Source organism: Alnus glutinosa, chromosome 5 (assembly GCF_958979055.1).
Source record: "Alnus glutinosa chromosome 5, dhAlnGlut1.1, whole genome shotgun sequence".
Classification (NCBI taxonomy): domain Eukaryota; kingdom Viridiplantae; phylum Streptophyta; class Magnoliopsida; order Fagales; family Betulaceae; genus Alnus; species Alnus glutinosa.
This window is the reverse complement of record NC_084890.1, coordinates 30,763,020-30,879,025: the sequence shown is the minus strand read 5'-3', so window position 1 is coordinate 30,879,025 and position 116,006 is coordinate 30,763,020. Positions and strand designations below refer to the sequence as shown.

The 116,006-nt window shown below is 36.0% G+C and overlaps 2 protein-coding genes and 1 long non-coding RNA gene across 4 annotated transcripts; all 3 read left to right on the top strand.

Annotated features, from left to right (window-relative positions):
* The first annotated feature begins 18,441 nt into the window (after positions 1–18,441).
* On the top strand, positions 18,442–20,746 carry LOC133868511 (uncharacterized). The gene is made up of 3 exons (XR_009900347.1): positions 18,442–19,103; positions 19,903–19,931; positions 20,536–20,746. It is a non-coding gene; the product is annotated as an uncharacterized LOC133868511 (long non-coding RNA).
* Positions 20,747–45,437: 24,691 nt separating this feature from the next.
* On the top strand, positions 45,438–50,858 carry LOC133869584 (ankyrin repeat-containing protein ITN1-like). Its single transcript, XM_062306619.1, has 6 exons — positions 45,438–45,517; positions 46,128–46,386; positions 47,988–48,494; positions 48,647–48,802; positions 49,332–49,771; positions 49,860–50,858. The coding sequence occupies exons 2-6, from the start codon at positions 46,137–46,139 to the stop codon at positions 50,472–50,474; spliced, it is 1,968 nt and encodes a 655-aa protein (XP_062162603.1). The 5' UTR covers positions 45,438–45,517; positions 46,128–46,136; the 3' UTR covers positions 50,475–50,858.
* Positions 50,859–66,081: 15,223 nt separating this feature from the next.
* Positions 66,082–73,502, top strand: LOC133868774 (uncharacterized). Of its 2 annotated transcripts, none has more exons than XM_062305777.1 (6): positions 66,082–66,207; positions 66,833–67,141; positions 69,102–69,590; positions 69,742–69,894; positions 71,307–71,746; positions 71,837–73,502. In XM_062305777.1, the coding sequence occupies exons 2-6, from the start codon at positions 66,862–66,864 to the stop codon at positions 72,446–72,448; spliced, it is 1,974 nt and encodes a 657-aa protein (XP_062161761.1). In that variant the 5' UTR covers positions 66,082–66,207; positions 66,833–66,861; the 3' UTR covers positions 72,449–73,502. The 2 variants fall into 2 exon arrangements, with proteins under 2 accessions (XP_062161761.1, XP_062161760.1); XM_062305776.1 differs by having other exon boundaries at positions 71,834–73,502.
* The last annotated feature ends 42,504 nt before the right edge of the window (positions 73,503–116,006 follow it).

Genomic DNA, 116,006 nt, shown 5'->3' with positions numbered 1-116,006 from the left:
GAAATAAGACAAAGTAACAACTTACAAAAGAAAAGACAAGAGCTAAGACAAGTGCTCTGAAGAGAAAAGTTGATGCTCTAAGTGGTGCATAGCATGGGGTATTTATAGTAGAAGATTAGGTTAAACCTAACTTTTACAAAATGACACCTCTACCCCTCTAAACTATAATAGGCGAAAAGAACGCTAGGGTTTAGGGCCATATTTTCAAAATGGCACCTCTACCCTTCAAAAACCCTAATAAGAGGAAAGAATGCTAGGGTTTGGAGTGTCTGCAGCTGCCAGGAGCAAGGAAATTCGCGTTCTTATATTGCGGGGGCACTTATGACGTAGCAGACATTCGAATTAGGAAAATTTTATTTCATAATGATTTGTAGAATTTTGAATTAGCTTTCCAACGTTGCTGATTTCACTTTAATCCAATCCTTGAGCTGAAAGTTATGGTCAAAATACTATGACTTGTGCAGAACTAGAAATTTAATCCAATTAGATTTTGATTTCCAAACTTTGCATTTTTCACTTTAAAACTACCGTTTTCTCTCCATGATCTGTAAAATACTAAAATAAAAAAACTAACCAAAAACATTAAAAAATATCAAAGCTAAAGGTTTAACAAATGTGAATTAAGGGGTCAAATATACAATATTTGGAACTCATCAGTTGTCTTTCTATCTCCTAGGATAGGACTACCCGGGAGTCTTACTCTATGAAAACCTGTAAAATTTGGAGATTAACCCCCATTCCTTCTTGTTTTTTCTTAGGGTTTTCTCCCTATCTCCAGGGATAAGACTATCCGGGAGTTGCTGACCGAAAACCTTTAACCTGCAAAACCCGAGGGTTAACTTTGACCCTTATTCCTCTTTGTTTTTTTTGCAGGGTTATCTCCCTATCTCCCAGTTTAGGATTAACTGGGAGTCTTTTTGTCATCTCTTTCTCTTCCTGGGATAGGACTATCTGGGAGTCTTACCTGTTGAAAACCTCTAAAACATAGGGGTTAATTCGACCCTACATTCTTTTTTTTTTTCCTTTTCTTTGCAGGGTTGTCTCCCTAGCTCTCGATATAGGACTAACCGAGAGATCTTCCTTGTTTTCTTTGCAGCGTTTTCTCCCTGGCTCTTTATGTAGGACTAATCGAGAGACTTTCTTCTCCACAGGGTTTTCTCCCTGGCTCTTGGTGTAGGACTAACCGAGAGACTTTCCTTTTTCTTTTCCACAAGGTTTTCTCCCTGGCTCTTGGTGAAAATCGGGAGACTTTCCTTTTCTTTTCTACAGGATTTTCTCCCTAGCTCTCGGTGTAGGACTAATCGAGAGACTTTCCTTGTTTTCTCCATGGATCTCGGTTTAGGACTAACCGATAGACTTTCCTTGTTTTCTCTAGCTCTCAGTGTAGGACTAATCGGGAGAATTGACTTCTGCCAGGGTTTTAATCCGATCCCTCTGCTTGCTTTCTCTTGAAAACCTATTTCTTTCCTGTACCAGAAGTGACATCAACGGGTTCTCGGTCTCTAGACCGAGAATGCTCTAATGCTTAAGTCAGCTTTATTCTTTTATTCTGAAAAATGATTATTCCCAAAATCTGGGGAATTTTTCTTGTCTTTATTATAACTAAAATAATAACCTTGTTCTTTAAAACATAATTGCAAATAAAGAAAGAGTCTTGCTCTGGACTTTTGAAGGTCATCTCTACTTGATTTCAACCAGAATCTCTTGTTGCATTGACTCTCTGCGCCACGGGCTTCTGCTTCTCTAGTCATCCCTTCTTTCTTCATCTTCTCGGGGATCGTTCTCTCGATCCCTCTCTTCTCACTGACAGTCTTGGGGATAATAATCAAGTGGTTGCTGGCCTTAGGCCTGATAATCCCAGTGATTTCGGGCCCTGTTATTTCTGAGCTGATTCCTTTTATTAATTTGTGATTGGGCTTATTCTGATTGGACAAAATCACTTGTATGTAAAGATACTTTTCAACAGGCATTCCGCTATTCAGAAGTGTTCCAGAGATTCTGCACTATTTGCAAATCAAGAAAAATCGGTTCCCTGCCAGTCGTCCGGACGACGTGTCATCCCATTCGGACGCTCACCTGTCCATAGTTCCAGCTGTCCGGATGATGTGTCATACCGTCCGGACACCCGACAGACCAAAGCATCATCCGTCCGGACCCTCCTTTGTATCGAGAAGCTTCTATTCCAGCTTGCATCCGTCCGGACGATTCAACAGCCCGTCCGGACGACTCTCAGTGATCAATCAAGCTTCAGATTTTCTTTCCAAAATCAAATATGGGAAGATTGCTGCAATCGTCCAGACGACGTGGATTCCCGTCCGGACGCGCTGCTCCTTAAGGCAAGTTCGCAATTCAAACTCAACCGTCCGGACGTCAGTCTGCCTTGGTCTGAACGCGCGTTCAACAGATATGGAAATTGCGTGTAGAAGATCAACCGTCCGGATGACCATCCCCCATGGTCCGGACGCGCAAAGCCTTATATGGAAATTACTTGCAGCGGACGTGTGACTGTCCGGACGCGGCTCTCAAATAGGAAAGATTTTCAGCGAAAATCTCAAAATTTTGGTCGCACAGTTGTCCGTCCGGACGGCCCATATCCACCGTCCTAACGGCGCCCGTATTTATCAAAGCAGTCGCCCATTTGAACCCTTAGCCTATAAATAGAGGCCCTTGGGCATTAAGATTTGCAAGAATTCGGTATTGAATTCCACTAGAGCTTAGAGAGTTATTTTGTGAGGTTATTGAGCTGATTTGTTCTCTCTAGAGACATTTGTTGTGTGTGCTGTTACTGTGCTTAAACTGAAGTCTATCTTAGGGGTCTACCCTAAGGTAAAGGATTCCATTGAAGACCCCTTTCAGGTAGGAGACCTGGTTGGGAGGCGTTCGTGTTGGGTTACACGTTAGACAACAAGGTACAACCACTGCATCATGGGTATGTGAGTGTTACTATCTTGTATCTAGTCTTGTCTTCTGAATAGTGGATATCCTGGGTTTGGCTACCCCGGAGTGGTTTTTCTCATCTTGAGTTTCCACTTCGTTAACAAAAATCCTTGTGTTATTTATTTTCCGCATTGTTAATTTTTGTTAACACTTTGTGCACACACACACTTGTATTTATTTTATAAGTCAATTTTCATTTTTCACCTTTGCTCTCCTAAGAATCGAACTAGCTTGCCGTTCTTTATGAGCTCTTCAATTAAAAACCTTAGGGTTATGCACCCCTTATGGAAATCGCAATACTTGCCCTCATTCTTTTGTGGAGGGTTGCCTCGTATCTTTGGTGGCTGGCGAAACTCGGGATCTCTCTTGATTTCCATAAGGACTTCTAATATCTTGGCATTCAGAGGCGTAAAGTTGTAATCTACGAACTTTTTTACCAGCCTTTAATCTTCCTTTCCAGCTTTCCTGAATTCTCTTCTTTTTCTTTCTGGTAACCTATCTCGGGATGGCCTTAATCTGGCCATCGCCTTTAGTGTCTCTTCTTGATGGATGTATTCTTCTACTTTATCCATCAGGCCTTGCAGGGTCCTCGGTTGCTTCCGAGCCAACTTCTTCGTCAAAGGTTCTTCGAGTGAAATGCCTTGATGAAGGGCGGTGTAAACCATGTCCTCGGTTGGATCTTCAACCGCCATCTTCTCTCAGTTGAACCGAGCCACAAACTCCTTAAGTGTTTTATTGCTACGTTGGTGCAGTGTTAACAAATATCCGTACGGGCTTCTTTCTTGTCTAGAAAGCTAGGAATTCCGTAAGTCAAACTTGGGTATGCTATAAGCACCAAGTGACAAAATGCTTTCTAATGAGTTACCCCATCAAGTCCACCTAAAAAAACATGGTTAAATATTTCAAATTCTTTTGAGTTTTATTATAAGAGTAATATTATGTACTACATTTTTATTCCATAATGTTTAGGTGGCAGTCTTAATCAGCCTTTATGATGTAGCACATGAAGGTCCCTAGAAGTTTCTAGAAGGTCCCTAATAAATAGTTTTTATTTATTTGATTTCCTTTTAGAATAAGGTTTACTTTTACTACTAGGATAAAGTTTACTATTGTTATTAGAATAAGGTTTACTATTACGATTAGGATTAGGAATACTTTCTCTACAAGTATTTCTCTTCTATAAATAGGCTTGCTTATTATGTAAAACTCAATCAATTGAATTGTTATAAAATCAGAGAATTCTCTCTCAAATACTTTGCAGAGTTTTATCTTTCTTTTAGCCTGTGGGATTGTTTTTATGTTTTTGGGTAGAAGACGAAGACACTTCTCCTTGCAGAATCAAAGACGCTGCTCTTTGATTAATTACCTTGGTCATCCACTACGTCAGTTGGTATCAGAGCAGGCTTTATCCTGATCATGGCCAATCAATGCAATGGTGACAATCCCATTAACGACGCTGATCGTGACAGGGAGGCTCCTTGGAAAGCCGATTTCCAAGAGTTCAAGCAAACGATGCGACAAGAGATGCGCCAAATGCAAGAGATGATGGAGCGCATGCACATGGGTCCTAATCGTAATCATAGAGACAATGATGCCCATGATGACTATGGGATTCGAGTGAGGCCTAATCTTCGCCGACAACTTGCACCCATAAACCAACCACCGGTCTATGGGGATTTTAGTGACGATGAAGACTTCGCTGAATGAGTGTTCAGACAGAACGTTGGAGTAGATCGATGGGGTGAAAGACATTTTGGTGCCGTTCATGGCGGCGCAAGCTTCAGGGGTCATGAGCGCGGTAGAGGTGACCATATGGGGAATGTCTATGAAGGCGTTGGCTATCGGGATGCTTATGGAGAGCATCCCAGACGTCAAGATTACGGTAAGGAGGAATCCCATGAATACCGAATGAAGATTGATCTCCCATCATTCAACAGGCATCTTTAAATTGAAGATTTCTTAGATTGGGTGATGGAAGTAGAGAGGTTCTTTAATTATATGAGTATTTACGAAGATCGCAAAGTGAAATTAGTGGCGTACAAGTTCAAGGGAGGAGCTTCTGCTTGGTGGGAGAGATTATAGATTTCCCGTGCCTGACAAGGGAAGGGACCGGTAACTTCATGGTTGAAGATGAAGCGGCTACTCAAAGCACAGTTTTTACCACCGGATTTTGAGCAACGACTATTCCACCAATACCAAGAATGTCGACAAGGAGGTCGAACCATCCAGGCGTACGTTGATGATTTCTATCGCCTATCCGCCCGGAATGATCTCATGGAGACAAAAGATCAACAAGTTGCAAGGTTTATTGGTGGACTGCCTGTAGCAATACAAGATAAAGTCTCTATGCATCCTGTCTTTACTTTGAACGAGGCAGTTAGCTTGGCAACCCGGGCCGAGAAGCAATTGGGGTGGCCTAAAGCACTAACTTGGGAGTGAAACCCGAGCGATTCAACGAGAGCAACACAAGGTCGGGGAAAGCAATCTCTAGTCCCAACAGTCACACCAAGTCAACCAGTGACTTCCACGGGAAAAGGAGTGAGTAGCAGTTCAAACACCCTGAGACAACCAGCCAACAATTCGTACGCACGGCCCGGTCCAGACAAGTGTTTCAAATGCAACCAACCAGGACATAGATCTCATCAATGTCCTCGGAGACAGATGGTAAACTTGATCGAACCTGAGGCAAAAGAAGGATCCGAGCATGGAGATGATGATACACCCGAATATGAGGAAGAGGAGTTGGCTGACGCTGATGAGGGAATCCCACTTTCCCGATCCTTAGTAATTCAACGTTTACTCTTGACCCTGAGGCAAGAAGATCAATCTCAAAGGCACAAGATTTTTCGTACTCGCTGCACAGTCAACCAAAGGGTATGTGATGTGATTATTGATGGTGGTAGCGGGGAGAATGTAGTGTCAAAGGAGATGGTAATCGAAGTTGGGTTTGAAAACTGAGAAGCACCCTGCTCCATACAAGATTGGATGGATCAAGCGAGGAATCGAGACACTAGTAACCGAGAGAAGTCGTTTCACATTCTCAATCGGTAAACATTACTCAGATTCGATTTTATGTGATGTAGTGGAGATGGACGCATGCCACTTAATTCTGGGAAGACCTTGGCAATTTGATGTGGATGCCCAACACCAAGGAAGGGCTAATGTTTACATTATCTTTCAGGATGGTCGGAAGATAATATTTTGACCCTTACAAGAAGTTGAAAATTCAACTCATCCCAAGGGTAAGCCGGTCCTCCTATCCACTAGTACAGAATTTCTAGAAGAAGTTAAGGAGGCCCGAGACATCGTAGCATTGGTGACCGAGGGAACTCCGAGTTCCGTCTCACAAGAAGTTCCCGAGATAATGCGACCGATGTTAGAAGAATTCCAAGACATCATGCTTGAAGAGATGCCCGAAGGACTGCCACCAATGAGAGATATCCAGCACTGTATTGACTTAGTGCCAGGAGCAAGTCTCCCAAACTTGCCACACTATCGAATGAGCCCAAATGAGAATGCTATTTTGCAAGAGCAGGTAGAGGGGTTAATTCAGAAGGAACATCTACGCGAGAGTATGAGTCCTACTAGTACCGAAGAAAGATGGAAGTTGGCGAATGTGCGTGGATAGCTGGGCAATAAACAAGATCATGGTCAAGTATCGATTTCCTATTCCCCGAATAAGTGGCATGTTTGATATGCTATCTGGGGCTAAGATTTTTTCGAAGATTGACTTGAGGAGTGGATATCACCAAATTCGTATACGACTAGGAGATAAATGAAAAACTGCATTCAAGACTAAAGAGGGGCTTTACGAGTGGATGGTGATGCCTTTCGGTTTTTCAAATGCACCAAGCACTTTCATGCGACTCATGAATCAAGTACTGAAACCTTTCATCGAAAATTTTTCGTTGTCTATTTTGATGATATTCTTATCTATAGTCGTAACCCAAGGAATCACATGGATCACGTGAGAAAAGTGTTGGAGGTCCTCCGTGAAAATAAGTTGTTTATCAACTTAAAGAAGTGTAGTTTCATGATGGATCAATTACTCTTCCTCGGATTTGTAGTCAGTGCCAATGGAATCCGAGTGGATGAAGAGAAGGTGAAAGTCATCCGAGAATGGCCTACGCCTAAGACAGTGGGAGAAGTAAAAAGTTTCCATGGGTTAGCAACTTTCTATAGAAGGTTCGTTCGGAATTTCAGCAGTATTGTAGCACCAATCACCGAGTGTATGAAGAAAGGAAAATTCAACTGGGGTGACGAAGCTGAGCGAAGTTTCTCAATCATCAAAGAAAAACTATGCACGGCACCTGTACTTGCCTTACCCGACTTTGACAAGCTGTTTGAAGTTAAGTGTGATGCATCAATCGTCGGAATAGGAGCTGTGTTATCTCAAGAAGGGAAGCCTGTGGAATTTTTTAGTTAAAAGCTCGAAGAAGCAAGACAAAAGTGGTCAACATATGAGTTGGAGCTTTATGCTGTCTTAAGAGCTCTCAAGGTGTGGGAGCACTACCTAATCCAACGAGAGTTTGTCCTCTATACCGATCATCAAGCATTAAAGTTCATCAATAGTCAAAAGAATCTAAATCGGATGCATGCTCGGTGGGTTTCTTATATCCAACGGTTCACTTTTTCTCTCAAGCATAAGTCTGGCAAATTGAATCGTGTAGCTGATGCTTTGAGCCGTCGAGCTACCCTGTTGATAACCATGAAAGCTGAAGTGACTGGATTCGAGTGCCTAAAGGAGTTATATGAGGAAGATGAAGATTTTGGTGAGACTTGGAAGCGTTGCAAGGCGGGGCAACCAGTGTCTGAGATACACATTCAGGAGGAGTATTTATTTCGTGGGAATCGGCTATGCATTCCGAGGAGTTCCTTACGGGAACAAATAATCTGAAAATTACATGCTGGAGGATTGGGTGGTCATCTGGGAAGAGACAAGACTATTGCTCTGGTAGAGGATCGATATTACTGTCCGCAACTAAAAAAAGAAGTAGGTAATTTTGTCCGACGATGCCAAACTTGTCAGGTCGCCAAGGGGAAAACTCAAAATACAGGATTATATATGCCTTTACCAATACCGGAAGATCCGTGGGAAGATGTATCTATGGATTTTGTATTGGGTCTCCCGAGAACCCAACGAGGAGTAGATTCTATAAAGGTAATTGTGGATAGATTTTCCAAAATGGCTCACTTTGTTGCTTGTAAGAAAATATCTGATGTTGTTTAAGTGGCCAATCTATTTTTTCGAGAGGTGGTTCGATTGCATGGGATCCAAAGTCTAGCACTTCTGACCGAGACACCAAGTTCTTGTCTCACTTTTGGCGAACATTATGGAGGCGGTTCGACACAGCATTGAACTTTAGTAGCATGAGCCATCCGCAGACAGACATGCAGACAGAAGTTGTTAATCGAACTCTAGGTAATTTACTTCGTTGTATTGCAGGCAACAAACCGAAGCAGTGAGACCTGGCTTTAGCTCAGGCTGAGTTTGCCTACAACAACATGGTAAATTGATCTACTGGGAAGGCACCATTCTAAGTCGTCTATGGGAGAACTCCGAGACTTGCAGTAGATCTAGTAGCTTTAACTTAAGTTACCGGGAGCAAGTGTGGCAGCGAAGCATTTAGCAGAACGAGTGAAAGCTACCCAAGAGGGAGTTCGTCAGCATCTAGAAAAAATCCTATGCTAAGTACAAGGCAGCAGCAGACAAGGGTCGATGATCAAAGATTTTTCAAGAAGGAGATCTTGTGATGGTATATCTACGCAAGGGGCGATTACCGACTGGTGTTTCTGGAAAGCTGAGGAATAAGAAGTACGGTCCATGCAAAATACTTAAAAAGATTAACGATAATGCATATGTCGTTGATCTTCCCGAGGACTTTGTAATATCTTCAACATTCAACGTGGTAAACATTTTTGAATATTTTCCCCAAACAGAGTCGGAACTTAACTCGAGGACGAGTTCTTTTCAAGAAGGGGAGACTGATGTAGCACATGAAGGTCCCTAGAAGTTTCTAGAAGGTCCCTAATAAATAGTTTTTATTTATTTGATTTCCTTTTAGAATAAGGTTTACTTTTACTACTAGGATAAGGTTTACTATTGTTGTTAGAATAAGGTTTACTTATTACTATTAGGATTATGATTACTTTCTCTACAAGTATTTCTCTTCTATAAATAGGCTTGCTTATTATGTAAAACACAATCAATTGAACTGTTATAAAATCAGAGCATTCTCTCTCAAATACTCTGCGGAGTTTTATCTTTCTTTTAGCCTGTGGGCTTGTTTTTATCTTTTTGGGTAGAAGACGAAAACGCTTCTCCTTGCAGAATCAAAGACGCTGCTCTTTGATTAGTTACCTTAGTCTTCCGCTACGTCACCTTAAATGTTTTTTTTTTTTTTTTTAATGAAGACTAATCAAATGACTGGTTGGAATAGTTTCGTTAACATTGTGAGATAAAAATGCAGTTTTAAGCATTACTCTTATTAAAAATATGTGAATTGTGGTCATATTTAAAAAACTACTCCCATATCTCCCTTGTACGTAGTCATACACTTTAGTCCAATTCTCATTAGCGCTTCACATAGAGGATAATGATGAGATTGCTAAAATAATCTAAAATGATTGGATCATAAAATTTTTATAACCTTTTTTCTGCTCCAAATTGTTTGTATCTATACTTTGAGGCAGAACTAGAATTTCTCATGAAAACAAAGTATGAATGAGGAGTCAAGCATAATTTTAATAGGGATGAAGCTTAATTTTTAGGCAATTTTTTTTTTTAATTATATATTGTTGGGTTTTTAATATTGGCAAATTCGGTGTCAAAACATAATTGTTCTATTCAGGAAAAAGAAAGAGCTAAGTGAGAAAGAATATTGCAGACTATTATTCAAGAAAAGGAAAGAGCCAAATGAGAAGAAATCTTGCAAGAATATTGATCCAGAAAGGCAAGAGCTAAACAAGGAGAGTAGAATATTAATCAAGAAATGAAAGATTTGTGATTTGGAAAATATTATGCATAATTATTTTTACTTCCATAACAGGGGCTTCTAGATTAGGGACTTCCATAACAAGGACACCTTATTTCTAGAGTATTCTAGAAGAATATTGTAGAATATTAATTCAAAATATGGAAATGACTTATCGAGGCATGAATCTGCACAAAATATCTCTAAGAAGGCAAATTCCTGTTGAAGGAAAGATTCTGCAAACTTTACACTTCAGAAAGCCGGTTTTTCTATACAGCCCGTCTGGACACCCATATGCCAGAGTTCGGACGCCTAGCTCAAAATCTTAGAGTTCTATGAAGGTCTGAACGACATAGCAGACGCGAGCCACAGAGAGCATCCGTCTACAAGAAGTCCGAACAGCCCAGCAGACGCGAGTCAAAGAGAGCACCTATCTGCAAGAAGGTCCAGACGCTGATGTGATGACAGGGGATGGAGGAAGTACTTTATGCAACCGTCTAGACGCTAGCTGCAAGTTCGAACGCGCTTCAGTGTTTACTCGAAGTTTTAGTTGTAGGTCCGAGCGCTAGAAGCTTGGTCCGAACGCCACCTATGCAAATCTAAATTTTAGTAGAATTAGGATTTCTTAAGCCTATTTAAAGAGGCTCATAGGCTGTGTAGATTTAAGGAATTCGGTATTGAATTCTCTTTGTGCTAAGGGAAGGTGTTTAGGCAGAAATTGTTAGATGTGCTAACTCTCTTAGAGTTTTTATTTGGTGTTGTATTGTTCAACCGTTTAAAGCCTAACTTAGAGAGGAGCTTTAAGTTAAAAGGATCCATTGAAGAACTCTTCAGACAGGAAGTCTGGTTAAGAGGTGTTCACGTATAAGTACGTGTCAGAGTTTAAAGTACGACTACTGCAAAAGGGTTTGTGAGTATTACTATCTTGTAATTAGCTATTTCTTCTGAATAGTGAATTTCCTAGTTTTGGCTGCCTCGGAGTGGTTTTTCTCTTTAGTACAAATAGTTTCCACTTCGTAACGAAAATATTTGTGCCTATTGTTTTTCCGCTTTTATATTTTGGTTGTATGTTTTATGGTTGATTACACCTGTTAGGAATTATCATTATTTTTCATATATAAATATTTTAAAAAAATTCAATAGGAGGCCATAGGTCCATAGCCCCCTGGTCCCATTGGTTTTGCCCTTCCCTGTACCTTCTATTCTCTATACAAAAGTTACACTTTAGTTTTCTATTATAAAAAGAAAAAAGAAAAAGAAAAAAAGAAAAGAAAAGAAGAAGCATCCATCCATTACAAAAAAAAAGATCATTAGCGGCGACAAAAAGTCGCCACTAAAAGTCTTTTTGTCGCCGCTATTGATCAATAGCGGCGACATGTGGCCGCTAATGCAGTCGCCTCATATACTCCGCCTCTAAAGATCAATAGCGGCGACATATAGAGTCGCCGCTAATGCTCGCTCAATAACGGCGACAAATGTCGCCGCTAATAATATTTTTTGACGCCGCAAAAAAATTATAGAACAGAGACCACTGTCGCCGCTAATGATCTATCATTAGCGGCGACACCAATGTGGCCGCTAATGTGCTATCATTAGCGGCGACATACGAGTCGCCGCTAATGATATTGAAAAAATTAAAAAAAAAATTATTAGCGGCGACATACAAGTCGCCGCTAATGATATTAAAAAAAATTTTAAAAAAAAATTATTAGCGGCGACATACGGGTCGCCGCTAATGATATTAAAAAAAATAAATTAAAAAAAAAAACATTATTAGCGGCGACATACGGGTCGCCGCTAATGATATTAAAAAAAATTAAAAAAAAAAAAAAAACCCAGAACTGCGAATGACTTCATAATGAGCAAAGAAGCATGAAAAATTACCAAACAAAGTTCTAATTTTTACTCGTTACTCATTCTTGTATCAAGATTCACATTCAAATTAACACAAATTCCAACAAAAAAGAGCAAAAAAAAAAATGCATTAAGCATGTAAATACAAAAGAAAGAAATGAAAACAAAGTCTTACCCAATTTGTAAACTTGTTAGAGGGAAAACGCATCGCTTATCGTCACCATTCCCCATCGAAACCGCTCTCTTCGCCCAATCCAGCACAAATCAAAAAGACCCAGGAGAGACCCAGGATGTGGGTCTCTTGAGAGACCCACGGTGGTGGTCGTCGGGAGAGAGAGAGAGAGAGTGGAAGAAGAGAGAAGAAGAACAAGAAAGAAAGAGAGAAAGGAAAACCATGAAGCTATGGAGAGATGAGAGACGGATCAGATAGAGAGAGTAAAGAAAGAGAGATTCTGTTTGAAGAGATTAAGAGAGATGAGAGCGAGGGAGATACTTATGAGTATTTGAAAAGGAGAAAAAAAAAAATTTAAAACTCTGAAACTTGTTTTGGCTATGCGAGCGGGACGCGAAAATTTTGTGTCCCGTGCGCTGTACCTCAAAATTTAGAGCCATTTTTTAAGAAATGATTTTAAATGGAGACATTTTTTTCCAAAATAGAGCCGTTTTTGAAAAAAAAAATTAAAGAAAAACAAATTTGAAAATAATCTAAAAATAAAATAAAATATATATATATTTTAAAAAACAAATTAAAGAAAAAAAAAATTAAAATAAAAAAACACATTTTTGTTTAAAAAAAAATTAAAATTCAAAAAATTTGAAATTTTTTTGCTGCAAGACCCCAAAATTTATAGTCGTTTTCTTCCAAAATGGCTCCAATCACTTATAAATTCAAAAATAATCTATATATATATATATATATATATATATATATATATATATATATATATATATATATATATATTAAAAAATAAATAAACAAATTTTTGTTTAAAAAAAATAAAAAATTAAATAAACAAACGAAAAAAAAATTAAAACCAGTTTTTATTTATTTATTTATTTTTCTATAATTTTTTGTTATTTTCTATTTTTCTTAATTTTAATGATTTCATGAATGGTGTCCTTTTTCATTATGAGAGAACATTGACATTTTTTTATAGTTTTAGGACGAACATTGACATAATTGGTAGTTTGTGATCGATCGTGGTACAATCTCTATGATCGATCGTGGTACTGTACATGTGATCGATCGTTGTACGATTTATATTTTTTTATTGTGTAGGATCAATAGCAGCGACTCCAATTGTCGCCGCTATTGGGCAATTATTTGCGGCGACATCTAAATGTCGCCGCTATTGATCTAGCATTAGCGGCGACTTTAGAAGTCGCCGCTAATGAATATGATTTATTATTATTTTTTCTATTTTTTTATTGTGTAGGATCAATAGCGGCGACTCCAATTGTCGCCGCTATTGGGCAATTATTAGCGGCGACTTTAGAAGTCGCCGCTAATGAATATGATTTATTATTAATTTTTTTTTTTATTCTGTAGGGTCAATAGCGGCGACTCTAATTGTCGCCACTATTGACCAATTAATATGTCGCCGCTATTGATCTAGCATTAGCGGCAACTTTAGAAGTCGCCGCTAATGAATATGATTTATTATTTTTTTTTCTATTTTTTTTTTATCATGTAGGATCAATAGCGGCGACTCCAATTGTCGCCGCTATTGACCAATTATTAGCGGCGACATCTGAATGTCGCCGCTATTGATCCAGCATTAGCGGCGACTTCTAAAGTCGCCGCTAATGAATATGATTTATTATTAATTTTTTTTTTATTCTGTAGGGTCAATAGCGGTGACTCCAATTGTCGCCGCTATTGACCCATTATTAGCGGCGACCAACAAGGGTTGCCGCTAATGAAAGATCATTAGCAGCGACAAGTGGTCGCCACTAAAGATCTAATGTATATTTGCGGCAACTTTTTAGCGGCGACAGGTAGGTCGCCGCTAAAGATCATTCATTAGTGGCGACCTCTAAATGTCGCCGCTAATGAGGTGTCTTTAGCGGCGACTTTTGTGTCGCCGCTAAAAAGTTGGCCGCTAATGTGCAAATTTCTTGTAGTGTCCGTTATCAAACGGCATAAGTTAAGTCGTCTAATTTTAACTCGGATTAAGTTTAATATATATATATATAAATAAATAACTACAAATAAATAATTTAAGAAAAAAGTTTCATAACCAAAAGTCCATCTCCGACCCCAGCCCCTTAATTTTGTCCATGACGACCAAAGCTCGTAGAGCTAGCCGTACGTACGTACTACGTCGTATGGTACAAATTAAATTATTTAAATTGATTTTTTTTGCTTAGAAAAAAATGAAATGATTATATATATATTCCTATTCTCTACAACATATAAATTGATGCGTGTTAGATTTCTATGATAAATTTTATGACGATCAGACCAGCGACAATGGACATTAATATGCTTTTTGACACGTCACTAATTAGTGACTGTCAAAAAGTGACACGTCAATAAAATATTTATCGATGTGTGGAATCCACATGTCAATAAATAGCAACGTGTCAAAGATTGTCACGTTATTAAATTTAAAGTCAATATAATTTATTTATTTTTTTAAAAAAAAATATTAAATTTCAAATGATTAGTGACGTGGCAAAATTTAACACGTCAACAATTATTGACGTGTTAAAATGCCACGTCAATAATTGTTGACAAACATTGGCGTATCACTAAATCCCCAATTTTGACGCAGTGATTGTTAACGTTGGACACATGTAAAAAATGACACGACACTAATGTTTAGTGATGTGTCAAACCTCCTAACAAGTAAAAAAAAAAAACTCGGTGAGGAAAAACATGTTTTTTTGCAGTGATAGCGATTTTTTTTTTATTAAAAAAAAAAAATTTCCTTTATAAGAGAGAGAGATGTACGTACTACCTCACCTCTTTAGAGAGAGTGTTCATTTTTAAAATAAGGGTCTTACTGAAAATGCTCTCTGTGGTGGGCTGAGAGCTATCATATATATTATTGTCATGTAGTAGGCTGTTTGAACAAATCTTTTATATTAAATGAGCTTTAAGCTTGAGCCATATATATACTGATTTATTGTACCAACAAAGTTGGTGTTACAGATAGCTAATCATTTGGAACTTATATTTTTTATAAAACTTGAGTGTAAGGAATTTTGCTAAATATATAATCAGCGATTTGGAAATAAAGTAACAAGATTTTAGGCCATTAAAAAACTCACCTTTGTATTTATGAATAAAGTCTTTCTTTTCTTATGAAATAATTAGCTTAACCAAGTTGAGTTCTGTGATGCACATGCATATCCTTTGTATTGGAGCTATCAGTAGAGTACATTTGTTCACTACAAGTGGCTTGACCAAGGAGAGCCATGTGACTAGTGGCAGGTTAATTGAGATCTTCATGAAGATAATGTACGTTGTTTAAGGTCCCCTCAACTGAAAAGGAATATATTCCATTTATGGGCAGCAAGATGATGCATTTGATCTCGAGAAGTAAAACTATACAAGAAAGCTTGCGACCCGAATCTAATCTCAATTCTTTCACTGCCTATAAATAGAAACTCCAAGACTTAATTCCCATTGGAGCAGGAATACTTAGAAGAAGTGAGGTCTAACATGGAGATTCAAGTTTTGTTTGATAGCCAAGAATGACTTGCCTCCTTTTTTTTTTGTTTTTTTCTAAATAAAATAGGGAAAAAGGTTACAGGGGAGGGTCCTTACTACTCTGGATTGACTTGCCTCCTTTACTTGCAAGAGGATAAAACGTTTGGCATTGTCTAGAAACTAGCCTTCTTGGATTTCCAAGCACGTCGTTCTGGCTTAATTGACAAGCGTTTTTCACTCATGTTAGACTGGCATTTTCTTCTTCACCAACAAGCTTTTCATATATTATATACCATAGATTAGGAGTATTATTTTATGGGGATTGTTCATTCACAACCAAATCTTATTAAGAGGAAGAGAGATCTAGCATGAAGAAAAGAGTTTTGTTTGGTAACTAAGAATGACTTGTCTGCTACTTACAAGAGGGTAAAATGATTGGTATTGCTTGAAAACCTTATTTGGTTTCCACGCAAGTCACTTTGGCTAAACTGACAAGTTCTTCTCTTTCATGCTAGGTCTTCTCTTCTTTACCAACAAGCTTTTAAAATACATACATATATCCCAAAGTCAAAAATATACTATTTGCACCATATATATATTGGGAGATTCTTCAATTTATGGTACAAGCTTAAGCGGCAGTGATGTCTAACATGAAGATAAAAATCTCGTTTGGTAGCCAAGAATGACTTGTCTATTTCTTTCAAAAGGTCAAAGTGATTGCTATTGTTTAGAAACCTTATTTGGTTTTCACGCAAGTCATCTTGGCTAAACTGACAAACTCTTCGCTTTCATGTTGGATCTTCTCTTCTTCACCAAAAAGCTTTTGATACATTATATATCCTATACCCATAGTTGTATTGGCACCCTACAGTGCAGACTGTTCATCTTACGTACAATACAAGCTTGCGAGGAAGTATGGTCTAACATGAAGATAAGAGTCTTGTTTGGTAGTCAAGGATCATGACTTGCTTGGTACTTGCAAGAGGTTAAAGATGAAGTGACTGATATTGTCTAAAAACCTTATTTGGTTCCCATGCAAGTCATGACCTAGGCTAAACTAAAATGCTCTTCTTTTTCATGCTAGACTTTATCTTCTTTACCAACAAGCTTTAGTTTGACACATATATATGTCCTGGAGCTTGAGAATTATTTGCAACCCACATTAGATATTATTCAATTTGCAACAAACTTCGAAAGAAATAAGGTCACCAATCACCATGAAGATGAGAATCTTGTTTGGTATATGGTTTGTTACTATAGATGCTAGACTTAGAGGGGGAATGAATAGGTCGTATTGAATTAGCCTACCAATCATATCATATATATATATATATATATATAGGGAAAAGTACACATAACCCCCTCAAACTATCATACCATTATCAATGTACCCCCCAAACTACCAATTGTGTCAATTTTTCCCCTTAAACTATCAAAAAATGTCAATGTCCCCCTAATGACAAAAATGTCCTTCATAAAATTATTAAAATAAAATAAAAATAAAAAAAAATTATTAAAAAAATATAAAATAATTTATTTTTCAAGAGGTAGTCAAGAAATTTTAGATTTAACTATAATGTAATTTACCCTTTCTATATATGTTATATGCTGGATTTTCAAAATTAATATTATTATTTTTTTAATAATAGATCTAATTTCATTCAAAAAAAACTAACAGAACAAAAAATGCTCTACAAAAATAGAGTCCTAGACTCTGAAGTATAGAGAACTGTCGTCTAAAATGTTCATGGCAGATATCAGGACCAATCAATTAGGTTTTATCATCACAAAATATAATGTGGTGAACTAATTAGATAAGAGCCAGATCTTGCATATTACTTCTATTATACTCTTGCATAACTCGATCAAAATAAAACCTTACCCAACAATTTTCAAATATAATATATCTAGCTAAAGAATTACATATGTAAGAGAGTCAAAAACTCAATATAACGTGCTCGAGAAAATTTAAGGAAATTATAGAAACGTATCTCTTCGCTTTCATTTAGTGCAAGAATATTGGAATAATAAGATAAAGGGGAAAATATATTTTAACCCCCTAAATTAATATCACATTTTTATTTATGCCTCCAAACTTTAAAAAGTGACACTGATACCCTCTAAAAAAGCTCTTTAATTTGCACTTTAATATTTGCCAAAAGAGAGCAACAGCTGATGTAAATTTTAATTGTACTCACAAGTGCACGAATTGTTTGCAATTAATGGATTGCAAGTGCGAGGTCGATCCCACAGGGAATTGTGTTTTTGAAGAACAATTTTGTTTCTAAACTAATTAAATCTTAACCTAGTTCCAAAAAAAAAATTGATTTTGATAAATAAAAGAAAAAAAAACATAAATAAAATAAAACCAAAAGAAAACTGTAATACCCCAGATTTTAAGACAGAGCGTTTTAAATAGAATTTAAGATCTATAATGATTAATTCACACTTTTAATTGCTTGATCAACATTATTTTGATAATTATGCCACCTGTTTTTAATTGACAAGCCTTAATATCTAGTAAAATTAGTTGGCATAATAATATTCTTAATATTATCTGAGAATATTTTGCAGAACAATATTATTGATATATAATATTACTATGAAATATTTATTGTACATAATATTATTTTGGCCTAATATTATTCAGTGTAATAATATTATCGGTGTAATAATGTTATTCGAAAATTAACATTATTTATGAAACGAACTAGATTCAAAACAAGTTTAAAATTATAGTTAATAAAAAATCCTTTATAAAAATACCTACGATTAATAATAATTAGTTTTTAATAAAAAATAACTCTAGTTAATTTAACTAGATAAAAGTTAACCATAGGTTAACTATATATATATTTTTAAAGATTAACTTAGGTTAATCCAACTAGGATAAAACTTAACCTTAGTTAAATGTAAAAATTAACTAAGATTAAAAGATTTAACTTCAGTTAACTAAACTTGAAGCTTAAGTTGCTCAAGTCTATAAATTGACCTGTAACTTTCCAGTAATTCTCACACCTCTTCAGTAATAGTAAATTTCTTGCTCTTTCTCTTATCTCCTGCTCTTTGTTCTTTCTTTACCCGTGTATAATTGAGAGAGAGAATCATCTTCTTCCTCTTCTTAATTTTCTTCTTTTCCTCTTGCTCTTTCTCTTTCCTTTTCCATCCGAGTCTCTAAGAGACGATCGTGGGGAGAAGGGAGAGCCAGAAAGTGAGGGAGAGGGGAACACTGAGAGGAGAGAATCGGAGAGGTGATCTGAAAGAGAGACCCGGTTTCCCCTTCCTTCTCCCTATCTCCTTCTTCTTCTCTTCTTTTTTGAAACAGAGAGGGAAACCGAGAGACCCGTGAGAGAGTGAAAAAGAGAGAGAGGCAGAATCGAGAGAGAGAAAGAGAGACGGAGAGAAAGACCGATTGGTGAGGGAGGTCCCCAGAAGGAGCGAATCCGGCGGACCCGTGCGTAGAGCCAACGAACGGAAACCCGACCGGAAGCCCGATTTCCGGTGGGACGACGGCAGGCTGACGGCGTCGTCCAGTAGTCCAGTGACGATTTCCGGCCAATTTCGGTGGGTCAACAGCGAGTCAACAGTGGGTTGTCGGAGGATGCGTTTCCCGATGAGATTGGAGGCGATTTCCGGCGGTTCTGGCTGGAAATCCGGCGACTTCCAGTGGTGATTTCCCGGTAAAGCCTAGAGATGTTTTCCGGTGAATTTCTATAGCTTTAAACATAAATTTCTGATGATTTTTGTGATCTATTGTTGATATTTTGGATGGATTTGTATTTGATTCACTGTGGATGATTATTGATAGACTTTTGATTAAATTTTGATGCTCTGTTTTACTGATCTTTAGCCGATTTATTGGTTTTTGGTCAATGACGATCTTCCCTGTTTTGAGGATCCGGTTGGGGTGTATTTGTGTGTGTGTTTGCCATGATATTGGGTATTTTCTTGTTGGGCTGATTTTGGGGATGCTTTGGGATTGTTTGAGTATTTTGACCGATTAGATGTGTTTAGTTGTGTGTGTGTTGCGGTTGAGCTAGGTATTTCCCTTGTTTGAGTATTCCTTGTTTTGGATTAATTATGGGTAGATGTATATGACAGCCATATTCAAAGAGGCGATGATTCCCTATATTTTCAGCTATGTCTATGGTTTCGGTTATTATTGCTAAGTTTCTGAAATTATAAATTAAAATTGAGTGTTAGTAATAAGTTTTGGTTGAATTCTTTGTATTTGGCCGAATGGCTTTGGTAGTTATTTTGTTAAGAGTATGTTATTACAAGGAATTATTATTATTATTATAGTTAAAGAAAAGGATTTTGAGTATCAAAATAATATGAGTTTTAAATGATTTATGGAAGGTAAATATATATGAATTATTGTATCTATGAGTATACAATAGGATTTATAAAAATAAATAGATCAATGAAAATGAGTGATGATGTTAACACTTTATGTGTACATATATGTATTTATTGCAGATGACGAGCTAAGAGACTGCGGAACTGTTGTAAGTATCTCTATACTTACTGAGGACGAAGCTGGTGGATTTTTCCATAATATTGTGTTTACTGCTTTATTTAATTTGTTTGTGCATGTGAATTTGCATGTTTTATATTTTAATTAATCTGTTTAATAACAAAGCTGGTATGTAACCGTAGGTTTACAGGCCAGTGGGACCTTAGGTTCCCCTAAAAATAATAATGGAATGCTGTAACCGTAGGTTTACAGGCCAGCTGGGACCTTAGGTTCCTAGCCCAAGATTAATTAAGCTTTAAGTGAGGAGACCATAAGTTCTCGGGACCGTAGGTTCCCACAACTCGCTAATATGGACCGTAGGTTCCATCATGAGAGGAGTGCAAAAGATGATAATTAAACTTTGCATATAAAACTGTCATATTAATTACTGTTTTATGGTTATGTATATATTCAATTTATGACTGTGACTAGCTACCACAAATCATATATTGCATATACGCGTGACTATAAAATCATATCTGCATTATGTGGGATTTATTAAATAAATCAGCATTCATTATATTATTGGAAACAGCGGACTCACTTTGGTATTTTGTGCTTTTGTTTCTATATATATGTATATTATGTTGGTGCAGGTTTAATAGACAAAGATTAGAGCTCAAGAGGTCTTAAAGCTAAGGATACATAGTTTGTATTTTGTTTGTAGTCTTCTGTGTTTATAACATTTTATGTTGACAAGATTGCTAATGATTTCCATGTATTCCTTTGTGTTACTATTGACACTTGTTTCCATGTAATTGTTCTAAGTGTTTACTTTATAAATGTCTAGAAGTATTCCAGTTAGAAGCTCTGTTATGTTATTCCAAGCCAATTGGATATATTACATTCCGCTGCCAAATCTTAACTCTAATGATGTTTTAGTAATGTCACGTGAAAATCGAGAAATTTTCACTTACGTCTTTTTGTAAAAGGCGGGGCGTTACAAAAACAAAGGAAAAATATTAAGGTTTTGAAATCCACACTCTCCGAATCATAACAACATACTCCATGTTCATCAATATTAATCCGAAGTTCTCACAATTAAAATCTGAAGCATGTTTTATTATGCTTCAAATAGTTAATCAAAAAATTCCATGTATCCATTCTTTTACACAAATCATAAAGGATTTCCGGTTTAAACCAAATCATCAAATGTATCCGTAGAATAAATTATAAGGGATATCCAATTGTTTTGTAAATAAAAACCAAGCAATCAATTATGTGAAATTATTTCAAATCATCAAATGTATCCTTGAATCACAAAAGATATCCAAGAATCATTCCACAAATTGAAAAGAAGTAAAACAATTGAAATATAAAACCTAATAAAATCAGACAATAAAAACTTACATGAAAGTGCTATTGTTCTTCATTAATGAGGCTTCATCCTCAACCTTAGTTAAAAAATTAGCTACACATGACTCTTAAAAATAAAACCTAAACCTAAAGAAAAATTAAACTAAAAAGAAGAAAATATATTTGGTCTCTGGCTCCCCCTCTTTCTTGAGGCTTAGAGGTCTATTTATAGGGAGAAAACAAATCTTAGAAGACCTAGAATTTCTAGAAAAATCGGAGGTTAGTCTTCTAGTTTGAGTAGGAGACTGAAAACTCAATCTAAGAAGAAAAATGATTCCAAATTCGTCCAGATTTGCGGTCTTTTATTGCGGGGCAATTTTGGCATATTGGACGTCCGAATTATGAAAATCCTATTTCACAATGATTTGTGTTATTTTGAGTTAGCTTTCGAACGCTGCTAGTTTCATCTTAATCCAATACTTGAACGGAAAGTTATGGCCAAAATATTATAACATGTGCAGAATATAAAATTTAATCCAATCCGATTTTGACTCCAATTAGAGAAATTCCAATTTAATCCTTTCATTGATTTGGTTAAACATAACCACATCATCTAGTATTCTCAAAGTGTGCTTTCTTCCAAACTTTATATTTTTCACCTTAAAGTTGCTGTTTTCTCTCAATGTCCTGCAAAACACTAGAATACCAAAATTAACCAAAAACATTAGAAAATAACAAGACTAAAGGTTTAACATATGCAAATTAGGGGGTCCAAATATATAATATTTTGCACTCATCAACAACGATTGACCAAATCTCAGCAAAGCCTCAATTCAAAATGGTTTGTCTTTTTCTTTAAAAAAAAATTTATGAGGATTATTTTTTTTAATTATATGAGGGTTTATTTTTTAAGACATTTTTTTTTTTTTTTTGTATGCAAATATGAGATGAAAAAATGGGAGAGTGCAAATCAACTCATAGAGGTAGAAACAGATTTTCCTTGGTTTAAATATAATTTTTTTTTTTATAATTTGTACATATAATTGTTTTTGAAAAGGTTATGTTTTTTCCAATGTGTAATATGTTTTAAGATGTAGTGTTGTGTGTTATTTATTTTATTTGTGAAAACACGACTTTGGCAACTTAAGATTTATCTTAGGAAGAATTTAAGACAAATCCGCACATAGCACGAGTTCTAGGCTAGTTGACTTAAAAGTAAGGTACCTCCCTCAAGGAGGATCCTAGTCTTAGAATTCCTTTCCAAATTCAAAACAAGTTTCTATGCTTTTTTTATTTATTTATTTAGGTCTGAGGAGAGTGAGTTGTTATGAAGATATGTACGTCCAAGGACTTGCATGTGCGTATAGATATGATTAGAATTTAGTTGAATTTATCATCCCATTGATATCATACATTTTTAGGGTAATTACATTTTCTCCCCATGAACTACCGGCCTGTATCATGTTGCCCCCACGAACTACTACTTCGATCAAAATAGAGCATCCAATTACCAATTTTATATCTTTTGCCCACTTTCGTCAGTCAGACCCGTTATGTACGACGGTCAACGGATCACGTGCCTGTCAGGTGCCGTCTAGCCCATTTTTATTTCAAGATTGCCCTCCGGTACAGTTGGTTAAAGACAAAAAATACCCTTTTTAAAAAACCAGTTGAATTTAAAAATAACAAGTTACTGATTTTACGCATATACCCTTATTTTTTAGTGTGGAATACCTCAAATGCCCCTGAATTTTGTTTCATTCTACCCTAATCTACACCGCACACTTCACTCTTTTTGGATTCAGACCACTCTTCACTTTGAACACTCAAAACCCTAAAACAACATTCAATCCTCATGCGATCTTCGAACATCAAAATCGGCCTATAACAACTACCGATCTGCTACAAGTAACTCTGTTTGTTGGAGATTTTCGGAATTGTAAGTATTTTTTTTTTAATTTTATTGTTTCATTGTCTTTGACTAGTGACATGTTGCTTTCTTATTGTTGATTTCTTTTTGTTGTTATTTGTTGGTGGTACCCGATAGATTTGCTACTCGGGATTTTTTTTTATTTGTTTAGGGTTTCCTCTTTGCCCTAAGTGGTCCCACAGTGGTCGGCCCTTTGTCGGTGCAGTGGTTCCTTTTTTTTTTTTGTCCGGAAGTGGTCCCCTTTGTTACTTTGTTCCCCTTTGTGTGTTCGGGTTTAACAATTTTCCCCTGAAGTGGTCCCCTTTGTTCCCCATTTGTTTTTTGTGTGTGTTTTGAAATTTTTTAGAGTTTAGTGATCGTTGGGTGTGTTTTTAAATTGTTTTCCATGAAGTGGTCCCAAATGTTGGATGTAAGGTTTATTCAGTACATACATTATGAAATTCGCCTCTTATCAAACACGATATTTGGTCAATTAGTTCACTGTGCTGCTTAGATGATGTAATTTTTCTCATAGTATGACAACATATAACGAATAAATGATAAGTTCTAATAAGGAAAAAAAGATGGAAAAGTAATTATTCAACTTCTGAAAAAATTACTCTTGTCCCAAATTGTTTGTCCACCTTAGGAGATCCAACTTTTTAAGAAGATATCCTTTACTGCATTGTCTTTGAAATAAAACTCACCCATTCCTAGAACTACTCTACTTAATTAAAAGTCAAATAAAGCAAATGGAAACTAGGCATTGAGTTTTCAAAAAAAAAAAATAGTAAGTTCAAAAGATTATTAGAATTGTTTTCATTGACTTTTCAAAATGGGGAATATTTTGGAACATCCCAACTTAAAATAAAGGAAAAGCAATTTTTTTTGGTATGTTTTGATACCTCTGATTATCATGTATATGTATTAAATTCTATATTAGGTAGGTGGATGGTGAAAGCATGCATATATTAAGTCTCACATTATTACAATGTGAAGTAGCTCATTTGTTAGTGTTTATTTAAAATTTAAAACTCAATTCAATGTTTGTATGTTTTATGTACAATGTCAATCAATCCTATCACTTGAACAATGGCAAACAACAATGTCATTTTTAGGGTTCATTACGGGGGCCGGTTTGATCGGTGATACAAATGCACCTATGTTGGAGGACAAATAGGGTTATATGAAGAGTCGTATGACCTAGATTGTGTGACGACCCAATTTTTTTTTCTTCTTTTATATACAAAACATTTGCATATACATTAATCTCTTAAAATATAAACGGATCTTCACAGTGGCACGACGATATGTCACAAAGCCAATCTATGGTACATACCCCATAATATGTACCTGGTAAATCAGAGTATAACATCTTTCTACTATGCAGCGAAAAACATAAACCTAACAGCAGAAACCACATCTTAAACATCTATCATAAATTAATCATAATCAAGAGCCAATATTACATTTATCTGTTTAAGTCTTTCCTCAAGTTAAATACATAACATAAACGATTATACAATAACAAGTGACGTAGGCATCACAAGCCATAAACAATACCCATAAAACAGAGGATGCCCATGGTCCCACAATTACGACCGTCGCTGTGAGCTTCGGTCATAATATCCCAAGTACGCTTATACTGCATCATCAACTACGATCGGAGTACTTGCAGCCAAATAAATGTCATCTATACGGTTGTGGGGGTTTGCCACATCCGTATAGGTGGAATTATGAGCCCACCGTCTTAGCATAAATAATTACACTAAGACCTCAGAGGTATACTATTCACTGAGTTTTCGCAAAGAACCAACTTTTCCTTTTTAGCCATGCGTACACTATAACAGCTACCAATTTTATAACTTTTGTTTGAAAATCTCCATAGCTGATATAGCAAACACTGACAGATAGAAAGCATTTAAACATACTAGGCAGCTAAAATTATACGTAGAAGATTCATTATAGAAAACAATGGCATTTAAATCATGAAACCATCTAATAGAAATATACATAAGTTTTTTCTATTGAGACTCTTAGGCATACTAATACGTCTAGCAAAACTACAATATACTTATCATGAAAACATCACACAATTTAAACAATGCTATGCATGCTCATGATAGTATTTTTATTCATTGTGAGGCTTACTCTCTCTTCCATTATTATGAGGCTTACCCTCTCTTCGTTATTATGAGGCTTACCATCTCTTCATTATTATGAGGCTTACCCTCTCTTTGTTATTATGAGGCTTACCCTCTCTTTATTATTATGAGGCTTACCCTCTCTTCCGTTATTATGAGGCTTACCCTCTCTTCGTTAATGTGTTCATGCTTTATGCTTTACAATTCAAACTCTATACTCCTATTCTTTGCAAATCATGCTTTCTTCAAATACGATAAACCAATCAACATGAAATTTCATCACTCTTCTTTGCATAATTTAAATCTCAACTGCAGTACATATTCAAACACTTTAAATCAATTTAACACATTTCATTCATGCGTCATTTCATAACATCATTGATATTTCAACATAATTGAAACTACTTAAAACATCCAAAGCGTATATATTCAACATACAGGTGGTTCAAATTTATAAAACAATATTCTATTTGCATTTCTATAACATATTTAAAAGTAGTTTTCTCAGTGAGTAGAATACTCACCTGGCTGCATTGGACTCACGACTCGAACTCTACATTGGAGAACCCATTGAAGTCTCCAATCCGGACACTATCCTGCAAGCATTGGTATCGTTAGACTATGCTATTGAACTCTTCACTCTATGACACATAGACTACCCGCGTGCTCACACATCGCATTACCCGTGTCTAAGTCTAGTTAAGTATCTTAAGCTATTACTAGGTTATCATTGGTTTTAGGTTCACATTTTATCATGTTTATTAACGACACAATGCCTTTACTATTTTATTTGCCTACTTATCATCATTATGTCACATTACCATTGTTAATCCTTTAACGGCTTGCTTATTAATAATAAGACGCATTTATCATTTCATACAATTAGCTAAACACTGTTACCCTAATATGCGAACGCAATTGATGACTTTCTCTAATTAATTACATTACTCTTAAGATATCCAAGGTCATTATTTATACTCCTAAGGTATTCAATCTTTGAATCCACAACTTATAGTTTCACCTATTTAAGTTAGCAAAGTATACTTGGTTCAATATATAATTAGAGTGCTTATTAAACTAAGCCCAATTTACTAAGACCCTTTATCCCTTAACCAATTAATATACATAAACTAATGCATTAGTTGTTTAATCATTTAATAACCTCCCCAAGTAAATTCAAAGCTTATTTATTTAATAGCGCTACTAATTTATTTACTAACTCATATTATAATTTTGTGAATCTATTTATTATAATAAAATTTAATCAATTCATCTACATAAACACCTAGAATATCCAACTTATATCATGGAACACGCTTTAGCCCCATTCAACAAACCACTAAGATGGCATCACTAAAAATCTAATTTCACATTAACACATATATACTCGGCCTTATACCAACCAAACATCCAAATGGACCATAATAAAGAATCTAACTTTAATCGATTCGACAAATCCGACATATCCTAAAAATTCTCATCAAGACCAACTTCTCTCTCAAGTGAAAATAATCCCATATCTTCAACTAAAATATCATTACACCAACCATCAACAATCATAACTTAATGCAACTTCATAATTAGTATGCCCTCTCAACCATAATAAGGAACTCAACCAAACAACCATGGTACCAATTCATCATCATTAAACTTGATCCTTAACAATCAAACACTGGCCAACATCATCAAATTACCAACCCAAAACCAGGTTTGGGTTCCACTTAAAACACCCATCAAAAAATCGCTCCTTAACCTGATCAAAGCCCGTAGCCATAAACTCCATCAAAGTCCCTCCAAATCAGCCCATCCAAAATCCATCAACAAACCTCAAGAAAGAATCATCAAAGAATCATAACATAAACCATCTAAAATTCCAACAATTCTAACAAATCAACCTAGCCATTAACAATTCATCTTTAGACATTAAAATCAACTCCTACACTAAATCTAAACTCATAAAATATAATCTAAGCCAACAACAATTTTATCATCAACATACCCATACAAGCATGACAAGAAATCCAACCATTAATCATAATTCACTTTTGGCTATAACAATCTCAAGCAATAGGGAATCCAACCAATGAATTACACCAATTGAAATAACCCAACAAAAATAAATTCAATCTCTTCCATAGGCAACACAACTAACAATTTCTAACAAGCAAACATAACCAAAACTATATTCTCTATCGCCCATCAACTATTGCAAATCAAATACCCAAGCTTCATGCACGTGCACCCATTCGGATAGTAGCCCATGGAAACCCCCAAAATCACCAAACATAAATCCTAATTTTCGGACCCAAATACAACTCCCACAAATCAACATGATTTCAAGCTTCAAATCCAATGGGTATGATAAAATTATAAGGAAAAGCTTCAAACCTTAACTTATAGCTTCCATGGACGAAATTCCTTAACAAATAACTCAAAAATCAACTACAAACTCTCCAAAACCAAAACCTCATTTTCATTTTGACCTAGAATTCAAATCTAAGAGAATCTCTAATGACCCATATGATTTTTGTGATGTAGAGACAATGAGTAACATGAAAGGGTAAATAAAACTAGAGATTTTACCTTATAAAGACCCATGGCCGAAAATCCGTTTCTCCTTCTCTTCTTATCGGGCTCTCCCTCTCATGTTTATGCTTGATCATCATATGCATGTGGTATGGATTTGTTATTTATGTCAATTTGGATGACCGAGTCCTGGGCATAATAAAGTAACAAAAGAACCCCATCACAGGTTCTTGGATTAATCAACATAAAGACAACTGGAATAGACACCATGTTCCAATCTGAGTGTGTTTACCGATTTCCATAAATTTATGCTTTCTTGAAGAACAACTTAGTAGATACCATGCTAAATCCTTCAATGAAGAAAATAGTTAGAGTAGATACCATGCCTAACTCGTTGCTCAGGGAAATCAATAGCTTTAGGAGAAGATACCATTCCCTTGTGGCTGGTAAGCATTAAGTATCAAGTTATGATGGTAGTATTGGCATTGTGAATCTTAATTGAGTATGATTAGCGGTGGATATCGAAGCCCTACCTTATTTTATATTATATTTCTTCAATTTTTTTATCTCTTCTCTTATTTGATCTGATTAATATTTTTATTGTTTTTCACTCGTCTCAATTATTAAGGAATTCTTTTTAAGCATAATTTACCAATCCTCGTGGGAATGATATCGTATTTGCCTACTATACTATCGTTTTGATCTTGTGCACTTGCGAGTAAAACGTACAAATATTTATCTATTTATTTAAGTAGATATTTGCACAATAACAGCAACCAAGAAACAGGCACTCCTATTTTTTTGAGAAGGAACTGGTTTATGGTATTCTTCATATCAGATGCAATAGCACTGTGTTCCTCTTCGACTTCGATAGTAATTTTTTTGTCAATTCTCACGTCACGTTACACAGAAGAGGATTTCTTCAAGTCATTGCCTTCAAAGTTGGTGTTTGGACTTGTAACACTCTTCATCTCCATGACGGGTATGATGGTAGCCTTCAGCGCAACTTGCTTTTTGGTGTATAGTAGCGTAGGGGCATGGGTTCCTTTTGTCGTCATCACTTTGGTTGGTATCCCAGTTGCTTTGTTTGTTCGGCTACATCATAAACTTTGGGTTGATACATTACTCTCAACATACAAGTCTAGATTTCTTTTTCGACCTTTTAAACGTAGACTTTTCTAGTGGAGGATGCCGATTGGGGAATTGATAAGTAGAATATGAAATGCAAGTCAAACGAAAAGCAAGGAAAGCTGTTTGGAAGTACGAAGGGATCGATGTTGAACAAGGAAGCTAGGCCAAGGAAAGAATTGAGCAAATAAAGACTTTGTATATTGATATTCTTCTAATTAGTTATACCAAGACTTATTGTGGTTTATACATATTTGCATTGTCTTTGCACTGTGAATCATGATCGATCATTTTTGTAATATTCCAAGTAATTCCTTCTACAATTCTTTTCATCTTAATTCATTAGCACACCTGGCCACTTGGTCGGGGAATATAACCGCTCCTTCTGGCCAGAGGATGCGATCGTCTCCAAAAGAATATCCTCTGCATTGCACGTGCATTAGTTTGGATCTACCCTAAAGAGAATGAGCACCACGCTAGAATAATCACACGCTAGAATAATCACACGCTAGACAAGAAAATATAATATGAGAAATGATCCCTACACTCATTTCTCACAATAGCCCCACAATAAGCTGATGTGGCTGGTAATATTTTATTATTTTTTTACAAAAAGAAAACAAAACAAAACAAAAAAAATAATAAAATATTACCAGCCACGTCAGCTTGTTGTGGGACTGTTGTGAGAAATGAGTGTAGGGATCATTTCTCATATAATATTCAAATCATTAATTAATACGGTAAGCTGTTTATTTACGATAAATGCATTTTAGGGTTGGATGATCGACAATTTCAAAGGAAAGTCATTTTTTAATGTTTATGATTAATTAATACGGTGTATGTAATTTGGAAAGAAAGAAACTCTAACAAACTTAAAAATTGTTTAAGAAAACCGCACTCCAAAAGCAAGAAGGGTTCGTTTGGGTTTGCGATTTCAAAAAGTGCAATTTAAAATAACGTTTTTAAAATGTGCGATTTGAAAAAAGTGATTTTTAAAAACGCAGTTAAGCGTTTGGCAAAATCACAGTTTAGCCTTTAAAATTCTGCATTTTCAAAAAAGCATCATCTTACCTGCGATTTGAAAAAGTAGATTTTCTACGTTTTCAAATCGCAATTTTTAAAAACGCAGTTCCCAAACGATTTATATTCTGCGATTTGGTTTAAAATCGCACTTATTATCTATGAAATTGCAATCTCAAATGCAACCGAAACACCATTATGTTCCAGCCAAGAAACATACCAAAAGAAAAAAACCTCAATAGTGATTCACTAAAGAAAAACACAACAATCATTCATAGGTGCTATAGAAAAAACTACAGCATAGGGTCAAGATCTAGTTTTTTCTATTTTTTATAAAACACTTTATTTAAACTAGAGATTAACCATTGAAAAAACTATAGCACCTATGCTATAAATGTTTTACAGTACCTAAGCTAAATCCATAAAATTATTAGTCATTACATTACATCACCTCAGCCAAATCCTACTTTTATATGACCATTTTCTTTTTGGGTTCTACTTCATCTGTTGTTTCCTATCGTCCATTTTCTTCTGTCTTTCCCTAGACACAAGGTGTACACTACAATATTTAACTGTGTAGGATCGAGGAAATGCATAATATATAATTGTTATGTATGTTCAATTTTAACTAACAGCTTCCATATGATTTAAGTGTAATTTTAATAGTGTTTATATGAACTTTTGGACATTCTTTTCTTGTAAGAGCACTATCAGCAGCTTTCTTAAATCTCATTCATTTATTTAAATGTAAGAAAAACTCTAAAAAAAATCCATGTAACACATTCCTTTGGTGTTTCCTAAGCCAATGGAACCAAAAGCGCTACATTTGCTTCCCTTCACATAATGGATGCAGAGAAATAGGATTTTCTTTAGATAGATTGTATTGCCACCGACCTGTTTGGTGGAAAACGCCAAAGAAACACTTGAAGATTTCCAAAAGGTGAAAGCACAAACCAGCTCACCCCGAAGGGCTCCCTTGGATAGGCAAACCAAATGGTCAAAGCCACCCCTTGGCCGGATCAAATTGAACTGGAATGCATCTGTAGACCGAAAGAACAAGCTGATGGGTGTGGGACTTATAGCCCGAGATCATACTGGCCAGGTGCGGGCCCCCTTGTGCACTCACAAGCCTTATGTTATCGACCCAACAACAGCAGAGGCTCTCGCAGCTCGGCAGGGAGTGGAGCTCTGTCACAACCTGGGTTTCCAATCGATCGTGCTGGAGGGCGACGCACAGGAAATAGTTTGATTCTTAAAATTTAATTAAGAAAAAGTGCTGCAACTAGTCTAAACCAATTTTTTAAGGCTGAATTTTACTAACAATAATTTACTTAATATATATGTAACTCCTGTTGGAACTTTGATAATCTTGTCCCATATTTTGAAAAGTCAGGTTTGGATAAGCATCATGTTCGTCAAAGCTCTTCAACATGGACATTTTTCTGATACTTAAATTATCTTTTTGATTTTCTTATTAACACCATTCTCACCGTCGAATAATGCTTCACATGGCCACACGTCTTTACACAGGCAGATATCATCATATATATCAGGACCAATCAATGAGGTTTTGTCATCACAAAACATAATGTAGTGAACTAATTAGATAAGAGCCAGATCTTGCATCTAATATAATATATCTAGGCAAAGAATTAGATATAAGAGAGTCCAAAACTCAATATAAAGTGGTCGAGAAAATTTAATGAATTAGAAACACTATCTCTTAGGTTTCATTTAATGCAAAAATGGAATAATAAGATAAAGGGGAAAATATATTTTAGCCTCCTGAACTAATTAATACCAGATTTTTATTTATGCCTCCAAACTACTTTACAAAATGACATTAAGTACCATTGGAAAAAAAGCTCTATACACCTTAAGATTTGCCAAAAGAGAGCAACAGAGAGATTGACCATATCTCAACAAAGCCTCAATTCAAAATGGTTTGCTTTTTTCTTTAAAATAAATTATATGAGGATTTTCTTTTTATTATTATACGAGGTTTTTCTGTTTTTAAGATATTATTTGTATCCAAATATGAGATGAAAAAAATGAAAGAGCTAGAGCAATTCAATTCATAGGGGTAGAAACAGAGTTTCCTTGGTTTAAATATAATTTTAGTTTTTATTATTTGATAGTATAATTTTTTTTGAAAAGGTTATGCTTTTTCCTATTTGTGATATGTTTTATGATGTCGGCCTCGTTTTGTTTGTGGAATGGACTCCTGCCTCTGGCACATAATGTAATGACTATTTATAAGGAGTACTTTTTTTTTTTTTTTTTTTGTAGGGACCTATTATTAGGATTAATAGTCCCTTATGAAGAGAAATACTAATTCCTCTAAAAAATGAAAGGAATAGCTACAACATTTCCTAAAAAAGAAAACCATTTTTTTTTGGAACCCTTCAACACTTGAGAGAAAAGAAAAAATAAAGATATATATCAAGAATACGTGGCCGCACCACTTATCACTCACAGTAGAACCCGAGGGTGGTGCGACTACCCCTGATGCTCACCTGAGGTAGCCTGACTACCTCTGATTGGCGTCAAAGTTGGTCGATACCACCCTCGGAGCCTCTCGAGGGTCGACTTGACCACCCCCGGAGTCTCTTGGGGGTGGCTGCACCTCCCCCGGATCACCTCTTGGGTCCATCAAGTGCGGCCACCCCCAGGTTCTTTTGTGGGTGGCTAGCCACCCTACTAAAAAAAAAAAAAAAAAATGTGGTGTTTTTTAGTAATTTTTATTCACTTCAATTAAGGCATATCTTCTATCACCAAACTAAGGAATAAATATAATCATTTCTTTCTACACTTTTTCATTTTTAGTAATAATTATTCATTTTTTCAGTAAAATATTTATTGTGCAAGCTTTGGCGGCTTAAGATTTCTCTTAAGAAAAATTGAAGACAAATCCACACATAACACGAGATAAAGGCTAGTTGACTTAAAAGTAGGGTACCTCCCTCAAGATCTAGTCATAGAATTCCTTTCCAAATTCAAAACAAGTTTCATCGTTTTTTTTTTTTTTGTTGGTATGTGTTGAGTGAGTTGTTCTGAAGATATATATCTACCTCTAAGGACTTGCACGTGCTCATAGAAATGATTAGAATTCCGTTGAATTTATCATCCCATTTGTGTTATAAAAGTCTCCTATTGATATCATACATTTTTCTTAATTAATCAGTCCCCCTCAGGGTTTAAAGGTTAAATTGAATTCAAAGATTTTAGAGTCAATTGAACTTCTTTTTGTTTTCTTTGAAACCCTACCAAAACATTTTAAGCAACACATCTGAGCGTAGTTCTCCCTGATTGAGACAACAAAACTTCACCTTCCACCTAGAGATTTTTGTTTTTGTTTTTTGTTTTTTATTTTTTTTTCTGGAACTTTTCTCTGATTTGTTCAAAATAAAACTTATCATTTTGAACGTTCAAGAAAGAAAATCCATTAGCAACTTAAATTGCTTGTGGGGAAGACACATAGTATGGAAAACTTTACCTCCAAATTCAATGAAAATCAACTTAATTCGATGCAATGGTCCAAAATTCCTTCTTAATTATTGCAGATTAATTTTTATTTGGTTAAGTGAGTTTCATAAATGGTTTTTCAAAATTACATTTTTAAATTATCTCAAATTTAGATAAATAATTTGAGAGGATCTAATCACTTTCCACTTCAGTGTACGTTGGAAACCAGAAAATTGTGTCACGACCCAAATGTTTTATTGTTTGTGCATATATAAAGCATGACAAGGCTTGTCTTCTCAAAAGAACAAAGGACAGTATCATTTAGTCCTTAGTTTTTCAAGTTTTTTAGTCCCACTTCAAAAATAAAAATAAAGGGAGAAACTCAAAGAAATAAAAAAGCCAAGTGGGCTCTATTTTTTAGTCCTTGTTGGCCTAATCATTTGGTCTTACATAATTACCTATTCGAATTTTTATTTAACTATGTGAGTTTTATAAGTAGTCTCTCATAATTATCCGTTTAAATTTTTTCAAATTTAGACAAATATTCAAAGCTGATCCAACAATGCAAGATCCAAAAATGCGACAGTCTGATAAGCGGGCCATCCACGTGATTGGCCATTTTTGTATTCCAACTGATTCCTTTGACAATTCTTTTGATCACCTTGATTAGTTACCCTTATTAATCAAGTTAGAATGCATGCGATCCATCGATCTCCCAAAAGAGAATGAGCACCACCCTAGCTATATATATATAATAATCACGTACACTAGACAAGAAAATTTAATATACAAATCAAATTAGAATATATATTCAAAACAGAGTACAGGTTGTTTTTTATTTGGGATTCTCAGTCAAGGTCGAGGAATATTGTCTTTCACTCTTTTCTTCTCATGCTTTCGAGGTGAGACCAACAGCTTTTGTGCGCGCGCGTCCCACCGGGCCTCCTCCTTTTGATCACTCTTTTCACAAAGCACTTGGACAAAATGTTGAACATCTTGATCATTTATCTTTCACGTTTCTCTTTTTTAACTATCGAAGCTGTTTTCTTTGCGGTAAATACATTTTAGTGTTGGATGATTGAGAATTTCAAAGGAATCATGTCATATATTTATCCTTAAATCTATAAATTTAAAACACTGATATGGTCTTTTAAGTAAAAAAATCAGTAAATTTTAAAGGATAAATCGGTTTTGTCATGATTTGAATAAATTTATTGTGCTCTAATGAAAATTTCATAAGTGTAAATCTTTATGAGACCAAAATAAAGACTTTTTTTGCATTATATATATAGCATTAAGTGGTGAGATTTTTTTTTTCAAAATTTTTTTAAGCCACAGCCATGTACCGTTCTCCAAGATTTTATTTCCAAAATTATTCCTTGTATGGGATTTCATTAAGTAAATTTAATGTACGCTATTCTGGTCTTAGAATTTTTACTCTCCAAACTATAGAGACAAAATCTAAAAGGGAGAACTTCACTTATAAGTTATAATCCATAATATTTCATTACTTTTGAAAAAAATATCCGAACTTTAAAATGTGTCAATTTAAAATATCAATCTTTCAGTTTTTTCCAATTTCAATCATCCGTTAGAATTTTCCATTAAATCCTATTAAAATTTCCAAAATATCTCTGTATTTATTTATTTTTTTTAAAAAAAAAAAAATTATTAAAATTTTTCAAAGATTCAGGCATGAGTATTTTTATAAATTCCGTTAAATTCTGAACAACACAAAAATCCTAGTGTTTTTGCATATTGAAAGAGGTGCGATATATATATATATTTTTTACACGCATTTTTTAACCTACAATATTGAAAAGTATGATGAAGATGCATTTAAATTTTGAAATTAAATTATAATGAAAAATTTCACGCATGGCGCGAGTTAATTATTAGCTAGTGTAATTAATTTGGAGACAAATAACTCTAAACAATTTGATCCTCACTTAGCAAGAAAATAAGAATATCTCAAATGTTCATTCATGTTAACTCGTCATTTATAGAAAGAGGTGAATTTAGCTTTAAAACTTTTAATATTCATTTTCACGTATTCGCTCTAACTCTATTTTTAATGGGTGAAATCTAACACATTGAATATTTAATTGAAATGAGAGGTAAATAAAATAGATAATGTTTACACTTAAGACATATGCTATGATATCATATTAAATTACGACTTATTATAAAAGCTTAAACTTATAAAAAAAATTAATCATTTAATCAATACTTTAACAACACATAGTTCGGTCATTCTATAAATAGGGTGATGGAGCTAGAGATCCAACGTCTCTCTATGATTTGGAATCTTCCTTTCATTTTGATTACTTTGTGCTTTACGTATATATGTTGAACACATATTACTTTGTGCTGTACGAGTCTCACAACACATGAATTCCTTTCGTTTGTTGTTTATTTTTTATTACTTTGTGCTTTACTCTTATTCAATTGTTTCATTTTTTTCATTTATTTACTGGCGCATTTTGAGACTGGGGCTTCACTTGGATGGAGTTGGCCGGGGAGCCGTCGAAGAAAAACACAGAAATCGACACAGTTGCTTGCATGTGATCTTTCGTTAAAAAATCAGAAAGTGTCGTAGACTCCTCCTAGTCGTCCTAGCTAGTCTTAGTCTCCTAGAGCAAGAGTTAAGCACCTTCGCAAAAGCAAAAAGCACAAAAGCAAAACGCGTCTTATGATGTTTCATTTAAAAAAAACGAAGCCAAAAGTAACAATGATTCGTTTATATTAAAATAAATAAAATTTTTAAAAAATGATTCACTAAAAGAAATACCACAAGCAACAGTGATCCACTTATAAAAAACAGAACTATAGCAATCATTCATCCAAATAACACCTAGAAGTTTTTGCAATAATCCCAACCAAATCAAATTTAACAACGGCATGCACACAATTTAATCAACTCAAGCAAAGTATAAAATAAAATAAACACAAAGAATTTTGGTAACAAAGTCAAACGATTTTTATTCTACCACAGTAATTTTAAACCTTGTCATTCTTATACAAAGCTTTCACTATCACCCAGAACTTCGGTGGCTAAATATTTGATTTTGATTGGGTTAATGAAGTCTAGAAGAGGTAAAAAGATGCAGTATGACAAAGTGGGATTCTAAAGACAAACAAAACACAAACCACAACTCTTCTAACACGACTCTTGCAAGACCAAATAATTATGATTACATCCTTGAACTGTAACTTGGGATGCCATTTTCTGGCTCCTTCTAGCTACGACTCATTCTTGAAGAAATTTGAACGGGTGCTAGACCTAGTTTGGACGACCACACTCTAATTTGGTCCAAATGTCTTCAGGAACTCAAACATCGATCGTCCGATCTGCATCATTAAAGATTGAAGGCATAGGAATACAAAATTAAACACTCTTCAAGAACGTACACAAATGACAAAACAATGGCTCCAGGGTCTTTTGAAAATTTAGCCTTATGATGTTTTATATAGGTCTTGGGAAAACGGAGGTTTAAGATGTAAGAGTCTATTTGGAAATGCGATGGATCTTAAGGAAAATCTTAAAATAGCTTAACTTTTAGGAAAAACCTAATTTTCAAACTTCCCCCCACAATATAATTTTGGGCTTTTTTAGAATGAGAAAAAACCTTTTAATTTTTTACCAAACCAACATTTTTTTTTTTTGGTATGAAATGACTTTTTAAGTACTAATAGAATTTTTTTAAGTAAATGTATGATAAATATCTAAGTAAATAGGCGATTTGAAATATCACTCACTTTCTATGTGGGGTTTTCTCTTCAGTTATTTTTCTTTTTGCACCATAACACAAAATCAACCCGATCAGAAACTTGTTGGATCAAGGTCACATATCAAACAGTGAAAAAGCCATGATCACTCACTATAGAAATGAATAATAAAATAAAAAGAGATAAAGGCTAGAGAAAAAACACAGAGATTAAGGAGGTTTCGTATATAATCTACATCCATACGTTAAAGTTTTATAAACTACATCTTTCCTTTATAATATGATTTGAGTACAATATATACTCTATTTATAGAGCTTTACATATGTTTAAATAATTTCATATACAAATTAAATTACTTAATTTCAGATAATCAAATCATCTAAATCGCTCAAGAATACAAATCAACAATTATCTGAAAGCATCCTTTAACTCTCATTTTATCCCTTATATCTATCGTAAAATCTGAACCAGACCCAGATAAGCAAAAAACGCTTCATTTTCGATTGTGCTCGATCTCTGGCTCTGATTCGCTCTAGTGGTCTCTCTGATCTCTCTGTTTTGATCCTCATATTTTTGCGAGTAATGATTGAACACCACCCAAAGATACAACTTTTCACCACCTTTCCTATATGTCAAGGTGGTCCCCCACTGTTTTTGGAGTTTTTTTATTTTTTAAAAATAAATTAAGGTGGGGACCACCTTAACACATAAGCAAGGTGGTGAAAAGTTGTATCTTTAAGTGGTATTCAATCATTACTCTATTTTTGCGCTCCTCACACAGTTGCTTGCACGTGATATGAAATCACGAGGTCCATATATCATGTATATATGTAACTAGCGTTCAAAAATAAATAAGTGTCGTAGATTCCTAAAGCAAGAAGCACTATCCCGAAAGCAAAAATAAAAAAATAAAAAAACAAAAGAATAAAGTCGATCAAATGTAACAACCATTCACTTAAAAAAAAGAAAAGTGAAAATTATTTATCTATTAAAAAAAAGTAACAATGATTCACTTAGAGCATCTCGAGCATATACTTTGAAGGACTCATATTAGTTTTTTTTTTTTGTTTTTTGTTTTTTTTTTTTAAGGAAATCATATTAGTTATATTGGCTCTTCAGTATATGCTTCAAAGTAAAATTAATTAAATAATTAAATTTATTAATTCATATAAGGTTAAGATTTTGGGAGAAGTGGGTAATTTAATATGTTAAATTATTGATTTAATTATTAAATTTACTTATTTCTATCAAATTAAATTTTTGGGATAGTTGGTGATTTAACATAATATTAAAGTAGATATCTTTAGTTTGAATCTTGTTTCGGTCATTTACCTTCTAATTTAATTAATATTTCACTCAAATTAAATTTAAATGATTGAATTTATCCATTCCTACTAGCTTAATCTTTTGGGATAAGTGGTGATTTAATAACCATAACAAATTGGGTGAATATAATATTGAGGGCAATGATTTACTTTTCTAGTTTTTATTGATTTCTCTCTCCCATTTCAGTTAAACTTTTGGATAATTCGAGCCATGTCTCCGTTAATTCACCCCTTATTTTAATTAAATATTCCACATGTTGGGTCTCACTCTCCTCCTAACAGCTTAGGGTTTTGGGATAAGTGATGATTTAACAACTCTAGTACATTTAGTGAATATAATATTGAGGGCAATGGTTTACGTATTATTTTTTTTAGGGTTAAATACCCCATAGGTACCTGTGGTTAGAGCTAAAATGAAAAAGGCTGCATCGGTTTCAAAAAGTATTAATTACATGTGGTACCTATTGTTAATAATAACAAAAAAGGGTGGGGTGGGGTGGGGTGGGGTGGGGGGGAATGGAACCTAGACGGAAGTACTAAGAGGATTTTTTCATTAACGACAAGTATCACATGCAATTCTAGAAGTCTTTCATGTGTTATTCTTATGTCCCTCCAAAAATGAAGTGGCTTTTTAAAATCACAATTTTATCAAAATTCAATAGTACTGATTAATCACAAAACCAATGATAATTTAAAAATCCACCTCATTTTTGGAGGGACACAAGAGTGACACAAAAAGGAATTTCAACTTTTAGCAATACTCTAGACATTGACACAATTGGTAGTTTGGGAGAACATTGATAATGAAGTGCTAGTTTGAAGGGATTATGTGTAATTTTTCCTAACTACAAAAATATGTTTAATTAGCGACCAACTTTTTAGTGGTGACCTCAAAGTGGCTACTAATAAAGCCTTCTTAGCGGTGTTGCCGCTAATGATCAACTATTAGCAGTGACAAAATTGTCGCTACTACTAGTCGATGCTAATTTACAAAAGCATTAATATCAGTGTCAACTTTTTGGTCGACGTTAATACGTCGCCACTAATAATTTGGTAGGATTTTTTTTTTTTCAATTTACGGGCTGTTGTGGAAAGATATTAGCAGCGACTGTTAAAAGGCGACGCTAATAGTAGATTATTAGCAACCACTTTTGACGTTCAAAAATTTACAAGTTACTATTTTACACAATAGGAACCTGTAACCCTTTACACGTTACAAACTTAGTAACCTGCAATATAATAGCACGTTACTACTTTATGAATCTATCACTCTCACGTGTTATTTTTCAATTTTAAAAAATAAAATTAAAAATTAAAAATTAAATTAAAAATTAAAAATAAAATAAATAAATAAATTACCATGATCAATCCTATTGATCTATCAAGATCGATCGGATGATTTACCATGATCGATCGGAAGATCTATTTTTACAACTTTTTTTAATAATAATTTCAATTTGTAGTAACGTGGAGTTACTTTGCACGTAACTATATTAGTAACGTGATCCTACTGATCTATCGATCTTATTGATCGATCCTATTGACCTATCGATCAAAAGATCTATTGATCCTATTGATCAATCATGATCGATCAGAAGAACGATCATGATCGATCGATCCTATTGACCAATTGATCCTATTGATCGATCATGATCAATCGATCCTATTGATCTATCGATCTATTGATCCTATTGATCAATCGATCGTATGACCTATCGATCCTATTGATCGATCATAATCGATCAGAAGAACTATCATGATCAATCGATCCTATTGACCTTTCGATCCTATTCATCGATCATGATCGATCGGAAGAACGATCATGATCAATCGATCCTATTGATCAATCGGAAGAACTATCATGATCGATTGATCTTATTGACCTATCAATCTTATTGGTCGATCATGATTGATCGGAAGATCTATTTATCCTATTGATCTATCGATCCTATTGATTAATCATGATAGATTGGATGATTTATAGATTTTTTTAATTTTTTTTTAGCCACGTTTTTTAAATAATAGGGAGAACTTCACAAAAGGATATCGAACTTTACAAAGACATACCATATTGGTCATTTACAAGTTCTTTGGAACCAACATAGCAATTGATATCACTCATGAACAACAATATTTCAAAGATAACAACTACAATACACTTATCAAGGGAAATTCATAATCCGGTTAACAATTACAAACCAGTTACCACCCTTGAACACAATCCGACCAACACTCAAAACATTACAAGGCATTACATCATTACAAAAAAGTTTCATGCCAACATCATCATCGATGCATTGCACTGGCTGTGAGATTGAGGATAAACAAGCAACAACACAAATATCACCCATGAACAAACAAAGGCAAATTTGTACTTCCTCTCTACTGACCGAAGCTTCATCTTCTGTCTCTCTAGTTTCGACTTGTATTTCTCAGCTTCTTCCCTGCATTTATCAGCTTCATTCTTATTTCTCTCACCTTCAGACTTATATTTATCTGCTTTATCCAAGACCTGGGTTCCACTCAATTCCCGTTCAAGCTTCAAACTCTCGTGCCACTTTCTCAACCTCGACACAACTCTTAGACCGTATACACACATTTCAGGATCACGCCATAAAAAATAATCACATTTCACAGCTTCTTGCTGCATAATCGGAAAATCCCATCAATCAACACTTGTGGAACCCTTAGGAAAAAAAATTGGGAAAACAGAGATGGAACCCTAAAGGGGAAAAAAAAAAAAAATTTGAAAATAAAGATGGAACCCTAAGGGGAAAAAAAAATTGGGGGAAGAAATTATTTACCTTGTAATTTACACAAGAATAAAACCTTCTACCAAAATTTTACATGGTGAAGGATGTCCACGAACATGCTTTCAATCCACATTTACACAGTGGACCGGTAGAGGTTGCCGAGCTCGATTCACTGTCGGACATAGGTTATGATCGCTTCCACGTGAAGAAGGGAAGAAATTAACTCATGCAAAAAAACCTACCTTTCACGCGTTGATGGAGGTAGGCCGAAGCTGAGAGTGTATGTATGAGCTGAGAGTGTATCAATGTATATGAGATAAGTGCTTTGTGAAGGAGGTTTCAGACTTGATGTATCCGTTGAAGTCAGGGGCAAAGAAGACCAAATCCATTAAAAAAGTCACGTGGAAGTCACGTGAATCAACTTCCGTTGCGTTTTAACGCTGAGAATAGACGGAATGCCCTTCTAGGATTCATTTTGATAGTTAAAACCCCGGGTTCGAGAGGAATGATAATTCAGTATCCTTCTGTAAAAATGCGGTATAGTTCGATACCCTTTTGTGAAGTTCTCCCTAAATAATAATTGCAATTTATAATAACGTGGGGTTGGGTTACACTCCACATAACTATATTAGTAACATGATATTAGGATCAGGTTACTATTTAATTACAAGTAATGTGGGCCATTTGTCACGTTACTACTATAGTAACGTGATAATTTGACAGGTTAGTATAAATGCCTCGGGAAATTGCGGGAAAAATCGTGCGTGCTCAAATTTTTAGAAACGTGAGAAATCGTCACGTTAGTGGAATACTAACGTTTGATTCTGTTCACATTACATAAAAATACTAACGTGATATGTTTCACATTAATAACGTATTTCATCAGTAATGTGCAAATACTAATAGTGTTACAATTTAGTAATAACAGTAACGTGCAATTAACATCACGTTAGTATTTTTATATTAATAGTAACGTTCAATTATTTGCACGTTACTAAAACTCATCTTCTTCCCCGCAACCGTCTGGTTTCCCCTGCATATCTCGATCATCTCTCTCTCTCCACTCTATCTCCGGTGTTCTCTCTCCTCTCTATCTCCGGCATCACACTTTCGACCACCGGTTAATCAAGGTATATATCCCCGATCATCTAAAACAATAGTTTTGTTTTTTTTTTTTCCCCTAAATTATGCTTGTTGATTGTTGAATATTGTTGATTGTTTATGATATGGATGTATGCTTGTTTGATGATTGTGTTGTGTTGTAGTTCTATGGGCAGTGTAATCAAATGCATGTTGTTGTGTTGGGAGGGAAGTTTGAATAGGATTAATGTTGATTTGGGGTTTTAGGTAATTTCATGTGTTTGAAATTACACAGGGGCATTTTCGTAATTTCACATGTTTGAAATTACGAAAATGCCCCTGAATATAAACTTATGACGTTTGTTCCTTGTATAAATTTTAGGTACACGTAATGCGGGGAATTGAGTAATTTTAGGTGATTGAAATTATCAAGGGGCATTTCCGTAATTTTGCATGTTAAAAATTACGAAAATGCCCCTAAATATAAAATTAAGGCGTCTATTCCTTGAATAAAGTTTAGGTATACATAATGTGTCAATTAACTAAATTTCACGTGATTGAAATTACACAGGGACATTTTCGTTATTTCACATGTTTGAAATTACGAAAATGCCCCTGAATATAAAATTATGACGTTTGTTTCTTGAATAAATTTTAGGTATACGTAATGCGGGGAATTGAGTAATTTTAGGTGATTGAAATTATCAAGGGGCATTTTCGTAATTTTACACGTTCGAAATTACAAAAATGCCCCTAAATATAAAATTAAGGCGTCTATTCCTTGAATAAAATTTAGGTATACATAATGTGTCAATTAACTAAATTTCATGTGTTCGAAATTATACAGGAGCATTTTCGTAATTTTACACTTTTGAAATTACGAAAATGCCCCTAAATATAAAATTAAGACGTTTGTTGCTTGTAATACCAAGTGGACTTGAATTGTTGTTTGTCTTATTGATTTTTCTCTAATTCACAGGTTAAGATGAGTTCTCCTAGGAAGAGTTTTAGGGGTTTTAAACTCCTAGCACGGAGGCCACCGGTCGAGCAGACACCCTCTAGGGATGATGGTGCTAGCACTAGTGCACAGTCAGCATAGGGGTCAAGATTTGGCGACATTGTGCACACACCGGCAGCGTACTGACTGACACTCTCCGATGAGCCTGGGTACCAGTCCCCGCATTCCCTGGTCGACACCCAGCATGTTCACAACACCTATCGGACATTCCTGATTTTGATACTCTTTCCCCTAGCCGGATGTCAGAGTTTTTCGATGAGGCGGTTCTGCTTGACGTTAGTGGTGCTGAGACACTTAAATCCTAATGTTTTTGCATATTGAAAGAGGTATTGTGATATTTTTTTTTTACACGCCTTTTTTAACCTATAATACTGAAAAGTACGATGGAGATGCATTTAAATTTTGAAATTAAATTATAATGAAAAATTCCACGCATGGCGCGAGTTATGAGCTAGTGTAATTAATTTGGAGACAAATAACTCTAAACAATGTGATCCTTACTTAGCAAGGAAATAAGAATATCTCAAATGTTCATCCATGTTAACTCACCATTTATAGAAAGAGGTAAGTTTAGCCCTAAAACTTTAACATTTATTTTCACGTATTGGCTCTAACTCTATTTTTAATGGGTGAAACTCAACATATTGAATATTTAATTAAAATAAAAGGTAAATATAAAAGACATGGTTCAAACTTAAGACTTCTTCCATGAATTCCTTTCGTTTGTTGTTTATTTTTTATTACTTTGTGCTTTACTCTTATTCAATTGTTTCATTTATTTACTGGCGCATTTTGAGACTGGGGCTTCACTTGGATGGAGTTGGCCGGGGAGCCGTCGAAGAAAAAACACAGAAATCGACACAGTTGCTTGCATGTGATCTGGCGTTAAAAAATCAGAAAGTGTCGTAGACTCCTCCTAGTCGTCCTAGCTAGTCTTAGTCTCCTAGAGCAAGAGTTAAGCACCTTCGCAAAAGCAAAAAGCACAAAAGCAAAACGCGTCTTATGATGTTTCATTTAAAAAAAAACGAGGCCAAAAGTAACAATGATTCGTTTATATTAAAATAAATAAAATTTTAAAAAAATGATTCACTAAAAGAAATACAAAAACTAACAGTGATTCACTTATGAAAAACAGAAGCAGCATCATTCATTCTTGAAATACTCTCATGATTGATCTTTAAAAGTCACCTCATTTTTTGAAGGACATAAGAAGGGCTTCCGACTTTTAGTATTACTCTAGACATTGATACAATTGGTAATTTGAGGGAACATTGACAATGAAGTAATAGTTTGAGAGGATTATATGTAATTTTAATTTCCTCACTACAAAAATATGCTTCATTAGCGTTCAACTTTTTAGTGGCGACGTCAAAGTGGCTACTGATAATGCCTTATATTAGCGGCGTTGTAGCTAATAATCAACAATTAGCGGTGACAAAATTGTCTGTATTACTAGTCGACGCTAATTTACAAAAGCATTAATATTAGTGTCGATTTTTTAGTCGCCGCTAATAACTTGGCGGGATTTTTTTTCAATGTACAAGCTAGCTGTTGTGGAAATATATTAGCGGCTACTGTTAAAAGGCGCCGCTAATAGTCGATTATTAGCAGCCGATTTTGACGGTTGCCGCTAATAACTTGGCGGGATTTTTTTTTAATAAGCGGGCTGTTTTGGAAAGATTTTAGCAGCGACCCTCGCCGTTATTTATCGAACATTTGCTTTCGATTATTTGCGATGACCCCATTAGCGATGATAAAGTACTAGCTCATTAGGGGCAACATTGATATGGAGGCTAATGAGCTTAATTATTTTTTGTAGTGCCTTTATTTAATTATTATAGAAAGGGTAATGATTCACTACCACCTAAATATACAATTTTTTACCACCTTGCTTATGTGGCAATGTGGTCTCCCACTTTAATTTATTTTTAAAAAATAAAAAAAACTACCTTTATTTTGGGAAGAAAACAACTTTCAAAAAGTATATGTTGTCGACTACCGAACAATAGTGTTTTAATTTGTCCATCTGTTTTTGTCTCAATATAATGATGAATATCATCTTATCAATCTACCCGACTTTCTGGCCAAAACTCCTGCAAGCTAGGTTGAGTATCAAAAGACTACCATTTGTTCGGACTGCCCAAGAGGCTCTGAAGCCCAATCTGTAACGGCTAGAATTCGAATAGTAAGTAATAATATTGTCAATACCTGTATATTTTTTTAACACTAACAAGCATCGTACCTTTTTCTTCTTCTTTCCAAATCCGTAAATCAAAATCTAGCTTGGTACTTTTGTCATGTGGTTCTTATAATATTTACTATTTTGCAAATCTGATAGAAGAAAAGTTTATGAAAAAACAGACGAGAAAAGGAGAAAAGGATCAATAAGTTTGTTGTGAGGGATCGCTTCATGCAATGTTATTGTCCTGCTAAAATTGAATCGCAAATCATGATAAAAATAGACTACAACCAGTGACGGACTAGGGGGGAATTGTTAAAAAAATTTAGTCTTTAAATTTGTTAAGAAAACATATTTAAGTCTTAATCAAATCAGTCTCGCCCTCTAAATTTGTAGTTATGGTCCAAACTGCAACTAGGCTATCTATCAGTTTGGGTTGTGTAAGTTTAAGGAAGAAAACTTGAAATGAGCAAGAAAAATGAAAAAATTAACAAAAAGCATTTACTCTCGAATCTTTCCTCTCTCTAAATCTTTAACATGTAGGTATCTCAATACATTACTTATCTAAAAATGTTCATATGCCAATTTTCTATTAGTTATATTTTTATCAAACCAGAAAAGAAAAATGGAAGAAGGTGCTATCAACACGCCTGATACTGGAAGACAAAAGGCAAAGGTGGATTCCCCCGGCAGCTCTAGTCTTAGCTCTATAATATCGTATTATGATGTTAATGCAATCCAACAAGAAGGAAGATCTACCGTTCCATCGTTGGAATCTCAGGCAGCGGCTCTTGCTGAAGATACCTCGACTACCTTAAATGCTGGCTCGTCCCAAGGAGAATCCGTGCGGATACATATACCGGAGCCAAGCCCAAGTAAGTACCTCTCTTTTTGGAATAATGATACAAACCAACTTTTTATTCTTTTCATTTAATTAATTTGATAAGACTTTTAAAATCGCCATTGAATTTAAAAAAAACTTCACTTATTTTCTCTGAACATTTCTCATATTTATAATTATCTTCTTAAACTTAAAAACTCTTAATTTAGTGTATCAGTATTTCATTTTATTTTATTTTTTTTAATTTCTCTCATCTGTTAGGATTTTCTGTTAAATCACAATGGAGGAGTGTTAAAATTTTAAAAATACCGTACCCCTATTTTTTTAAGGAAAACAAAAAAAAAAAAAAAAAAAAAACTTGCAAGAATGAGGTGTTGGCAAGAATTTAATAGAATTTGCAAAATTCCTAAATATTTGATTTTTTTTTTTAAAAAAAAAATAGGGTTATTTTGGGAACTTTGATAGGATTTAACAAAAAAATCCTAATAGACTGGTAAATGATTTTTTTTTTTTTTTATTATTTTAAAAAAAAAGAAAAAAAAATGAAAGATTGATACACTAATTTGACAATTTTTCAAGTTTAGAGAGGTAGTTGCAAAAGCAACAACAATTCAAAGAGGTTAAATGAAGTTTTCCTTTAAATTTAATTAGGATGAATCACTATTAAATTTTGATCAAATAGTAATTTTAAAAACACATCAACTTTGGGAGGGTAAAAGAATGGTACCTAGCATTACTCATGTCTTTTTCTCACATGCAATCAATTAAATAGACATGTGACCTAGCTAGTTTATTTTCGAATTATCTTCAAGAAAAATGTTATGAATGTGTTTGATTTATTTCTCCAACATAGTCTATAAAAATGTTATGCGTTCATTTCCATGTGAGAAACACATGCTTTTTAAATAACATATGAGAATCACATAATTTTTTAATAAAATTTTTTCTAACTTTGTCGTTGTTATTAAAAAAATATGTTTCTCACATGTTCAAGGAACACTTGACATTTTTATTGACTCTAAACTAAGTTTAAAGGAAACTTTGTCCTTTGTTTCATTTTCATTCTACCTAGCAAAAACTGGATTGTGAAATGAGCCAAAATGTTGTGTTAAGCACTTTCTTGAGGCCAAAACAAGAATACAAATCATGAAACAAAAGAACAATTACAAACACGCAAGCTCATGTTAAGAGTCCCACAATGCCAAGGTATAGTTGGGTTGTGGGCATTATAAGTCTTGAGTAAACCTCTTCCTTTAACGTGCATTTTGTGGTAGAGTAAGTTTCAATGAATTTTGTCATAGTATCAGAGCTTCAAGACCTTTGACAATATTGGGCTTTTCCTCATGTTGTACACGTGTTCGGATAATAGTGTAACACGTGAGGGGGCGTGTTCAGAATCACACATTGCCAAGGTATACTTGGGTTGTGGGCTTTATAAGTCTTGAGCAAACTTCTTTCTTTTATGGAAGAGTAAAGGTCAATGAACTTTTTCAGCCCACACACAGAAGAAAGAAGAAGAAGACAAGATTTCACTTGCTACCTGCAGATACGTTTGGTCCTAGAATGCATCCTAGTGGTGATTTTTCACCACAAGCTGTAATTAATACGTTTGGTCTTTTTTTTTTTTTTTTTTAGAAAAAATTTCAGGGAAAAGGACATTAGATGTTGAATGTAGTAGTGGCCCGTGTCGTCCCCTCCTTTACGCTGCCATAAAAGGTGATTGGCCGGCTGCTAAGGCCTTTCTTGAGAAATACCCACACTATGTTCGAGCTCCCATATCGAAAGAGCAAGCGACAGCAGTTCACATTGCGGCGGCTGCACAACACACCACTTTTATTACAAAATTGTTGAAATTGATCGTGAGTACTCCGGAGGACTTGGAATTGAAAACAACATATGGATTTACGGTCCTTCACTCTGCTGCTCAATCAGGAAACCTCAGAATTGCAGAGCAGGTGGTGGAAATGAACAATAAACTGCTATCGATCCAGGATGTCAATGAAGACACACCACTCATTGTTGCAGCTTATCTAGGACATACGAACATGGTCTCGTATCTATTCGCTCTGACTGGTCTTGAACATTTGACTAATGCAAAACGCATTGAGCTCCTTGAGTATACTATTTACAACGATATGTTTGGTAAGCCCTACATCTGAATATAACTTTGTTTGATGAAGTTGAGGAAGTTACACAACTTCATTGCAATATTAGCGACCATATTATATAACAATTTCTTAACCAACCTTTAGATAATGATCAAATTAATGTGCCTTTTTTATCCGGACATACAGATGTAGCATTGAAAATTTTGGATATGGATCCAAACATAGCAACTGCCGGCACTGAATGCTGGTTGGGATCGTTGAAAATGCTGGCGAGGAAACCTTTTGCAATTGGCAGCGAAAGTCAGCTATCAATATTCCGGAAAAGTCTCTTAAAGTACTCTTGTTAGTCTGCCTCCACCCCAAACTTCTTTAATGGAAAACATATATAGGACATTTCCCAAGTAGTTCTTTTATTACATTAATCACAACTTGATGGCAATTTTACACAAATTACCTTGGCATGGGAAAATGCTCTTATTTGATTTCATTAAATCTTTAGATGATATCTACTTCTAAACTACGAAAAATTCTTTGAAATAAGTTATTTTCATCTCCATATGTCTCAATCTATTGTACTTTTAACCCTTTATTTTATACACACACAAGAACATGGGTAGTAAGGTTTTCCTATTTTGGCAAAAGCTAGCATTCCTTTTTACGTAAATTCAAAAGACAAAACTTATCTTAAGAAGTCAATAATTAGGATGCAAGTAGCCGCATGTAATACTTTAGTTATCTTAGCGTTTTTCTTTTATAAAGCTTTCAATATAGTTTTTTACTTTGGATATTGGAAAAATAATTATATAGATTTAATATTTCTTCATTACCAAACCATCTCTGATTTCTGAATAAATTCTTTTCTCAACCATAGGGTTCAAAGGGATCTATAACAAAGCTTTGATGAAGACATTATCCCATCAATTAGTTGAAGAACTTTGGAAAAGGGTTGGAATTCCAGACAAACAGTTCTCATCAAACTTGGTTAACAATAATATCGATTTAATATTTGAAGCTGCAAAAGTTGGAAATGTGGAATTCTTAATTATACTTGCACGCTCTTATCCTGACCTTATATGGCAACAAGATAAAAATAAAATGAGTATCTTTCACATTGCTATTTTATATCGGCACGAGAGTGTATTCAATCTAATATTTGAGATAGGTGCTGACAAGGATAGTCTTGCATCCTATACTACTTTAAAAACCAAAGAGAACATGTTGCATTTAGCTGGAAAATTGGCTCCTTCAGATCGACTAAATATCGTATCAGGGGCAGCCCTTCAAATGCAACGGGAGTTGTTGTGGTTTAAGGTGAGTGATAATATGTTTTTTTTTCTTCTTCTGGTTGCATATGTAATGGTTAACTGTTACTTGTCAATTTATACCTAGTCAATTGTAGGAGATACAAAAGATTGTGCCGCAATCATATGTGAGCAGAAGGAATTCCAAAGGGCAAACACCTAAGGAGATATTTATAAAGACACATGCACATTTGCAGAAAGATGGCGAAAAGTGGATGAAGGACACAGCAAACAATTGCATGATCGTGGCAACATTGATTGCCACTGTGATTTTTGCTGCAGCATTCAGTGTACCAGGTGGCAGCAATCAAGAAACAGGCACTCCTATCTTTTATAGAAGAAACTGGTTTATGGTATTCTTCATATCAGATTCAATAGCATTGTGTTCCTCTTCGACTTCAATAGTTATTTTTTTGTCAATTCTCACATCACGTTACATAGAAGAAGATTTCTTCAAGTCATTACCTTCGAAGTTGGTGTTTGGACTTATAACACTCTTTATCTCCATGGTGGGCATGATGGTAGCCTTCACCGCAACTTCCTTTTTGGTGTTTAGTAGTGCAGGGGCATGGGTTCCTTTTTTTGTCATCACTTTGGTTAGTATCCCAGTTGCTTTGTTTGTTTGGCTACATCTTACACTTTGGGTTGATACATTCCTCTCAACATACAAGTCTAGATTTATTTTTCGGCCACATAAACATAGACTTTTCTAGCTGAAGATGCCGATTGGGGAATTGATAAGTAGAAAATATGAAATGCAAGTCAAAAGAAAAGCAAGGAAAGCTGTTGGAGGTTAAGGGATCGATGTTGGAAGAAGAAGGCCGAGGAAAGAATTTAGCAAATAAAGACTTTGCATATTGATGCTCTTCTAACTATTTCCACCAAGATTTACTGTGGTTTATACATATTCGCATTGTTTTTTGCTTTGTGAATCCACAACTGCGTTGATTGTAGTCAAATTGTCAATTAGTATAGGCTTCGATTTAGCAGGTGATTCACTCGTACAGTCGTACCCAAAGTGTTGTTGTAAGATCCTTGGAGAGGATTCTTGTGTTTCATTAAATGCATGTTATGAATTGATTGGTTGACATCAAAGTTGTTAAGAATTGAGATTTGATTATTATACTTGTATTTATGTTAAACCATATAAAAATAGACATTTGTACTGTAGATAAATAAGTCAATGAGCACAATGTAGTCATTAACACTAATTCGTAGTGGTGGACATACGTAGGTGTCTAATACCAAGCCACCCGTAATTCTTTGTGTTCATTTCTCTTTCTTGCTTCCGCTATTTAATTTTCTCCATATTTTATAATTCTTCAAATATTTTACATGGTTTCAGAGCTGAGGTCCTACTCTCCTTTTTATGCAATCACCTATACCAGATCATATCATTCAGCTAAGCTCACAAGATTTATGGTGTACCTGCATGCACTAGATCCGAACTCATCTAGTGGGCTCCAAACAACAACAACACCAACAACAAAAACAAAGAAAAAAAAAATACCATTGTTTGGATTTTAGTCCCATAGTCGGCCCGTTTGGATTTTGGTTTGGCCCTTTTGCGGCTCAATTCATTGGTAAATCTTGGCACAATGTGGTTTGACCCTTAACATGATTTTTAACGACTAGTTTACGTTCTTCTATCATCATTATAAGTTACGGCTTAGCCTCTTATGAGACTCTTTTAACTGATAGTCTCCATTCTCCGACCATCACTTTTAGCGTTTCTTGCCAATGATGGAGCCAAGATTTTGAGTAAGGGGGTCAAAACTTTTTTTTTTTCGATATTTTTTTTCAAACTATAGCAAATCGCAAGTTACTCACACGTACGACACACCTCACAGTATTTATATATAGGTTAAATGCGAATGGTTCTTCCATGTTACAAGCTAAAAAGCCCAAAATCTGATTTTGTTGCCCCTCAGCGTAGTAATGCTTCACTTTTTTTTATCTTTTTCTTTCTTTAATGCTTAACTTTTGTCTTTTTAGTTGGTGTGTACAGGTAAGAGTCTAGGACCTAGGTAATGCTTAACTTTTAAGTCTCTCAGAATATCAAACTTACTATCATGGTGTTAGACTTTGAGCTTGTCACGTGTACGGATAAGTATGTCACAGTGTCATATAATGTTTAAATTATACGCAATTTGGGAATGTAAAAGGCAGGGTTTGTCTCAAATAAGATGCAACATTTTGGTAATACTCGTATGTACTCGTCTTCTTCATTGAGTAGTCACTACAAAAAACCTTACACTTGGACGCGTGTCTACAGTACCGGTTACTGTAGACACGTGTCCAATTAGCCACGTGTCTTTTTGACATCGTGGCTAAGTGTATAATCTCCACAATTGGACACGTGTATTAAATACACACGTTCAAGTAGACACGTGTATTATTACACGTGTCCAATTGGACGCGTGTAATAATACACGTGTCCAATTGGACACGTGCAAAAATACACGCGTCAAACTGTTATTTTTTGCCAAATATATATTACAAAAAAATAATACAAAATTTGTGTTGTGTTCATTTTTTTTTTAAGAAAAAAAAAAAAAAAAAAAACTCCTTATCTTATTAACCATATAAATCCGTGAAATTACGGTGTACATAGCATATACACATAAAATTAGGTTTAAAGCTATATGCTATATGTAAATTATATACTTGGAGTTTATGCTTCTTAGGTTCCTTATATATATATATATAGTATACTAATAAGTAAGTAAACCCTAACCTAATTTACATATTGTACTATATGCATAATTAAACCAAATTTGGTGCTATGCATATAATTATATATATATAATTAAACCAAATAATTCAAATTATGGTTTAATTTTGTACACCATCTACGTTTAGAAACAAAAAGAAAATTTAAAACATAACAAAGTTAAAAAAACCAATAATTAATACTATATATATAGATATGCATGCATGTAAACGGTTTAGAAACTATATACAGTAACCTTGCTATTTATGGCTATATATAGTAAATGCAATTATTTTGAGGGTTCTGCGCTACATAATAAATTAAATACTTATGGTTTAGTCCCTTATATAGTACACTTAGGGTTTATGGCTATATATAGTACATACACTTAGGGTTAGGGTTAGGGTTAGGGTTAGGGTTTATAGTTATATATAGTATATACAATTAGGGCTAGAGTTTATAGTTATATATAGTATATATACTTAGGATTATGGTTTATCGATATATATAGTATATACACTTAGGATTAAGGTTTATAGCTATATATAATATTTACACTTAGGGTTTATAGCTATATATAGTATATACACTTAATTAGGTCAATGGCTATATATAGTACATACACTTAGGGTTAGGGTTTATGGCTATATATAGTATATACACTTAGGGTTATGATTTATAACTATATAGATATATAATATATATACTTAGGGTTAGGGTTTATCGATATATATAATATATATACTTAGGATTAGGGTTTATAGCTATATATAATATACATACTTATGGTTAGGGTTTATCGCTATATATAGTATATACACTTATGGTTAGGGGTTTTAGGGTTTATAGGTATATATAATATATAAACTTAGGGTTATGATTTATAGCTATATAGACAAACGCAAGGCACAACAAGAAGGGTGGAATGATATAGGTTGGAAGCACCGCTCGTGGAAGTCGAGGTTCAAAACCAAGCTAAATATTCAAGACGGTGACACGCTCGAGATTATCCGTGCAAGAGTGCCGGATATTTTTTTGAGAAGTATGACGCAGCAGATGTAGAGTTCCTACTGAGCGATTGATGCACTGAGCATAAAAGGGTATGTAGGCTTTTAATTGTATGACAAAAAAATATTGTGGTTTTTTAATAACAGTTTATTTAATTTTATTACTACTTTAAGTGTGTCAATGCTTACATTTTTATTTTCATGTTCAATACGTAGGCGACCTCTGAACGGATGAAGAGGCTGCGGGAGCAGAATGACCTCCCCATTGTACGGGATCCAAAAGTTAGCCAGATTTAATCACGAGAAGGTGTGAAAAAATATATGTTTATGTTTTTAATATTTGTTGGTAATTGTATTTCTTTTTCTTTACACTATTTTTTCGCTCTCTGTTTGTTATATATTTCAATTGGATGACGACAGACATGTACATCTGGCACGCCCCCCACTCGCGCCGCGTCGTTCGTGAAGACCCACACAAGGAAGGACGGCACTTACTTGAATGAACGTACACGGGTTCTATGCGTATGCTACTGATCTAATTTACCAATATTTCTAAATTTATGTGTGATATGTCATTATTCAGTATATGAGTTTTTCATGTTGATGACGTACATGAGAGGATGACGTAGAGTTTATCCAGTGATCCAACCGCCATGCAGAGCGTCTCAGCAGACACGGTGCATTGGGCACCGAACGACGCGTACGAACAGGCAGTTGGGAGGCTTGAGTACGAGGGGAGGGTTTGGCAGGTTGGGCCGAACGTTACACCTGTTTAGGGGACATGTTTCTCATACAGGCCTCGCTCACAGGGGGGACCATCTGAGAGCACGTCTCGGGATTGGGCCGAGCACGCCCGGAAGATGGTAGAAATCCAAGCGGAGCTACGGGCTGAGCGAGAGAGGAATGATGCGTTGGAGCAGCGCATGCAACAGTTCGACGCCATGGAGCAGCGCATGCGACAGTTCGAGGTCTTCATGTCCTCCATGGGAGTATCACAACCATGTCTTGGTGCTCAGTCTTCACCTGCACACGTAGGTAGTACGTCGTCTGTTAGTAGTGCATCTGCAGATATGATTTATATTGTGTATAGGACAAAATTAATTTCAATTTGTTTTCATTACCCCTTTAATTTTGCAAGTAATATTATATATTTTAATTGTCTATATTATTTGCAGGGAATTCGACAACGGTTGGTACATTGTCGCCTGTTGGACGACGGTTGAACCAGCACTCCTCTGTCGCTACACCATCCCTTGCGCAGCAATCGCCGGTTGGCGATAACACACCTGGGACGGTACCTCGTGCTTCGCAGGGACGCCCTTCGGATTTGTAGATATTTTGTGTAATTATTTTTTGTTTGTAAAGATTTGCATAGTTAACAAATACGTTATTAATTATTGGTTTGTGTAATTTGATTTTGTTTTATTTTTGGGTAAAATAAATATTGCATTATTTGTGGTCAGAAATAAGAAATTTTTCTTTTAAAAAAAAAAATTGAAAATTAATCAACCCAAACAAATTTAAAAAGACAATAATCAAAACTAAATTGAAAAAAAATTTCAAATTGTATTTTTTTATTTAATTAAATTTTTTATTTAATTGTATTTTTAATTTTGAATTTTTTTTTTAAAAAAAACAAAAATTGGACACGTGTATTTCAATACACGTGTCAAACATTCAGACACGTGTATTTCAATATACGTGTCAAAATGTGCAGTTAGTGACTTCCACATCAGACATGAGTCGCACGCGTGGCGAAACGCACGTAGCAATCTGTTCGACACGTGTACAGTGCCTGTACACGTGCCGAACTGCACGTGGCAAATTTCACTGATTTTTGTAGTGAGTTGTGCTTTAATCCCTAATGATCTGGATTCAAAACTGTGATGAAACCAGAAGGGACAAACAGCGATGAAACATGAAACCAATTAAAGACATCAGGAACTCATGTACTAAATGTCAGTCCTCTTAGAAAAAAAAAATTCAGTAAATCTGAGGGTGGGCAACCAAGCTGGGCGGAGGAAAAAAAAAAAAAAAAAAATCATTTTTGGGGTTGGGGGAGGAGCCTCTGACTTGGCGAATCTTTGGCAAATGTGGTTTGGCCCATTATCAGATTTTAACGGCTAATTTCTATTCTCTGACCATCATTTTCAGTTACAGCTTGACCTCTCACAAGATTCTTTTAACGTATAGTCTATGTTCTTCGGCCATCACTTTCAGCATTTCTTGCCACTACTTTGATCCAACCACTGACTTTGGCGGCATTTAAATCTATTTCTATTTTTAAACTCAAACTTTCACAATCTTCCACCTTGAGTTGTTTGAGGGGATGTTAGAATATATGAAAAATATATTATATATATTATATATGAAGCTTGGCCCATTCGGCAGGGTCGGGATAATTTCCCATGATCCAAAATCGGTTAAAGACCGACTCCACGATCATTGTGGCCCATGTACCACGATCCCACGATCCGGATTGTCAACAAATGCTCTAAGCCTGACACATGGCCCAATGAAAAAAATGGATTACTCTCACCACTCCACTTATAAATACCTTACAAATACGCAAGTATATATATGAAGGAGATTGCTCTTTATGATTCCAAAAATATATACACTTGAGATAATACTGACTTAAGCATCGGAGTAGAATTGTCAAGTTTCTCCGACGCAATTTCCTTTTTTACAGGTTAAGGACTCTAGCTGATCGATAAGCCATCAAACAGGAATATGTTCTAACAAAGTCTAAAGATTTTATTGGGGCTAGTCTACCTACAATAAGTAAAAGAACTAAATTGTCAAAATAAATTGATATGTTGCTCGATCCCAAAAGATAATCCAATATAAAAATTGAACGTAAGTGTTTATCTATCTCTAGCTGTTACTCAAATCTAAATCAGCATATGGCATTCTCAAAAGGTGAGATCCTGCAGAAAGAGACATCAGTCGATGGTACATTGTGCATGATGGGATATACGATTTCGTGTACTTGACAAAGGGGCTAGCGTGACACGTTTTCCTATTAAGTCGGAGTTGAGTGTTAACAACGTTCTGATTATTGGTTGAGATATTCCTTGTGGTAACATCCCTGGCCGGAGACGATTCTTGTGTTTCATTCTCAACCATTCGCATGCTTGATTTTGGAAGCTCTTATCCAGCTAATAATGTTGTTCTAATCCATTATTTATTGGTTGGCATGAAAGTGTTTTTCTAATCCATGCATCAATTATTAATTTGAGTAGTGCCATACAAATGGTTCATACAAAATGATGTGTCGGTGCTTCTATGCATCGTGGACACTATATCAAATAAGCTTTAAGAGACGATTTTTTCATTATGCTCTGTTGGTTGTCATTAATTGTAGGATGTTTGGGAGTTTGTTCAATATTTTGGGGTTAAATTGCCAAAACATTTAATTGAAGCATCCTACAGGAAAAATGGTCTTTAGCAGCAACATTCTTACCGACAACTAGAAATTGTTGTTGCTAATTGCTATAAATCACCTATTAGCGACTACAATTTCAAGTTGTCACTAGCTAATTTCACAAATAATAATAATAATAATAACAATAACAATAACAATAATAATAATAATAATAATAACGACACCTTGTGGTCGTGGATATATATGTCATCCCTATATAATACCGGCACAAGAATTTTTTTCACGCGCAAAAAGCCACACAAAAGTATTTGTGATGGGATCTAGCTTATTTCTGACGACAATGGTTGGCACCAATTCATTTTAGTGACGACAATTTTCGTCGCTAATATTAGACTATTATTGCCAACATAAAATTTCGTTTCTAATAGTATAAATAATTAAAAGCTTTACACAAATCAGTCGTCCTTTGCCAATGATTTTTTATGAAATTTACTAGATTCTCGTCGCTAAATATTATTATGAAGTTGGAAATTAACAAATTAAAAGTCATAATAGCGACCACAATAGTTATAACTAATGATCATATTTTTAGGAAATTTATTGAGCAACGCTGATTAATTAATATGAAATCGAAAAACACTATCGTTTAGTATAGAAGACAAGAGGGAGACTTTGGCCCACTGTACCAAAATTTCCCACGAAAATCCAAAACCCCCCCCCAGCCTACTTCACCATAATTTTTCGTCTATGTATTGAAATCTAGCTTCTCTCCGTCTGTATTGCCACCGCTCTCTCTTCGGCTTTGCTTTCGCTCTCACGATCTCAAACCGGATCGTGAAGTGTGCAATAAGTTCTGAAGTCGTTGGCAAAGAAGGGAAACGCTTGGATCTCTCAGTCTCGGCTTCTCAGATGCTAGGGCTTAAGAGAGTTGCAGAAGAGAGAGGGTTCCTTTTGTTACCCAGCAGTCATTGTTGAGCAAAATCCCCATCTCCAAACAGCCAGGAGGATTTCTAGTGCTGCTTAAGATAATTTCTCTCTCTCTCTCTCTCTCTCTCTCGTATTACTTTCATGTTGTGTTGGGTTCCATTACTTTCATATTTAATTTAGGTGTAGGTTTGCGTAACGATTCAGGAAAAAAGCGCTTGTGGTATCTACGCTATCATCCTAAAAAGGCTAATCAATTTGGAGTTTTTTTAGAATTTTTTATAAAGCTTAGTTTTAACTAGTAACTCGGTAAATATAAGACTCAATACTCATAATTATCTCTTATAAATCACAATTATTCATCTCTTCTCCATATAGAATCGGAAGTTACTGATTCATTCCTACTTCCTCTAATTTTCAGATTCTCTGTTGCGAGAAAAGTCCCAAAATAAATAGAGAATATCAAAATAAAATTCAAAGCATCTCTTAACGAAGAGAGTGCGCTAGATGTTATATATTTAAAGGGTCGTGGAATGAGAGAGCTCAAAAAATGGTGGTAGCAAGTCAGAAATTCTCTCTCTCTCTCTCTTCTTACTTTCATGTTTCGTTGGGTTCCATTACTTTCATATTGAATTCAGGTATTGGTTTCTTTTCCACTGCCTCTAATTTTCAGATCTCTGTTGCGAAATGATTAATAATAGTTGGCATGAATGTTTGGAATTGGGTTTTGGAATTTTAAAAAAATTATTGATATATGCTGATTGTGCAATGATTTGTGCATATCACATGAATGGGTTAAGGTTAGTTCATTTCCATCTCACAAAAAATTAGGTTACTATTAAAAAAAATAAATTATTTATTCTGGACGGTTTGGACCCAAACTGTCTGAAATTAGTTCTAAACAGATCAAACTGTCCAGAATTTGTTATTCAAACCGTTTAGAATCCGAATTTCCGACCCATTTTTCTAAATGGTTTAAGAATAAACCGTTTGGACTATGTTCCAAACAGGTTTTTTTGTAAATTTTGGACGGTTTGAAACCGTCCAAAATTCTTGAAATTTTTGTAGTGAAAGATAAAAGCAAAATAAATTGCTTCAAATGTAGAAAAATAGGTCATTACAAAACCGAATGTAAAGTAAAGGATAAAATCAATAGCCTACAAATTTCTTCCAGAGACAAAGAAATGTAATATGAAATTTTAGAATTAAAAAATAAAGTGTAAATGATGAAGAAAACTCCACAATTAATAGTGACTCCGCAGACTATCAATCTGCAAGTGAAAACTCCAGTCATTCAGAAGTAGAGTTAAACTCATGTAAAGACAATAGTTGCTCATTGAAAGTGATAAATGTTTTAACTAAACAAGAAGAACTCTTACTTGATCTAATAGAAAAGGTAGAAGATCACGAATTGAAAGCTCAACATCTTACAAAGTTAGAAAACCTTCTAACAAAAGAAGAAGCAAAAAAGAAAATTATCCTACTCATATCCCATCATTGTCTACGTGGACCAATAATGTTGTTAAAGAAATCAGAATAATTTTAGATGTAATAGACAAAATACTTTTCCATAAATGGTCTTCCAAAGTAACCATTATAGTCAACAATGATTATGTATTTGAGGTCGATTCAGGTGCAAGTTTAAATTGCATTAAAGAAGGAATAATTCCAACCAAGTATTATGAAAAAACAACCGAAAGATTATCATCAGCAAATGGAATTAAGTCAAATGAAAATAGATTATACGTTATCTAAAGCTCAAGCTAGTATGTCAAGATAATGTTTGTTTTAAAACATCATTTGTATTAATAAAAAATATGCAAGAAACTAAAGTAATCTTATGAAATCCTTTCATCTGTTTATTATACCCCTTCACAACAGATAGTAAAGGAGTCACGACAACAATTCTTGGCCATAAAGTAAAATTTAGATTTCTAAGAAATCCGCAACCTTGAGAAATAAATGCCTTGAAAGAAGTTCCTATATCTAAAATTATAAGCCTAATTCACAATAAAAGTAAAAATTTGAATTTCTCAAAGAAGAAATAAAGTACAATTGAATTGAAGAACAATTATCTAGCTAGTGAAATTCTCTCACAAAAAAAAAAAAAAAAAAATTGAAAAAAGTAAATAAAAGTTACAACAAGAGGTTTGTTCAGATGTTCCAAATGCCTTATGGCACTCAAAGAAACATATAGTAAAATTACCATATATAAAAGATTTTAATCAAAGAAATATCCCGACAAAAGCAAGACCTATTCAAATGAGTCAAGAAGTAACGGATTATTGTAGAAAAGAGATAGAGGACTTATTAAGTAAAAGAATCATTCCTAAAAGTAAATCTCATTGGTCATGTTCAGCTTTTTATATTTAGAAAAATGCTGAATTAGAAAGCGGAATACCTAGATTAATAATAAATTAAAAACCCCTTAACAAACTATTAGAATGAATCAAGTACCTAATTCCTAATAAAAAAGACCTAATTGAAAGATTAAGTTAATCAAATATTTTCAAATTTGATATGAAAAGTGGATTCAGGCAAATACAAATCCATGAAAGTGATAAGTATAAAACCTTATTACGAATGGAATGTAATGCCATTCGGCTTCAACATGCCATTCGGTCTCAAAAATACCCCAAGTGAATTTCAGAATATAATAAAAGAATTTTTTTTATCCAATATCTCATTTTTCAATTGTCTATTTAGATGATGTCCTCATTTTTTCCAAATCAATAGAAGAACATTGAAAACACCTCAATACATTCTTCAAAATCATTAAAATGAATGGACTAGCTAGTAGTTTCATCTGCAAAAATAAAATTATTCAAGACTCAAGTTTGTTTTTGAGGATATAACATCTATCAAGGAATGATTACTCCCATTGATAGAGCTATTCAATTTGCTGAAAAAATTTCAGATGAAATCCTAGGCAAGACTCAACTTTAGAGGTTCTTAGGATCTCTAAATTGGTGTTGCTAAGTTTTACCAAAATCTCACAAAACAATGTAGCCACTTTTTGACATACTCAAGTCTAATCCTCCTCCTTGGACATAAGGCCATACTTCAATCATCAAGAAAATCAAAAAGTATGTCGAGACTTTCCCATGTCGTGGCATTTCTTCCCATAATTCTTTTAAAATCATAGAAAGAGACGCATCCAACATTGGTTATGATGGTATTCTCAAACAAAAAGTCAATTGAAGTTCTTCTGAACCAATTGTCTGATTCCATTCCGGAATTTGGAGCCCAACTCAAAGTAATTATAGTACTATCTATTGAGACAACTTTAAACACTCAAGATAATGACCTGGCCACCTGATCCTATCCGCAGCAGCAATAGGTGTAGGAAAATAACTGAAGCTGAAGATGAGCAGCTTAACAAGATAATGGAAGCTACAAGTGAGACCCTTGAAGATAAAAATGAAAATATATAACTGAAGCTAGAGATGAAACACTTGAGTGCATTTGTAACTGTAAAGACTCTTGAAGTTCACTGTTGTAAATGTTTTCTATAAATTCAGGTATTGCTACCATAGTTATTATGGGAAGCAAATCTTAGAAAACACTAGTCTAAATCTCATTACTATAAAAATAATAAAAAAAATATTTAATCTTTAGTTTTATGCATTTCGAAATTTCAAGATGATCTTTTAAATCAAAAGTTTTTAATTTGTGTTAATTGCAATAGTGCAAAGCGTGTTTTAAAAAAAGATGTTTAAAATATTGTATCTAAGATGGCAGTCAATTTTAAGTATTCTTTATTTTGAAATTGATCAGTACATACAAAATTCAATTCTTGATTTCCATACCCACGAATTCCTATAGGGAATGAATGGCAGATAAAAAGCCACAAAAGTTGCACAATAAAACACCATCCAACAAGTTATCTCCAGGCCAACTCGATCATAGTTACCCCAAGTCGTGGAACCAAATATGATCCAAACCCAACTTCACTAGTTAATATGGTTAACCGATTTCATAGATTTGTGAACAGTTTATGGGTACAGGGCGGTGGTGATGAACATGCCTCACCTAGATCCCATCGTCATCATGGGTATCATCATCCCTTTGATTTTGAATAGGTCCTATCTGCATTCGCTCCAACGTCTCTTTCGGCTGTTGTATTGCCTGATGCGTCATCTATTGGAACTATTGGAATTTGGGTCTCGAAGGAGCCTCCCTCTCACGAGCGGTGTCATTAAGGGGATTGTCGTTGTTGCGCTGACTAGCCATTAATCAGAATAAAGCATGCTCTAATACCCACTGAAGTAACGGAAGACTTGGTAACAACAATCAGAAGCGTTTGTGTCTTCTGACCAAAAGATAAAACAAGTCCGCAGACTTAAAGGATGAAAAACTCCGCAAAATATTTGGAAAATTCTCAGATTTGATAATAATTCGATAATTGTTTATTACATTGCAAACTCACATATAAATATTAGAGAAATACTTCTAGAGAAAGTAAACATATTCCTAGTAGTGAAAATAAACCTAATCCTGGTAAGAAAATGAAATACTTGTAGAAAAAGTAAACATATTCCTATAGTAGTAAAAGTAAACATAATCTTAGTGAGGAACTGAAATATTTTTATAGAAAGTGAACCTAATCCTAGTAAGGAAATGAAATAAGTAAATCCTAATAATAAGTCCTAACGTCCTACATCAATTAGAGCCCACACTCTTGGTCTCATAATCATAATTGAGGAGAATGTTTAAAGGTCTCTAAACCCTGGCCTAGTTCTACGTGTGAATTGAAGAAGCAATATGATTCAAACCAGCCCCTACACCAAGCAGTACTAGCCAATCTTAGAGGCAGTGTTCTTGCCCTTGCAATTTTTTGTTTTGCACAATCTTATGTATGCTTTCATGATGCTTGTCCTTGGGTTTTTCCTTTGTATCTTTGAGATACATTCCCAACACTGAAGACTCTTGATGCATTTAGGCGAGTAAATTCAAAGGCAAGACAAACAAGAGGTACTACAAAGAGGATGGAAGAATCCTCCCGGCCACCAGCGTGATAAAAGCTAATTAATTTGGATGTTGCATTGTATTAGTAGTAGAGCTAGCAGTAGCAGAAGCATTGACTACTTTACATATAGCGAAGTTTAGTAGTTGTGAATTGTGACTACATAAAATTATTATACAAGAGGGAGATGCAGTTGGAAATTATGGATGTTGTGATCAAGGCAAATGGTAGAAGTTGGAGTAATGTCATGGATCAAATGTGGTTAGAAAAGATACCAAATTGTATCTATGTTATTGGTATAGGAGAGCAACAGTATCTGTTGATGATTATCAACCGTGTAACGACCCACTCGCAATGACACAATATTGTCTGCTTTTGGCTCCCTCAAACCAGACTTTTAAAGATGTCATCTATTCTGGTACTATTTTTGCAGAAACACGCTTAACTGCATAGTTCTGATAAGTTCATGGCCATCACAGCTTTAAAACGCGTTGTGTCAAGAAGGATGCGAACATACATATAAGCATATACTCATTCTCATACACAGGCGATGTGGGATGTCAGAAACCGTATAAACATTATAAAAAAGAAATGTTCGGTTTCATTTTTTTTTTTACATTTTTTATTTATCTCCGTACAAAAGATGTGCAAATCCACCATTAAATATGTAGGACAACATATAGATTCTACAAATTTAATAATAAATTTGCAAAATAAATATATAAGAAATGTATAAAAAAAAAAAAAAAAAAGGATTAGGCTTAAAGGCTGTAAAAAATTGTGTTGTAGTTTTTTCAATGGTCAAGATCTAGTTTTAAGTGTTTTATTAACAAAAAAAAAAAAAATGTTAGATATTAATCATTGAAAATATTATGGCACTTATGTTGTAGTTCTTTTTATAAATAACATCAAATATATCTTTTGTATATCTCATTTTAAAATTTATAAGGCCTACATTAAGCCTCATAAATTTAATAATGAATTGAAAAATTAGTTATATATAAATATATAAGAGATGTGTATGAAATGTAATTATATCATTTCTCTTTATAAAAATTGATGAGAAGTGCATGGCTCGTGCCAAGTGTCTGGGATTGATCAAGGGGTAGCTTGTAGTTATGCACTTAAACAAACGAATCCGTAGTAGAGAACAAAAAATTGATTCCTTGCACAGCTGGCAAAAACTCGATGCGATCAAATGTTTTTAATTATGTAAATGATAAGATTAAAACTTGGGAAAAAGACAAAATGTTTTAAAAAATTTGCAAGTTGTAATTGTTTGGTAGCGATTCATGCACGAGGCAGGTCAAACTAGTCAATAATTGGGACAAGAGACATTATAATTATTTCTCGGATTATGCCAACCGGTACCGTTTCATTTTCACGTGGTTTCTCATATTAATTCGTATAATCAATCCTTAGTCTCATTCAACGTCACCTAACTCCTACTGTGTAGCTCTGTTTTGTAGATATGTCTTCATTGAATCTTTTAAGATTGTTTTTTATTTGTTTTTTGTTTTTTTTAAAAAAAAAATATTCGCGCATGCATGATGCTGATATTAAAGTAATGCTAAGCGGACAAGATAAACTTTGTCCAGACGTGCTTGGAATAATTGGGGGAATAAAATTTTATTTTATCTTTTTTTTTTAATTTGAAAACGTCCAACTGTGCGGTTATCCTTGACTTTTCGGGTGAATATTTGACGGGCAGGCTTTTTTAGAAGGATCGTGAAAAGGGAGGGAAATAAAATAAAATAGTAAGTTTTTTTGTTTTTTTTTAGTCTTTCCAAAATTAATATTATTTTTAAAATTATCATTAAATATGTGATAGATCATTATTAAATTTGATTCGATGACAATTTTAAAAGCCACGCCAGTTTTAGAAGTACTTAAAAAAAAGACATAAATCTTGGTTTTTAGCATTAGTCTTGAGCATTCCCAGTACTCTCACTAAATTTTACTAGCCAAAATAGCTAAAATCTACTTTTCTTTATTTTGGTGAGCCACTTTTTTAATGCACTCCCAGCAGCCACACCATTTAACTATTCACTATCACTATTCTATTTAAATAAAGTTTGATAAAACTTGAGTAGAATTTAAATTTAAAAAACCTACCAAACATGTTGTTAAAAAATAATCAAAAATAAAATGCTATCCAAACATGTCCCTTCAATTGCACAAAACCTGTTGGAATGTGTACGTGAACAAGAAATTTGAATGGCACTAGATGTTTAGTGTGAAAATATTGTAGTTATAGAGAAAATACACTTTTAGCCTTAAACATTGTAGAACGAAACATAGTTATATGTGAAAAAAAAAAAAAAATGAAGCGAGAGAAATGACCAAATTTTTATAGCTTTTTAATGATTTGGTGAGTTAACAGTACTCACTATTGTTGGTGAGTACTATTTACTCACCAAATTTTTTTGGTTATAATAGTGAGACTACTAGGAGTGATTTTTGTGTGTTTTCACGAAATTGCCTCATAAAAAAAAAATTAAAAAACTATTTTAGTGAAATTGCTATATATATATGTTCTAATATTATATATCTCTTGAGGTACCACCTCAATTTCAATTGTATTTTTAAATAGCGGCTAATAACAATTCCGACCAATATCTTAAGTGCATGGGCAAATAACTGTACGTACTAAACTTCACAAAACTAGCAAAACATGACAAAGATGAATTATTTTGTGATAAGTAAGAAGACCCCAAATTTGTTCACAATTTTCATAATGTTATGCATAAATAAGATATATCATTGCGAATTCTTGAGAATAAAAAATTATGCCCAGCTTCCACAATGAAAGACGGTGCCGAATTTCGATGGCGACATTCGGCGGAGGGGTTAGAATTCATTGGGTTGTTTAGGGATATATAGATCTTACGGGGTTAGAATGAATGGAAAAAATGATAGTTGATGGGTTGGTTTGATATAAAGATCTGGTATTTTCATCTCCTTTCAATTTGGTATTTTTAATTGGTGTGTCAAATTTTTATTTGAGGCTGTAAAATGAAGTTTTACACATCCCGGTAGAAGGGAGTAATGTAATAAGGATGATCCATGTACTCTTAGATGAGGATCCAAATCCTATACTCTTTGAGTTTTTTCAAAATTGATATGACTTTTAAATTATAATTTGATTAAAATCTAATAATGATCTATCACACATCAAATGGTAATTTTAAAAGTCAGATTAATTTTAGGAGAGATATGATACGTTTACAACTTCTACATAACTATAATAATTTTTCTTAAAAATCAACTATTAAATACGTAGAACTCACAAGTAGGAAAAGAGATCAAATAAAAAAAAAACATGCTCTAGAGCTCGCCTTATCTTCTTATAAATATACCCGACTTTTTGACCAAAACTCCTGCAAGGTTGAACATCAAAAGAATCCCGGTTTCTTTGGACTACTGAACAGGCTCTGAAGCTCAATCTGTACGTATCTGTAATAAATCTTAACCTCTTGTTATTATCCTCATGACATGAGCATTTTTCTCTTTCTCCTTACCATTATTCTTTTATTCTTACCTTTGTATCAGTATATTCTTTCATTTTTTAACACTAACCAGGCATCATACCTTTTTCTTCTTCTTACTATTGTCATGGTGGCCGGTTCTTATGTACTAGTTTTTTTTTTTTTTTTATGAAAATACAGAAGAAAAAAGAAGAAAAAGATCAATAAGTTTGTTGTGAGGGATCGCTTAATGCAATTTGATTGTCCTGCTAAAATAATGATAAAAATAAACTACAACCAGTGACGGACTAGGGGGCAATTGTTAAAAAAATTAGTCTTTAAATTTGTTCAAAAAATATTTCAAGTCTTTTTTTTTTTTTACTTTGACCTCTTAAAAAAAAAAAAAAAAAAAAAATTCAAATCAGTCTCGCTCTCTAAATTTGTAGTTATGTCCCAAACTGCAACTAGGTGTCTCTATCTATTAGTTTGGGTCGTGTAAGTTCAAGGAAGAAAACTTGAAATGAGCAAGAAAAATGTTCATATGTCAATTTTCTATCTCAATACATTACTTCTATAAATATTGATCATATGTCAATTTTCTATTAGATTTATTTTTATAAAACCAGAAAAGAAAAATGGAAGAAGGTGCTATCAACACGCCTGACAATGGAAGACAGAAGGCAAAGGTGAGAATTGCGAGTGAAAGGACTTCTATCGATCAACCAAGATTATCTTCTACACCAGAGTGTTCCCCCTACAGCTCCGGTCTTCGTTCTACAACATCGGACGCATTTGCGTCATTAGATGCTGCCACGTCCCAAGCAGAATTCGTGCAGACAAATGCAGGGGAGCCAACCCCAAGTGAAGATTATGAACCTGAATCCGTGCAGATATATATGGGGGAGCTAAGCCCAAGTAAGTACCTCTCTCTCTCTCTGAGTAATGCTACCTACCATTTTATTCATCCAAAAAAAAAAAAAAAATGCTACGTACGTACAATCTTTTTATTCTTTTAACTTTGATATTGTCTTTTAAAATTATTATTGGATCAATATTTAATAGTTATTCATCTAAAATTTAATAATGATTTTAAAATGCAACATCAACTTTGAGAAGATATAATGATAGAATGTATCATTATAATGATACTCTCTTTCTCTCATATGCAGTCAATTAAATAGACATGTTTTAAATAGCATATGAAAAGTACATAATTTTTTAATAAAATTTAATCTTTATCCTTTTTATTATAAAAATATTTGTTTCTCACATGTTCAAAAAACACGTGGTATTTTTTTAATATTTTTATGGACTGTAAATTGAGTTTAAAGGAAAACTGTCCTTTGTTCCATTTCCATTCTACCAGCTTGCATAAGCTGCATTTTGAAATGAGCCAAAATGCATGTTGTGTTAAGCACCTTCAAATAAATCATGAAACAAAAGAAAAATTACAGACACGCGTGCTTAAAAAAAAAAATAAAAAAGAAGAAGAAGACAAGGTTTCCCTTGCTCCAGATATGTAAGGTCATGAGATAAATTAGTTCATTCAACATCTTAGCATGTATTGAAACAAGAGTTACAAAAATTTAAGAGATAAGAGTTACAAGAACTCTAGAAACAAGAGTTATAAGATGATAAATTAGATTTATTGTTTTTAATGTAGAAGCAGAAGAGACTTGTAATGTTTAGACTTTTTTTCTATAAATAAAGTTTTATACACAATCAAATAAATCAATGAATGATGTAGCCAACAAAAAGATTTTGACAAGTGGATGTAGGCCATAAGCCGAACCACCTAAAATCTATGTTTCCTCTCATTAATTCATTTATCTCTCTTTAAATTATTATGTGTTCTTACATGGTATTAGAGCTATGTGTTAACACCCATATTCAATCATGTGCCAATTTTTTTTTTTTTTTTTTTTTTTTCACTCATCAATCCTTTTGCATCTTCCATCATAACCAAAATCAAAATGCCCACAATTATCTATCGCATGCCAATTTTTTTTTTCTTGGATTTTCTTATCGTTCTACATTTTCTCATTCTGTGCCCGAACTATTTCTCTTCTCACACCAATGTGAGTCTCTCTCTGTGTCAAGATGACATGTCGCACTGCCATTGTTTCTTCTACTAGAAAATACCACCCACTCAATTATTTCTTGTTGAAAAAAAAAAAAAATGCCCAAAGAGGTTTCATGCCCATAGTTGACCCAATTCTGGCCATAGTAGCCGCTTTCGGCCATAATAGCTGATGTCGTCCAAAGTCGTAGATATCCAAGTCCCAGGAATAGTTGTTGATGTCGGCCAAAGTCGTCGAAGTCCAAGTTTCGGTCATAAAAACCGATATTCCAATTCATAAAATAGTAGCAATTTTTTTTTTTCTTTTTTTTCTTTTTTTTCAGCCCTTTGATGTTCAAGATCAAACTTCAACGTACGTGATCTACCATTGGGTTTGCGGGGACGTATTGAGACAAGAGTTACAAGAACTCAAGAAATAAGAGTTACAAACATTCAAGAGAGAAGAGCCATAAGATGATAAATTTAATTTATTATTTTTAATGTAGAAGTAGAAGAGACTTGTAACATTCATACTATTTCTCTATAAATAGAATCTTGTATACAATCAAATAAATCAAAGAAAGATGTAGTCAAGAAAAAGCTTTGATGTGTGTACTTTAGCCATAAACCAAACCACCTTAATTCTATGTGTCTCTTTTTCTTATTCTCATCTATTTGCTAGTTTATGTGTTCTTACATATATCAAAGCTTTGTGTTCTTACTGTATTCATCCAAGTGGCATGATTTTTCACCACAAGTTGTAATTAACACGTTTGGTCTTTTTTTGAAAAATTAAAATAAAAATAAAAATTCCAGGGAAAAGGACATTAGATGAATGTCGTGGCCCGTGTCGTCCACTCCTTCAAGCTGCCATAAAAGGTGATTGGCAGGCTGCTAAGGCTTTTTTTAAGGAAAACCGAGACTATGTTCGAGCTCCCATAACGAAAGAGAAAGCGACAACACTTCACATTGCGGCGGCTGCACAACACACCACTTTTATAACAGAAATGTTGAAATTGATCGTGAGTACTCCGAAGGACTTGGAATTGAAAACAACATATGGATTTACGGCCCTTCACTCAGCTGCTCAATCAGGAAACGTCAGAATTGCTGAGCAACTGGTGAAAATGAACAATAAACTGCTATCGATCCAGGATGTCAATGAAGACACACCACTCATTGTTGCAGCTTATCTAGGACATACGAACATGGTCTCGTATCTATTCGCTTTGACTGGTCTTGAACATTTGACTGATGGAAAACGCACTGAGCTCCTTGAGTATACTATTTACAATGATATGTTTGGTAAGCCCTTACATATTCTGACTATAATTAACTTTTGTTAGATGAAGTTACCACTTTTAATTATTGCAATATTAGCGATCATATTATAATTAAGCATTTCTTAACCAACCTTTTGACAATCATCAAATTAATGTGTTGTTTTTATGGACAGATGTAGCATTGAAAATTTTGGATATGGATCCAAACATAGCAAGTGCCGGCACTGAATGCTGGTTCGGAGCGTTGAAAATGTTGGCCCGAAATCCTTTTGCAATTGGCAGCGAAAGTCAGCTATCATCCTGGAAAAGTCTCTTAAAGTACTCATGTTAGTTTGCCTCCAATTCAAACCTCTTAAATGGAAAAGATATATACGACATTTCCCAAGTAGTTCTTTTATTACATTAATCACAACTTGACAAATTTAGTCAAATTACCTAATAACATCTCTAACAATACTAGCTATTTTAATTATTCAAAATACAAATATATATATATATAGATATATAGATATATTGTAGCTACTATCTTTGCATTACGAACTCTAACAAATTTTTTATTCATCTCTCTATATTTTCTTTAAATATTATTCTTCAATATGTTAAGAATAAAGATAAAAATAAAGATATAGAGAGCACAAAACCCGATGGTTCTTTCTCCAATAAGAGAAACAATATTTTTCTCTTATAGTGCGCTACAGTGAATAGCAAAAAGTATATTCTACCTTTTCTAAACTTAATCTCCTAGAGATGAAAATTGAGTAATATTAGCTAAAAATACCTATATCTTTCTCTTTCTCTACAAGTGTTTCTTTTATACACACACAAGAACATGACCATGGGGAGTAATGTTTTTCTATGTTGGAAAAAGCTAGCATTTTTGTTTACTTAAATTCAAAAGAAAGAAGAGATTTAAAGTGTCTGTTTATACAAAGACAAAACTTATCTTAATGACGTAGCGGAAGACTAAGGTAACTAGTCAAATAGTAGCGTCTTTGATTCTGTAAAGAGAAGCGTCTTCGTCTTCTACCTAAAAAGATAAAACAAACCATCAGGCTAAAGAAGTATAAAACTCCGCAAAGTATTTGAGAGAGAATTATCTTATTTGATAATAATTTAATTGATTGAGTTTTACATAATAAGCAAGCCTATTTATAAAAGAGAAATACTTGTAGAGAAAGTAAACCTAATCCTAGTAGTAATAGTAAACATATTCCTAGTAGCAATAGTAAACCTATTCCTAGTAGCAATAGTAAACCTAGTCCTAGTAACAATAGTAAACCTAGTCCTAGTAGTAATAGTAAATCTAATCCCAGTAAATAAAAGAAATAAATAAAGCAAATCTAGTCATAGTAAGTAAAGGAAATAAAGTCTTAATTGTAAATAAGAAAATAAAATAAAAATCCTGGCTTGACGATCAAATCTTTCCTTTTGTATTTTTATTGTCTAAGAACAAGTAAATTTCTAATCAAATGACGTAACTCCAATATTATTTTTAACATTTTTTCTATTTTCGTTTTCACCGAAAATATTAGTAAATTCCGTCATACATCACATAAGAAGGCAATAATTAGGATGCAAGACCCGCATCTAATGCTTTAGTTATCTTTGCATTTTTATTTTATAAAGCTTTCAATATAGTTTCTTATTATGGATATTGGTAAAATAACTATATAAATTGAATATTTCTTTATTACCAAACTATCTCTGAGTTTTGAATAGATTATTTTTTCAACCACAGGGTTCAAAGGGATCTATAACAAAGCTTTGATGAAGACATTAGCCCATCAATTAGTTGAAGAACTTTGGAAAAAGGTTGGAATTGCAGACAAACAGTTCTCATCAAACTTGGTGAACTATAATATGGCTTTAATTTTTGAAGCTGCAAAAGTTGGAAATGTTGAATTTCTAATTATACTTGCACGCTCTTATCCTGACCTTATATGGCAACAAGACAAAAATAAAATGAGTATATTTCACATTGCTATTTTATATCGGCATGAGAGTGTGTTCAATCTAATATTTGAGATAGGTGCTGACAAGGATAGTCTTGCATCCTATGCTACTTTAAAAACCAAAGAGAACATGTTGCATTTAGCTGGAAAATTGGCACCTTCAGATCGACTAAATATCGTATCAGGAGCAGCTCTTCAAATGCAACGGGAGTTGTTGTGGTTTAAGGTGAGTGATGATATTTTTTTTTTTTCTTCTGGTTGCATATATAATGGTTCAACTGATACCTGTCAATTTATACTTGGTCAACTATAGGAGATAGAAAAGATTGTGCCGCGGTCATACGTGAACAGGAAGAATTCGAAAGGCCAAACACCTAAGGAGATATTTATAAAGGCACATAAAAATTTGCAGAAAGATGGTGAAAAGTGGATGAAGGACACATCAAAGTATTGTATGCTCGTGGCAACATTGATTGCCATTGTGATTTTTGTTGCAGCCTTCACTGTAGTAGGTGTCAGCAATCAAGAAACAGGGACTCCTGTTTTTGTGAGAAGTAACTGGTTTATGGTATTTTTCATATCAGATGCAATAACACTGTGTTCCTCTTCGACTTCAATAGTAATATTCTTGTCAATTCTCATGTCACGCTACACAGAAGATGATTTCTTAAAGTCATTACCTTCAAAGTTGATGATTGGACTTGCTACACTCTTCATCTCCATGGCGGGCATGATGGTAGCCTTCAGCGCAACTTTCTTTTTGGTGTATACAAGTTCAAGGCCATGGGCTCCGGTTGTTGTCATCACTTCGGCTAGTATCCCGATTATTTCGTTTGTTCTGCTACATAGTCAACTTTGGGTTGATACATTCCTCTCAACATACAAATCTAAATTTCTATTTCGGCCATATAAACATAGGCTTTTCTAGTGGAAGATGCCGATTGGGAAATTGATCAACTGAAAATATGAAATGCAAGGCTAACGAATAGGAAGGAAAGTTGTTGGAGGATCATGAGAGATTGAACAAGGAAGGCCAAAGAAAGAATTTTCGGAAAATAAAGACTTTATGTTTTATGTTGTTGTTTGATTGAACTATTCCACCAAGACTTGTTGCTTCTCCCTGGTTAGAGCCTGTGGAGTTTTTGGTGTCCTCCAGCCTTTAGGGCTTTGGAGTTTTTGTTCCCCTGGTTAGATCTGGTAGTGGTTGATGTTCCCCGGCAGAAGACTTCACAGGATTTGGGTTGGGGAGCGACTTTCTAGTGTGTTTTCCGGCGGAGTTTCTAACCTGGTTTTTCTTTGTTTTGGTTTCTTTCTTTGGAGTTAGATCTGCTCACTTCGGCTGGATTTTCCAAGATATGCGCCTCTCCACGGTGGTTGCCCGCTTCTTTCGGTCCAGCAGCTTCCAGCCACAGTCGTGCTAGTTCTTCATGCTTGGCGCGTGGCCTACATGCGCCAGGGAGGTCATTCCCTGGAATGACGCATGTGGGTCATGGCTTGTCTTCTAGAGCGCGTTTGGGGGTTTTTCGGTGGATCCGAGGTCTTTCGGCTTATTTCTGCTGCAGAGGAGGTCTCCGGAGGACACGCGCCGTCGACGGCGCCACCCGACGCCGGTCCCGATTTTGGCTTCTGTTTAGGGTGTTTTATGTTGTTTTTTTTCTTTTCTTTTCTTTTCTTTTCACAATTTGCGTCTATGATGTTTAAATATTACTGGACTATTTGTTGGCTTAGGTGCTAGATCTGCCATATTTTATTTGTTGATTGTGCTTAAATGTAAAGAGTGACTCATTGTTGTCCTTGTAATGACTATGTATTGTTTAGGTTGCTGTTCAAATCAGATTTATCTAGCTTAGGGTGTAGGGGGTCTCGAACCTCTTGTTTTTGTCCTTGCTTTGGGGCTTTCTTCAGTAATATATGATAGCAAATGCTATTTGTTCAAAAAAATGCAATCAAATAAATCCTCACACCTAAAGTTCAATGCTTAATTATTTATTTGGTGTTTTGAAGGTGTTTATGTTCCTTAAAAGTAGAAAAAGCGACTGCAAAAAATGCCTGAAAATCCGCGTAAATCACACAAACAAAAAAAGAAATCTTATAAAACATTCAAATGAATTAAAAAATATAGCCACATATATGAGGTTACATAGTCATAGATGCAAACAAAATTCTTACAATGAAGTGTTATCTATGACTTTCATCTTCCGCCAACCCATGTACAAAAATAGTTAAAGAATATATTTGCTCCGAGCAGACTAGATCTAAGACAATGGTAGCCAAATATCATAGAAAAATTTATTTAAACCAGCCGTCAGAGATAACCCCCCACACCGAACTATCCAGGCCATGACAGATAACCTCTTACACCTGACTAACCTTCATCCCATAGATTGCTCATGAAGGCAAATCTAAAAAGAAGAAAACTCTTATTCAAAGGAAAAACACAACTAGCAAACAGCTGCAGTGGCCAGGGAGGAGATGAACGGCACAGCACGGAGGTAGATGCATGGATGCATAGCGAATATGCCAAACATGCTAATATGGGGGGGGGGAACACCTACAAAGAAAAGAAAAAATCAGAATGGGAGGGAGAGGGTAGGAGTGGGGAGTAGAAAGGGAAAGGGAGAGGAAGGAGCAGATCTGCTCCCACCTCCTCTCTGATATTGTTGATGTGATACCTATTATATTTTAATATAAATAAAACTCATATAAATATGAAAATTAAAAAAAAAAAAAAAATACAGAGCAAAATAAACAAAATCTTTTTTATGAATGCAAAATAATACAAAATCCTTTACTCAACATTTAAAACAATTAAATAAATTCTCTCACATCAGGTTCAATGCTTAATTATCTATTTAGTGTTCTGAAATAGTTTCTATTTCTTTTTTCCACAACAATCAAATAAATTTTTGCTTATTTTGCTTTCAAAAGCTGAAAAAGCACTTCCCAAAAATGTATAAAAAACCGAGTAAACCACACATTGAAAAAATTAGTAAGAATCTTTGATATCGTTGGTGTGATGCTTATTATATTTCAATATAAGTAAAACCCATGCATATGATTCCGAGCATTGAAAAAAAATATAGAGCATAATAAACAATCTTTTTTATAAATACAAAATAAAACAAAATCGTTTATTCAACATTTAATGCAATCAAATAAATCCTCTCACATCAAGTTCATTGCTTAATTATATCTTTACTATTTCAGAAAGATGTTCTCTTCCTTTTCTACACATTGATAAAATAAATTTTTTCTTTATTTTTCTTTCAAAACCTGAAAAAACTCATCTAAATGAAGAACAACTCAACCAAAAATTTCACAAACAAAACAGAAACAGATTCATATCTTATTCCAAAACTAGATTCAAATTAGTGTTTGGTACAAAGAAACTTTCTCGAGAAACAAACATAAAAATAATCAATTTACAACCATGAAAAATGTATACATAAAAACATAAAGAAACATCTGGGCAATGGAATTTTAGATGAAATAGAAACCCCAAAATAAACAACTTCAACAAAATCACCGAAAAAAAAAAAAAATATCTTTACTTCAAACAATAGTATGCCTGAAAAGTGAGAACATAATAAAGTTGTACATGTAGATATGAAATCACACTAACAACGTTGGATATTTGTTCTACGTTTTTTTTTTGCTACAATTTTTTGCCGTACAACTATAAGTAACATATATATGGGTTTGTAGTAATTATGGGTTTTTAAGTAATTGGAGCATAACGAAGTCGAGTTTGTGTAGTTTGTGGCTTGAAAACTATGGCTACGTCGAAACGTGGTTGTTTTCGGAGGAACTCCCAGCCACCCTTCCCTACTTGTTACAAATGCTATAAACTCCCTTGAGCTTTTCGTAATGCAAACTCTCGTCTGAAGACAAAGGCAACAGTAGATCATATTATGTATCTCAAATGGCAAGGTCCGATTGGAGATTCTATCAAGGTCAATTGGGATGCAGTTGTGGATAGGCATACAATTAAGAAAGATGGGTATCATATATAGTTATCATCCGTGATTGCAAGGGCGAAGTTTTAGCTACCTTGTCTGCTCCATAGGGTCATATCATCAATATTCCTTGTATAGCAGAAGCTATAGCAACAATGAGAGCAACTAATTTTTGTAAAGAGTTGGGTCACCAACGGGTGGGGCTGGAAGGTGACACTCTCCAGGTCGTGCATGCTTTGTGGAAAGAAGATAGGAACTTAAGTAAATATGGCTATCTGATTGAGGAAACTCGACGGGTCTTAAGTTGTCTCCAACAGTAGAAGGTCACTCATACGAGGCGTCTCGCTAATGGGCCTGCGCACTGGCTTGCAAAGGAAGCTCTTTCTCTTAGTGAGGAACGAGTATTCTTTTTATGAATACAAAATAAAACAAAATATTTCACTCAACATTTAACGCAATCAAATAAATCCCACATCACGTTTAATGCTTAATTATTTCTTCGGTGTTTTAAAAGAATTTATATTCATTTTCTGCACAACAATCAAATAAATTATGCATTCTTTTGCTTTTGAAGGATGAAAAATCATTGTTCAAAAAAAAAAAAAAAAGAGATGAAAAATCACTTTAAAAAATGGCTAAAAATCTTAGTAAATCGAATAAATGGAAAAAAAAATATATATATATATATATATATATATATTCAAATAAATTATAACATAAGATCCTTAATTTTAATTTAATCTCAGTAAATTAAAACATGTTGAAATATCTGTTCCCATAGGGGTAGTTAAAAATGAAAAATATAAAGAGTAAAAATAAATCCCACATCAAATTCTGATTATAAAAGCATTAATAGAAAAATTAGCAGCAATCTCTGCTAAAATCAAATAAATCATTTCACATAAGGTTCAATGCTTAATTATCTCTTTGGTGTTTCAAAAGCGTTTATTTTCCGTTTCTGCTCAACAATCAACTAAATTTTTGCCTTATTTTGCTTTCAAAAGTAGACAAAGCACTACCCAAAAATGGGGAATATATATATATATATATATATATATATATATAAAAGCCCCCTGAACTAACAGCCGATTTTAGAATAGCTCCCTGAATTTTCAAGTGCACTAATGTGACCCAACAAACTACCAAAAATGAATAGCTCCCTGAATTTTCAAGTGCGCTAATGTGACCCAGCAAACTACCAAAAATGCAACTTTTGTCGAAATATTCCTATGATACTCTTATTATCTTAAAAAACTAAAATTAAAAATTAAAAATAATAATAATAATAATTTTTTTAAAAAAATATTAGCATAAAACTAAAAATTTAAAGAAAATTCAAGCTTAATTTTTTAATTAAAAAAGAAAAAGAAAAAAAGAAAAGGGGTGTCTTGACAGCCACCTCAATTAATAAATTTTAATTTTTTAATTATATATATATATATATATATATATATTAACAGTGACACGTGTCGTCATTTTATTGATGCTAACATGACACACTAACGGAATCAGTCGAGAGTTTTGACGGAATTTGATTACAATGAGTGATTTAGTTTTATAAATGTATTTTTTAATATAGTAATATTTTTTTAGTAAAGTGACACATATCATCATTTAATTAGTGTTGACGTTGACACTACTAGAATCCGTCAAGTATTTTGATGGAATTTGACTAGAATGACTAAATTGTTATTTTTTGCCTACCTTGAAGACCTTTGAATGAGTTTTTATTCCGGTAGTGAAAGATTTGTAATTTAGGTCAACCACATGAATTGTTTTTGCATTTATATTTTTCTTTTTCTTTTTTTCCTTTTTTGTTAAAAAATAAAAAATAGTTTAGTTTTTTTTTTTTTGAAAGAGATAGGGGTATTACATGAATATTTCGACAAAAGTGTCATTTTTGACACACTTTGGTAGTTTGATAGGTCACATTAATACACTTGAAAATTCAGAGGGCTATTCTAAAATCGACTGTTAGTTTAGGGGGCTTTTTTATATTTTTCCCCAAAAAAATGCCTTAAAATGCAATTAAATCACATAAACAAATGAATTAAAAAAAAAATAAGACCCTTGATTTTAGTGTAATCCCTATAAATTAAAACATGTTAAAATCCTTTTTCTAGTTAGAACAGTTTCTGGTACGGTGTGAACGACACGTTCTTTGATGTTCTTCACGCTCTCAAGATCACTACAAAACAAATAAAATTAAGAGATCTTTTTGGGGATCTCACTCACATGCCTAAGTCAATTTCTGAGAGAAAAGAATGCTCTAAGCATAAAATATTCAACATTTCGTTTATACCTGTGGTATGGGCCTATTTATAGGCGAAGAGGTTAAGTCAAACCCGAATTAGGTTTACTACTCCCACTTAGACTAGGAGTGTCTGGTGTTTGATTTGGTTTGGAGTTGGACCGTTGACTAGATTCTTCAAAGAGTTCTTATTGGACTCGAATTGGGACGATTACCCCAATTCGACTTGGAGTAGGATTATTCCCAACAGTTACCCCCAAATCTCTTATCCAAGGCATGCTCGGATAATGAGAATTTTATTTTTCGAAAAATCCGAGCCTTGTTCCGAGGCTTCAACAATCTTTAGCTTCCTACCTTCAAATGTGTTGGGTGTAACTACTGTTCTTCCTTAGGACACCGGGCTTGTGATCACACCCGAGACACGTCTTTCTATCCTGATGGATACTGACCTACCTCCTTGCCTTCGGATTCTGAGGGTAGTGCTCCTTACTAAATTTTGTTGAGAATATCTTCTAAAAATGTGTGACACCTTTGTGGTTTCTGAAACCTGAAAACTGCAAACCCAATGGTTAAATCTGACCCCATGCCTTTTTGTTTTTCCTTAGGGTATTCTCCTTATCTCAGTGGATGGTTTCATGCCTCCTAAAAACTTGCTAATCTGCAAATGTCTCCCTGGATTTGCCATAGGGTTTTCTCATATCCTTTTTTTCTCTGTAGGGTTGTCTCCCTGGATTTGCCTTAGGGTTAAATTGTATAATCTATTTTCCTTTAATAAATCCCAAAGTGAATTTTGGCTAATGGGTTAAATTGTTAGGAAATTGAATTGATAATTAGCCTTGGTAATAAATCTAAATTGCTTTAGCTATTGAGTTATAATGATTATGGTAATTTGATATTTTACCCAAATGAATTAAGGATTCTATGATATCATTCTAGATGGTTTGTTATGATCAATTAACAAATGATAATTGAGATTCCCTGATGATTTGTTTTGGCTGAATTTGAAGTTCTTAAATGATCAATACTGATTTTTATAATGCCGACCAAAGATTGAGATTTTAATGATAGGTTTATGTCTTCAAAAGGTTATGAAGAAATGATTTAAGAATTTTGATAACCTTTTGAATGTTCATTGTTAGACAACGTGTGAAATCAAAATCCATCTTGGAGGTCACTTGGAGTAAAATCAAGTTTACGAATTTATTATGTTGAGTTCACTTGTAGACACGATAATGGACAATAGGCCAAGATACATCTCCCATAGCAATGCCCAGTTGATTTTTAGGAAAGTGAGAAATGCTACGTGGTAGGTAAAAGAAAGTCGTTCCTAAATCAGGTAATAAGATCAAGGAAACTGATTATGTTATTTAAGGATTAAGCCTTGGACTTTGAAATTGCTGATCTATAGAATTGATGTTTATACTTTGATGATCTTAGAATTACTTCATTTCTATTGAATGATGATTAACTGATCTATACTTCGAGGTTAAAACTTGCAATGGAATGTAAGGATATTGCCTGAACTATAAATTGAGGCTTACCTTTGATTTGAAGGCAAGATTTGAAAACGTTATTGTCTTACACTCTTTTTAATGATAAAGGAAATAATGATTATATTATAAGACATGATCTTAAGCCCATATACCTTTGTCATGATATTAAAGATAGTCATGATTATAATTTGATCTTGCTTATGATATAACACAAATTTATGTTCGAGGTAAGTTCTGGGATACATGTCAATCTAAGTAAACAAAACTACTTGGTGTTGTCATTGGAAAATTTCATCTTCCACTAACTTTGGAGAATTCTGTCAATTGAAATATGAATTGAGGATGGACAATGAGAGAAATGTCTTAGTTCCCCACTATGCTGAATTTAAGGATGATTGAGGTAAACAAAATCTTGATTTAAATTCTTTGCTTAGTGTGAATTACTTTGAAAGTTATAATTTATGTTTCCGTGGTCTGAGAAATTAAAAACTATGTCCTACTTGAGGATAGGAACGGTTAGACTCAGAATTAATATGTAAGGATTTTCTAATGGAAAGAAACTCCGACCCTATGGATACCTAGGGACGAATAGAGACATACTTTTATCGAGACGTTAGACCTTGAATAAGTTTCTTCCCTAGAACTAGGAGATGGAATTTTAATAACATAAGGTGAAATTCAGTATATTACTTAAGATATTCCAAATACATTGATCGGATCAAGTACTGCTAACGGGACAAACAAATAGGCAAGGTCTATAATCAGAGCAGACCTTTACATTGAAGCAGAGAAATGAAAATGGGAATGATAGGAATAAATTAGATTCTTATATAAGTATCGATAAGCATTACCAGTTAAAATAAATTAAGTGCTATATATTAAAATCTGAGTCATTTTGACCTTAGACTTAGAAATCTAAATCTCCGCTTAAAAATTTATGGTTTTCAAATTTCGGGGATGAAATTCCGTTAAGGGGAGAGGGATGTAATACCCCGTATTTAATAAAATATCTTAAAATAGGATTTAAGGCCTAATAATAGGAATAATATACATATGAATATATGTGGAATAAATATTCATCAATATAGGTATAAATATTTAAGAGATTAAATATTTATTAGAAAGGAATGTATAAGTGTATGGGAGTTAAAATGGACTAGAAATTACACCAAGTCTAAAATCAATCGATTGATGTTAGAATCGATCGAGCGATTATATATTAACTTAGAATCGATTGTGCGAGGTTAGAATCGACCAATTAGTAGAACTAGAAATCGATTGATTGATTAAATAATTGATTGAGCGATTTAGTTACATAAGTGCTGAAACAGATGAAAATCTGACTAAGTATAATAGATCGATCTATTATTTCATAGTGTAAAAATAGATCGAACGAAATGCGATCGATCGAATATTCTTCTGTGTAAAAAGTAGATCGATCGACTTTCTGCAGAAATGCAGAATTTCATCTGAATCTGCTGTCCTTTGATTTTTATCAAATTCTCATCATTTCTTTTGATGAGTCATGGCCCAACTCGACATGTTCTTGACCTTAGATGGGTTTGTGATCAATCCTAGCCATCCAAACCATATCATCTTGCTTAGATAAGATTAGATTGAAGATAAGAGATATTTTGATGAGTGTAATGATTATTTTTTATGAGTCACCAAACTTGTCCTCTAAGTTGTTTCCTAAGCCATTGGATTAGATCAAAATGGAGATATTTAGGCCACCCAAATCAGTATAAAAAGGTAGGAACCTCTTTCACAACTCTTTTTAAGAAGTCTCAAAACTCTCTCAAATTTCTCTCTCGGTGGCTTCTCTTCTTTCTCTGTTTTTACAGCAGCAAGGATCTCTTTGCTGTTTCTCTTTGTTTCTCTTAGATTATAGGAAGATGAAGCCCTGTAATAGAGCTCTTTTAGTCTCTCTTTTCTCTGGATTGGTTACTGATTTTGGTTTGGACAACAAAGGCAATTTTCTCCCTGTTTTTGTATCAAAAATCAAAGCATGAAATTCTTTGGTTTCCTCTTCTATCCAGCACGTTTTTCTTGGTTGCATGCACTGAAATCGGAAGTTCTTAGTCCCTGGTTTGGAGGTGCATCAGTAGCTTTCATCCTCTCCATTTTGGTAAGTGATACTTGATCCTATCTCCTTCACTACTTCATGGTTCAACCAAGGGAAGAAAAACTCTCTTTTCTTCTTCATGAACATATATATATCTTTAACTCTCTCTCTACCTCTTGGATTGGTACAAGAAAAGGAGAACCAAGGATCCTCTTCATCACTCTCTCTTGGCCGGATTTGGTGTGTGTGAGTGTTGTGGGAAAAGTTCTCTTCATTCCTCTCTTTCTCTTCCTTTTGGGTTTTGATTAAGGTAAGAATCTCTAAAGATCTTCTCTACATTATCTCTTGATTTGTAGAAAAGAAGGAAAATTAATAGATAAGAAAAGGAAAAGACGTTTTAAAGATAGTAAAACAGATTAAGAAAGAAAAGAGATATTGTTTTTAGTAAGTTTTACAAAATATCTCAAAAGATATTTTCAGATATTTTAGAAAATATCCTAGAAGATATTTTGAGATATTTACAGAAGATATTTTGAGATATTTTACAAAATATCCTGAAAAGATATTTTAAATAAGATTCTTATTCTTTAATGATTTAAGTTATGTTTCAAAATAAGGTTTTCAAAATGAAGTGATTGAAGTAGAAATCATGTCATTTTAAAATAAGGTTTTCTTGTTGAATCCTTAATGTTGGCCTATTAAGGGTAAGAGACCCAGATTGTAATTGTTGTGTGTGTTTACATGCTAGAATTATGGGTTTCTTGTTGGGCTATTTGTGTATATACCCATTGTGTGTGTTACCCTGTTCTAATTGTGTTGATTTGGGTTATCCTTAGTTGTCATGAGTTTACTGGGTTTTGTTAGAAATATTGGCTGAATACACATATATGGGTGTTGATATTAACACTCTATGTATATAAATGTGTTTATTGCAGATGATGAGTTAAGAGACTGTACTGGAGGGTAGTAAGTATTTCTAAAATACTTGTAGCTTTCTATAATGTCATGATCATGGATTTGTTTATTTGGTTGTGCATGTGATTTTACATGTTTTATATTTTAATTAAACTGCTTAGTAACGAGCTGGTAAGCAGAGGGGGTTATAGGCCAGTGGTGGGACCATCAGATCTCGGTTGAACTTAATAAATAACCTTATGCTGGGACCTTGGCTTCCAGTAACAAACAACTAAACGTTAAGTGAGGGGACGGTAATCCCTAGTGAACTTGCTAATGCCAGACCTATAGATTCACGAGCGAGTGGAGTGTAAGAAAGATGATTATAATTAAAACACTGCATTAAAACTGTCACATTACTGCTTTATCCTTATGTTTATATTCTCTTCATGCCTGCAAAACATGAATTGCATATACATATAATCATAGAGTTATATATTCATTGTGTTGCATTTCATAAATAAGCATATTCATTATATTATTGAGAGTAGTAGACTGACCCACATATTTATATATGAGCGGTAGTCCATTATGCAGGTACAAAAGGTTATTAAATTAAAGGATTGGATTATGTTAGCATTGAAGAGTTAAAGTTGATATTAATGTAGCTGATGATTTCCTTGTAATGTTTGTATTCTTTTGGAAAATAGTATACTTAGAGGAATACTTGTATTTGATAGATTTTCCATGTATGTTTTTAGTGTCATCAGTGACACTTATTTCAATGTATAGTTGAATGATTTCAGAATGAATGTCTAGAAGTATTTTAGTCAGCTCAATGTGTTATGATTCCTAAGTTGTAAAAGAAAAATTATATTTCGCTGCCAATTCATACTCTGATGACGTCAGTGTTGATGTCATAACGATACGTGAAAATTCCAAATTTTCACTTACGTCTTTTTGTAAAAGGCGGGTCGTTACATTTACAATTAAGACTTTATTTCCTTTACTTACTAGGACTAGACTTTATTTCTTTTCCTTATTGGAATTAGATTTATTATTACTAGTAGGACTAGGTTTACTATTGTTACTAGGAATAGGTTTACTATTTCTAGTAGCAAACGATGCCATCATTTCGTAGAGGTAAAATAAAATTTGAATATTTTGTGAGAAAAAAAAATGAAGAAAGTTTTTTGGCAATAGTTTTAAAAAGAAGTTGACTTTTTTGGGATGAGCAAAAATAAAGAGAAAGTTGGTTGCCAAACGATGCAATCATTTCCTTTCGAATGGTAATTAAGATTAAAGGATCGAACACATTACATTTCTATGGATTTGCATGTAATTCGCCAATGCATTCATTGAAAAAGACGACAAGAATCTAATGTAAATAAAATGACAACATTTACTAAAGGCTATACCAAGAAACTAGATAAATATGAATTTTCATTAATGAAAAGAAATACATTTTTATGAACAATTATCTTCTTTTTTATAGGCAAGGTGGCTTTCTCATGCAGAGTAACTTCTTCCTTAATAAAGTATTAATTAAATAACTAAATTCACTTCTTCGTATAAGTTTAAATTTTTAGAATAAATGGCAATTTAACATGATATTATCGTGAGTTCGAACCCTGATTCTCATAGTTTACCCCATTTTAATTAAAATATTCCATGTATTGTTCACCTCTTTTTATCAACATATACTTTTGGAATAAGTACCGCTAACCCCCTCGCCCTTAATACATGTGACCTATCCACCTACTTTTTGTGTTTACGAAAAACATAATGGAAACCATATGACGTGAGCCATGTTGTACATGAGCTTCCATTCAGCCTTGAGCTCCAAAGTCCTTCAACATAATGTTGGGGACAGAGCCTCAAAATTTATCGTTAATGTAAGACATCTTAGTTTATATTTAATAAAGTTGTTATTCACTGATTTGTTTAATTGAGCATAAATATATAGCATAACCTATTTACATGCTTATCTTTATTGGTATCTTACCATCTACATGTAAATTATCCATAAATTGTATTGAATATTTCTCAAGATTACTCTTGGAGCTGGCGAAAGCTCCTAAAGTTGTGCGAAATTGCTAAGCTCTTCCTCAAATTTGAGGTTGGGGATGGGACAAGCATTCATATGTGGGTGGACAATTATCATCCTAATGGAGTTCTATTTGAGCAATATGGATTACGGGCTGTGTATGATGCTCAAAGTAGGTTGGAGGCTAAACTCTCTACTGTCCTAATCAATGGTGATTTGTGCTAGCACCCTGCAAGGTCAAATATCCTTGTGGAAATCCAAAGTAGAGACTCTCGGAGATCAAAATAGGTGATTGTGACTAGCCGGTTTGGTAGGCCTCTAGGAAAGGCTATTATGCCAGTTTTGAAACTTAGGATGCTCTAAGAAGAAGGAAAACAGAGGTTGATTGGTGGCAGCTTCTCTGGTTTTCATATGTTATTCCCAAGCAAGCTTTTGTCTTTTGGTTGGCTATGAGGAATAGCCTTTCCACTTGTGATTGTAGAAGTGTGATGTTCAATGCCTATTTTGTAGAAGTGGTATTGAAACTCGAGATCATTTTTTTTTTCAAGTGTGGTTCTCTTCCTATATTTGGAAGGCAGGAATGCTTCGTTACATTATGTCTTCCCCTCCTTCCTTCGTTCAAGAATTTTAGGAAAATGGAGATTCAAGAAGTCTAGGAAAAATTTCAACCTCTATCAAAACTTGAATCTCAATGTTAATGTGCTTATGTGAAGTCTGTTTTTTTTTTTCCTGGTTTATGGGGTTGAGATTTCTAAGGCAAGGACATAGGTCTTTGTTTTGTGCTCTGTTTCTCTGGTTTTGTTTGTCTGGGTTGTAAGTTTGGTTTAGTTGTTGAAGGAAATCAATCTACTAATTCATAAAAAAAAAATATTGTATTGAATATGATTTATGGTGTGAGTAATTAGATTATCAAACAAGATCTTAAACTATAAATCTTACAAGTTCACAATCCATTGTTTGCATTCAATGGAACTCGGCATTCTATTTGTTATGACTATAATACATAAACCTTGATGATTTATCTTCATTGAGGGAAGTAAAGACTTCGGGTTGAAGTGTTGGTCCAAAAGCATAGGGATGCAATGCACTATGAACCATGAGAGTTGTCATTCCTTATCAACTCTATAAAAAATGAATGATTGAACTCCCTGATCACTTCTTATAATATCGATTCTAAATCTTTAGAGGATTTTGAACTCATATGTCAAGTGGATGCCACTTTTATGCATTTAGGAGTAAGACCTTTATTGTGGTCAAAATTCTTAATGCGTTTGGTGATCACACATAGCATTGTAAGAACAAATTTCTTAAAAAGAAATCCAAGTCCTTTATTTAAAGGATAAGAAATTTTCGCTCGAAATAGATTTAATAGAGTAATTATTCTCAGTCTCTAGTTAGAGTATTTTGGTAAAGCGTTACTAAAATATATATACATAGTGAATAGAATTTCACATGTTCGGGAATAATTATGTGATTAAATTGGATACTCAAGGATAAATAGGTAGAGAATTAATATGACAGAATTGTCGACTTAATTCTCTACGGAAAAATTTCATGTAAGAATCAAAAATCAATATTAAGAATTGTCTAAGGGATTAATTGTATTAATAAAAAATATAAACTAGAGTTCAATTACATTTTTTTTAGTAAAATCAATTGTAATTAAACTTGTTAGGGATAAAATTAACCCTAGAGACACGTGGCTTCAGAAACATCTCGGGGCTGTGCCTCGGACATTTATTCCAACCAGCAAAGAAAAGACTGCCTAGGTACAGATACATCTCGGGGGTATAATGACGTCTCGGTACAAATACATCTCGGAGGCATAACAACGACACTCCAGGTCACGGAATGCGGTACGTCCCGAGATCTCCTAATCGGCGAGCACATCTCGGGTATTTATATCTCGGAGTAACATCATCTCGGAGGTGACATCAATTCGGTACAATAACGTCTCGGCTTTTTATAACTCCTTTATGGTGCGGCGATATCCCGAGACCTCCAACCCAGAACAAGCATGTCTCGGACATCATCATCTCGGTGTCTGGTTGAAAGTTTGCCGCGGATGTATCAGAGTACGATAAGGATAGAGTGTTGAAGAAATAATCAGTTCCAAAGACATGTGGGCTTAAGCTTCTCCGCCTATATGCTGCACTCCTCCAAGGTAGCTGGCAGCACCTGCAAAAGGACGAAACTCTGCTGGAAAGCGACATCAAGACAGCATGGACGACACCTTTCTCCATTCCAGGCAGCACTTTCCCCAAGCCTCTTGGACAGCGCATACATTCAATAAAATAATCCCACACAGTCATAAAGTAACCGTCCACTCACTCCTCCCAAGACCATGCACTTTTCTACCAACCTCCTTCCACTCATTATCATCTCCACTCAGCATAAAGTAATCTCCAATCACTCTCTCCACTCGATGACACAATAAAAACAGGTATTAAAGTGCTGGAAAGTAGCAGACATGAGATGATGGGCGAGGAATCAAACTCCCTGAAAAACAGGACATGAAGAATTGGAAGAAAGCAGCAAGACCACAAGCCTATAAATAGAGATCATGGTACCAGACACTGGGTGTGCAAAAAATAGGCAAAAAAGAGAGAAGAAAGAAATACAAAAGAAGAGAAGGGAAAGATATATGAGCAAACAAGTGAGATAGATAAGAAAACGAGTGAAGGAAATCAGGGTGTATCGGGGCTTTGGGCTTAAAGTGATTTCCTCCTTGTACCTATTTTTAATAGTGAATTTTCTCTGAGTCTCCTACAGTGGACGTACCTCGGTTTGAGGGAACCACTTAAATCTTTGTGTCATCTTCTACCCTATCTTCTCAATTTTTCTACTCCTAACGGATCTTAGAAAATAAGATCAATTTCCTGACTTAGCAAATCACCAAGCGACACGTCACCATACCGGAAACTGTACCAACAGTTTGGCGCCGTCTGTGGGAACGATAATCGTTCTTACGAAAAACAAATCCGCAATGGTGACTACAAGACGTTCCAAGCCAATCCAAAACGAAGCGCTGTCTACCAGCCAAGGCGATGTTCGTGGAGAAGCAGAATCTGCTGGACTAGAGGTCCGGATAACCCAACTGAGTCAACAGTTGATCCAGGCATAGAAGAATGTGGAAGATTTGCTGGCCCAAAATGCTGTGCTCCTAGCCGGACGAACTCCACCGCCGTCCAATCACGGTGCAGTTGATGGGGCAAACCCTGAAGGAAACCCCGAAGGATCAGGAGAGAGAGCCGAGGATCATGGAAATCCCATCAACCCGGTTCCACCCACCGAAGCGGAAAGAAGGTTGCAGAAGATGGTCCAGTATCTGGGCGCAAAATATGACGTGCTGTCAAAGACGATGGATCAGCAGCGTGGTGGGAAGGAGTCTCTCGTAGACAACCTCTTTCAACACAAGGAGTCGATATTCACCGAAGAAGTATCCAACTTCGATCTGCCTGCAAGATTCAAGGTGCCTGATATCCCGGTTTTTTCAGGCAGCGAAGATCCGGTGGAGCATTTGGACAATTTTCGATCACATGTATCACTGCACAAGACACCAGATGCTGTGGCATGCCGAGCTTTTCCTCTCACCTTGTCAGGAAAGGCCCGAGACTGGCTCAGAAATCTCGCACCAGGGTCGATCGATTGTTTCGATACCCTTGGGAGGAAATTCCTGGCCCAGTTTGTATCCGGGAGAGTTAGAAGAAAACCCCGGGGATACTTACTCTCTGTTCAGCAGGGACCGAATGAATCTCTAAAGGACTATCTGTGGAGGTTCAACCAGGAGAAGCTGGACACAGAGAGTGCACCAGACAACTTCATCTACGGTGCAATTTTTCAAGGCTTGAAGAAAGATGGGCCTCTGATGGCGGAGCTGGCACTGAAACCGCCAAGAGATCTTCATGCCTTTATGGTGAAGATGGACAGGTACATCAACCAAGAAGAAACGCTCCGAGCCCTCCTCAACAATTCCCAGCCACAGCAACAACCCTCCGCCGAGAAGCTTAAGAAAAAGAAGAATCCTGAGCCCGTACAGGATGCTGGCCCCTCGGAGTATAAGAATGTGAAGAAGAATTTCGGGGATTACAAGTGGACACCATTGAACACATCCGTCGCCGAGGTGCTCATGGAACTCAAGAAAGACCCGAATTTCCAGAGACCGAGACCCATTCCAGGGAATCCCCCTCCGCACTTGGCTCACAAGTACTGCGCCTTTCATGATTCACGCGGTCATCTGACCGAGCAGTGTGTTTCATTAAGGCAATTGATTGAGAAATACATTGAGAACGGGAAGCTAGTCCGATTCCTCGTCAATGAGAGGAATCAACAGGAGCAAGGCTATTACCCTAGGCCTGGGAGGGAAGAGAATCGGAATGATAGAAGAAACTATCAACCGAGGCAAGACGAGAGAAGAGGAAGAAGCCGAGAGCCAGCCCCTCGGCCTCAAAGGGACGAAAGAAGGGAGAGAAGCAGAAGCAGGCCTCGGGGGGCGCAGCAAGGCAATATCCCTATCATTCACACCATCTCGGGGGGATTCGGAGGAGGAGGTGAGTCCAACTCGGCTCGGAAGGCGTATGCCAGGCAGCTAGAGGATTTCGAGGTTTACTCGGTCCAGAGGCCCCCAAAGTCTCGGAAATATAACCCTCTGGTTATAGGATTCTCTGATGATGATTATGCTGGAGTCTCGCTTCCGCATACAGACGCCCTAGTGGTCACCTTGACCATAGCAAATTATCAGACTCGACGGATCCTCATTGACACTGGGAGCTCGGCTGATATTCTTATTAAATCAGCTTTCGATCAGATGGGTGTTCCATCAGAAAAGCTGATTCCAGTCTCATGCCAGCTACAGGGCTTTGCTGGAGAGAGAGTGTTGCCTCTCGGTTCTATCGACTTACCTGTGACAGCCGGGACTCATCCGAGGCAGAAAGTCATTATGGTAAAGTTCCTGATAGTTGATATGGTCTCGGCTTACAATGCTATTATAGGACGAACGGCTCTCAATGACTTGAAAGCTGTAACTTCAACGTCGCACCTCAGCATGAAGTTTCCAACAGAGGAAGGAGTTGGAGAGGTAAAAGGAGACCAGAGAGAAGCTAGAAGGTGCTACAATCTGTCCTTAAAAGATGCCCCGAGGCAGCACAGTCGGGGGGAGAAAACGAAGGAGGATGGAAAATAGCAATCACCGTTGGGGGAGCCTGTGGAAGCCTTGGAAGAGTTCGAGATAGGCGTCTCGGGGAAGAAAGTTCATATAGGCTCACAACTCCCTCAACCCATAAAGGAGGATTTAGTGGCATTCTTGAGGCGCAACGAAGATGTATTTGCCTGGAGCCATGAAGATATGCCGGGGATCGATCCCTCGGTTATTGTCTATAAGCTGAATGTGGACCCAAATTATCGCCCGGTGAAGCAGAGAAGAAGAGCTTTTGCTGCCGAACGAAACAAGGCTGTTGCCGAAGAGGTAGAGAAGTTGCTGAAAGCTGGATTCATCCGAGAGGTGGATTATCCCGAATGGCTGGCCAATGTAGTGCTGGTGAAGAAATCTAACGGGAAGTGAAGGATGTGCGTAGATTTCACCGACCTGAATAAAGCATGTCCGAAGGATAGCTTTCCCCTGCCTCGGATAGATTTATTGGTGGATTCGACAGCTGGACATGAACTCTTAAGCTTCATGGATGCCTTCTCGGGATACAACCAGATCTACATGGAGGAAACAGACCAGGAGAAAACTGCCTTCATCACAGACCGAGGACTTTACTGCTATAAGATGATGCCCTTCGGACTGAAGAATGCTGGAGCCACATATCAACGACTTGTGAACCGAATGTTTCAAAGTCAAATTGGTCGAAACGTAGAAGTATACGTGGATGACCTGCTGGTTAAGAGTGCTCGGGCAAACGGGCACATAGAAGACCTCCGAGAAACTTTTCGGACTCTAAGAAAGTACAACATGAAACTCAATCCCGCGAAGTGCGCCTTCGGAGTTTCTTCAGGCAAGTTCCTGGGGTTCATGGTGTCGCAGAGGGGCATTGAAGCTAATCCAGAGAAGGTCAGAGCTGTCCTCGAGATGGAGGCTCCGAGAACAACAAAACAACTCCAACGATTGACAGGAAGGATTGCGGCCCTGAACCGTTTCATATCACGGTCAACAGATAAGTGCCTACCCTTCTTTAAAATTTTACGAAAGGCATTTATATGGAGTGAGAAGTGTGAGGAGGCTTTCAGGAAATTGAAGGAATATCTAGCCAACCCACCGCTGTTGAGCAGCCCAACTGAAGGGGAGATCCTTTATCTCTACCTGGCAGTCTCTCCCTCAGCGGTAAGCTCGGTGCTAGTCCGAGAAGATTCAGGAGTTCAGAAACCAGTTTACTTTACGAGTAAAGCACTGCATGGCGCGGAGGGGAGGTATCCTCGGATCGAGAAATTGGCATTCGCTTGATCATTTCAGCCAGAAGATTGAGGCCATACTTTCAAGCTCACGCTATCAGAGTTTTAACCGAGTATCCGATGAAGAAGGTGTTGCAAAAACCTGACCTCTCGGGAAGATTAGTCAACTGGGCGGTGGAACTCGGACAGTTCGACATCGAATTTCATCCTAGGACGGCTATCAAAGGACAGGTTCTAGCAGATTTCCTGGCAGAATTCTGCAACATTCCTGAGGCAGAAGAACTGCCTAAGGAGTCAACCTGGGTGGTGTTTGTAGATGGCTCATCCACACGGAACAGAAGCGGAGTAGGAGTCCTCCTCAGGAATCCCGAAGGGCAAGAATTCAGTTTTGCCGTAAAACTGGACTTCGTTACGACAAACAATGAAGCTGAGTACGAGGCAGTGATAGCAGGTTTGGCATTATCCCGAGAAATGGGGGCAAATAATGTCGAAATCCGGAGTGACTCTCAGGTGGTCGTAGGCCAAGTCCAAGGGCAATTCGAAGCACAAGAAGATAGAATGGCTAGGTATTTGGAAGAGGTGCGGCGATTCCAATCCCATTTCGAGAGGTTCGTTATCACAAAAATACCTCGGGAAGAGAACATCCGAGCCGATGAGCTCTCAAAGATTGCCTCGGGAACGGAGGAAGAGATTGAAGCGTCGAGAAGGCAGGTTATTGTTCTGGCCGAACCCTCGATAGCCCCGAGGACCAAGGTTATGGAAGTAGAGTTGGCACCAGAGGAGCCAGAATGGGCAAGGGACATTATCCAGTTTCTCAGACATGGGTTGTTGCCCGAAAATAAGGTTGCGGCTCGGAGGGTGAAGATACAAGCAGCACGGTACTGCCTTCTCGGGGAGATACTGTACAAAAGAGGATATTCTGAACCCCTGCTCAAATGCCTCTCCAAGGCCGAGTCGAATTATGTTCTAAGAGAACTTCACGAAGGTGCGTGCGGAGACCACTCAGGAGGAAGGATGCTGGCACAAAAGGTCATCCGAGCAGGCTACTATTGGCCTACGATCAAGAAAGATTCAGCTCTCCTTGTCAAAACCTGTGACAAGTGCCAGAGATTCGCAAGAATCATGAAAGCAAGTCCCGAAAAGCTCATCCCCCTCACTTCTCCGTGGCCATTTGCGAAATGGGGGGTGGATATAGTCGGTCCAATGCCAGTAGGAAAAGGTGGACGGAAGTTTTTGGTTGTAGCTGTAGACTACTTCACCAAATGGGCGGAAGCAGAAGCATTAGCAGCTATAACAACGGCGAATGTCATAGCTTTCCTCTGGAAATCGGTGGTGTGCCGGTTTGGGATTCCTCATGCTTTCGTCACAGATAATGGAAAACAGTTTGACTGTGAACCATTTCAGAAGTGGTGTTCAGAATTCCATATCCGAAATCATTATGCTTCGGTACAATACCCAAAGGCGAACGGTCAAGTAGAAGCGACGAACAAGACCCTGGTAAAGCTTCTGAAGAAAAAGCTGGATAATAAGAAAGGAGCATGGGTTGAGTATGTTCCAGAGGTGTTGTGGTCATATCGAACCACCAGAAGAACTCCAACGGGCGAGACACCATTCTCACTTACATACGGAACCGAGGCGGTGATACCTGTGGAAGTAGGATCTTCAAGCTTCCGTGTGGCTCACTACAATCCAGGACTCAACGACGAAAATGTTAAGGTACACCTGGATCTTTTGCAGGAGAAAAGAGACGACGCTCATGTCACATGGGCGGCGTATCAGGATCGAACGGCTCGGTACTTTAACAAACGGGTAGTGCCCAGAAAGTTCCAGCTCGGAGATTGGGTACTCAGAAAGGTGAGCTTGATGACAAAAGATCCAACGGAAGGCAAAATGGGACTTGGATGGGAAGGCCCCTACAAGGTAATAGGATGCCATCAGAAGGGAGCTTATCGCTTGATGACTGAAACAGGGAAGATACTCCCGAGGCCATGGAATGCCGAGCACCTGAAAAAATATTTTATATGACTTATTGCTTTTGTCGGATTTTTCCAAGACAATTTCATATTCAATAAAGAATGTCTATTTCCAGTATTTATTAACGATGGCAGGAATCCAAAAATCAATCTGATTTATGATTAAAGAAAAGTCTCTCGATCATTCAACATCGAGAGCAGAAAAGTCTCTCGGTTTGTCTCAAACCGAGAGCAGAAAAGTCTCTTGGTCTTTCAACACCGAGAGCAGGAAAAGTCTCTTGGTCTTTCAACACCGAGAGCAGGAAAAGTCTCTCGGTGTTTCAACACCGAGAGCAGGAAAAGTCTCTCGGTCTTTCAACACCGAGAGCAGGAAAAGTCTCTCGGTCTTTCAACACCGAGAGCAGGAAAAGTCTCTCGGTGTTTCAACACCGAGAGCAGGAAAAGTCTCTCGGTCTTTCAACACCGAGAGCAGGAAAAGTCTCTCGGTCTTTCAACACCGAGAGCAGGAAAAGTCTCTTGGTCTTTCAACACCGAGAGCAGGAAAAGTCTCTTGGTCTTTCAACACCGAGAGCAGGAAAAGTCTCTCGGTGTTTCAACACCGAGAGCAGGAAAAGTCTCTTGGTCTTTCAACACCGAGAGCAGGAAAAGTCTCTTGGTCTTTCAACACCGAGAGCAGGAAAAGTCTCTTGGTCTTTCAACACCGAGAGCAGGAAAAGTCTCTTGGTCTTTCAACACCGAGAGCAGGAAAAGTCTCTCGGTCTTTCAACACCGAGAGCAGGAAAAACCTAAAGGTTAGTCCAACAAAGACCATCAATGCAGGATTGCAGGATTTCGGAAGGACAAGAGCATCCAAGAAAGAATCTGCCCACGTTCTTTCCTCAGACAACCCGAAGTGGTTATGAAAAGAACACTAAGACAAGAAAACCTCTCGGTTGGAGGTCGATAAAGAAATTAAAAGGTGAAGATTTCAAGTTATGATTTCATTTCAGTAACATATGAGGTCTCTTACAGGTTACAAAGATTTCCGAAAAGAAAGGTAAAGCAACCTGACTACCTACATCGAACGACTTAGCCTGCGGTCGCAGACTAAGGTTATGGGGGGTAGCTCATTAAGGTGAGCAGGAAAGTCTCTCGGTCGGTCAACACCGAGAGCAGAAAAAGTCTCTCGGTCTCTCAACACCGAGAGCAGGAAAGGTTTTTCGGTTTGTCCGAAACCGAAAACAGAAAAGAAAACGCCTGAATAAGAGGCTTCTTTGAATGCCACGACCAGAAAGGAAAGACAGAAATTTCATTCAAAAGATATTATATTCGAAGTTTTGTACAGGGAAAAATGTACAGGTAAAGAAAAAAGAAGATAAAAATCCAAGAAACAGCTTCTAGCTGGCAGGATCGTCAAGAGAGTCTTCTTCGGGAACTGGCGCATCAAGACCCCAATTCGGAACGTCGGGCATGAACTCCTTACCGAACTCCTCCATCTCATTAATGGCTTCTTCGGGAAAACCCACCAGCATCGGATCAACCGTCTCGGGATCAAATTTATATTGAGGATTTGTCACCAAAGTTCGAAAATTTTCGAAACCCCAATGGCAACCCCGACACCAACTCTGATCCCGAAGATGTGGTGCATAGCTCAACTGCTTCTGATAACGCTTGAGCTTTGCCCGATCTTCGTCATATCTAGTCCTGAGCCGAATCAAGAGACTCTCCGAATGATCCTGCGCCTTGAGAGCTTTATCCCTCTCGGCTGTAAGTCTTTCAACTTCATCTTTAAGCTTGTCCTTTTCGGCTTCGGCACTCAAAGCATTCTTGCACGCCTCGGAGCATTCATTCTGCACAGCCGACAAACGGGTAGACAATTGATCTGCGCGGTCCAGCTCGGAAGAAAGACTTTCAACAGAGCGAGTGTACCGATCGTTGGCTTCCGCCACTTCGTTACTCAAGCGAGCGTTAGCAGAACGCATCTCGGATATGATCGAGTCCCGGGAGGCGAGTTCCTCGTCCTTGGACTGAAGAAGAGACTTCAGCGTCGCAACTTCATTCTCTAAACCCGAGATACGAGCTTGCACTTCGGGGGCAGGAGTAGGCGGAGGCGCCGGACGACTCTCATACTTCTGCCAGAGGGCCGTCATCTTCACAAGGAGCTAGAAAGAGAAAAGTAAGCAAAGTCAAAATTCGAAAATGCATGAAGAATGAAAAGGCTTGGTGTCAGAAGCTTACTTGGTAATGAGAGATGAGAACGCCTTGAGCGATCCTCTCGGGAGAAGACACCCCAGTGGTTCCCAGATATCCCTCGGGGATGAGGTTCTTTATAGCCTCCATGGGGTGCCCCAGAAGGCCTCTACCTAAAACTTCAAAACCGGCCGAGATCCTGGAGGAGGAGCTAGGACCCACCGAAGGTATAGTCCTTGCACTTGGGGCCGCCTCGGACCCATCAGGCCTTATTCCAGAAGGGCTGGCCCTAGCACGAGACTCGCCCCTTGCAGAAGTCTCGGGAAGCTCACTAGCTTCGGGAACGACATTCTCGGAGTCCATCCGAGATTCTTCAGGAACTCCGAGAGGAGGAGTTGCTTCGGGTTGACCTACACCTTCAACTCCGGAAGCAGAGCCCGGTACCTCCTCATCAACTACATCCCGAGAAGCACCAGGCTCTTCTACATTTACAGTCTCGGATACTCCAGTAGGAGTCTCGGTTTGTACAGGCGCAGAACATGAAGCTTGGGGGGTGGAGTGCCCCGTTTCACGGTTTTCTTCAGGGGGTGGTGGTGTATCTGGACGATCTGAAGAAGGAGTTCGGGGAGTACCTTCTACTTCAGACTCTTCAACCAGAGGCTCGGCTCGGGGGGTGCCAACTTCCTCATCCATCTCTTCAAGAGAGTCACCACTTGAAGCGACAGGCTCTTGGCGCACTTCCTCGGCCTCGGAAGGTGTAATAACCGCTTTACCCCACAACCGCCAGGCGTCCGCAAGTCTTTGAGCCATTCGATCCTGACCCGTGAGCTTCCGCTTCCTGGCCGGATGCTTCACCCTACGCGCAACTGGGACGTCTCGGGCTTCAGGTACATTTCCTTCTCTTTCTCCAGACTTCTCAGGTACCGCACATTGTTCACCATGGAACGAAGCCTCGGAGCCAGACTGATCCCGTAGAACAAAGGAAGGAGCTGGGCTAGCCTCGGGAGTAGGAGAAACCTCGGGAATGAAACCCCGAAAGCTTGCAGACCCCTCTTCAGCGTTAACTCCAGAAGACGGAGCCGAGGGGGGAGTTCTCCTTGCACCCGAGGCAGCTAAAGGAACGGTTCGTTTCTTCGGCGCAGGAACATTCTCCGAAACCTCGCCAGAACTCCTCAATGGCCTCTTTTTTGCAGCAGGTCTCGGAGACGGAGGGGCATCGGTCTTCTTCTTGACAGCTCCTCTTTTGGTAATGAGCTGTTTGTTTCTCGGGATGTTATACCCGAGAAATTGCCGCAGATTCTCCTCGGTCACAAGGTTGTCAAAGTCGACTTCCTCAAATTGTTCAGCCTTCACTCTAGCAGCTGACCATTTGCTTATCTCCTTGACATCCGACAAGTCGGATACACTGAGTGAAGGAAGGTCGCATCGGTCAGGACGAAGCAGCTGCCAAGTCCGAGGCACCCTGCGGTCTTCTGGCAGAAGAGTACCCTCAGGGCATTCCCACTCCCCAGAGACTCTGAAGAACTGCATCTCCCAGTACTTGTTGTTTGTCAGCCCACTCTTGAGTTTAATGAAGACAGGCGGGTGACGAACACCGAGTTCGACCATCCCCTCTGAAGTCTGCCTCGGCCTGTAAATATTGAAGAACTGCTGGATCTTCATCTCCTTCTTCAATACAAGCCTCCAGAGGATGTAGGAGGCAAACAGATACCGCCAAGCATTTGGCATTATCTGACCGGGCGCGATCATCAGGAAGAGGACGAAGTCCCGAGCAATCTCCGGGAACGGTAGTCGGAGCCCAGCCAGAAACATCCTCTCGTACAGAGTGATGTCGCCGCCATCAATGACCCTAGTTCCAGGGGTTTGGTAAAACAGCTTCACTCTTGGAGAAATTTCATAATTCGAGCGAAGGACACCCTCATGCTTCGCGAAAATGATGGAATCGACCCTGCTCTCCAAAGGAGAAAGATCCACAGAGCCGTCGGATCTCTTTGTCCGAGCCCGAGACGATGCGGGAGCAGTTGAGACAGCTTTCTTGGGAGCCATGGAAGAAAGAAGAAGAGAAACAGAAAACACAGAGAAAGGAAAAATCGGGGAGGAAGAAGACAGTGGAGTATCGAGAAAAGGAAATATCAGTAAATAAACAGTGAAATATCCCAACTTTAAATGCCTCCACTCCCACGTGTCCGAAATGCCAAAGGGCGCTGTCGATTCGAAATTTCCGGAAGTGAAAAGACGCGCCTTCCGTAATTCCAGCATTAAATGCACTGCCTCGACAACACCATTTAATGATGACAAAAGGGCGGTTGCACAGAGATGACGTCGGCATTGGAAAAAGTAGCGGTCAAATTCAAAATTTGAACTGTTAAAAAGACGCGCCTTCACAGTAACAAATACAGAGTGGCGGGCGTAGAATAATTCCCTAATTTCCACTATTTCTGAAATCAGAGAATTAGGGGGGTAACTGTTAGGGATAAAATTAACCCTAGAGACACGTGGCTTCAGAAACATCTCGGGGCTGTGCCTCGGACATTTATTCCAACCAGCAAAGAAAAGACTGCCTAGGTACAGATACATCTCGGGGGTATAATGACGTCTCGGTACAAATACATCTCGGAGGCATAACAACGACACTTCAGGTCACGGAATGTGGTACGTCCCGAGATCTCCTAATCGGCGAGCACATCTCGGGTATTTATATCTCGGAGTAACATCATCTCGGAGGTGACATCAATTCGGTACAATAACGTCTCGGCTTTTTATAACTCCTTTATGGTGCGGCGATATCCCGAGACCTCCAACCCAGAACAAGCATGTCTCGGACATCATCATCTCGGTGTCTGGTTGAAAGTTTGCCGCGGATGTATCAGAGTACGATAAGGATAGAGTGTTGAAGAAATAATCAGTTCCAAAGACATGTGGGCTTAAGCTTCTCCGCCTATATGCTGCACTCCTCCAAGGTAGCTGGCAGCACCTGCAAAAGGACGAAACTCTGCTGGAAAGCGACATCAAGACAGCATGGACGACACCTTTCTCCATTCCAGGCAGCACTTTCCCCAAGCCTCTTGGACAGCGCATACATTCAATAAAATAATCCCACACAGTCATAAAGTAACCGTCCACTCACTCCTCCCAAGACCATGCACTTTTCTACCAACCTCCTTCCACTCATTATCATCTCCACTCAGCATAAAGTAATCTCCAATCACTCTCTCCACTCGATGACACAATAAAAACAGGTATTAAAGTGCTGGAAAGTAGCAGACATGAGATGATGGGCGAGGAATCAAACTCCCTGAAAAACAGGACATGAAGAATTGGAAGAAAGCAGCAAGACCACAAGCCTATAAATAGAGATCATGGTACCAGACACTGGGTGTGCAAAAAATAGGCAAAAAAGAGAGAAGAAAGAAATACAAAAGAAGAGAAGGGAAAGATATATGAGCAAACAAGTGAGATAGATAAGAAAACGAGTGAAGGAAATCAGGGTGTATCGGGGCTTTGGGCTTAAAGTGATTTCCTCCTTGTACCTATTTTTAATAGTGAATTTTCTCTGAGTCTCCTACAGTGGACGTACCTCGGTTTGAGGGAACCACTTAAATCTTTGTGTCATCTTCTACCCTATCTTCTCAATTTTTCTACTCCTAACGGATCTTAGAAAATAAGATCAATTTCCTGACTTAGCAAATCACCAAGCGACACGTCACCATACCGGAAACTGTACCAACAAAACTAGTAACATTGGGACAGTCATGAGATGACAAGGGTCACATGCCTATTTAAGCTAATTTTTATTTTTCTCTTTAGGTTCCTCACTGAGCTAATGTAACTTAACAAAGTTCAGACTTTTATTTACTGGGCTTGTTTTAAAGTTTTTTAAACATAGGCTAGAGCGAAATAATGCATAGAGATGCATGAAGAGGAGACTGGGCTTGGGATAAAACTTAAGCCCAACTGCACAAGAAGAGGTGCCTGGGCTAGGAGTAAAATCCCAACCCTAGCCGTGTTTCTTGTTGTTAACTCAGCATTTATTTTAAAAGCTTAAGCTTAGAAAGAGATAAATTTAATCATTTAATCAATACTTGAAGACTCTACCTCACGTGTGGGCTCAAACTCACTTTTAATAGGTAGGAGCTAAAACGTGAAATATTTAATTGAAATCGGAGGTGAATGATGGAAACAAGGTTCAAACTCAAAACATTTTTGTTTTTATACCATTAAAGATAATATAATTCAATTGACAAATAAATCACTACAAAAAAACATGGGAATACTAACCTGTATAATTTTATCCATGAGTGATTACAGTAACGTGATAATTATTTAACGCGTTACTGAAATATATAGTAAGTGTAAAATTTACTTCGTAACTTCTTTGTAACCTGAACATTTTATGGATTACTGGACAGTAACGTAAATATATACGCGTTACTACACACTAACTTGGTAAATTTACGAGTTACTCCAGAGTAACATGCAAATTAACCCGTTAGTTAATATATGACCTAGTAACATGATATTGTTCACATTACTCAATATATAGTAATGGGCATATATATATCACGTTATAATTAGAGTAACATGTAGTTTTATCACGCTATTGTATTTGCCACAAAATTGAATATTTGTATGCATATAAACCTCCCTAATTAACCATATATACCCTATGTACGTTTTGTAATGGAGATATCTCTAAGCTTGTTGGCACTTTATTACCCATTGCAAATGCAACAATCTATCTCTTTTAAATAACCACATGTAAGGAGTTTGTAGACCAAAACACAAAAAGTAACTACAATTAAAATTTTATTACTTTCCTTGTAACATATTACAAAACAAATAAACTTTATGTTCACACCGGCAGTACATACGGCATGTGAATTTTTCATCATCATCTTCTACATAGTCCCCGAAATTCCATCCGGACTGCCTTGCCACCAAAGAATTTAGTGTTATTCTACTGCGACATTCTACATGGCAGTAGGGTTCTTGACCCCTGGCTATGTGATAGTTGATCCACATGCCTTGTACATGGCCTTTTATTCTCCTTCAACATTCTTTTATTCTTGAGCTTCTTAGCTTGCAAAAAAGTAAAGAAGACAAAATATACAAGCCTTGATGCTTTAATTGACCACCTAAACAAATTAAAATAATACTATATATATACGTTGCTTCAATGTGTCCCTTCTCATGAGCCGTTTCTAATAACTTAAGCCCAAGTTCGGGATTCTTGGAAGTGAAGTACCCATGCATGCCTTCTCTAAATATTGCATCCAGGTTTCCATTCTCTTTGCAACGTCTTAAAAACATAACTTCTGCATTTGTACACCAAGAATGCGGAATATTCTCCAACGACGCTTGTTGGAAGATATGATCCTCCTCTGCCAACCCACATAAATCTCTACAAGTGAGCTTTGCCTTGAAGAGGCCGGTGGAAGATGAAGCAACCTTTGTAAGGACTTCAGTCTACATGTCGTTTGGGAGAATATCGGTCATGCCAACCTTGTGCTCCTCTTTTCATTTAAATGATCAGCCATGTCGATATATATCTATAATGACCAGTTTAAATCAGTTTATATAAATATGTAAAAAGACAAACATAGATTCATATATACTAAAGTATTTACAAACATCCATTAATTACCGAATCTAATGGATTCATACTAATGTATTCACAAACAAACATAGATTCATGGTAATAAGAAAGAGAATTGCATCCTTGATAACGTACATTTTATTCAATGTATTTTATATTTAGGGGCATTTTTCGTAATTTTGTAGATGTGAAATTACGAAAATGACCTTGAAAAATTTCAAACACTTGAAAGTACCAAAAACCTCATCTCAACAATCCTACTCAAACTCCCCTCCCAACACAACATGCACTTCAAGACATTGAACACAAACTAGTTAATCCTACCCAAACTTCTCTCCCAACGTACACAACATGCATTTTATTACACTGTCCATAGATCAACTACAACAACATTGTACAGTACAACACAATTAACAAGCATCAATTAAAAATATTCAGAAATCAACGACAAAATTCACATTTATATAGGAAAAAACAAATAAAAACAAATTAAACTAGTGTACATATATGCATATATGTTGATCAAGATAAACTAAGTTAATTTTAGTTTGTTGTTGAAATTCTTGTCTGGTTTTGATGTTAAAGAATTCTGGTTGTTTCCACAGAGTACATCTCTGTTTGTAATGTATGTGCTTTGGTGTTTTGTCGGTTACTCTGTACAGTACATTAATCATTTGTTAATAATATATAGTTCTACATATTCATCAAAAAAAAAAAAAAAAGATATATACCTTGTTAACCGGTGGTCGAACGAGTGATGCCGGAGATAGAGACAAGAGAGAAGGACGGAGATAGAGAGGAGAGAGAGAGAGATGATCGAGATATATGTAGTAATGTCGGGGAAACCAGACGGTCGCGAGGAAGAAGAAGAGTTTCAGTTTTGAGTAATGTGCAAACAACAACACGTTATTATTAATATAAAAATACTAACGCGATGTTAAGTGCATGTTACTGATATTAGTCAATTGTAACGCTGTTAATATTTAAACGATACTGAAAAAAAAAAAAAATTACTAACATCAAACACAACACCTTAGTACCTTCATGTAACGTGCGATTCCTTGCGCGTTAGTATTTCACTAATGTGCCGTTTTCACACATTTCTAAAAAGTTGAGCACGCGCAATTTTTCCCTCGATTTCTCGACACAATTATACTTACCTGACAAATTATCATGTTACTGTCCTAGTAACCTGATGACTTACCCAACGTAACTAGTAATTACATAGTATATATTTTAGCCTTTTTATAATTTTTAGGGATAATTGTACCATTGGTCCATTGGATTGACCTAAATTATAAATCTGTCTTTGTAGTACAAAAAGTTCATCGAGGGTCCCTGTGGTAGACTATAATTACGAATAACTCCCTGAACCCATTTTTGTCCACCTAGTTATCAGATTCCGTTAGTTTACCACGTCATACCTAATAAGAAATTGACACATGTCCATTACAATAAAAATAAATAAAAATAAATAAAACTTAAAAATTATTATTTTTTTTTTAAAAATAGAAAATTGCAAAGGGGTGGTTGCTGAGGGTGGCTTAGCCACATCTGGGGGGTGACGCATGGCCTCCCCTAGGCCTAGGGTGGCCACGTGTTGGTTTCCTATTAGGTATGACGTAACAAATTAACGGAATTTATTAACTTGGTGGACGAAAAACGGGTTCAGGGAGTGATTTGTAATTATAGTTTACCATAGGAATCCTCCATGAACTTTTTGTACCCCAGGGAGTGATTTGTAATTTAGGCCAACCCCAGGAACCAATGGTACAATTATCCCTAATTTTTAACTATTTCTTATCCCATATTTTATATTTATATTTCGCGGTTGATATATTTACATTGATTATCAACAAGCATAATCTTTAAAAATAAAAACACTAATTACAATAACAAAATACAATTAACACTAATTACCACTCAAAAAAATATAACTATTTTTTTTTAAAAAAAAAATATAACTATTTTGGAGGGGCGGGTTGGTCACAACGATCTACTTCAGCAGCTGTTGTCTTACTCGTATTGGCAGGACCATCGTCTGGAACCGTATCATGCTGAGGCGCAGCACTTACGAATAATAATAAAAAAACCAAAGTTTACAAACTATATGATATAATACCCATAGACGATCTCACAAGCTGGCGAGGTGTATCACCTGTGAACATCCTGAGAGGATGTGGCCGTCGAGGTATTGTGTCCCAAACGGGACAGAAACTCAGCCTCGTGGTTTACCCACAAAACAGTGAACCGTTCCTTTGCAGCCTTGCGTTCTATCTTTAAAACCAACTGTATCTCGGCTGCGTGCCTTTCCTATTGAGCCCGAAGAGCAGCCTCAATCTCAGCTGCGCGCGATGTCTGTTTAGCCTCAAGGATTAAAGTGCAAGCTTGATTGATTTCTTCTAGAGAGGACTGGGTGGAGTGCCTAGGACGTTGAGATCGTCTCTGTTTGGGGGTATAGTATGTCTGTGTCGTCCCTAGGATAGGCCTAACATTTTTCCCAACCCTTCTAACCCTGCCTGAGTACTTGGGCTTATTCCCTAACAAAATGGCCTAGGCATCTCACGGAAGCCAGCGCACCGTCCCTTCAGTGACGGTATCTGATGCTGCAGGGTCATTGGGGATTAGCTGTGGGGGTTGCTGTATTAAATTAGTGACGTCAGACAAATTTCAATTGTAAATAAATAAACAAAGGAGCATTTTACATACACATATGTCCCGCGTTGCTTCGTTTGGATAGGTTTCATCCTTTCTTTTGTGTGCTTTAACAAAAACCTTTGTGAAAAGAAAAATGACTTCTATTTTAACCGTGTGTGTGTGTGTGCACAATATGTTAACAAAATAATATAAATGCAGAATTTAAAAAACACAAGAATTTTGTTAACAAAGAGGAAACTCAATTAAGAGAAAAATCACTCTGGGGCAGCCAAACTCAGGATATCCACTATTCAGAAGACAAAGCTAGTTACAAAGCAGTAGCACTCACATACCCTTATGCAGTGGTCGTAACTTGAACTCTGACATGTAACCTAACACGTACGCCTCCGAACCAAGTCACCAACTTGAAGGGGTCTTCAAGGAATCATTTACCTTAGGGCCAACCCCTAAGGTAGACTTCAGTTTAGCATAGCAACAGCACATAACGACAATAGCTTGAGAAAGATTGATTCAGCATAATAACTCTAAAATATAACTCCCTAAGCACTATGGAATTCAATACCGAATTCTTACAATTCTCAAGCCTAGGGGCCCCTATTTATAGGCTGCAGGTTCAAATGAACGTCTGACTTGAAATACCTAAGCGTTGTCCAGAAGGTAGACATAGGGCGTCCAAATGGACAACTGTGCGATCGGCTTTCCAAAATTCGTAGAAATTCTTTCCCGATTTGAGCCGCATCTTGATGGTGTTGCCCTAGTGTCTGGACGGTTGCACTTTAGCTGCACGCAATTTCCATATCAAGGCTTGGCGCGTCCGGACCATAACAGCTGTGGTCCGGATGGTTGAATTTTGAGTGCACGAATTGCCTTATAAAAGAGCGCGTCCAGATGGTTGCAGCTGTCTTCCCATATCTGAGTTTTGGAAAGAAATCTCATAGCTGATCAAACACTGAATGGCGTCTGAATGTGCTACTGAGATGTCCGGACAGATGCAAGCTGGAATAGTTCGAAGCTTCTCGACACAGAGAAAGGTCAGGATGGAAAGTTCTCGTTGTCAGGACGAAATATCACATCATCCGGACTGCTGCAAGGGAACCGAATTAACTGCCTTGAATTCTGCACAGAGTCTTCTTGAAGCTCATAACTGAAGTGTAGATTCTGAATAAAACAGTTTCCCTATATAGAAAGCATCATTACATAGAAGTGATTTTGTCCAACAGAATGTAGCCAATTAGACACCAACACTTTGCACGGGTCGGAGGAGTGCCGCCGGACTTTTGTGCCTGCCAGGAAAAAACATATATCATTAATTAGTTATTGAAAAAAAAAATTATATATATATATATATATATATATATATATATATATATATATATATATATATATATATATATATATATATTAAATTTGGTATACATACTTCCTCGTGTGACACCCTAGTAAAGCTCTTGGTGCCGCAACAATGTGGTGTATCATTCTGGCATCGTAAAGCCTTCATATGAGCGTCATACTTCTACACAATTAGCATTTCCAATATGTTAGTTATATGATATGCACAGCGACATGAAATTAGGGAAAGTACGGAAAATAGTAATATAAGGACTCAATTATAACCCATGCACCTGCCATGCCTCATCACACCATATGGCCAATAACTTCGCCATGTCTTTGGGGTCCCACCCCGTGAAAGTCTTGTCCCCTACTCTGGTCCGTACCATCTTGAGCGTTTCACCCGAATTTCAAGCTTTTTCTTTTGTTGGCATCTCCAAGTCTGCATCTTTTGGCTGATGTCCTTGAAGACTTCCCTGTTTACTTCATTGGCATAAAATCGAGGCGAGATGTAGTACTCTGATGTAAGTGAAAATTTCAATTTCCACATGTCATTATGACGTCATCAGAGTTAAATAATTGGCAGCAGAATATTTTTTTTTCTTTAAAAACTAGGAAACATAACACGATAGAGCTGACTGAATTACCTCATTATATTAAAATATGAACCATGAGTTTTAATACCATAAATACACTTAAAGCAATAACATATGTGCCACATGCGTCACTCAATAAATAACCATTGTTTTATCCTACGAATCAAATATTACATATTAAAAGTCTTAGCCTTAAACATAAATGCTATTAGTTGCATCGTTCCTTCCATCCTGCAAAAACTCGTATGTGATTGTGGTTAACACCGCAATCCCATACTGTCGAAATAGTGAGTCAACTGTTTCCAATAACATAATGAAATACTAAATCATTTAAAAGTACACCACACAATATTATGATAACAGTTATATGTATGCATAATCTTAGTCTTTGCCTTAGGACTTTAACCTCCAGTCTTATTCTTACATATTGCCTCAGGACTTAAGCCATCAGTCTTAGTCCTGATTAGTGCCAGAGGACTCTAACCTTGGTCTTACCATTATTGATGATTACTAATCAGTGCTTAAGGACTCTAACCGCCTTTGGTCTTATTTGAACCTATGGTCTGGATCAGCACTGCCTTGGGACTCCAACCGTCGGTCTTTTGCCATGGGACATTAACCTTCGGTCTTCAAAGATTGATTGATGCCTTAAGACTCTAGCCCGCAGTCTATGATCCATTAGTGCCTTAGGACGTCAACCCTTGGTCTTTTTATTAACAAGTTCATATCTTCTCACAGTAAATATGCAATGACAGTTTATCAACATTTTCACCATTCATGACAATAAAATAGACATGGTTTCAAACAAAATGTCAAACAACTTGTCTACAATTAAAGAAACCAGAATTCAAAACATCATCAAAGACCACCACGTATCCCCAATGAGTAAGAAATACTCACAGTTATTTCTTTGCTTCAGAAAAGTGTTCACACAAATGTTAACTGCAATATAATTTAACACCAATAATAGTGAATCAGTACAATCTACTAATAAACTTATATTAACTATGTTTTCATTTTTAACCCTTAAATCTTAACATAATCTCTAACATCATTTAGACATAGTAACGGCATATAAAACGGTTTAATTATAATGCCACATATTTCATGTAGACATTATAACATTTATTATTAAATGACCAAAATACCATTTTTCATTTAAAATGGTTATTTACATAAGGATCGTCTTAAAAACATCTATAATCATAACGGCTATTTATATAACAACCATATATATAAATCACATAAGTATAATATCCTATTTTTATAAAAATAGATATAACAGTTAATATAACTAATTTGTCACATTTATAAAATAATTCTAATTTTATATTCTATAAAATTGACCAGAATAACAACATTAATATTAATAATGCCTAATATTACTTTTACAACAATTGGGCGGCGCAACGACGATTTTATAAATTATTGACTTTTCATTCAGGCATCACAACGGCATGTTTTATAAATTATTACCCTGTTTTGAAAAGTCTTGTTTAAAAACATAACATTAAAACATTAGTACTTATTAAAACTCATAAAATCACAAGCTTTAAAACAAAGCTTTATTTGACACTAAATATCCTTTTACATTAAAAATGCCCTTTTTCACTTTTATCCATTATTTCTTTTCTTTCATCAATTAATTAAATACACATATATATTACATAAAATCTGGTATATAAATATATATGTAACACACATGATTCTTTTCCTTTTGGGACACACGTAGAGAGAGAGAGAGAGAGAGAGAGAGAGAGAGAGAGAAAGGTCCTTTTTCTTTTGTCTTTTATTTCTTTTCCTTATCTTATCTTTTCCTCTTCTACTCTTTTCTTTCTTATCTATACCTTTCTCTCTTCTATTCTTTTCTTCTCTGACACACACACAGAGCAGGTACCCAAGAGAGACAGAGAGAGAAGTGAAGAGAAACTAGAATCCAAAAGAGAGGATTCTTACCTGCAGTTGCTGTTCCGAGATGGAGAAGAAGAAGAGATCTGCTACTGGTCTAGAATAGAATTGCAGAGAGGATTCTTCCTCTGTTTTCTATTCTGACCAAAGGTCGGAGAAAAAGAGGTTTGAGGCTACTTTCTGCTTCTTCTATTAGTTTAACCGAGAGAGAGAGAGAGAGAGAGAGAGAGAGAGAGAGAGAGAGAGATGGAAATTCTGCTGTGTAATCTCTCTAAGAACAGTATCAAGTTGCTATCCAGAGAGATAAGCAGAGGGAGAAGGCGTTTCTGTAGAATTTCTGCAGAGAGAATGCGTGAAGAATGAAAGGGGATGTACCTGTATTTATTTACAAACCAATGGCTTGGATCACTTAGGCTCAGATACATCTAATGGTTGAGAGAAGGTTCAGCTCACCTAGGTGTGTCATGTTGTCCAGTGGGTCATGAAGAAATCATTAGCTTTGGTAAAAATCAGAGAAGGATAAGTGGAAGAAGGGTTGTACGTGGATGAGGGGTTGGGCTGGATCATGTGGGAATAAAATGGGCCCACAATGTTATATATTAATTTTCGTCCTATTTAAGAGCAATATGTTTAATGGGTGGTTTCGTACCCTTAACGGAGTCAAAAAATTATGAAATTCGGAGGGTAACTAGAGGACTACGAGACGAGCGTTTTGGCTTTTGAATTGATCAAAACAGAGTTTGTTTGACCCTATTTTTGTCATTCCAAAGTTTAAGATCTATTTAAACTTTTATTACACTGAAACTATAAACGCTTTTTAATCAATGAATATTTATTTTCATAAATATTCGTATTTATCATTTTACCTAATTATTAGGTCATAAATTCTATTTTAAGATATAATATTGGGTTAAATACAAAAAAGCCCCCCAAACTACCACTCGTTCTCTAGTTGACCCCCTGAACTACCAATGCTTGCATTCCGGTCCCCCGAACTACCATTTGCTTGGTTTTTGACCCCATCCGTTACTTTGTGCCGTGTAAATGGATGGAAACTGGTCTGCGTGCCGTGCAAGTGCCCCTTGTAGCCAAGAAGCCCGAAAATACCCCTCTCCCTAACGTTGAAATTCACACCCGTTTATTTGAGATAAAACTTGATTTTCCCTTTTACTTTTCATTCTTCACGGACGGAGCTCCATACAACCCGTCACTAGTCACACGCCCGGTGCTCCATACAACCCGGCGACTCCATCGACCGAACTGGCATAGCAGTTCTGCGCTCCACCCAATGCGATCTTGTCTTCCGGCAGCCCATCGCCGACAAATCCCGAGTGTGAGTTGTGGAGTTCTCCGTCGACCAAGCTTGAGCAATCCCACCATTGGAAAACCGAAATAAAGGTACTAAATCTTGTTGATGCTAATTCGTAGTAATTTACTCTTGGAAAGGTTTTAGGGTTTCGGGTTGGGCTATTCAATTTTTTTTTCATGAAGCATTACTACTATGACTTAACTTCAAAAATAGCAGCGGAATTGTAGCAGTAAGAACAAAATAGCAAGGAAAAAAATTCTTTTTACAAAATATGACAAATGGGAGAGAAATTATCTTTGAGTGTATAAATTATCTTTTAAGTGTAGTTACCGGTTTAGAACTCGGGAATTTTTATTAAGTGTAGAAATTATCTTTAAGTATAAACACAATTGCACCAATGTTCATGTGTTCCACAAAAGGTGTTAAAAGACTATAAAAATTTCTAGAATTTTATGTGCACCGAAATCTTGAGAGCTACTACCTTAAAAGACTAAAATTGATGCTGAGACTTTTAAAATGATGTATAATGGTTAACTCATGGAATTTTCCAATCTTGTTAATAAATGCTAGATTCATTTGAATATAGAGTATGCTCTAGGTGTAAATGCTGGATAATTTGCTTGGTTAAATGCACTCTGACCAATAACACCAAAAAAATGTACAGATTTCTATACCCTTATTCTTTTGATAGGTAATCCATTACTACTAATTAGATTATGCAAGCCATTTGTTGATATGGTATAGAATTCAATTATAAATGTTATAAGATTCTCATGACATGTGCTTTCCAATGAAGGCACGAGTAAAATGTCTATAACCAGTGATTGCTCAAGTGGTCCCCTGTTATGTCGATGTGTAGTTCCTGCACGTGTAAGGAACTCTTGGACCCAGACCAATCCTGGTAGGAAGTGGTATGGATGCATTAACTACAAGGTAATTTTTGAACTTAGCTTTGTTTTATATTTCGTTGTTATTAATTTATGACACTTTTGCCTATTTTTTATCATGTAGAAACCCGGTGATTGTGATTTTTTTGAGTGGGCTGATAAGGAAATGAACGCTTACGAGAAGAGATTAATGGAATATCTACAACAAATGGAGTTGAGAATGCATGCTGCTAATGTCAAAGTTGATGAATCAATTGACCGAAAATGCAAGGAACATTGTGATAATCTATGACGAGAGTTAGGGTTGGGTCAATATAGTAGGAAGATATTTCGAGCTATGGAATTAGTAATCATGTTGTTGTTGGTCTATTGTTTTAGTGGTTGTAGTGGTGGATCTAGAGGTTCTAAGTTGATGTTAGAAAGAAATTGTAGAAACAGTTTAGTTGTAATACTATTTTGTGAACTTGTCTGTTTTGAATGTTATGTATGTATATTTACCAAATGGAGCATCTCATTGAGGACTTGACAACTCAAAAGCTTTGGTAAATTATTGACATTGCATAAATACTTATGTAAGTTACTACCAAAATGTAAGTCAAGGTAATTTGGAATGAACCACATTACAGTTCCAATACAATCAAGCTATTGATTTGAGCCTTCTTGGATTTACATATTTCACATTATGCATCAAATATCAAATCCATCATTTAAGTATCAAATAGCATATCATATTCTTGACCTAAGTATCAAATAACATACCATATTCATATCCATCACTTCAGTATGAAATAAAATAACACATCATATCCATTACCTAAGCATCAAATTTCAAATCCATCATTTCAGTATCAAATAGCATACCATATTCTTCACCTAAGTATCAAATAACATACCATATTCATATTCATATTCATATTCATCACTTCAGTATAAAATAAAATAACACATCATATCCATCACCAAAGCATCACATTTCAAATCCATCACTTAAGTATCAAATAACATACCATATCCATATCCATTACTTCAGTATGAAATAAAATAACACATCATATCCATCACCTAAGCATCAAATTTCAAATCCATCACTTAAGTATCAAATAACATAACATACCATATTCATATCCATTACTTCAGTATGAAATAAAATAACACATCATATCCATCACCTAAGCATTGTCCACTTTGATTGTCCTCAAATTACATAGCAACGACACAACAATCCAACAAAATAGTAATAACACAACAATACATCAAGTAGCCTAATATTTTTTCCATCCCGGCTTCTTCCTCTTTCTTTGATTAGCCTCAAGTACTTCTATTGCCTTATTCACTGTCGGGACAATATTCCGAGATCTAGTGATAGGCCTTAATGAAGACCCTCCTGTCTGTGAAGGCTGAGATGGCCTTGTTGGCTGAGTAGACCCTCCTGCTTGAGAAGACCCTGTCGGCTGAGTAGACCCTGATGGTTGAGGAGGTCCATACAATCTCACTGTATTGACAGTCCCTTGAAACTATAATTCGAAATTAAAGCAATGTTGTGAGTCAAAAATTTAAATAAAATTGTACACATAATGAGTGTTTTGATTGCTCACAATAGCATTTGTATGTGGCTGAGGTTGTGACTGACTAATTGTACGAGTAGGTCCATACAGTCTAACTGTGTTGACATTACCCTGGGTCTGTAAAATATTATTAATTAGGGCACACCAAAATTTACATAAACCAATAGATATAAAAGAATAGTGGATTGAGTGCTTACGAAAGCATTTGTCTGAGGCTGAGGCTGAGACTCAGCCTGACCTACTGTCGAGGGTCCATACAATCTCACAGTGTTGACAGTACCTTGAGACTATAAAGACACACTAATTAGTGTAGAACATAATGAAACATGAAATATAATAGAGGAAATATAAATGAGTGCTCACAATAACATTGGTCTGGGTCCGAGGCAGTGACTGAGAATGACCCACGGCTTGCGGTCCATACTACCTTACTGTGTTGGCAGTACCTTGAGACTGTCAAGACACATTAACTAGTTGAGCCAACAAAATAAACAAACAACACATAAAATATGGATTTTTTTAGAACTCACCGAAGCATTGGTCCGAGTTTGAGGCTGACCTCTACCTGTAGCTGAGTCCCTTGAAGCTGGTTGACCCTTACCCCTGCCAATACCCCTACCCCTACCCCTAACGGTACCTCTAGACGATGGAACATTGGTTTGTGAGGTATGTTGAGTATTCGGTTCAGTATCAACTGTAGATTGTACCTATCACACCGAATACAAAAAATAATAATAATAATAATAAAAGAAAATAAAAGAAATAAATGTCTAAAGAATTTACATCACTCCTGCTATGTCCTCTATAATTCACTGCTTCTATTCTTGCGCGGGGACATGTTCTTGCATTGTGTCCAGTCCTCCTGCATCTGGAATATCTCATAGTAACCCCACCCTTCCTCATCCTGTATTGATTCCTAGGCTCATCTGGTCCTCTAGTCCTCACTACTCTCGGCCTCCCAGGTTGTATTCTAACCACTGGTGGGTCTATATGCTTGCAGTTTGTCTTTGTCCATTGTTCTTCTCCAGGCATGGGATACACAATCGGTTCATATGCCTTTTTAAGCATATCCACAGTATACCAATGAGAAACATAATCCACAGGTTCACCACCATCAAGCCATATTGCAGACATTGCATGTGCACATGGGATACCTGTCATGTCCCATTGTCTACACCCGCAGGTTCTTGTCACTAGGTTCACCACATATTGTTTCTGCTTATCTGTGATTTCATAAAACCCATCCCCAGCATACACGCCATAACAATGACCAGCATCAGCTGAGAGTTCATCTAACCGCGCCAGAATTTTGGGACAAATCCTACCATCCATGTTCACGATGCCTTCCCGCTTCTTTTGGTATCTTTTCAACAATTTTTTCCTCAACATTCCAATAGCGATATTATTGGCAAGTCACGTTGTTTCAAAATCCACGCATTGAAACACTTTGAAAGGTTGTTCACAATTAAATCGCATTTGGGGAAGGTACTGAACCAAGCCCTCGACATTGTACTTGGGTCAATGTTGGCCAAGTACTCGTACGAGTCCGGGCTTATACTCTTTAACTCCTCCATTTCTCTAGTCCATTCAGCCTCTGTGTAGGCTGCAGCCATGGTCCATAGCTTATCCTTCAACGCCAATCCTTTGTGACCTACATCTCGGTAGTTTGCATACAAATGTCTACAACAAATCCAGTGCTCAGCACCGGGAGCCACCAATTCCAAACTCGATACAAGACCCTGCACAGAGTAAAATAAAAATGTCATAACTAAATTGATTTGTATTATAATAAACATTGATTAAATGAAAGATCAAAAATATATCATAGTAAACATCTTTACCTTCTGACGATCAGAAATGAATGTCCATCCCTTCGTGGGAGGAGTGCCAAGGTCCGAAAGCAATGCTTCTAAAAACCATGTCCAACTCTCTTTGATTTCTACTTCCACAACTGCAAATGCCAATGGGTACATTTGGTTGTTTGCATCCCTCGAAATTGCGGCCAATAGTTGGCCCTTATGCGGGCCTTTTAAGAAGCATCCATCCAAGTCAATGATTGGACAGCAACCAGCAAGAAAGCCTATCTTCATGGAGGCTAAGGATAAGTACAGCCACTGAAATTTTGCTGGAATGTCAGGTAAAGGCCTATCTACCTTCATCATTACACAACTGCCAACATTCGTTCTTCTAAATGTCTCCATATAGTCCCACAGTTTGTTGTATTGTTCATCCATTTTGCCACGGATCATATCTTTTGCTAGTCTTCTAGCCCGGTACAACCTATGCTATTTCACATCAACACCCCACCTATCTTTAACCTCCTCTACAATTGCCTTTACAGGCATGTTGGGTTGTGCCCTAAACTTGTCAATCAACTTGTTTGCAATCCATTTTGATTTCAAAATTGAATTTTTGTGTTTCCTCCTGCAGCTGTGTACGGGCTGAAATGATCTAACTTCGAAGGATTCCTCATCCTTGCACTGGCGCACATAAATCCTATACTTACAATTTGTATCCCTGCATACTACTATACACTTTGCGAGGTAATTTTTCTTAAACTTTACATCCTTCCCCATATTTACATTAGACTCCCTAACTGCATCTCTGAACACCTGGATCGATGAGAATTTCTGACCCACCACAAAATCATTATTACCCATATCAGTCATATGAAACTCAGACCGCTTTGTGACATATTTCCTCTGGGAGTCTACCTCGTACTCCTCATCACTCTTTGGAGGAGATGTAAGAATGTCACTGCGTGCCATTTCTGAGTTGGCATCATCATCATCATCAACTGTTGACCTACCACCGTCATCACCACCCTCTTTGGACTCTTCATCCTCGCCACTCTCTTCACCCTCACCACCATCACTATCTTCCCCACTATCTTCCCTACCCTCCCCACCGATGTCTCCAACATTTCTATTGTCCCCATCATCTCTATCGACCCTAACATCTCTATTGTCCCCCCTCATAGATGGCCTAGGAACATCATTATTCTCAACAAACAAATCTGGTTCATCCACCTCATCCTAATATGGATCGTCTCGCTCGATCCTACAATACCCCCCCTCATCATCACCGTTATCATCATCACTGTTCTCCTCACCAATGTCAGGTATGGACTCACTAAATGAATTGATGTACAACTCAATAATTGGTAGACCTGAGTGGGCTTGAACCATTTCATGTACATCAAAGTTTGATATAATTAATTTCAATCCATTTCGAACAGTACTACCCGGCAGTAAGTAGTAAATTAAGTCCCCTGATTTGTACCCATAAATTTTTGCAATACCCTCAACAACAGGAAATGACAATCGATCATGCTCAATGGTCTCTTTGTACACATCAATATCTCCCCCAACATATGTATTCATGAAACGCCTATCAAAGTGACCTCCATAGTGCACCTCAAAAACAAATTCTCGTCTAGCCATCTTCACAATAAAAGAGAATAAAATAAAGCAATAAGTATATTGTATAAGTAGGTCTAAGTTACTCAATTAGAAAAATAAATAAATAAAAATCATAAACTAAACTAAAGCATGTTGAAAAGTAATCATGGCAACTTTACATCAAGAACAATAGTCCCACTAACAGGAGCTATTGGATATGTAGGATCAAAATTTCATTTAATAGCATTAGTCTTACAAGTATTTAATAGCCAGTCTGATAAAAGATCATATCATACCGATTGGCTGTAGGTGTTTTTTCATATGATCAAGCTAGTTAGATAGCATTCTATTTATGACAATGTTCTTCTACTGCTTTAAATTTAATTCTTCATTTCAAAAAGAAAAAAGAAAAAAGAGAAATGCTACCTTTTCAACTCCTATCCGATTTCAACTTTTTTCTAGATTAACCATTGGATATGTAGGATCAAATTTTCATGCTCCCACAAGCAACAAATTATGAACACCATTGACTTTTTTTTGTTTTTCAAAAGAACATTCATGTACTGTAACAATTTCAATTGGGGGACCACTAAAGCATCCATACAATCGGCATTATTAAAAAATGCCTATAGGGGGACCACTAAAGCATCCATACAGTCGGCATTTTAACTTCAATCGGGGGACCAACGAAAGCAACCCAAGCCAATTGATTTTCACAACCAGACAACAAGTAGACAACAAAACCAACAAGCAGACAACAAAACCCCACCCCAATAAACTAACAGAAAAATGCCCTACCCCTCTCCTCTTCTTCAACTCTCGTCTTCAACTTCACTCAGTAATGGGCAAGAAAACACGGTCCCCTCTTCAACTCTCGTCTTCAACACGACACCCACTCGCCTCTTCAACACAGCACCTTCTCGCCTTCAACTCTCATCTTCACTTAGTCCACGACAATAAAAACGGTTGACACCCTCTGTAATAACCCCGACCCCCTTTCGAGGGTAGAATAGTCTTTACGACCTATGAGAATGGATAACTAGATGGGAATAATAAACACTTGAATTTTTTTACATATGAAAATTTTATTTCTTATTATTAAATAACTGCTTCTATGTTTTATTAAAACACCTGCTTTTAAATTTAATAAATTTATATCAATTTAAGTTCCATTTTTAAATTTTTATATTTATAAAAAATATGAGGACCAGATTTTATATTTTTATGCAATTTTATTCTTATTGAAATACCTGTTTTATTATATAAAATCCTAGCAGTCAAAGAATAAAACCCTACTCCTATAAATAAATCTCTTAGCCGTCACTCTCTCCTCTCATCACCGAAAAGTTTCGAGCCCTCTCTTTTCCCTCACACTGCGCACAAGGATTTTCAGCTTCTTCTACCTGTAGGTATATTTTTCATGTTTATGCTATTTTCTTCTTTTTTTGTTGTACTGACGTAATGTACGTCTTTCTTGTTGTTTTATTTTTTTTTCCCCTCTCTTCTTTCTTCTTTTCCTTACTGACTACCGTAGCAGCCTTAACGTGTGGTGGCATGTCCTTCTCAGTTTACTACAACCATCTCAAGTCTCTAGGACTAGTTAGATTTTTTTTTTTTTTCTTTAGCTTTGCTGTTGACTTTTCTTTTTGGCTTTGATATTTTAATTTCTGCTTGGCATACAGCCAAGGCTCTTGGCTTATTTGCATGTTCCTTTTCTAGCACCAACGTCATCCTCCTATGTACCACATGCCAAAGTTACAATTCCTTTTATCATTACTCTTACTCCTTCAAGAAGCTTCACGCCGAGTGCTTCTCTCGGTTCCTTAATTTATTTATTCTTTTCTTTTCTTTTCTTTTCTTTCTTAGCAACAAAATCACAGGAGGCATGGCCTTTATTATTTTTATTATTTCCTTCTTTTTAGACAGCAGGGTCTCCACGCCCAAGTGATTCATGTTAAATATATATATATATATATATATATATATATATATATATATA

What these genes read in the sequence shown, in the direction of transcription:
- LOC133869584 (XM_062306619.1), top strand. Translation starts at nt 46,137, where the DNA reads ATGGAAGAAGGTGCTATCAACACGCCTGATACTGGAAGACAAAAGGCA. An exon ending in AAGTCTCTTAAAGTACTCTT is followed by an intron (nt 48,803 to 49,331) that starts GTTAGTCTGCCT and finishes TCTCAACCATAG; the next exon opens with GGTTCAAAGGGATCTATAAC. An exon ending in GGGAGTTGTTGTGGTTTAAG is followed by an intron (nt 49,772 to 49,859) that starts GTGAGTGATAAT and finishes AGTCAATTGTAG; the next exon opens with GAGATACAAAAGATTGTGCC.
- LOC133868774 (XM_062305776.1), top strand. Translation starts at nt 66,862, where the DNA reads ATGGAAGAAGGTGCTATCAACACGCCTGACAATGGAAGACAGAAGGCA. An exon ending in TATGGGGGAGCTAAGCCCAA is followed by an intron (nt 67,142 to 69,101) that starts GTAAGTACCTCT and finishes TAAAAATTCCAG; the next exon opens with GGAAAAGGACATTAGATGAA. An exon ending in AAGTCTCTTAAAGTACTCAT is followed by an intron (nt 69,895 to 71,306) that starts GTTAGTTTGCCT and finishes TTTCAACCACAG; the next exon opens with GGTTCAAAGGGATCTATAAC.